Raw genomic sequence first — 113,419 nt, forward strand, 5'->3', positions numbered from 1 at the left:
TCAGTTCCTGGAAGATTTTTCTACTAACACTTATTTCTATTTCTTTTACTTCAAGCATATCTTAATAGATTCATTGATTTTAAAGACTTCAAATAGTGTATTGGACATCGATTAACATATCCTGTAACAGGGAATTCCTTGAAATTTGTAAAACAATCAGAATCGTCATTTCAAATTCATTGAGGTGGTGATTTTCAGTTCCTGGAAGATTTTTGTATTAACTCTTATTTCTATTTCTTTTCCTTCATGAATGTCTTAATAGATTCATTGATTTTAAAGAATTTAAATAGTGTATTGGACATCGATTAACATATCCTGTAACAGGGAATTCCTTGAAATTTGTAAAACAATCAGAATCGTCATTTCAAATTCATTGAAGTGGTGATTTTCAGTTCCTGGATGATTTTTCTATTAACACTTATTTCTATTTCTTTTACTTCAAGCATGTCTTAATAGATTCATTGATTTTAAAGGCTTGACATAGTGTATTGGACATCGATTAACATATCCTGTAACAGGGAATTCCTTGAAATTTGTAAAACAATTAGAATCGTCAGTTCAAATTCAATGAAGTTGTGTTTTTACTTCCTGGAATATTTTCGATCAACTCTTATTTCTATTTCTTTTCCTTCATGAATGTCTTAATTGATTCATTGATTTTAAAGACTTTAAATAGTGTATTGGACATCGAATTAACATATCGTGTAACAAGAAATTTGTTTAAACTTGTAAAACAATTTATATCTTCATTTCAAATTCATTGAAGTTGTGTTTTTACTTCCTGGTAGATTTTCTATCAACTCTTATTTCAATTTCTTTTCCTTCATGAATGTTTTAATAGATTCATTGATTTTAAAGACTTCAAATAGTGTATTGGACATCGATTAACATATCCTGTAACAGGGAATTCCTTGAAATTTGTAAAACAATCAGAATCGTCATTTCAAATTCATTGAGGTGGTGATTTTCAGTTCCTGGAAGATTTTTCTATTAACTCTTATTTCTATTTCTTTTCCTTCATGAATGTCTTAATAGATTCATTGATTTTAAAGAATTTAAATAGTGTATTGGACATAATTAACATATCCTGTAACAGGGAATTCCTTGAAATTTGTAAAACAATCAGAATTGTCATTTCAAATTCATTGAAGTGGTGATTTTCAGTTCCTGGATGATTTTTCTATTAACACTTATTTCTATTTCTTTTACTTCAAGCATGTCTTAATAGATTCATTGATTTTAAAGGCTTGACATAGTGTATTGGACATCGATTAACATATCCTGCAACAGGGAATTCCTTGAAATTTGTAAAAAAATCAGAATCGTCATTTCAAATTCATTGAAGTGGTGATTTTCAGTTCCTGGAAGATTTTTCTATTAACACTTATTTCTATTTCTTTTACTTCAAGCATGTCTTAATAGATTCATTGATTTTAAAGGCTTGACATAGTGTATTGGACATCGATTAACATATCCTGTAACAGGGAATTCCTTGAAATTTGTAAAACAATCAGAATCGTCAGTTCAAATTCAATGAAGTTGTGTCTTTACTTCCTGGAATATTTTCGATCAACTCTTATTTCTATTTCTTTTCCTTCATGAATGTCTTAATAGATTCATTGATTTTAAAGACTTTAAATAGTGTATTGGACATCGAATTAACATATCGTGTAACAAGAAATTTGTTTAAACTTGTAAAACAATTTATATCGTCATTTCAAATTCATTGAAGTTGTGTTTTTACTTCCTGGTAGATTTTCTATCAACTCTTATTTCAATTTCTTTTCCTTCATGAATGTTTTAATAGATTCATTGATTTATAAGACTTGAAATAGTGTATTGGACATCGATTAACATATCCTGTAACAAGAAATTCCTTGAAATTTGTAAAACAATCAGAATCGTCATTTCAAATTCATTAAAGTGGTGATTTTCAGTTCCTGGAAGATTTTTCTACTAAAACTTATTTCTATTTCTTTTACTTCAAGCATATCTTAATAGATTCATTGATTTTAAAGACTTCAAATAGTGTATTGGACATCGATTAACATATCCTGTAACAGGGAATTCCTTGAAATTTGTAAAACAATCAGAATTGTCATTTCAAATTCATTGAAGTGGTGATTTTCAGTTCCTGGATGATTTTTCTATTAACACTTATTTCTATTTCTTTTACTTCAAGCATGTCTTAATAGATTCATTGATTTTAAAGGCTTGACATAGTGTATTGGACATCGATTAACATATCCTGCAACAGGGAATTCCTTGAAATTTGTAAAAAAATCAGAATCGTCATTTCAAATTCATTGAAGTGGTGATTTTCAGTTCCTGGAAGATTTTTCTATTAACACTTATTTCTATTTCTTTTACTTCAAGCATGTCTTAATAGATTCATTGATTTTAAAGGCTTGACATAGTGTATTGGACATCGATTAACATATCCTGTAACAGGGAATTCCTTGAAATTTGTAAAACAATCAGAATCGTCAGTTCAAATTCAATGAAGTTGTGTCTTTACTTCCTGGAATATTTTCGATCAACTCTTATTTCTATTTCTTTTCCTTCATGAATGTCTTAATAGATTCATTGATTTTAAAGACTTTAAATAGTGTATTGGACATCGAATTAACATATCGTGTAACAAGAAATTTGTTTAAACTTGTAAAACAATTTATATCGTCATTTCAAATTCATTGAAGTTGTGTTTTTACTTCCTGGTAGATTTTCTATCAACTCTTATTTCAATTTCTTTTCCTTCATGAATGTTTTAATAGATTCATTGATTTATAAGACTTGAAATAGTGTATTGGACATCGATTAACATATCCTGTAACAAGAAATTCCTTGAAATTTGTAAAACAATCAGAATCGTCATTTCAAATTCATTAAAGTGGTGATTTTCAGTTCCTGGAAGATTTTTCTACTAAAACTTATTTCTATTTCTTTTACTTCAAGCATATCTTAATAGATTCATTGATTTTAAAGACTTCAAATAGTGTATTGGACATCGATTAACATATCCTGTAACAGGGAATTCCTTGAAATTTGTAAAACAATCAGAATCGTCATTTCAAATTCATTGAAGTGGTGATTTTCAGTTCCTGGAAGATTTTTCTATTAACTCTTATTTCTATTTCTTTTCCTTCATGAATGTCTTAATAGATTCATTGATTTTAAAGACTTTAAATAGTGTATTGGACATCGAATTAACATATCGTGCAACAAGAAATTTGTTTAAACTTGTAAAACAATTTATATCGTCATTTCAAATTCATTGAAGTTGTGTTTTTACTTCCTGGTAGATTTTCTATCAACTCTTATTTCAATTTCTTTTCCTTCATGAATGTTTTAATAGATTCATTGATTTTAATGACTTGAAATAGTGTATTGGACATCGATTAACATATCGTGTAACAAGAAATTTGTTTAAACTTGTAAAACAATCAGAATCGTCATTTCAAATTCATTGAAGTGGTGATTTTCAGTTCCTGGAAGATTTTTCTATTAACTCTTATTTCTATTTCTTTTCCTTCATGAATGTCTTAATAGATTCATTGATTTTAAAGACTTTAAATAGTGTATTGGACATCGATTAACATATCCTGTAACAGGGAATTCCTTGAAATTTGTAAAACAATCAGAATCGTCATTTCAATTTAATTGAAGTGGTGATTTTCAGTTCCTGGAAGATTTTTCTATTAACACTTATTTCTATTTCTTTTACTTCAAGCATGTCTTAATAGATTCATTGATTTTAAAGGCTTGACATAGTGTATTGGACATCGATTGACATATCCTGTAACAGGGAATTCCTTGAAATTTGTAAAACAATCAGAATCGTCAGTTCAAATTCAATGAAGTTGTGTTTTTACTTCCTGGGATATTTTCGATCAACTCTTATTTCTATTTCTTTTCCTTCATGAATGTCTTAATAGATTCATTGATTTTAAAGACTTTAAATAGTGTATTGGACATCGAATTAACATATCGTGTAACAAGAAATTTGTTTAAACTTGTAAAACAATCAGAATCGTCATTTCAAATTCATTAAAGTGGTGATTTTCAGTTCCTGGAAGATTTTTCTACTAAAACTTATTTCTATTTCTTTTACTTCAAGCATATCTTAATAGATTCATTGATTTTAAAGACTTCAAATAGTGTATTGGACATCGATTAACATATCCTGTAACAGGGAATTCCTTGAAATTTGTAAAACAATCAGAATCGTCATTTCAAATTCATTGAAGTGGTGATTTTCAGTTCCTGGAAGATTTTTCTATTAACTCTTATTTCTATTTCTTTTCCTTCATGAATGTCTTAATAGATTCATTGATTTTAAAGACTTTAAATAGTGTATTGGACATCGAATTAACATATCGTGCAACAAGAAATTTGTTTAAACTTGTAAAACAATTTATATCGTCATTTCAAATTCATTGAAGTTGTGTTTTTACTTCCTGGTAGATTTTCTATCAACTCTTATTTCAATTTCTTTTCCTTCATGAATGTTTTAATAGATTCATTGATTTTAATGACTTGAAATAGTGTATTGGACATCGATTAACATATCCTGTAACAAGAAATTCCTTGAAATTTGTAAAACAATCAGAATCGTCATTTCAAATTCATTGAAGTGGTGATTTTCAGTTCCTGGAAGATTTTTCTATTAACTCTTATTTCTATTTCTTTTCCTTCATGAATGTCTTAATAGATTCATTGATTTTAAAGACTTTAAATAGTGTATTGGACATCGATTAACATATCCTGTAACAGGGAATTCCTTGAAATTTGTAAAACAATCAGAATCGTCATTTCAAATTCATTGAAGTGGTGATTTTCAGTTCCTGGAAGATTTTTCTATTAACACTTATTTCTATTTCTTTTACTTCAAGCATGTCTTAATAGATTCGTTGATTTTAAAGGCTTGACATAGTGTATTGGACATCGATTAACATATCCTGTAACAGGGAATTCCTTGAAATTTGTAAAACAACCAGAATCGTCAGTTCAAATTCAATGAAGTTGTGTTTTTACTTCCTGGAATATTTTCGATCAACTCTTATTTCTATTTCTTTTCCTTCATGAATGTCTTAATAGATTCATTGATTTTAAAGACTTTAAATAGTGTATTGGACATCGAATTAACATATCGTGTAACAAGAAATTTGATTAAACTTGTAAAACAATTTATATCGTCATTTCAAATTCATTGAAGTTGTGTTTTTACTTCCTGGTAGATTTTCTATCAACTCTTATTTCAATTTCTTTTCCTTCATGAATGTTTTAATAGATTCATTGATTTATAAGACTTGAAATAGTGTATTGGACATCGATTAACATATCCTGTAACAAGAAATTCCTTGAAATTTGTAAAACAATCAGAATCGTCATTTCAAATTCATTAAAGTGGTGATTTTCAGTTCCTGGAAGATTTTTCTACTAACACTTATTTCTATTTCTTTTACTTCTAGCATATCTTAATAGATTCATTGATTTTAAAGACTTCAAATAGTGTATTGGACATCGATTAACATATCCTGTAACAGGGAATTCCTTGAAATTTGCAAAACAATCAGAATCGTCATTTCAAATTCATTGAAGTGGTGATTTTCAGTTCCTGGAAGATTTTTCTATTAACACTTATTTCTATTTCTTTTACTTCAAGCATGTCTTAATAGATTCATTGATTTTAAAGGCTTGACATAGTGTATTGGACATCGATTAACATATCCTGTAACAGGGAATTCCTTGAAATTTGTAAAACAATCAGAATCGTCAAATCAAATTCAATGAAGTTGTGTTTTTACTTCCTGGAATATTTTCGATCAACTCTTATTTCTATTTCTTTTCCTTAATGAATGTCTTAATAGATTCATTGATTTTAAAGACTTTAAATAGTGTATTGGACATCGAATTAACATATCGTGTAACAAGAAATTTGTTTAAACTTGTAAAACAATTTATATCGTCATTTCAAATTCATTGAAGTTGTGTTTTTACTTCCTGGTATATTTTCTATCAACTCTTATTTCAATTTCTTTTCCTTCATGAATGTTTTAGTAGATTCATTGATTTATAAGACTTGAAATAGTGTATTGGACATCGATTAACATATCCTGTAACAAGAAATTCCTTGAAATTTGTAAAACAATCAGAATCGTCATTTCAAATTCATTAAAGTGGTGATTTTCAGTTCCTGGAAGATTTTTCTACTAACACTTATTTCTATTTCTTTTACTTCAAGCATATCTTAATAGATTCATTGATTTTAAAGACTTCAAATAGTGTATTGGACATCGATTAACATATCCTGTAACAAGAAATTCCTTGAAATTTGTAAAACAATCAGAATCGTCAGTTCAAATTCAATGAAGTTGTGTTTTTACTTCCTGGAATATTTTCGATCAACTCTTATTTCTATTTCTTTTCCTTCATGAATGTCTTAATAGATTCATTGATTTTAAAGACTTTAAATAGTGTATTGGGCATCGAATTAACATATCGTGTAACAAGAAATTTGTTTAAACTTGTAAAACAATTTATATCGTCATTTCAAATTCATTGAAGTTGTGTTTTTACTGGCAATCTGGACTGGAATCTGGTATCGCCAAGCTTCGCCAAGCTTCCCCAAGCTTCGCCAAGCACAGCACAGCACAGCACACTTGAAGTTGCTATAATATTTATGTCACTTGTTAAAACCATTCTTTATTACAGGATGTGTAAATCGATGTCCAATACACCATTTTAAGTCAATTGAATCAATATATTCATTGAGCAATTCATGAAAAAAAAAGTTTTAGAAAAATGCACTGCTTAGAAAAGCACAGCAAAGCTTCACAAAGCTTTGCACTTTAATGAATTTGAAGTTGATATATTTTTTTAGTTTCACTTATTCAAAGCGTTTTATTCTTACAAGATATGTAAATCAATGTCCAATACACCTATTCAAGTTAATTGAATCAAAGAATTCATAAAAACATCCATGATGTTTATGAAAAAGAAACAAGAAGAACTTCTTCCATGAGCTGCTCAGGAGCTTCACTGCAATCCACAGCACAGCACAACACACTTGAAGTTGCTATAATATTTATTTCACTTGTTAAAACTATTTTTTTATTACAGGATGTGTAAATCGATGTCCAATACACCATTTCAAGTCAATTGAATCAATATATTCATAGAGCAATTCATGAAAAAAATAGTTTTAGAAAAATGAACTGCTTAGCACAACAAAATAGCAAATTCAAATTGAGTAAAATTATTTGACCCAGCTACTGAACTTTTTTCTATCTTGCCTAGTTTATATTTCTATTCCTAGTGAATTCTTTGAAAATTCATTGCTTCAATGAACTTCAAAAGGTGTATTGGACATCGATTAACACATCCCGTAAGAAAGAAAACTTTTGGATTAGTGAAACCATAAAAATAGCAAATTCAAATTCAGTAAAATTGTTTGACCCAGCTACTGAACTTATTTCTATCTTGCCTAGTTTATATTTCTATTCCTAATGAATTCCTTTAAAACTCATTGCTTCAATAAACTTAAAAAGGTGTATTGGACATAGATTTGCTATTTCGATGGTTTCACTAATCCAAAAGATTTCTTTCTTACAGGATGTGTTAATTGATGTCCAATACACCATTTTAAGTTCATTGAAGCAATAAATTCCAAAGGAATTCATATAGGAATAGAAATAAGTTCAGTAGCTGGGTCACACCAATTTTGCTGAACCTGAAATTGCTTTTTTGACGGTTTCACTAATCCAATAGATTTCTTTCTTACAGGATGTGTTAATCGATGTCCAATACACCATTTTAAGTTCATTTAAGCAATAAATTCCAAAGGAATTCATGTAGGAATAGAAATAAGTTCAGTAGCTGGGTCACACCATTTTTGCTGAATATGAATTTGCTATTTCGATGGTGTCACTAATCCAAAAGATTTCTTTCTTACAGGATGTGTTTTTTTATGTCCAATACACCATTTTAAGTCCATTAAAGCAATAAATTCCAAAGGAATTCATGTAGGAATAGAAATAAGTTCAGTAGCTGGGTCACACCATTTTTGCTGAATATTTCTAAATTTTTCAAATCATGCTGGATACCTTTCCTATCTTTTTATACAGGTTATTATCACTCTGAATTGGTGTAAAATACTTTATTCTACAATAAAATCTTACGTTAGCTCTTTATAAGTCATAGGTTGCATTGGCGTTGAAGTAAATCCAAAAATACTGCACAAAAAGTAGCCAAAAATTTTTTCAAATTGTGCTGGATACCTTTCCTATATTTTATAAAGGTAATTATCACTATGAATCCGTGTAGAAAACTCTATTTTGCAATAAAACCAAAAGATAACTCATTATAAGTCATAGGTTGCATTGGCGATTTGGCGTTGAAATAAGACCAAAAATACTGCTCAAAATTATACCAAAGTTTTTAAATCTTACTGGATACCTTTCCTATCATTTATAAAGGTAATTATAATTCTGAATATGAGTAGAATACCCTATTCTACAATAAAACTATAAGGTAACTCTTTATAAGTCATAGGTTGCTTTGGCGTTGAAGAAAAATAAAAAATACTGCTCAAAAGTTTACCCAAAATTTATTTCAAATCGTGCTTCATACCCATCAGAGGATACCATAGAATTGAGATAGAGTACCACCAATATTTGGAAATATTTAGGCTAAATGTTTGGGACGTATTTTTTGTTTTTCTTAAACGCCAATGTATTTTTCACAAAATATTACATATAATCAGTTTTCTGGTATAGTTATTGTAAAATAGAGTATTCGACACTGATTCAACACGTAAAATACCATAATATGTGATAGGAAAGGTTTCCATCACAATTTGGAAATATTTCAGGCTATAGATGTTTGGGACGTATTTTTGGTTTTTCTTCAACACCAATGCAACCTATCACATATAGTGAGTTTCCTGGTATAATTATTTGTAAAATAGAGTATTCGACACTGATTATACACGAAAAATACCATTATATGTTATAGGTTGTGTCTTGGACATCGATTAAAATATCCTCTAAGAAAGAAATGTTTTGTTTTTTTGAAACAATTAACATAGCAAATTCAAACTCAATGAAGTGGTGTTTCCCAGCTTCTGGAAGATTTTTAAGTAGCAGAGTTTATTGTTTTAAAAAAACAAAACGTTTCTTTCTTACAGGATTTGTAATTGATGGTCAATTAACTATTTTTAGTCCATTGAAGCAATTAATTCGTAGGAACACAAATAGAAACAAAGGGTTGATAGTAGAAACTCTTCCAGGAGCTGGGATCCACCACTTCACTGAGTTTTAGAGATTGTTTCACTTTTCATATAAAACGTCCAAACAAAATATATCATTAAATTAAGTTGTTTTATACAGTAAAATACGTTGCTATGTACAAGAAGTTGCAAGAGAAACTTGGGCAGGCCAGACAAAGAAATTAAAAACAAATAATTTTGATCACTAGATGTCTAAATCTATAGCGTACGAAAACCCAGATTCCTGGCCCATTCACATTTTTTCGGTTTTAAGTAGGGTAACACTTTACACGGAAGGATGAGTTTGGAATATTGCTATCTAGCTGTGGGGCTTTACAGCACATTCCCTGAATATATTCAGGAAACATCTCTTGCGCTTTGATTTAGACAAAAGCTGCCTTAAGAGCTCCCCAGAATGAGGTAGAGTGAAGAAGCCTTCGGTAAATCGGTCGAGGTCAGGGTTCTACCAAAGGTTTGATCACTCCTACCTCTTTGAAACAACGACACTATTTCAAAACTACAGTGTCTGTCACACTCTCTGGCAACCCATCCTTTTGTGCAAACTGTAACCCCACTTCAAACAAATTTAATTTAAAAATAGGCCGGGAATCTGACTTCTCGTCCGCTAGATTCAGACATCTAGTACCAAAAATAAACTTGTTTTATTTCGTTTGTCAGGGCTGCACAGCACGTTTTTTTGCAACCTACTGTACAATATGGATAACGATAGTTAATTATGAAAGAAATACCATGTAATTAACTGTATTAGGCTTATATTCAGCTCCAACATTTATTCACATTCAGCGCTACAATTAAGCAAGGCTCTCAATACAGAGTACAGACATCTCCTTAAACTTTTTACGATATATAATTGATATTTTATGAAAGAAAGAAAACCACGGATGAAAAAGACGATATTTCTACTTTGCCCACATACACGGTCGTGTTCTGCCTAATATCTGGAAGCGCGCCTATTATAATTTTTCCAAAATGAGTCTGACGAATCGTAGCTCGAGCCCCAAACGCTATCGGGAATCGTAAAGTAAGGACCGAAAGAGTGATAGGAGATTCCCGGGAAACCAGGAGCTCCTGCAGAACCGGGATGACCAGGACTACCGGGAAAACCAGATGGACCTGGATATCCGGGCTGGCCGGTTCTACCTGTCGATCCTGCTGGCCCTACGGGACCTGGAAAGCCAGGATATCCTTGCCGACCGGGAGGCCCCTTCGGGCCGGGAAAGCCATGAGTGCCTGGAATTCCAGCAAGCCCATCTTTTCCTGCTGAACCTTTCTCTCCAGTGTCACCTAATAACACAAAGAGAATGATTTGAGAACTTTCGATACAGCCAGCAGTCAGTCAAATGTTTATACCTTTTTCGCCATGTTCACCAGGACGTCCATCCTTTCCAGGCATACCATCAGCGCCAGGATATCCATCTTTACCATGAATAGTAAGGCCGGGTGGTCCTGGAGGTCCCGCCACAAAACTGGGTGCTCCATCTTTACCTGGTGACCCATCTTCACCATCATCTCCGTCTTCTCCCTTTGGACCGCTTTCACCGGGAGAGCCTTTTTCTCCGGTTGCGCCAGGTGGACCGATGGGTCCTGGACTACCAGGAAAACCTGGAGCACCGTCTTTGCCAGGGGTTCCGGGAAAACCAGGAGGTCCAGGGATTTTAGAAGGGATAACGTAACCAGGTTCTCCCGTGTTGCCTTTTGGCCCTTGGGGTCCAGGAAAACCGGGATATCCAATCTTTCCAGGGGCTCCATTGAGTCCATCCCGACCAGGTTCTCCTTTCTCACCTTTGCTGCCATCGTCGCCACTTTCTCCTTTTTCTCCCGTGTCGCCCTTTTCACCTTTCTCTCCAGGTGCACCATGATTGCCATGTTTGCCTTTTTCTCCGGGTGCGCCCGGATGACCAGGAGCTCCAGTCGCTCCAGTTTCACCCTTAGCTCCAGGATAACCAGGAGGACCCCTCAGAAATGGCAGGTGTATGTACAAGCTCTCCCATTGCTTCTGAATGTGTGGATTATTCCCATAATGAGTTGACGGGGTGCCGTATGGGTTCAGAGCTGCCCACTGCTGCCTGCTGATGGGGACCCGATGTCCCTGCTGCTGATGCTGGCCATTTTGTCGGTAATATTGCTGTGGAAGAGCAATAGCAATGGCTGCGAACAATGAAATAAATACCTAAATAAAAACAAATAAATTTGAACAGTTTTACTAAATACCTATTTTGAATTGAAGTTATAGAACTCAATGCGTTAATTGTTGTTTTTTTTACTTACCACAACTCTCATGGTTGTTTTGTGTACGTATAGATATTTTGCCAGTTCTACACGCTTAAACACAATCTGTGAAATTGCAATTGATTTAAACACGTTAATCATTGGAGCAATAAAAGCTATATATGCTATATGATTAATTAACGGCATCTTACCGTTATCCAGAATATATTTGTTGCTGCTCGAATTGTCGCTGACTCGACACTGACTTGGATCATTCCGAGCAATGCTTTTAAATGCTGGGTTTTCAATACAGAAATAATGGGAGGAGGATGGATTGTATGTTACAATCCGAAAAAAAAGAAAGTTACCTTTTCCCTAAAAGAAATACTCTAGCAGCAGCCTCTCTAATAAATAAGAGAAATGCTTTGCTGCGATTATTTGGCGGTCAACAAGAAATATAATCTGGAAATCAGGTGTATACCATTCCCTAAAGCTTATAACGACACCGCGCGAGAGCGCACCTTATGGCAATATTACGCAATTGTCTTAGCTAATGGCCTTTTAAAGAACTTTTATCACACTATAACATCGACTTCATTTGTTAAATAGAGTGTCATATTAGGCTAACAATTATATTGATTAAGAATAATCGAAACTATGGCATATTACCTAGTAATAATCAACCCCAAAGGTTTTTGGAAAACCCAAGAGTTTTGCACGTAGGTATAATATATAGTCGCGAGACGTCAATGAGTTCACGACCCATGGCTAAATAATGCCTGGGCACATAAAGAAAGTGACTCAGCGAGTCCAATTTCAATTGGTTATGTGCGTGTTTCAGATGCTGGATTCATTCGTCGTCATCCCGGATTCGATCTACTTTATTATGTCTGCGCTCTGTTAATTAATCACAGATAAATCTAAAGTTCAAGCTTAAAGATAAAAAATGAAAGTGATGAAAAGACGCTGTTATATAGGCTACAAACGGAATTGCGCCAGGTCGACCCCCCTCTTCTTGTAAAGCTCGGTTCATTAGCTCAGGATTTTGATGCTTGGATCAAATCTGTATTAAATACTTATACGTAAATATATTACATATTATATACATCTTTTCCCATGAAATGTAATTATGTGTGTATAACTTTAGAAGGTTGCAAATTTTCACTTCCATGAAAAAATCTAATTTTCGCATGTGTTTTTTTATCGATCTGAATTTCTGATTCATCGTATATGATCGTATAACAATTCTCAAAGTAATTTCAATTTTTCAATTAAATGGTTTCATGAATATGCATAAGGCTCGTGAATGGGCTTATACAGAATATACATTCTAAATCATGAGTATGGAATGATGTTTGTCGTAAACTCTTATATCTGTGCATCGCGCTGGATCTACTCGCATATAAAGATTAGCCTATATACGTATAAGGTGTTGGAAAGAAGATGGATTACGAGATAGCAAACTACATGGCCCTCCAGCTAGGGCGTCCTCTTGACTATACCAGCATAACCGGTTCTTTTTTTATTGTTTATATTATATCTTCGCGACGTCACGCAACAACGCGGCTTATTGTGTTACATTTTATGCAAACATCATATAAAATAGTATATTAGCAATACTAAATGAGAAATTCATTGGGCGAAATCAGCATTATTCCGGTGCTATAGAGACCGCTCGACCGCTGATGCATGCTCTAATAGAAAAATTGAGATAATGTGACATGACATTCATAAAATATTCGTCATTCCTCGTCCGCTTTTACTCAAAAAATTTACACGCTGATGACATCTCGAATATTTGTTTCCACTTCGTATAGGAAAAAACTTAAATTATGTAGAAATAATATAATTCTGGTCGGATTTCTTTGGAAAATGCAATTTTTCTTAATCGCATCAATCCAATTTTGGATGAATGCCAGAAAAGAACAAAAAATCAGTTACAAAACGAATAAAGAGCAAAACAACAAAAAATCAACTCTTTTGGGGCCTTCCCATGGGCTTGGGTTTCTCCAGTCAAAAGCAGTGGAAAGACAACTATAAAGCGATATAATAATAAAGAGAAAACGACGATATTATTTGGGCTGGCCTAAACCACTTATAATTCCTGCTTATAATTCCGCAAGTGATGGCTGACGGGACAGTGAAAGTTCATGCACTCAGGCTATAATACACATCCAGTATGTAATATGCCTTTAATAAAATACATTTTTATATTTATCACTAATTTATTTAAATTAACTCAAAATTGAATTGCAGTACTAAACATTTGGGTAGAAACAGAAGATAGATAATAAGAACGAATTTGAATGGCTATCAAAACAAATATTAGCAGGGGATTATTTTATTGGAAAATTCTTACAATTCAATATCCATAAAATGTAAAACAATTTTAACATTTTTTTCCACAGTTTATAAGGTTAGAATTGTATTAGGATATGTTAATGAGACTTTCAAAATCCATTCTTGGCTTACACGAGATAATAATGCATAGCAAATAGTATTATAATTTTTGACTGGCAAAAATGTGACTGGTTCAAACATATATGCGTTGTTTCAATACTATGCGGTTTGCACTTGTGGCCTGAATAAAATAAAAATCAATAAGGTATGGTGAAATTGGATTTCTGATGGGACAAAATATGTAAACTCCATTATAACCTTTTATTCTTATCTATCGTCACTTTCCTATAATTATGCTTATAGACAGTTTTCGGTCCATCGGAAACAGACTGATCGCCGAATTTGTAGATTGGCTCCGGCGTTGTGGTGCTGGGTACAGGGGAAATCGACGGTTTAGGATCAGCAACTGCTTCTGACGATTCCGAAAGACCAGGAGTATCATCATCGGAAAAGACACTAAATTCCTCTGCTGAATTCCACCATTTAGAGAATGGGTCTTGTGTAGCGAATTTGACGGGATCAGGAACTTCGCTGCTGGACTTTTGTCTGTTATCGCTGTGAAAGAAATCTGTTGCTGGGCGTTTTTCGTTGCTTGATGGATAATCAAAGGCACTTTTCCAAGGATTCCAATGTATTTCTGCCGGTTCCGATCCGGGATCTGAAGGACTCTTATTAGACACTTCAGGATCAGCAACATCTTCTGAGACTTCGCCAGAAGTTATTTTTTCTGGATTCAGTTCAACTAATTCTGGGCTAGTAGCTGGATATTCAGATTTTCCATCGTCGTCCAGGACAACATTTTTGTCTGGGTTTTCTGGCTCCTCCATTGAGTGATTTTTCCCCTCTAATGAATTTGAAAATCAGCAGAAATTTAAAGGGCAAATATAATTCATTTCAACAAACCCTTTTCCTCGCTGTCGATGCCTTTATCGTCTTCATTTACCACATTTACAACTGACGTCGTGTTGAAATCATCTTTTATGTGAATGGAATCATCGTCCTGAGCTCCGAAGTTAATATTATCGGGCACAATTTCCTCAAATTCGTGACTGTCGGAATTTCCAGGTGGAAATCTTTGCTGCTGTAATTCAATCTGCTTGGACGGGCCGAAAAGTTCCTTCTTCCAATTTTGAAATCCTTCCGATTCCCCGACATCTGGAACCATCGATGGAGGATTGTAGACCGGTAATAAATGAGCTGCTGGTCTACCAGGCTGTCCTTTGTAAAAATTTTCACCAGCACCGGCCGGTTTCCACATCTCGGCTGAATCAGGAATACTACTACCGAAAAGTATTCGACTGAAAATGGGACGGTATTCATAGAAACCCATCCATCCTCTCTTAAATTCTTCGATCGCTGGAATTTTATGCGATATTATGTAAGATGCTGTAGAAGGACCGTACGAGTGTGGCCACTGGTGTCTGTATTGCGCCAAAACACTCACCACCGAGAGCAATAAAACGCAGGATATCTGTTATAAAATCCTGATTAGAATTTGATGTATCCAGTGGGGAAAAATTTGATAGAAACTTACTTGAAGTTGCATCATATTTCCGATCAAGTTAATTGATTTCTTGAAACGTGTGGGATGAACCACATTCATATGCCCCGCGCGAGTCTAAATTTGATTGATTAGATATAAAAACAACATTTGTCAAAAATCTATCAAAGTCGGTGTATAGCAGCTCTTTTACCTTTGATGAGATTATAAATCTGTTGCTTTTGCTCGAATTGGCTTTACTTCTCCTACTGGCTTACGGTGGCGGGAATTGCGTTGCCTTTATATAAGTACTGAATATAACGGCGAATAATGAGCGAACTAGGAAAAGAAAGTTGATTGTCTTGATATCAAGACTAGATCATGTATCAAGTGGTCATCAGGTTACTTCATTTGCATATCATTTTTTTTTTCGACACAGATTATCCAGTTAGTCTCTCTCCACATCAATTGCTATTGGTTATGTGGCTCGGTGCCAATGCGTGAGCATTCAAAAAGGGCGAGTATACCCGCCAAATCATTTTTACACTATAGGCTACTTTGTAATTAACCCGATTGTTATTCCTGCAGGAATTTTTTCTTTCTTTTTTTTTCTGGCTCACTTTCAAGTTTGAAACGAGATAAAACTGATAGACCAGTCTTCTCATTTTTTTCGATCGAGTATAAATCTGAGAGAAAACCATAAATCAAAAACTTATTTTGCAACCATCCTTCAGTTTCATCAACAGCTAAACCTTGGATTATATTTGTTGATAAGACCACTGTCATTGTTGAACATTTTTGGCACTCTTTCACGTATAAGGTCCAGCTCCTCCCATTCGAAAGTTGTGATTAAAATTAAAAATAGCGTATCAAGCCCCCGGAAGAGGTTCAACCGAAACAGAAGCGTTTTCTCAGCGGCTCCAACTTTAATTTTTTTTTCTCAAATAATTATGTAAATTGCAGCGTACGGCAAAGGACCAAAAAGAAACAAACTTGTTTGTGCGATACACACTTTCCTTTCAAAACCGATCATTTCGAATCCATCAAAAGCTCCCGCCACGTCAAAAAGTCTAGTTGAGGCTAATCAAAATCAAGCGCATTAGCGAATATATGCGGGTTGCAATTCGCTAAACGCAAACTTAAAGGAACACGTATTTATTTCTCATGATTATAATCTGCTAATTGAGCTTGTTCTTAATTGACTATTGGGGAGCCCCAGCTGTTACTGCCCAATTAACACGCAATTTTTTAAAGGGGGGCATCGTTCTACTTAATTTTATTTCAGCTCCAGATGTTGTCACTTGGTTTAATATGTAACAACGTGATTGGGTAGATTTGATACGTGCACATTTGATTCGGATACACAAGAAATCGATCAAAGAGGAGCAGTTGCTCACAGGCAATTGTTTTTTTTTTTGGGCCAATTGAAGCAACAAGAGTTCAAATGGCTTATGGGAGAGTAAAATAGGGAACTCGACTTTCCTAACGGGTTTTTAATTGGTTATAAAATTCATCCTTTCCACCATCTGCAAAGCGTTGGTTTTATTAAAAAGAAATACGAATCAACTTCACGCTCTTTTTGGCATCAAACTTTCCAAGAGAATGTCAAAATTTCGCCATCATTTTTCATTTTTTCATTTTACATCTCGGAGCTAAGCATCAGCGACTGGATGATGGTGAAACTATTTAATGTTGCAGCATCCAATTGGGACATCAGGTCAAGTATCCACCCACGGCTTTACTCCCATTGGAATTGTACTTTAATTTCTTTCTTTCGCTAGAATTTTGCACCGTTATATGACATCAAACTAAAGTATGAAATTGTTACAATTTCGCGAAAAACAGGCGGAGCTCTGTGGCTTCTCTCTTCATATCTTCTTCCTGGCGCCATTCCACGTTGGGTCCCTTGTCGTGATTGTTCAGTTCGTCGTAGACTTGGTCGTTCTCCTTGAAATCTTTCGGGCGTCGAGGCAGAATATGGACGTGGACATGCTGAATAATAATTCATTTCAGAACATGAAGGAAACGTGAGAAATCTTTCATTCTTTTTTTACTCCAACCTGAATGCTTTGGCCGGCATCGGGGCCGTCTTGAACGGCAACGTTGGACGATGAAACGCCGTGGAAAAGTTCCATGCCTCTCTGGACTATTTGCGACGTGAGAAACAAATCGGACAATTCGTCTGGCTGCATGTCTGGCATCCGTCTGCTCGCTTTCAATGGCATCACCAACACGTCTGGGAATTTTTTAAAAATCAATTTCACTGGAAGAAGAAGAAAAATAGAATTGCGGTTTCTTACGTCCTGGAACGACGCACTTGCGGTTGACAAAAGCTAAAGAATGCCGACTTTGGTAGAACACTGCCCATCCCTTGATGGTCACCTGGCCGAAATTGAATGTGGCCTCGTCTGGCGGCAGCGGTGAAACTGGCAACACACAACAAGTGGCTAATTGGTAGACGTCTTGTCGTCGGTGAGTGAAAACGGGCATTTCACGTCGCACTTTCCTCAGATATTCCAAATCGATTGCAGCTAAGGCTAAACTGGTCCCTTCTCGACACTGGGCAATCACCGTTCCCCAAGGATCAATAACCTATAATAGAAATGGATCAAATTATAGTCGTATTTTATGGTTTGGAATCGACAAATAAGTCAAACTCACCATGGCGTGACCGAAGGAGGAGCGTTTGTTATTGTGAATGCCCGTCTGGGCGGCGGCGACGACAAAGCATTGCGTCTCGATGGCTCGGGCTCTCAAAAGCGATTCCCAGTGGGCCAGCCCAGTGGCCACGGTAAAAGCCGATGGATAAGTAATGATGTCGGCCCCCATTCGAGCTAGTGACAAGCTGAATTCAGGAAATCGCACGTCGTAACACTATGGCAAATAGAAACAATTAGGACGAATTTATTCGAGTTAAAACCATTCGTGATGAGATTCTTACGATTCCTAAACCGATTTTGCCCACAGGTGACTCAACCGGGGAAGCAATCGATCCTCCTTTCTCAATGTAGTCCGACTCTTTTAATTTGATTTTCTTCTCGGGAATTTCAACGTCAAACAAGTGAGTCTTGTCGTAACGACCGGCTATTTGCCCATCCGAATTGATGAGCACATGAGTGTTGAACATTTTATCAATTGAACTGCTCTATGCAAAGGAATTAGTTCATCGAGGTGCAGTGTTTCACGAGCAGGAATTTGGGTGTTTTACTTTGTTGTGGAATCCACCAATTGAAATCCATATCCGATTTTGCACTGCAAGTTCTGAATAGTTTTTGATCAAGGGCCCATCCATATTCTCGGCAAGCTCAAGTGACTGAGCGTGGGAATCAGCAATGTAATCACATGCTTCTGGCAGAAAAACTACCTATTACATAACATGAATTGATTAATTTTTTAAATTGATTATTGCACTCTACATTTGGTTCATTTACTTTGGCACCAAGGCTACTGGCTTCCTCAATTTTCTTTTTGGTAACGGCAAAATTGTCGGCCTTGTTTGATGTTGCCGTCATTTGTACAATGGCAATTAAAGATGGCTTACCTTCGGACAATTGCAAGGTTGGTAAGTAATGGAACAAAGAGGACTGTCGTGACATTCATTCTCTTACTTGAATCGGTCATTTTAATCGTGGTAGAAGAACGCCTTGAAATATTTAATATCCCACGTGTTGCACTGTTATTGATAGCGGAAACTAGAGGTATCGAACGAACCAGTATTTGTGTAAAGTCCAGTTGTTTCAACAGTAAATACATCGGAATGAAATTGTAACATGTACACAAATGCAGCAGCCGATAAATAAAGTTGTTTACTTTTATTTTGACAGTTCTACTGCCATCTAGTTGTCGTCTCTAAAGTTTTCAAAAAACATATGTTCGCAGTTCTCTAGTCGTTTCAACCACGTGTGAATAGTTTTTACACGATTTTTACACGCTACACGCAATGGAAGTTGCAATTAAAAGAGATTCAAGCGAAGATGTTCTCAAAACTAGATTGGGAACATGCGAGAAATGCGGTGCTCAAGAGGCTAGGTACAGGTGTCCTCGCTGCGAATTCAGATCGTGTTGCTTGCAGTGTGTCAATCTCCACAAGAAAGAGTTTGATTGCAATGGGATTCGAGACAAGACTCGATTCAAATCCTTGTCTCAATTTACAGAATTGGATCTTTTGAGTGGTAAGAACACATTTTTCATTCCACCAACTTTCTCATCAAGTCAATTGTGTTCCTGTAGATTACCGATTGCTGGAAGAAGCAAGCAGATCAGTTGAAAGTTACTACAGAGATGTCAGCAAAAGAAGTACACGAGTCAATAAAGAACTCCCAACAGTAATTTTTCAGCAAGCGTAGAAGCTGTAAAACTTTTTACGCCAAAATGTATTTTTCCAAATTTCAGCATCTTCACAAACTGAGGTGCACTGCAGCCCAACGAGGAGTCACACTTAGATTTTTGCCCCCAAACTTTACTCGCCACAAACTCAATACAACCTATCTGGACTGGAAAACCAAAAAAATAGATTGGAAAGTGGAATGGAAATTTGTGTGGAAGGATGTCACAACTGTTGAAAATAGGTATTCAAATCAATTTTCTTGCATTATTTAAAATTCCGACTGTTGACATTTGACATTAAGAGTTCCCGAAAATGAGCTTCTTCGGGATGTTTTCACGAAAACCTTAGAAGCCAATTCCAAAAATGTATTTTTGAATGAATCCGATTTAAACAAGGTGCAAATATTCCTGGCGGCCGAACACACACCGGGCCAGAATGGAAGGTATTGTATACATTGTGGCCTTATTATATAGTATAGCCATTCAAAACTTTTGTTTTTATTGTTCAAGGTTCCATCTAATTAGTCTGGACAAGACTCTGGCAGACAATCTCAAGGGAACTGTTATTGTGGAACACCCCATCTTCCAAGTAGTATTAGACCCAGCAGATGAATATCCTTTGATTGGCACTCCGGTCAGGGTCAGAGAGCCAAAAGCGAAGGTGGAAAGAATTGCTGGAGCGACCAACAGCAGTGGCGACAATAACGAGCAAGACGGCCCAGATGGCAAAAAACAGAAATTAACCTTTTTTGACGTTTCAGATGGCGAAGAACACAGCGAGTCTTGAGAATATTTACGTCGCGCATAATTCCATTTCTGTATCTGTTTATTCGAGTATAGAAAGGAACGAATAAAGAAGTGAACACAAAAATGACCAATCATTTATACTCTACATCGAACAAAATTGGGGGGATTAAACAAGAGATAACCGCCACCTTCATCCCACTTGAAACTTTCGTAAATAACTGTTACGACACTACAAGCTAATAAACAACAATGAAATAACTCTGGGATGAAAATGTGATTGATTGGATCCAAGTAAACATTGAAATAGAAGAGAGATTGTCCCGGTAAAGCTAATAGCTAATCCTTAAGGGTTTTAAAAGTACGTTGATAAGCAAGAAAGGGCAAGTAACTTCGTTTGTCTCACCAAATCGCCAAGAAACACTATACAATGCACGAATAGATGTGGTTCCATCAGCTGCAAAGAGAAATGTATAGAAAAACTCGATCGTTTCTATTAAGTCTCTGCAGGCGCTTCCAGCATTTCGAGCAGGAAGGATTCAATGGGTGTGTCTCCGATGAGTTTGAAAAAGAAGAGATGCTCGAGGCATTTGAGGCCGATGGAGCGTAGAGCAGGAAGGCGTAGGAGAAGTTTAGCGAAGCGTCCCGGTTCGTCGGCGTAATTTGTTCGCGTGTATTCCTCAAGCGTGGCGTACACTTTTTCACGCAGAGCTTCCACTTGCGAAACAGATTTTAAGCCTTTAGGATCTGTTAGGAGGGGGAGGATATTGATTCAGTTATAATTGGGCACCTGGAAATTGTGACATATTTTTCTTACCTGGGTTGAACAAGATGATGGCTCTCAGACAACCCAATTCGGCTAGATCGAGTTTCATTTCTCTCATTTTGGAGACGAGTTCGGTAAGCACACGATCAAAGATCGATCCGACGCCAGCCTGGTGAGCCGAGTTCCTGTAAATCAACGTCAATACAACTCGTCAGTGCTTTTCATCTTTTTTTAATGGGTTTGTCAACTACTACTACTAGCATGTGTGGTCATATTTAGAAATAAAAATTTCAAATCAAGTTTTGACGACACGATGACTAACCTGTGAATAACAAGTCCAGTAGCAAGGACGATCCCGTCCTTGACACCGACCGAACGATGAGAAAATGCAGCAATCAGCAGTTCATTCCAGCCTGTTATCAGCATAGAAATGAACATTATTAAATTAATTTGACAACTACTTGGTAGAAGGAATATTACCAGCTCTGAGCAAAACGACTTGGTCATCAAGGGGCAATTCCGTGAAATGTGGGATGTGTTTAGCCCACTCAACCAGTTGGAAAAGTTGCTTATCTGTAGCAGCGCATATATTGCCTAGAGCGGCAGTGGCTGAATTCACCTGGGGCTCGTCCTTGCACTCGACACGTTTTTCAGCTTCCAAAACTCGATCGATTGGCATGTCACCTTGTCCACCTGTAAAATCTCCAATTAAGTCGTTTTTTTTTGGTGCCCCCTGTCTTTTTATTAATCGCCATATTGATTTTTCACTTTTTTCACTTACCACTGGTGGCATCCATATCCATTTCTCCCTTTTCCTTGTTGCGTTGCCTCTCCTCTTGAACGGCTTCTCGCTTCATGCCCATCTGAAGGCATTTCTGATAGCGGCAATACTGGCACCGATTTCTCTGACGCTTGTCAATTAAGCACTGGCGATCTTCACGGCATGCATAAGTCAAGTCTTTCCTGACTGTTCTCTTGAAAAATCCCTTGCAGCCTGTGAATAATAAAACGAAAGGTGTCGAGTGATGAATCATGTAGAAAAAAGGACTGGTGATGTTGTTGCACCTTCGCAGCTGTACACGCCGTAGTGTTTCCCACTGGCTCTGTCCCCACAGATGCTGCACAGGTGTTTGGAGTTGCTGAGCGGATGATTTGGCGGATAGTGTCCGGACTTGGAGCCATTGGAATTGTTCAAGTAACCCGAGTGACCAATGGTGAAGGACGGCTGTGGCAAACTGAAACCCAATCCAGACCTATCATCATCAGATGATCTTTGTTGGTGATTCAATATCATGAGTGAATGTAAGTAGAACCTTGGACTGGTGGGGCTGTTTCCTCCTCCTACAGAACCAGGGCTGAAGCCAGCCATCAATGTAGCTGTATCGGGTTTCATGTCGATCGGCGACTGAGGTCCTAGGCTGGACATGGTCGATCTGTTTGATAATAAGGAAAACACTCAATTATATTACAAAACATTTGATAACGACTAACCAACTGCTCTTTCACCTATTGCGATGTCAGCTGAAAAGGGAAAACCACTTTCACTACTACGATTTCGAGAGTACTCCCTTGGTTACACACCAACACACCTTCTAAATCTGTATTTATCTGGTAAATATTAAGAGTTTGAAAATCAACAAGAGGTGTTGAAGTGGATGAGGTTTAATAAACTCGTATTTACGAAATGAGGTTACGTTGAATAACGTCGGACGATGAAACACTAATAAGAAGCTGCCTCCATGGCGGTCGAGCTATTTGTGTGTCCCTGTGTGTCTATACAAGCAGCGCCATTGGCGGCCATCGCATAGACAACAGCGTAGTATTACCTCTTTTCTATTTAGTGCTCGAGGCTGCGCCATCTGCCATCCAGTTAAACAAAAATACAAGTGAAAGTATTACGTCGCATTTATGTGTTACATGATACAGGGGAGTGATGAACATTCCTTTGAATTTTTACTACTTGGATTTCATCATTGATGCCATTTTATCATTTAAACAAAAACGTATGAAATGACAAATTTCTGACGAGAAAAAATGCATGCACTTACGAAAAAAATATTTAAAAATAAAAACGAGATATTTGTTTGCCAGTAGAAAAGAAAACGAAAGAAAAGGAGTCGCATGAGTGAATCAAAACAGCTCGAAGGCCTTGAAGGATTTCAAGGCCGCGGTACCTTCACGCTCCTACCTTCAAGTCCCGGCCCTGCACAGGTGGGTTATGTCTGCGTTTATACATTCACGATCTTCCGCCGCCGATCGCTGTTGCTACTCTCCTCGCCTTGTTTAGTTTTGTGTACTCTATAACACGACGCTACTCCAAGAGGCCTTTATTTCGTTTTTTTCTTTTTGGGTTGTTGTTGGAATGGTCACCGAAGCAAAGAGAAAAGTTGAAGAACCTTCAGCAGTGGAACAACCAGCTGGCTGAAGCAGCACAGGAAGTTCCCATGCATATATTTTTGTGAGATTTTTAGTTTTCTGAAAGCAATGATCGTAAACCGGCCGCGCCACAGGCTATATTTGATTTTTGTTCACTCTGTTCCAGATTTTCTTGTATGACATAACAATTGTTTGAAGAAAATTTCCTCCTTCGAATATTGTCGGCCTTACTGCACATTGAAACGTAGTATTATTTAATCATGAATGGGCTTCCTATTGGGAAAAATTAAAAATTGCTTTAATTGATTATGATAATTTATTTTGTATTTTTTTGTTCCGGATGACTCGTTTTGGATACAATTCAGCTCAATTAGTAAATGCGTCTCGTCGTAGGTCGTACCCAGAGATCGTACCCGAACAACCGTATCAATTGTGCGCAACGGCTCATCGTTTATTATACGGATAATAACCGGATGGGCTGTGACAGCTAAACATTTTCTTCGTCATTTCCTCCCATCTGCTACCCAATTTTTTCTTTTTGTCACAGCACATTTGGCTTGGGGGATAACCGGATAAATAACAAACAATATCAACAAGAACGATTGGTTTCGGAAACCAGATGTATAAGGTTGCTGAACCCATTTTGAATTTCATTTTCGACACTGGTGGTGACACCTACCAGAGTACTTGGCTGTAAAAACAAATTTTTAGACAAAATTGAATTTTTAACCTTGAACTATTTTTATATGAACTAAAAACAGAAAAATATGAACAAAAGTTTTTTAAATTTTTTATGTGGCAAGTTGATCGATAATTCGATATTCGATAGTTAGTTACGTGGCCCCGCCCCTTTCTACAGTTGTGATCCGAGAAGCAGACAACTGTGTCGTTTCTCCTGTCAACAATATAGGAAATCAAATGAAACGAGAACGTCTAATCAGCGAGATTTGTGTTCGAAATTTGCATCTCATTCATGTTTCCTTGTTCAAGCTGACCTCTTAATCTTAACATCTGAGACTAGGAAAACAGTCATGGTAAGACGGGTGAGGGGGGCAAACGAGGAAAAATATACTACTAACTATCCATTTTTGATTTTCTAAAGAAAACAACCTGTTGCTCCATTGAAAGCGCCGGTAGTTTCATGCGAGTTGCTACGGTCAAGCCATAGATCAATCAACAAAGGTAGACATTGAAATTTGTGTTTTACTTTTTAAAAATAACTGTTACCCTGTTATTATTCATCAGGGTTACAAACATCCATGAATTTACTTGGAAAAATATGGAGGCTCAGGCGGAAATTCACTACATCACCAGTCAAGTCGATTTTTCTGGCAACTTGCTGGCTGGTCATGATTATCTGTTCGACAGTCAGCCTAAACTACATGGGTGTATTCACCCATTTCCTAGAGAAAGATTACTACACAGAGTTTTCATACCCCCTGCACGTCGATCTTCAACCTCTGGTCAAGGATCTGGCCGTGGGAAATGTGCCAGCAGTCAAGCCTATTAATACGTTCAACTACACCTACCTGAAATTGTGTGCGGACAAGTGTGCCAACAACCCGAAACTTTTGCTTGTCGTCAAATCAGCCCTGACTCATTTTGAGCAACGCCAAGCCATCAGAGAAACATGGGGTGATGAAATGCAATTCTCAACTATTTTGATCCGCCGTGTCTTCTTATTGGGCACCGGATTCGACCCTGAAATCCAAAGGAAAGTAGATGAAGAGGATGAGATGTTTAACGACATTGTGCAGGCCGATTTCGTAGATGATTATCACAACAACACGTTGAAGACCATGTCGGGATTCAAATGGGCGGTGGAACATTGTTCACCTGTGCAGTTTGTGGCTTTCTCAGACGACGACATGTACGTTTCCACCAAAAACCTGCTGCGATTCGTCCGCAATCCGTCGACTTACCCGGAAGAAGAAGAACAACTACCTCGCATTGTTCAAGGTATCGAGCACAGGGAACGATCTCTCAAGCAGGAAATCGTGTTGGCTACCCAGGGAGAAGAGTTCAACCAAGCCAGTAATCTCAATGGAAATTTGAAATTGTATGCAGGTGTGTGTTTCTATTGTTTTTAATAATGATTTATGGGCGTTTCTCATTTACTAATTCGATTTGTGTTCCAGGGTACGTTTTCCATTCTCCGCCGCAGCGACACCTGCCAAGCAAATGGTTTGTCTCATTAGAAGAGTACCCGTATCACTTGTGGCCGCCATATGTCACGGCCGGCGCTTATGTTGTATCTCGTGAAGCCTTATTGGACTTGTATTACGCCAGTTTCTACACCAAGTATTTCCGATTCGACGATATCTTCTTGGCACTCGTTGCGCTCAAAGTCAACATTGAACCTGTCCACTGTTCGGACTTTTACTTTTGGAAGAAGGGCTACTCACTATTTGGCTACCAAAACGTCATCGCCTCTCACGGCTACGGCGATCCCGATGAACTGCGAAGTGTCTGGAATGAACAGAAACTTGCTGGTTACGCCTGATAAATTATTGTTTGTTGTAGATTTAATTTTGTTTCATTTGTAAGTCTCATCGTGAATATTTCCTATCGAGACGTTAGAAGACATTCCCACTCTTTTTTAAAAAAATATCCAACTCATATGTTGATTTGATTTATTGCAATCATGAAATCCTTAATTAAAAAGTGTGTAAATACTATCATGAATTACTGAATAGAAATATTGTTCTTTTCGATTTTGCAATCTTGTTCCAAAGTGTATTGTTTATTTTGGACTCCATGCGCGGGATGCTAACAATATCTCAAGATCGCGGGGGGTAAAAATGAAAGTTTAGTTTTAAATTGTGGCGTTCATTTAGAAAAAATCAAGCTTCAGTAGTACTGGGAGGAAGCGTTTGGGGATCCGGAGTCTGACCAACTTCAGGATGTGGCTTCTCTTCCTCTGGTTGTGCGGTTGTCGTTGGTGGTGGCACGGGTAGTTCTTCCGGGGCAGCAGACTCTGAGATGGTGGGCACCTCGTCCTCTTTCTTCTCTGCCACCAATTCTGGTTTGACAGACGGTTCTTCGACTGCAGGTTCGCTAGGAGCACTGGCTGGTTGCTCGGCTGGGATCGAAGGGGTTTCAACGGATGGAGATGGTTCGGCGGGTGCTGGAATTTCGGCTGCAACTGCAGGAGGTTGCTCAGCAGTGACGTTTTCAACTGAGGGGGTCTCTGGAGCCGGTGGTGGCTGAGCTTCGAACGAATGATGAGGTGCCTGTTCAGTCGGTGGTACAGGAGGAGTTGGTTGGCGAGGGGTTTCTACCACCGGAGCGACAGGCAAAGATTCAGATACAATCGCTGGAGGAGCTTCAGTCACAGGATTGTGGGTCACATAAGACTCGGTTGGCACTGGTGCAACAACTGGAAGGGCCTCGACAACTGGGGCAGCTGCGACAGTCGGTTGGATGACTGAGGTCGTTTCAACAACCGGAATTGCTTGGATAATAGGAGCAGCCTCGGCCACTGGAGCAGATTCAATTACAGGAGGAGCAACGGGAATTGGCTCAACTGTAGTCGTAGGAGCGACTTCAACTGAAGGAGCACTCTGTACTGGCGGAGTTTCAATCGCAGGGGTTGGTGGAGGAACATTAACAGCAGCTAATGGCTCTTCACGTCTAATTTCTTCGACTTTGAAAGTCTCAGGGACGGTGGGCTTCGTTTCTTCCGTTTCCATCGGGACAGGAGCAAATGACGACGGTTCCTGGCTCACTACCGGAGTGACAGCGGGTTCTTCCGTCTTGGCTGTCAAAGGAGCAGCCACTGGAGCCACCACTTCCTTCTTGGGCTCTTCTTTCACGACGACCGAGTCTTCCGTTTCCATCGGTTCCACCACCGGAGGAGGCGGAGGTGGAGCGGCAGCAGCAGCTGCCGCCGCAGCGGCCGCGGCAATAGCTGCTTCTTTTTCAGCCTGCAAAGCAGCGACAGCAGCAGCAGCTTCACGCTATCAAATTAAAAAATTCCAAATTAAAAATCTACAACATTTAGAGTTTAAAATTCATTAAAATACTTCGCGCATCAGTTCAGCCTGACGTTCTCTCTCCCTCTCACGTTCCTTCTTGATGATTTCCGTCTGCTGTTCGACCATGGACTGGAAAGTCTCTTCGTCGATGGGCTTGCGACACGTGCGCACCAGATCGTCCTGGAAGACGGAACTCGATTCGACAAATTTGCGCTTCTTGGAATCGAATTTCTCTTCAATCTGCTGCAATTCCGTCTCCAACTTTTTCTGGTGCATCGTCAACGAGTGCACCTGTCTCTTGAGCACCTGCATGCGAGCTGTGGTGACGACCGAACGAACGTCCGGCACCACCACGTCCGAGAAGATTTCGTGCACTAGTCTGTGATTTCGGACGTAGCGGGCGTGGGCCACGTGCTTGACTGACATGCCGTCGTCAATATCTTCTTCATCCTCTGCCGGTTGGATTTCAATGCGTCTATTTTATTAAAAAAGTAAAATTTTAGACATGTCAATTTTGAAATAGTATAAAGATTAAAAATCAAACCTGTCGTTGAAAGCTGCTTTAGCCGACATGCCTCGTTCGCTGGCAGATTCCTTCTCATCTGCTCCCTGTTGAGCTTTGCTCTTGGCAGTGATGTATGCCTAAACGAATTGTGATGATAGTTTCAAACATTTGAGTTTTAATTTTGCTAGAATGAATTACCTGATAAGCTGGGGAATTGTGGTAGGCCTTTAGAGTGCGTTCGTATTCGACCTTTTCCGTTTCGTACTCTTCGACAAATTCTTGCTTGTCGCCGTCGGGCAGATCTCGCCACATTTGGCCAATGATTTTACCAATCTCCCAGAGCTTCAGCTCTTGATTGGCTGCCTTAACTTCATCCCAAACTTTACGAGAATATCTCATGTAGGGCATCAATGGTTTCTCAGGTGCTTTAGGCGGTTTCAATGTGTTGCTGCCACTCTAAACAAACAAAGAAGGTTTAAGTAAAGATATCGGTTATTATGAAAATGGTGAATCGAGTACCACTGCGAATTTGGTCCCAAGTTTTTGGGGGTTGAACTGGGGATGTCCATGAGGATTCATAACAAAAGGATTCTGGTTGCTCGCATCTTTCTAGAAATTTTGAAAATATTGGTGCATTAGCTAAAAATAATTGTTTTCCTTAGACTATGAACCACTTACCGACATTCCCTGGGAGCCAGATGCCCTTAACCGTTCTGCATCAGACATAGAAAACGTTAGTTATACAAGAACATTGGTGCAGCTTGAAGGAAATAAATAATAATTTTTTTCGGGTCAACACAAAAGGGTACCTTTTAGAATGTTAAATGATACAGGCATTCCATGGTTGTGATTCATGGCATCTGAAGCATTAGAGAAAACGTGAAAAAAAAAACTAAGGAACTACATAACAAGCCAACATCTAAGTCTAACGAAATAAAAGTCGGGTGCAAATAAAAAAGTAAACAAACAATAACAAAAATGAATCTAGAAAAGAAAACTAAAAATAACGTGGTGCACGCAACTGAATCAAACTTAGGAACATCGATAGAACATACGAGATGAACCGGTACTTGGAATCGGAGCTGGTGAGGCCATGGCGTTTTGGCGATAATTCTGTGGCAGCGCCATTTTAGTATTATCCGAAACTTATCCGCGTTGTGAATTCAGACCAATCTGAGTAATTTTCCTTTGTAAAAACGGAGCACAAAAAAGTACCAACTAATAGATTTCCCTCGATTGAAAACAACAAACCAAAGCGTCTTTGCCGTAGGTGGTAGTCGTCTGTCACAATTTTGAAGCCTCTTCTCATTTGACATTTGTACGCATTGGGCGGGAGATGGCTAGTTTTCAAATGACGGAGAAATTTTCTTTTGAAAAATGCGAATTAGACTTCTGAGAATCAGATAAATTATGACTTTTGACAATTAAACTTTTAATTTTCAATAATATGTGTATTGTTTATTAATCATTTCCCTTTTAGAGTTTTGTTTTTCTTAGTTTACAGTCACGAAATAGTATAAATATCCACAGATTCCGTATATTACATCAATTGGCTTGTTTCAATGTAAGGCCGGTAAGGCTATAATTTTGTAATTAATTATTGGAAAGATGAATAGGAAACCAAATGTTTCATGCTGATTATGTTAGAATGGGGGCTGGTGTGATTGATGAGAATGATTACCACACTACTCGGACGTAGCCTGGATATGCAGGTGGTAGATTATTGTTAACTATTGTTAACTAGGCTGCCAGGAAGTTATCCTTGTGAGTAGCGTCGCAATTTTGCAACGGTGGTGAAATATAGGTTGATGGGAAGTGGACAAGTGGTATGAATTAGAGTGCAACATCAACTCACTTTATGCTGTGCGTCGCTATTAATACTCAGGTTTTTTATTTGGTTAAGATAGATTTCGAGAAATGATATCTGTACAAAAGACTGATTAACTGAATTAGAAACGTCTTGGAATTGTAAAATTCCAAACGTTTAGATTCTTGTCCTGAATCAGTCAAGAGAGACAGTCCATCACATGACTCGATGAGCGTAACAAATACTGATTTCACCATCAGAATATCAACTATTAGGGTTTGGGCGAAATGGGTGGCGTAGGTGCAGTCGCTAAAGTCTGTTTGTATAGATATTCCAGATTACAACTGCCGCGAAAATGGAGAAATCTGAAAATGCGTCAACTAGCAACCAATGCTCCCAAGTTAATTGCTTACAATGCAATATCAATAGCACCGTAAGGAGAGTTTTTTTTAACCGGACGAACCTGGAGGAATATTTTTTTTTTTGTGAGGGGTCGGGGGGGGGGGTTGGGGGGAAAGGGTGGTAGTCTTGGCTGCGTAATTCTATTTTTTACAATTCGCAATTGCTTTTGGCGCTGCCGGAAGTGGCCTTAAAAAAAAAATTTTTTTTCTGAAAAATGAGCTAGACAGCCTGGAAGTTATCCTAGCGTGTAGCGTCTACATTTGGTAGCGACAGCGTTGCAATAGAGTGATGGTATGCGATATTAATTAGAGTACATCGTCAGCCCACTGTCTACTGCGCACTGATATTAATAAGCGGGTTTTTTATTTGGTTAAGATAGATTTCGAGAAATGATATCTCTTCAAAAGACTGATTGACTGAATTTGAAAGGTTTTGGAATTGTAAAATTTATCCAAGCGTTTAAATTCTTGTCCTGAATCAGTCTAGAATGACAGTTTATCATACCACTCGATGAGCGTAGCAAATACTGATTTAACCATCAGAATATTAACTATATCAAATGTATTGTTTATTAATCATTTCTCTTTTAGAGTTTTGTTTTTCTTAGTTTACAGTCACGAAATAGTATAAATATCCTCAGATTCCGTATATTACATCAATTGGCTTGTTTCAATGTAAGGCTATAATTTTGTAATTAATTATTGGAAAGATGAATAGGAAACCAAATGTTTCATGCTGATTATGTTAGAATGGGGGCTGGTGTGATTGATGAGAATAATCACCACACTACTCGAACGTAGCCCGGATATGCAGGTGGTAGATTATTGTTTTGGTAAGACTGTCCTGAATATTCTGAAGCAGGCCCACTTGGGTAAAATGACGAGCTGGCCGGCTTATTACTTTGAGGTTCGTCGGACCAGAAAGATCCAAAGAAGTCAGAGAACGAAGAGCTGGGTCTAGAACTGATGGGTCTACCATAGGGTCTACCTGAACCATAACTGCTGGCGGTGCCTGGTTTTCCACGAGGCCCGACAGGCCCAACTGCTCCGGTTTTTCCAGGGTAGCCATTAGCACCTTTTTTTCCTTGGGGACCAACTCCACCAGCTGGTCCAGCTTTTCCAGGATAACCAGGAGCTCCCTCATTACCTGGTTTGCCTTCTGGGCCGACAGGACCAATGGGTCCAATATCTCCAGGAAGACCAGGAGAGCCATTAGGGCCAGGTTTACCTTTTGGACCTTTCGGACCTATTCCACCAGGATTGCCTGGTGTTCCCGTCGGACCAGGTTCACCATCCTTGCCTGATTTGCCTTCCTCTCCTGGAGCGCCTATAATAAGTCCAATTAAATTTGTTTGATGTAATCAAGTCATTAAAACGAGAATATAGTTAAGAAACAAAATTGTATACCTGTTTGACCGGGAGAGCCGGGCGATCCGTCTTTTCCAGGCTCACCAGGTGCACCAGTGAGACCATCTTTGCCGGGTGACCCGGGGTCTCCTGGCGTTCCACGTTCTCCTTCCGGCCCGATGGGTCCAACAATTTCGCTAGGTCCACCGGGCAAACCGTCTTTACCAGGTGCTCCAGGATTGCCATTGAATCCGTTGTCGCCCTTTGGTCCAGGCCCACCGGGGACACCATTCAAACCAGGTTTGCCTGGATTACCTTCCAATCCAATTTTTCCTTGTGGGCCGATGGATCCAACTGGGCCAGGATTGCCTGGAGCTCCATCTTTCCCGGGCATTCCCGATAAACCGGGGGGTCCTGCGACCTTGGATGGAAGAGTCAATCCTGGTGCACCAATGTCACCTTTCGGTCCCTGGACTCCTGATTCCCCTGGGAATCCGTCTTTTCCTGGATTTCCAGGTGCTCCAGGTAGGCCAGGTTCGCCATTAAAACCAGGATCTCCTCTCTCGCCCTTCACTCCTGGTGTTCCAGGATCACCAGCAGCCCCCGTATTACCTGGATCACCCCTCTCTCCTTTGGTTCCAGGAGCGCCTGGGTTGCCCAATTTTCCTTTTGGACCGGGTCCTCCAGGAGTACCAGGATCACCTGCAATTCCATCGTCACCTTTTGGCCCGTCCGGCCCTCTCTCGCCAGGATTTCCAGGCGGACCAGGAATAAGTTCGTATTGGCTGTTGCCGTAAAATGATTCTCCTTCGGGTCCAGGTGGACCAGGCAGTCCTATCAGCGATGGGAATTGGTCCAATAACATTTCCCATATTTTCTGAGGATCCTGGTCATTTTGGTAAGAACCTGCCGGGGTCTTGTATGATGGATTCAGCGATGGCCGGGACCACTGCTGCTCTCTGTAGAGGGAATCTTTTTCATCGCCATAGTAACCATCCCACTCGGATTGTGGGGTTGAAAAAACGGTTGCAGTGAAAATTAATGCACAGACCTAATCAAACAATTTCGCGAATAAATGGAAATTCGCATTTGAGAAAAGTTTAAATTTTCGCGGGTAAATGAATTTTTCAGATCAACTTACCCAAACTCGCATTGTTTCTTCACAGAGACTGGAACCAGCCATAATAAAATTTACTACAAGGACTCTGAAATTCTAAACTTAATCTATTTGGAGTTGAAATAATTTTAACAGTTAAAATGGAAATAAAATGGCAATAATATAATATGGGTACCTTCTCCAGGCAGCAGCAGTTGTTGCGGCAATTGTTTCGACGCCAACACTGACTCGAGCTTACAGATTGTCATTTGCTTTTTAATCCCCTGGACCACATAACCAGCCAAACATAAAATGGGCGGTTGATGACAAAAAAATGAAAGTGCGCATAGCTTGCGCCATTGTCTAAACATCTATGTATACACCTCACCGAAAGTATAACTTGTCGGCTGGGAAAACTGGATGCAGTAGTCCCGCGCCGAGAAATTTAATATAATAATGGGTTTTTCATATAGTTTCGTGTACATAAGAATTGTAGGTAGCAACTTGGCACTCTCACTTCTTCAATTTGAATCTTTCGTATAGACGTTATTTTCCAGCAGCCATCCAATTCAAAGAAGAAAAGAATGGCGAAGTGTTTTAACATCATTTTAGATGAACACATTGGCCTTTTGTTGCGCTCGGTTGATGCTCTCTGCTGATGGTTATAACACGTCGTAGATATATAGTGGGCATGTTATTATGCTGGCAACTCTCTACGTGTACATAAGAAATGGGTGAATGGGCCTCGTGCCCTTTTTTCTGGTCCCGTGATTTTATAGACGTGCACATATTAGTTCGCCACGGGGAAAACTTTCCAACTTACGTGCTAGTAACGAAAGCATGAAGTAGCCTAATATGCGATCTGCTCGACTAGAAAGAAAAGCCATCATCACAGCAACAGCCAGCACCTTCACTTGGCAATGAACTAAAATGATTTATATTATCTAAAACCAATAAATTATAGACGCGTTTATCACTTTTCTCAATAGTTTTCTTTCTACAAAATGACAAACAATTTCCAAATATTCCACATCCATTTCAAGAGCGGCGCGATTTCCGAAAGTTGTTGTATTAGGCTATATAGTTTTATATAAAGGCTACTTATATTATAGGAAAGCGAAGATTGCCAACATCACCAAAATCAAACATAGCGCGCGCCTATAAAAGATGCAAATAGTCCTACCGGGAAACTCGCATAGCGAGCGCAGGGATCAAAATTTGCAATTTAAAACTCTTATACTATCTAGCTACTAGCACGTAGACACGTTGATTCTATATGAAACGTGTGACGCACGGAATATAGCGCATGTTTTCTTTATGGATTTTTGTTTTCGTTTGGGCTAATAGACCCTGTTTCTGTTCATCTTGTTCTGGCGATCATTTGCTGATAAAAGAATAAATTCAAACCAAAAATATGAAAAGCAACAGTCTGATTTTCAAAAACATTTATTTTCTTAGAATATAGTGTGATGCAAATATGTAGTAGGCCCAGCACTCGACCGGCTCTAACGATTCGTAGACATTGGAGGAAAAAGTATATAATAGACGACGAATTCTAATATTATGGAGAAAACGTCAGAATAATAATATACGCTACATGAACATTTTTAGGCTTGCAGCACACAATAAGAATACAGCATCAACTCGTCCAGAACAAAGCGCAATAATAATTGGGAAAAAACCGGCTTGGAGTATTATGCAATAACAATACACTATATGAGCGGGGTTTTTTCAGTTTCTGTAATAATTTGTTTCGCAGCGTTCTTTCTTTATATGTTCAATTATTTACTTTGCAAACATAGAAAGTAGTAGGATATAGTATAGACGGTTGGCTGCCTGGCCGCGTGATGCTGTGTATGTAGACAGTACGCAAAGCACTTATATACGGCCGAGTACATAAGCATCACGTATAGCCATACATCCAGAGATTTACACGTTTATAGGATTCCCATATCCCTTTGATCCAGACGCGCGGTTTAAGTCGACGACGCTTGGCAGAGAATGGCCACGTATGTGAGTGCGCTACCCAACAACTGTATAAATTTCATAAAAAGATAATTTCATATTAGTCAGCAATGATCGAAATGGTCAAAGAAATGGGTCAATTGAAATTATTTGTAATTGCTGGAATGAAATTTCTTGTATGATATAGGCCTATATACCGTTGGTAAAAGTCTGAGGTTGATATCGAAGAATTCCATCGCCGTAATCTTGGGTCCAGCGTGTGTCACCTCCATCACCACTGTATTCAGCTTATTATGAAAGTATTAATTGATATTGAATTATTACTCCTTTTCTATTTCAAATAGTAACAGTTTTAAATGATATAGTACTTTAATTTGGGTGAAGAGATCAGAAGTCAATGGCTGCAGACTTCGAATCGAAGCCGCCGTTCGTCCAGCCTGATGTCAATTGATTTTTTTGTAATTATTTTAAATCATTCTGTGCTGGGAATGAAATAATATAATCTTCTTTATATACCTCGGCTTGCAGACGGTAGGGCTCGTAGATGAGGACGATGAGCAAAATGAATTTCTTGATGAAAATGTAGACGAAGAGAAAAGGGACGGGCTCAAAGTCCCTCATGGAGCGAACGATCTCGAACGAGGTGGTGATGAAAGTCACAAAGACGTTGACGATGGTCATGAGCATGACCAGACCCAAGGAGCTGTTGATCAGCTCGACCAGCCTACAGGCCAGGGCGTGATTCCTGCGCCACTTTTCCAGCCGGATGTTCAGGATCCTGGTCGAGTAGAATGGGGCGAATTTCTTGGCCTCGTCCAGGTAAGCGATTTGCTCGTTGAGTCCCTGGAACACCAGAGTGACGATCCTGGTCAACACGCAAAAGAGGAAGTAGACGCTCATGGCCGTCGTCCGCGAGATGTTGGCCAGCACGATGGCCAGCGGCCTCATCACCCCCATGTCCCAGTAGGAAGATTGGATCGAGACAAAGATGTGGATGATGCAATCCTACGCAAAATTACAAATGAATCAGCACCAAAGTCTACAACAATAATTAGAATTGAAGGAAATCTTACGGTGAAGAGGAGAGAAAATCCAACTAGGACGACCTTCCTGCACTTGTGGTAGAACGACGACTTGAAGTTGAGGTTCTCCTGGATGAGGATCAGGGCGTCCCACACGGCGGACCAGTTGGAGGTCAGCGACACGATGAAGAATCCGGCGTGGACGCCGATGAGGACGCAGGTGTAGTTGAGGTGCTCGATGCCGACGTTGATGAGGTTGGCCGTCGTCAAATTGGCGCCGTCCGGGCCCAGACCGTTGGCCTTGAGCCGCATGACCCCGCGGACGAACGAGGTGCAGTGGAGAGCAACGGTCGACACGACCATGACCGAGCCGATCAGCAGCAAACAAATCGACTGATGCTGCTGGCGATTGCTGGCCGGTTTCTTGGTTGGACCCATTTGGAATCCAAAGATCTTCATCCACACGATCAGCGGCCACAGACTTTCTTCGACGCTGAACATAATCCAAATTATATTTAGTCCTAAATAATATAGTATAAAAGGTGCTGCTGCGTGCGGTGAGGCAACCTGTCGTCGAATGACAGAAAAACGAAGACGGAGGGGGATCGTCTATGGGCGATCACCGCTTGGTTTGTGCGTCACATCGATTATTATTATATACGAGCACATCGCTATGTGTTGCTGCGCACTTGGCCCCCTCGCGTCTAATAAGATGCAGCACAGCCTCAACCGAGAATATTGATCAAATCGACACGTGCTGCTGCTGCCCTATACTACTACATGTAGAGTTGAAAAAGGAATAACATTTTGAAATCGCATCACTCAGACTAGCTACCGTATATAAATATTAACTCAGGGGCCAGCATGGCAGATTGCTGGCCGACGTTGTCTGTCATGTACAGCAAACAAGTATGTAGCACACGCAAATTTTGGGCGCGTACTCCGCCGTAAATATGTACACACGAGATGTAAGGCAATAAATTTGTCGAACTTTATTAAACCAGCAGTTTTTCGAACTCAATAACTTATATTTAATTTTTAGGCCTTTTAAACGCTTTTATAACGATGTGACTTCTTATATTTTGTTACATGGGGGATGGGGACTCTTCTTATCTTTTATATATGATATATAATAAATTTTAAAAAAAAATTTCCAAATTTATTAGGAAACAAAAAGAAGAAGAAAATGTTATAAATTTTGTATTCGTGAAAATAGTTTGTACAATGACGCAAATTGAGTTGAATAATTTAAACAAAAAAAGAAGCGGCAAATGTCCTTATTAAGGACTGGAAGCCCAAACACATGCCATTGTGTATTTCTCTGATGCTAAGGTACCGGTTACGATAAGTTGGATGAATCCTGCCTCTTCCCTTGGCTTGTACGGCAACACTGGCCCATTTTGCTATGGAAACATTCAACAATAAAACAGAAAATATTATGTTTCCTTAATTGCTTCTGCCTCTTGCTGTAAGTCAATTGAGAGCGCGTAGAATTTAAACTCTCATACCGTTGTAACCGTAACATCTGTGGGAATGTAGGGACATGTCATTTTGACTTTAGTGTTGGGAGCTGCGGCAACTACTCCGACGACCGCAGTGGCAACGCTGGCGGCGATGTTCTTATTCTTCTTTTTCAGGTAACGGCCGAAGCTCTTGCGACCGCCACTTCCGGCGCTGCTGCTCGGAAACAAAATGAAAATGGTGCCACTGGACGCGATGGAAGCCACCGAGCAGGTACCCAAGGAAGAACCGAAACTCTCGCAAGCTATAAGAACATGTGAAATTATTTAAAAGAATTATTTTGGAAGACAAAAAAAATGAATTTGATTTAATTCATTTTTTAATTAATTAACCTGTAACTGTCAAAATGATATGCTCGGGGAGTGTAGGACATTCGACGGCGGAGACGGTGGGACACACGGGACAATCTATTGATGCCACGCTGTCCGGTAACAATTCCGATTGTTTCTTGTTGATGAGCCTCTGTCCGCCCACGTAGATGTTGGTGATGCCGAAAAACTGGGCCAGCGTTTCGTTATTGCTGTTGGTCTCCGGCAACATCAGGAGTGGCGACTCTTGGAACGAGACGTAATCTTCATTCCCGTCAACCGATTTCGCTACTCCCCAGAATTTCGGGTAATTAATACCAGCAGCAGGGCCGGCGGCGTTATTACCTGTTTGATTGATGGCGAGGGAATTCACGGTCTCTGCAAGCTGATTGATTTCATTTTCCACGGCTGTATATAAATCGCAGCAGACATTCAAGAAATTAAGTAAATGTATAGAATAACAAAAATTGAGAGTCACCAGCGATTTTGTCCTGGCTGTCGTCTGTCGGTGGTTCTCCTCTCGATTGACGTTCTTATATCAATTTCGAATAATTATTTTTGATAATATTATTTCATTTTTAGAATACAAAAGAGCTTATATAGTATATGATGTGTATAATTATACCTTCGAGTGTATCGGTTTCTAGACTATCCACAGATCGCTTGACGATTTTGGACAGGTTGATGGAAGGTGATGGGATCTGCTGCTGTCGCTCCGAATGGAAATGAAAATGCCATCGAGGCTGATGCTGGCGATAGATTAGCTCGTCATCTGAGACGACCAAAGGGCGATGGGAGAGTCGATGCAGCTGTCGAGATCGAGCAGTGCTGCTGATTGGCCAATTCATCGCCGGATTTCCATCGATGCCGATCGATAACCAACTCTCCACCAAGAACTAATGTGCAGCAATGTAAAAGATTATATGTGCGCCCAAAATAATTTAGGCAGCACCGACACTATATTAATGCTGTTGATCTCCCTTGCGTCAGCAGCACAAGTTTGGTATTACAATATAGCGCCCGGCAACAAGTTGTATTTTATAACGAGTATTAATTCACCAACACCATTGCGCAAGTGCATATGTTACCTAACAGGAATTATTGATAGTTTTGTATTTACCAGTAAAGTTGTGATGCTGATGATAACTTTCCACATCTTCACTGGGGAGAGATTTCTATATTAGGGATCCGCAAAGCACGTCCAGTTCTGAAACTGTTGCCAGGAGAAATGCTCTGCGGCAGTGATGCGATACATAGTAGCGGCTGTGCTGACCAGGGATATGTTTCGGCATATACGAAAATATTTACCGGGAAATTTCCATACATAATAATACGGCCGATATATATAATAAGTGTAACTGTGACAAGCCAAAACTCCTCCCCCGTTGCTGCTGGCTTTACACAAATTCCCAACTTTATGAATTGCACATCAGGGCGGAACTTATTTTTCGGCCCATCCACCGTGACGTGTGTATGCACTATATGCAACTGACGTTCAGTATGCCACATGCGGCCACATGCACCTGTTTCACCCTTGGTTGTATATAAATAATATACCGCTGTGGTAAATCACTTGTTTTGGCACCTCATGTAGATCATCACACGACATCATCGCAATGATCTATTATATGTGTAGCGTGGGAATGGGCAGGAAATGACATATGTTGACCGTGGCTGTAATTTTTATGCAGTAGTACAGCCAGTAGTAGGTTATTATGCGAAATAAAACAGCTGATTCTGATTGCGGATGTTGTTGTTTTTTTTTTAAATTAAAATTCGACGTATAACGATTGTGACAAAATAATAGCTTAAGGTAATAATATTAGACTGGACTGATGAAGTTTTGGGCGTGGTGGTAGATATATGCTGTAGCCTATATAAGGTGGACTATATTTAAAGCTGATGGTTAAAAAGTCACTTTTTTTTGGTCTTATGATAATGGGAATAAAGATTATAAAACCCGGAAGATTTCAAATTCTTGCTGAGGGTCAACAAAAATCAATCTTCAATATACGCCTGAAAGGCTGAAAGTGATTGTACATGGACTCTAGAATATATATTTGGTATATATATATATATATACATATTATTAACAGCGTCATTGTTGCACCTTGGAATGTATAACAAGGCCGCTTATTTATAAGCAGTCAATAATGCTCAAGCCAGAACGAGGGCAGACAATTTTTTGTGTCCAGCCAGTTGGTGTTTGGAAAAAACAACATCTACTATGTATTTTCCAACTCTTTTCTGCCGTTTCACTGGTCCAATTTTTCCGCAATCTCTTACAACCGGTTTCCACCAGCAGCAAAGCGGCAGGGTGTCTATTTTGACCTTTTGGAAATACAAGTATAAAAGGGACACCTGCGAATCGAGTCAGTCACCAACTTCTCGTCTCAGCTCCTACATTCATTTCTGCGAAAATAAGATGAAATTCATCGTAAGTCCTTTTCAATAAATTTAATTATATTGTATACTTTGCAAACATGTTTTTGAAGTCGTCTAATAAAATATATATAGCCTATAGTAATTATATTAATAAATCGTCCATCACAGGTCGCTTGTCTTTTGGTTTTGGCTGTTTCCGTCCATTCCCAATGGCCGAACAACTTCGGGTACGGTCTCAATCCTGCTGGGTATTTTGGCGGATTCAACGGCCTCTACCCGGGTTACGCCGGATTCCCAGCAGCTGGACCTTTTTACGGACATCCAGGACGATTCGTCAACTACCCAGCTGCATCTCTGCCTGCCTATGACGCCTTCGGCAACCAAGTCGGAGGCTATGGTCAAGTGCAGGACACGCCGGAAGTGGCCCAGGCCAAAGCGGCTCACTTTGCCGCCCACGCCGCCGCCAGGGCCCGTCTCTTTACTCCCGTCGTAGCGGCTCCTGTTGCTGTTCCTGTCGCTGCTGATGCTGCTGTGGCTCCCACTCTGGCTATGGAAACTGCTGCTTCTTCGCTGGTAGAAACTGTTGCCACTCCGGTGGTTGAAACCGTTTCCGCTCCGGTCGTCGAAACTGATGTTGCCGCTCCGGTCGAGTCTGTCGCTGTTGCCACTCCCATCATGTCCCGCAATAAGCGACTGATTCAGTTGGCTCCTCAGCACGTCAACTCATCTCCTTTCGCTTACAACTATGCTTCTCCTTTCGCTTATTACAATCACTATGCTGGCTCTCCTTTTGCTTACTCCAACTTTGGCACACCTTTCGGCTACAACTATGGCTCTCCTTATTTCGGCTATCACTTTGGAAACCCTTTCACCTATAACGGCCAATATTATCCCACGGCTTATAATAACTTTGCTGCTGCTGCTGCTGTTGAGGCGCCGGTTGTTGTCGCCTCTCCTGCTGTCGCCGAAACCAACGCAGACAGCGTCGTCGCACATCTGACGCAACAGCAATCGTCGCAATAGCCTAATGTTTCGACGAATTGTTACGGTTATACGCAGGTTTTGTATACCCTACATTATCCATTCCTGATTCTTTCTTTTTTTCATCTGTACAATAGTTGTCGCCATTTTTCGCTGCCAAAGTTAATGAAATACAATCGTGTGAGTCAAATCTCTGATGTTGAACAATTTTCAAATCCATATATAATAAAAGAACAAGCTTTTTTGGGAGGAGCCTGTGTCTGTGCCGCTGAGAGCACGCTGTGATTGGTCAGTCCAGTCGCCCTTCAAGAGGGTGAAAACCGCCGCAGGTTTTCACCCTCCTTGCTGATGGTCAAAGAGGGGGGTCGCTGCAAAGGGGAAAGGGGGGAAAGACAATGGGGTAAATTTCCGCGCCGTTGCAAAAAGAAGGTTGGGTACTGGCTCACACTCACAACTCAGTACGTGCATCGATTTCTACGTGGCATATATCGATTATGTCAAAAAGCACCAAATTCAAATCGGCATTTCTGTTCGAAGACTACTGATTTCCGCCCCCCCCCCCCCCATAGATTTCCCCTCAGATCAAGTGCCGTCTTATTTACAGTTAACCAATTAATGTTATTATTTTTCACGTGAAAACGTACTTATTGGCGGGTAGAATAACGAATAGGAGCCCACGGGCGAAATAACTTTGGACGATTTATCCACGGAATGACTTAAAATTTAAAAAAAAGGTAGAAAATGACACTGTTAAAAAGGGTACCACTTATTTGGGGTTGTCAACCACCAAAAATTTGTAAATGTACGAAATTTTGACTTTTTTCGAAAATTCTGGGGTTTTACGTACCACTTTCATTTTTTCAAATTTAACTACAAATATTTGGACTTATGAACCCCGGAATTTCTGGGCTAGAAAGAGAAAGGGTAGCTGTGTTGCCAACAATTAATTAAAAAGGTACGCAAACAAGCATGGTTTTTGTTAAGAGGGCAAGACGGCAACCTCCAAACGGCGAAGACTTGTCAAAATTTACTTTGCATTAGTTTAGTAAAATAGTAACGAAAATGGCGTCTCTCGATAAAGTGAAGAAACGGTGTGTATTTGTCGAATTAGTTGACGGTAAGGCAAATGCCCCATACGAAATTATTCTAGGAGAAAGCTCAACAGTGCAAAGCGACTTGCAACAAATTGCAAATCGTATGGTTGCTAAAAATAAAGAGTTCGCTAGTGTCTTTGAATCAGGGTATTGTAGTTTTGAAAGAGAGAGTGAGTTCCAAGTGAGTAAATGGGTAAAGATATCTGAAAATTCGCCCATAAAACATCTATCTGAAGTGCGCTGTGTCGTGAAAAAATTCCCACAGTTCACTTTTGAAGGTGTGGCTGTCCCTTTCATACAAGAGTCACAATCGTCACAAGACTTTGATAACATACGCCACTCAACTCCCATTCTTCACCAAAATAGTTCACGAACATCTTTTCAAGATTACACACATTCAGGTATATTATTTATTCATTTAACACAGAATGTCTAGTAAGATTTCTATCATTTCTTTTTACAGGCAATTTGGGGAATGAAAGTGCTACTACATCCAAGCTTCTTAATACTATTTCTCCATTTGATTCTGGATTGGATTGTGATGATGTGTCTAGTGGTAAATTGTATACTTAGTGAAAGTAAATTTTATCGTAATCATTTTATTTATTTTTCATAGACAATTTGGTGGTCGCTTCTACATCTCAGCAACTTAGTTCTGTTGCGTTGGATTCTGAACTAGGATCTGATCATGTGCCTAGTGGTATGATTAGTACAGTAGGCTTAATGTAAAAGTGAATGTTGTCGTAATTATTTTTTTCCACAGACTCTGATGAAGAGGTGAATGCTCAGGAAATTTACAGCCGTTTTGTTGTGTACACCACGTTGGCGAGATTTCCAAACCTGAGCATTGACAAGAAAGACCAAACTGCAACAAACGTTTGTATTTATTTTCGGTAATTCATGCTTGCCATTGTCACTAAATCTCTCCTTATGCAGGCTATCTTTTACTCAAAATTAAAGAGGATTATGGAATACAAACGACGAGTGGCCAAGCAGCAGTTCAATTCGAAAGGTGGTCGTGTGAAAAACGTAAGCAGCTTTGACAATCAAGGTCCAGCTGCCAAAAAAACAGACGAGAGGTCGAAAATGATGCTGAACATGCAACAGGTATCAGAGGAATGTTTAAGTATAGAATCATCTCAAATCTGACCTATTTTGTAATATATAGTTGCGGTTATTGATGTGGCATCTTATTCTGAAAATGTCAAAAAATTGTTACAAGTTTGCCGTACTTTTGGTTCACCACCAAGTTTAAAGGCTCTGTATCTCTTGACTTTCGAAGGCAGGCGAAGAGAAATTTTATTGCCAACAAATTTGCAAATGTAGCTGAGATTCTAAAAACAGCCTGTCCAGTTCTTAACCAAACTGCTTATGTAATTGTTATCTTTCACCTAACGTTATCCCATGTTAAATGTTTATTTTTGCTTATAGCTTCAGTACGAGTTTGAAAGCAATACAAAGTTTAATCGTCTTACATTCCGTCTAATTTCTTTTATTGGCTCATCGTTCCCTACCTGGATAGGCTACTACAGAATAATTTACGTAGGTAACCTTCTAAATAACCATGAAAATTTAGGGGTAACAACCACAACAAATTCGTATTGCGATACGATACAAATTTTTCGGGTTTGGGAACCCCAGATCTCAGTTGCCGAGAATTTAGGGCGTTTAACCCCGAAATAGTTGGGAAGTTTTTTAACAGTGGACAATCTGTTGACTTGGCACGGGCAGATTTTTCAACGAGAAAAATTGGCGGGCAGATGGTAAACGGACATATCTGTCTTATAAAAAGAAATCAACTGAATTCCAATCGGCAGGCACCAGGCAGAAAACGAATAATTCTCGAAATCACAACAATAGAAGAGCCTGTCACTACGTATGAAAAAAATTTCTTTTGTCTGGGAAGGGGCAGATTTCTACGATAACATTGGCACGGGCAGATGGGCAACGGCCCATGAGAATTTAGTAGTAAATGATCCATACTTATAATTTACCCATTTTGCTTAATAACCTGGGAAATAATCATAGGAAATTAATTAGTCGCAATCAAATTACATGATTAAGTAATACGAATTGCTATCACAAGGCCTATGAAAATACGGACGTTGCCAAAAAAGATTATATTTGAAGAAAAGCCTCCACGCAAGACCAAAATATCTATTGACTGGGCAGGGGCAGATTTTCACGAGAAAAATTAACAGGGCAGGTGGTCAACGGGACTACTTTTATGTTTACTATAGCAATTAGGAACATAAGTGAAAATTGCTGATCATTTTATTAGTGAAAGTTGCATCCATCGTTTTTGTTCTTTACGTTCGACACTCACGTTCCCTTACGTTCATTTCCTTTAAAAAGGGTGAAAAGCAAATGAGTTCAAATTTAAGCTAGACCTAAGTTCCCCGGTCTCGACCGGGCCCAAGTTACTAGTATTGTTATAAAAAAGGGCAGCAATTCTGTTTTATAACACTGTTAAAAAGAGTATTACTTTTTGGTGGTTTGAGGGTACCACAAACGAGGAAAAAATCAATGAAATTGTCAAAATATCGCAAAATCTCATTTGTGCAAGTTTAAACCCCCTATTTATGGTACCCCTTACCAGAAAACGGCGGGAAACCCCCCCACTTGATACCCAGATTATTATGGTATTTATCTGCATTCATTTACATGAAATTGTTAAATTGAGAAAAACTCCCAAAAAAAAGTCTGCCAACTTGCCCCACCTACGGGGTAAGTTGGCAAGTGACGATTCTCCATTGCTCAAAAATTTCTAGGTCGAATTTTGAAAAAAACTTGCAACTCAGCATCTCGTGAGAAATATATATACCAACATGTCCCTCAAAATTTCTGACAACTAACCCCACAGGGTGCTTTTCGAACAAATAAATTGATAACTAAATAACTTTTTAATGTAGAAATGTCGGGTTTCTTTTAAAAATAAGACAAACATTAATTCTTTTTTGCTTGGGTTTTCTGACACTCTTAATGTTTTATATTATGAGAAAAATGAAAAGTGCTGAGAGGCCCAAAAAAAACTTTTTGCCGTTTTTTTTTTCTTTTTGCTGTAACTCCTGTTGGGGAGGTCGTATACTTTTGAAATTTTGTATGAGCAATCTGGGTGTTGTCTTTCATATCTGGTATAAAAGGCTTGGCTTGTTTTGGGCTGTAAGGGTTCTAATTAGCAAAATGCCAACTTACCCCACCTGCCAACTAGCCCTCCTCCCCCCTATTTTCCCCATACATCCCAGCGCTTTCATTCCGGGTGACATCAAAACAGCATCAATATCCTTTCCACATCACACTCGAGCGTGTGTATCGATGCATAAATAATATTATTGAAAATATATGCTGCAACGTCAATGTCAATAGCGTCAGCAATATTAGGATATTATGTAGGATTTCAAAGGCGAGACAGACTTTTAGGTATTCCTTATGATTCTTAGATTCGAACACTTCCTGGCGGCCCAAATTAAATTGATACGGGCAAGGACGCTCAAATGTAATCAAATAAAAAAAATCCTTTAATCGAAATCATCAAGTTTATTCCATTAAATAAAAAAAATAGATGGTTTAAAACGAGAGCATATCAACCCTTGTATTATTATTCGCATAAAGACCTTCGAATAAGATTCCAATTAACCCACAAGTTTTTTTTTTATATTCCAAATAAGAAATCGCTGATCGAATTTCAATGCTCCGCTTTTTTTTTCTTCGAAAGAAACTTAAAAACCAGTTAACCTTCCCGTTATAGAAATTCTCAAAAAAATTTTCTCTCACCCACCTCGCTCTATCAAAACAACTTACAACGGCATCAAATCCATTTTCAGTTTATTTGAAATTATATCCAAGAGCCGCTAAATCTATCATGAGACAATGAGACATTGTGATGTCTTTTTCATGGATATTAGAAATTCTCTTTTTTTTCCTGAAATCATTTAGCTGTTAGAGTAATCTGTCAATAACAAGGCAAAAGATATATTTAGCCTGAAGTTATGAGTGGAAAAACAATACAGATAATTCCCTTCTCTTTTTCACCAGCATGGTAGGCTACTACTTCCTTGTTATTATATGAACAGCACTATTTTATTGTTCCATATTGTCGCATGCATGGTATAGGCTATACACGGTAAAAAATTCCAATAATCCAAGTTATTTAAAAGATTAATTTAAATGGAATCGAACATGAGATGAGCATTTCATTAAGGTCAGACAAGTAAAAAATTATTTATTGATTTAAAATCCTGGGTGAAAAATGGCGAGTCACGTTCAACTATGTTAAAACATTTAGTGCGGCACACTTGGTACTTAAAAAAAATTGTAACTGATGGCGATAACGCGATTATACCACAAAGAAAAAACACTATCTGCTTTTATTCTGTCAAAACTACCGATCTGAAATAACACGCAAAGACGAGGATTGTTCGCTTTTGTTAAACGATTTTCAGCCCAAGAAATGAGCCCTTGTTTTTATTTTCGTTTGTTTTATTATTTTGTTTTACATACGTTGGGTACCGAAAATATCCGTACGGCTGAGAGGATCAGTAGGGAAAACGCGTTTTTCAAAACAATCACAAAAATAGAATTCGCGGTGGAAAAAAATATTTACCCTTTCTCTTTTTCCCTCTTCCGTCTAAGGGAAGAAAGAGATTTTGAGATATGGCAACACTGGTGAGGGGGAATCGAGGGGAAATAAACGGAAAACTTATAATTCGTGTTTTCATTTTCGATTTCATTACTATAAATGAAACTTGAAAAATGTGATCTTATGATCACACATAGAGCTAATGCAGCTCTTTATTTTAAGAACTTTCCCACCCTATAATGTTACGTAGATACCAAATGACAGGCCTCCAAAGTAAGCCAATTCCCTACTAGGCCTCTCGGCCGTACGGATACTTACGTAACGCGATAAAAATCACATATCGCGTTGTTGAAAAATGCTAAAAAAAATCACATGATACCCCGCCCTAATATTAACCTTTGAAAATTTTTTTATTTAATTCCACCGAGAATTCTATTTTTGGGAGCGTTTTTAAAAACGCGTTTTCCCTACTGATCCTCTCAGCCGTACGGATACTTTCGGTACCCACTGTATGACATGGCCATCGGCATCAACCAATACCCGGAACTATGGTCCATTTTTGAGCGCACGTGCTGTGATTTTTACATTCCACGCCTTAGACAGTTTCATTTTCTGATCCATGAAATGAAGACTATATTATAAGAATAACGAAAATTTAAAATAGTGCCGACAGTCATTGTGCACCATACACTACATGGGCAAGGTCGTTATATAGAATTCATACTGATAAACGCACAGTAGGGACTCGTTTGGCATCCGTGTCGCGGTTTCACACGGGATTGCGGAACAACATAATATACATACGTTTCAATGTAAAACACTTTTGTTGCTGGACAAAACCAGTTTCAAGTTTCAGATTGTTTATTATATTCTGCTGTATTTTTTCCTTTTTGGCTCACCATTTGGCATGTTCCGCAACCTTTAGATCGTTTTCTTGTTTTTTTTTCATTAATCACTGTTATCCCCCCCCCCCCCTTTCAAAGTACCCCAGTATAAAAGGTTAGCCATCGATTGGAGTTAGTCAGCAGCAGTCTCTCCTCTGCACAGCGTTTGACTCCCAATTTTGCGAAACTAAGATGAAGTCCATTGTAAGTCGATTTTAATTTTAATCAGCCAAATTGCTTTTATAGTTTAGGCCTATAAATGTCCAATAATAAAATTGATATGTTATTATACAATATCAAATTATATAACATTTCATCACGCACGCACAGGTCGCCTGTCTTTTGGTTTTGGTTGTTGCCGTCCAGTCCCAATGGCCGAACAACTTCGGATACGGTGTCCATCCTGCTGGATTCTTTGGCGGATTCAACGGCCTCTACTCGGGTTATGCCGGATTGCCAGCCGGCCCATTCTACGGACATCCAGGACGATATGTCAACTACCCAGCTGCATCTCTGCCTGCCTATGACGCCTTCGGCAACCAAGTCGGAGGCTATGGTCAAGTGCAGGACACGCCGGAAGTGGCCCAGGCCAAAGCGGCTCACTTTGCCGCCCATGACGCTGCCAGGGCCCGTCTCTTTACTCCCGTCGTAGGGGCTCCTGTTGCTGTTCCCCTCGTCGCTGATGTTCCTGTGGCTCCCACTCTGGCTATTGAAACTCCTGGTTCTTCGCTGGTAGAAACTGTTGCCACTCCGGTGGTTGAAACCGTTTCCGCTCCGGTCGTTGAAGCTTATAATGCCCCTCCGTTCGAGTCTGTCGCTGTTGCCTCTCCCATCATGTCCCGCAAAAAGCGACAGATTCAGTTGGCTCCTCAGCACGTCAACTCATCTCCTTTCGCTTACAACTATGCTTCTCCTTTCGCTTATTACAATCACTACGCTGGCTCTCCTTTTGCTTACTCCAATTTTGGCACACCTTTCGGCTACAACTATGGCGCTCCTTTCGGCTATCACTTTGGAAACCCTTTCACCTATAACGGCCAATATTATCCCACGGCTTATAATAACTTTGCTGCTGCTGCTGCTGTTGAGACGCCGGTTGTTGTCGCCTCTCCTGCTGTCGCCGAAACCAACGCAGACAGCGTCGTCGCCACATCTGACGCAACAGCAATCGTCGCCATAACAGCCTAATGATTCGACGAATTGTTACGGTTATACGCAGGCTTTGTATACCCTACATTATCCATTCCTGATTCTTTCTTTTTTTCATCTGTACAATAGTTGTCGCCATTTTTCGCTGCCAAAGTTAATGAAATACAATCGTGTGAGTCAAATCTCTGATGTTGAACAATTTACAAATATTATTATAAGTGCAATTCCGATTTATAACTTTAGTAATATAAAAAGCACCGAGATATTGTATCAGCCCTTCTGACTTTTTAAAAGTTACGCGAATAACGATAACAATAAGTATAGACGCAATATAAAATACCCAACACTTGATGGTAAGATTATTATGGTATCTGCAGTAACAGGAAATTAAATTTTTACCGAATTTTAAAAAGTGCTGTACTTTTCCCATTTAGCCCAGGGCTTTTATTCCGGGTGACATCAAAACAGCAATATCCTTTCCACATCACACACGTGCTGCGTGCTCTGTATCGATGCATAAATAATATTATTTAAACTATACTGCAACGTCAATGTCGAGTGTAGGATATTATGTATAGGATTTCAAAGGCGAGACAGACTTTTAGGTATTCCTTATTATTCTTATATTCCAAACACTTCCTGGCGGCCCAAAATAAATCGATACAGGCAAGGACGCTCAAATGTAATCAAATAAAAAAAATCCTTTAATCGAAATCATCAAGTTTATTCCATTAAATAAAAAAAAATAGATGGATTAAAACGAGAGCATATCAACCCTTGTGTTATTATTCGCATGACGACCTTCAAAAAAGATTCCAATTAACCCACAAGTTTTTTTTTTTTATATTCCAAATAAGGAATCGCTGATCGAATTTCAATGCTCCGCTTTTTTTTCTTTGAAAGAAACTTTGAAACCAGTTAACCTTCACGCTATAGAAATTCTCAAAAAAAATTTCTCTCACTCACCTCGCTCTATCAAAACAACTTACAACGGCATCAAATCCATTTTCAGTTTATTTGAAATTATATATGCAAGAGCCGCGCTAGATCTATCATGAGACAATGAGACATTGTGATGTCTTTTTCACGGATATTATATAGAAATTCTCTTTTATTTCCTGAAATTTTTTAGCTGTTGGGGTTATCTGACAATAACAAGGCAAAAGGTCTAGATATTTAGCCTGAAGTTATTTATGAGTAGAAAAACAATACAGATAATTCCCTTCTCTTTTTCACCAGCATGGTACTTCCTTATTATTATATCAACATTATTTTCTTGTTACTTATTGTCGTATGGTACACGGTAAAAAATTCAAATGATCCCAAGTTATTTATAAAAGCCCACCATATTAATTTAAATGGAATCGAACATGAGATGGCCATTTCATTAATAAGGTCAGACAAGTAAAAAATTATTTATTGATTTAAAATCCTGGGTGAAAAATGGCGAGTCACGTTCAACTTATGTTCAAACATTTAGTGCGGCACACTTGGTACTCAAAACAAAATTGTAACTGATGGCGATAACGATTACGACAAAGGAAAAACACTATCTACTTTTATTCTGTCAAAATGTTTTAATAAAAAAAATGTTTCAAGGACTACCGATCTGAAATAACACGCAAAGACGAGGATTGTTCGCTTTATTTGTTAAATGATTTTCAGCCCAAGAAACGAGTCCTTGTTTTTTCCGTTTGTTTTATTATTCTGTTTTGCAGCATGTGTATGTATGTCCATCGGCAACCAATACTCGGAACTATGGTCCATTTTTGAGCGCACGTGCTGTGCTTTTACATTCCACGCCCTAGACAGTTTCATTTTCTGATCAACGAAATGTAGACTATATTATAAGAATAGTGAAACTTTAAAATTGTGCTGACACGTCATTTTGCACCATGAACTATATGGACAAGGTCGTTCTATAGAATTCATGCTGATAAAAGCATAGCAGGTACTCGTTTTACATCCGTGTCGCGGTTGCTCACGGGGTTGCGGAACAAAATATTATACATACATTTTCAATGTAAAACACTTTTGTTGCTGGACAAAACCAGTTCAAGTTTTAGATTGTTTATTATATTCTGCTGTATTTTTTCCTTTTTGGCTCACCATTTGGCATGTTCCGCAACCTTTAGATATTTTTTTCAATAATCACTGTTATCCCCCCCCCCCCTTTCAAAGTACACCAGTATAAAAGTGTAGCCATCGATTGGAGTTAGTCAGCAGCAGTCTCTCCTCTGCACAGCGTTTGACTCCCAATTTTGCGAAACTAAGATGAAGTCCATTGTAAGTCGATTTTAATTTGCAATCAGCCAAATTTCTTTTAGAGTATAATACAAATGTCCAATAATAAAAATTGATATGTTATTATACAATATCAAATTACAACATTTCATCCCGCATCACGCACAGGTCGCCTGTCTTTTGGTTTTGATTGTTGCCGTCCAGTCCCAATGGCCGAACAACTTCGGGTACGGTGTCCATCCTGCTGGATTCTTTGGCGGATTCAACGGCCTCTACCCGGGTTACGCCGGATTCCCGGCCGGACCTTTTTACGGACATCCAGGACGATATGTCAACTACCCGGCTGCATCTCTGCCAGCCTATGACGCCTTCGGCAACCAAGTCGGAGGCTATGGCCAAGTGCAGGACACGCCGGAAGTGGCCCAGGCCAAAGCGGCTCACTTTGCCGCCCATGACGCCGCCAGGGCTCGTCTCTTTACTCCCGTTGTAGCGGCTCCTGTTGCTGTTCCCGTCGCTGCTGATGCTGCTGTGGCTCCCACTCTGGCTATGGAAACTGCTGCTTCTTCGCTGGTAGAAACTGTTGCCACTCCGGTGGTTGAAACCGTTTCCGCTCCGGTCGTCGAAACTGTTGCCGCTCCAGTTGAGTCTGTCGCTGATGTTGCCACTTCCATCATGTCCCGCAAAAAGCGACAGATTCAGCCATTGGCCAACGCTCCTTTTGGTTTCCCCTACGGAGGATATTATCCAGCACCCAATAACTTCCAGCATTCTGCTGTTCCCTATATTACTCCTAATGTGGGTGCTGGTGCTGCTGTCGCCCCAATCTTCCCGATGGCCACCTCCACCCAATATCACGCCCAAGATGAATTCGGTCAGACGACATTCGGCTACGCTCACCCCGGCCAAGTCGCCACCAACTACCGTGACGCACTGGGAAATCAAATCGGCAGTTACTCTTACTTCAACCCGGAAGGTAAACAAGTCCGTGTGTCTTACACCGCTGACCACAGAGGCTTCCGGGTCCTGTCAAACGACTTGCCCGTCGGTCCCGTTCAAGTGCAAGACACCTTTGAAGTGGCCCAGGCCAAAGCCGCCCACTTTGCCGCCCATGCGGCTGCCAGGGCTCGTCTGATTAGCACACCGCCAGCAGTCAGCAGCACCGCCATTGAGGCTCCAGTTGCTGCTGCAGCAGAACCAGCAGCAGTGGTCGTCGCCAGCCCTGATGCTGCAACTGTAGCCTAAACTGCTTAGATAATGCAAATAATAGGTCATTAATTAGAGCTTTCTTCATTGTATCATAAGTCGAACAACCATCTTTTTTTGCTGTATTATACACGCCAGAAATAAACCGAAATTCCGATTTAAAAAAACATATTGTTGAATTAATTACGAGTTCATGCAGATCTGCTAATGACAATAACCTTTTGTCCTTGTCATATCCGTTTCATGCAAATATACCGCGCGCCACATGAGTTTGGAATATAGCGTACAGTAGCCTACGCAGCAGACTATAATAATTGGCATTTTCTGAGCTATATTATATGTAAACTATATATATACGGTATGGATAGGTACAAAATATAGGCTAATATAAAATCAAAATTGTTCAGTTATCATTTTTCAGCAGCCATATGCTAGGCGATTATAGTTGACAACTTGACGCTTCTCTTATGTGATCGCTATCTTATCAGAAAATATACATATAATTGTCTAAACCTATGTCGAAAACATATATGAGGATAAAATCCAATAGGCCTATATCTATGAGCTATTATCTAATCAGAGGGTCGGAAGAAAACGAACCGGTCGAAAACTGTGTGATGCAATCGAATATAGGTGCGCATTACAAAGTTGGCTACATAGGACCTTGCATCGGTTTAAAAAAATCTCCTTTGATTTTAAAAAGAAAATTTCGATTATTTCGTTAAATAAAAACCATCGCACTTTGCAATTGCATAGTTATGGAGAACATAAAAAACGACCGTCAATATTATAATCACATGGAGCACCGAGACATCCATAATAACAACGAATACATCAAAGTATACTATCGTAATATGATATATATTATAAATTATAACTAAATCTTGTTATTCCATAAATTATATAATCAGGTCGATTGGAGTGATATCATTAATGAACCGACGGGAGTTCGCAGCGCTGACTTTAGCTGGAATTTATCTTACAAAGTACGAATTTTTTTTTAAGTATTGGTGACCATCATTGGCTACTTTAAACCTAATTTTCTCAAAGTATATTGTTAATGATGAGTATAACGTGTTGCTGACTGATTTGGGTTCCACAGATTTATACTAAAAGCCAAAGCTGCTGCTACAAATCATTAGCTTACATTTTGGGACCAATTTTTGCCTTGTGGTTCGGATTAAGTTTCGGCTGTCAGAGTTTTATGGTAATTAATTATAATTTAAAAATAAACAAAAAAAAAATAAGATACCCTGTAATATGTGTATTACTTATTATTAGCACATCTGGTGTTACCAGCCATGTCTGAGCCGTTTTAGAATAAGATTTTCCTTCCTACAACGATTGAATATCATTATTTTGGATGCGACGTAAGTCATATTTTTCATGCATGTCCTTCATCAAATTTTCTTGCATTGTTTTGTTTCTGCATCTCAATTTAAAAAGATTTAGATGTTATTTCTTATTGTGATGTTGCATTACCATCATTTGCTAATATTTCCTTACTGATCTTGACTGATTATGGACAATATGTTAAAGGTGTGTGCCACTGATGAAAGCTTGCAGTAACATTTTTTCAAATGTCAACGTGCGCTACGAGAAAATGACAGCAGACTTTTCGCCGGCTCATCGACAGCGAGAACGCGTTATTCAGATTGAACCTACTGAAATTATATACGACGATGCGAACAACCAAAAATAGAATTAATCGATAATATATTGCTGCTCGGATATTTTGTTTAGGAATTGGACGACGACGACACGTGAAATATCCGGAAAAATGAAAGTACATAGGTTATTATTTGGCTAGGAAAAAATTATTTCTGTGTAGCTATTTGTTAAAGCTTGAATTCAGTATAAAATAAAATAGCAAAACTTTAAATAAGAAAATATTATATTCGACCGAAAACTGCATTTCAATTCCGACCTACATTTCATTGGCGTATATAATAAAGGAACATAGATAGTAAACATAAATTAAATGCTGCAACGATTAATTCCATAAAAATATTGGGACGAATTTGAAAAATATTGTCAGACATTTATTTTCAAATGACAACACAAAATTACGAAATTTAAAGATGCTGTTCTTACTTAAAATTCAGATTTCATTTGAAGTCGATGGTTTCAAATTAACCGTTTCCAATTGACTGACCAGATTTTTGTCGGCTAGGAACTTGTATCTTGCTTGCCATCGAGCCGAATTATTAGTTGTTGAGTTAAAGGAAGATGTGTTATTCGTATTTCTAGTAAACTTGACAACGATTTGGCTAGACGGAAAGGTAATTGGCTCTGGAATGTTGGAACCATTAAACCTTAGTTCAAATGGATCGTTTTTTCCGTCAGACACCTGTAAAAATCCAAATAACTATATTATTTATTTTTTCTAGTTTTTTTTATATTGTGAATTTGTTCAACTTTTTGGCTTACGGTAATAAAATCGCAGCATTTATCCACAAGGAACTGGGTAAACGCCAACTGAATTCGTGACCCCGGAGGCGCTTGAATATTGAATGAACAATTCAAATCTGGGGCATCTTCATCGCGGAAATTTGAAGATTCAATTGCGCCACCTTCTTTCGTTGTATTCGTACACAATCCACATTTATCTAAACAACATTTAGTAAAAACATAATACGTTTATATTAGAAGTATCTAAAGATAATTATATTAGGTCTCTAAAGAAAAAATATTGAGCTCGTAAAAAAATGACTTTTTTAAATTAATTTATTGGCCAGCTGTTATTCAGTAATTTACCTTCGACATCACATGATCCTAAAGTAGACCTGTCATCCAATAAATCATTTTGCTTTACTTGCGATATAAGTTTTCCAGCTGGTAGGTTGGCCCAATTGGGAAATGCCCAAAGGAGGAAAAATAACAGCTTGTGACCAAAAATGAATTCATTAGATTTGTTTTAACTTTTAAAAAACAATAAAAAAGATTATTCCCATATAGTGTCGAAGAATAAAGCATGTGATGATCTGTCCGGATTTATTCCAATATAATATAGAAGGTACTTTACCTCAAAGACGACAGTTAATTGGAACAGCGTAAACGTAATCATTTTAATTGGGACACTGCAAAGTTGAGACGAAATGGATGCACAATGTGAAATATTATACAGCGCACTAAAAAATATTTGAGCTGTAGACAACCGAACTGAACACTCCGGTGTGTTCTCCTCAACCATCTGAACTGACCAGCGAGACGAGCAACAGAAAATCAGTCGACTTTAAAGTTGTCTAACAGAGTATAGGAATGATACATTCATCTAGAAATTTCCAAGTTTTCTATTTTATGTACTTTGTCTAATCCAGCGTTAAATAAAAGTTAATAACCGCATAACACGTATGCATTTACCGATGTATACAGGAATATTAAATTTATAGTATATTCTGCTTGCACTTGTATTTTATGTATCAATATTGAGTTTTCTTGTACGGATAACGGTAAATGTAACGGGTCATTGGGTGACGGTGTATAAACATTAGTCTGCTGCTCCGTGCGGTAGCCTACATTTCCACTACAGGTTTTTATATATAAGATCGGTTGAAGGAACGCCTTGGGCCTGTTTTGTTATAATTTGAATTGGACTTTATATAGGCTACCATTTCCAAACTAAACAAAAATTACTTTCTCTGAATTATTTGAGACTTTATATCCCTCTTTTATTTGGCGCATCACGTCGATAGAGATCGGCCATCAGCATCGAAAGCGTGACGAGAAAGTACGTACATATGTATATTATATTATACATCAGCCTATTACCCATATATTTGAGGTCTTATCAATATTCAGCTAACAAATAATCTATATAGTGAACCTCCGGGTGAACCTCTGCTATGTGAGAAAAACAGCATACAGTATAGGCTATATATTATAGATTATGGAAAATGTTATAGCCCAGCATCAGAAGGAAATATTGTAGAAATATTTATCAATAATTAATAGATTATTAAAACTATATTAGAGTGTATGTTGGGGAATATTTCAATTATAATATTCAAGGTAGTTTAAATGCATATCTGTTATAAGGAAGTAAAATAGCTAACAAATCGAACAAAAGGGGCTATAATATATATATAGAGTTCATTTCATTGTTTCGAAGTTCTACGATGGAAAAGTCCCCATCGAGTTATATATTTTCATCGTCCAGCAGTTATATGTAAAGCACAAATTTGTACTTGTGAGAGAGGGGTCGGGTGATTGCTTGCTGGTAAAATGTTGCTATAGTCAAAGTATTTTCGATTTCAAAAGATCAAGATAACGAAAGATATAGGCTATATAAGATAACAACTATATATCGTCAGGAAGTTACAAAGCTGACACACCCGAAAAAAATAGTTACATTCGACGCGTGCAGCAGTCAATATACATATTCCACAGGCTGTATGTATTAACTTATTGTGAGGACCGGCAGAATATCAACTTATTCTGTCAAAGCGTGCTGTATACTATACAACTACTGCGTGACGAGCACAATAAAAATGCTGTGCAGTAATCGAATTGTGAAAGTCACTTTAATATCTTTAATAATATTAAGTGGAGTTATTTTGCTTGAATATAACATGACGTTTTTCCAAAGTTATTTATCGCCACCATCATCAGCATCAAACATGGGTGATGTCAGTAGGCCTATCAAGCGTTTTGCAGTGTTCGGCTGCTCTACGCCCGAGCCGGACTCTCACCGCGGATTCGACTACGCGTTTTACCTGCCGCTGACCGTTATGGCGTGGCGGAGGATGGGTTTCGAGAGCGTCGTCTTGATCGTCGGCCAAGAAAACGAGTGGGAAACCCATCCGATTCTTTCGCACGTCCTCGAAACTCTGGCCAGTCTCCCGGACGCCAAGGTGATTTTCATTCCTGCCAAAGTGGAGAACCGCATGATGCTCAGCCAGACGTCCAGGATGTTCGTTGCCAACATGAAGGATTTCCCCGGTCAACCGTCCGATTTCGTATTGACAACCGATTCGGATTTGTGGCCTCTGAGGAAAGAACATTTCTACTATCCTTACAAAATGGCGGATCGACCGCTGATGCTTATCCACAGTCAATGCTGCGGTCTTTTCAAATTCAATGGTCGATCCTACCGAATGTTCCCGATGAGTCACATAGGAGCCAGCGCTGCTGTCTGGCAGGAGATCGTGAACGGGAATATTTCGACGAATATTAAGGCGAACGATTCGGAGACTATCCTCGACTACTTCCAAAATGTTTTCGGTGAGCGAGTCCGCCAACCGGTGGTATTCGCTTCTAACGACTGGTATTACGATCAGAAGTTGGTAAGCATTCGAGTTCACGAGTGGATTGATCGCCAGCCGTTGAAAAATGACAGCGTGTACAGGGCGTCTGACGCTGGATTGAAACGGATCGACCGGATCAGGTGGAACGCCGACAAAATCAAGCCGTCCGATTTCGACAGCTATTTCGACTCCCATTTGCATGTGGATGGTTTCATGCCAGATAAATGGAAGACTATTCAACCTTTGCTTCATTTAATGTACGACAAAAAATCGACTCAGTATGAATTTTGCGACGGCTACAGAACAGGATTTCACGAGAAATTCACTAAATGGAAAACCAGTCAGAATTAAACAACCCACACCGAATATAGTTATCCACAAAACATTTCCCACAAGTTGAATTCAATTTATGTCGAAAAAATTTTCAAACATCCAATCAATTATATGTTCGTGGCGTTTGCCGGCGTGTTTCCCATAAATATGGGCTATTGAATACCAGCAATACATAAAATATTATTGCCAAGCAAATTTGCATGTGGAACTATCTGCTTTCACATTTAGTTGTATTATTATATAAAACTCTTAAATTGTTATCTTATAATAAAAAAAAAATAATAATTTTAAGGATTGCCTAAATGCTAGACTTCCACTCACAGGCGGCTGCAACTCTTTCCCGAGATTCAGCACCTGAAATGATAAGTTGCACGAATCCTGTCTCCTCTCTCATCTCGTTCGGTAATACTGGCCCATTCTGCTGTTGATTTGTGCCCATCAGCAGCACCAACAAATTAAAATTTCATAGTCAAGTTAAAATGTTAAGGCAATCATAATATTAATGACCTACCGTTGTGACTGTGGTGCCAGCAGAAATATGAGGACAGGTCACACTCACTTTTGTATTTAGATCAGAGGCCATTATTCCTATAGAAGCAAAGCCTGCAAATAACCTCTTATTGTTTGGCGGATTTTTCTTCTTCTTCTTTTTGAATAAATTTGACATTCGACGGACATTATTGCTGCTAATGGCAGCAGCAGTGGGATACAATACGAAAATGGTGCCACCTTCAGCAGCTGAAGTCATCGAACACGCACCTATTGCAGTCGTATTAATATGACATGCTAAAAAAAGGAATATAATATGACAGTTTATAGGATGAAGTATAAATTAAGCTGCTGGAATTTATCACATTTATCAATCATATTATTGTTTTACCAGACACAGTCAAAATAACGTGTTGTGGGGGTGCAGGACATCCAGGAGGATGATGCCATGGACATGCAGGACATTTCATTGGTTCAGAATTATTGTCGCTGCTGTTTATTCCATCAATATAGATATTGGCTATTCCGAAAAACTGCGCCAGTGAAGTCAAATTTTTCGCAAATGACGATGATGGATGAGAAGATGGTACCGATTCTTGCTGATTCCCACCATCCACAATCCCAAAAAATTGTTGGGCGGATGATGACGATGGCGTTGAAGTTGGATGTTGACCGTGATGATGATGAATGGTGATGGATGACATTGGCGATTCTTGGTGCTGCTGGTGATTCATATTTTCAATTGAATTCACAATCTCAGACAATTGCTGTACTCCACTTGCCAAAGCTGAAGACAGCAGCGTTCCAGGATTAACAAATGAACTTGTGACTCCGAAAACGTTCAGTCCTCCGCCACCCTCGATTTCTAGCAGTTTTTTATGATAATATTTAATCGAATGTTAATTCAACATGTCTGATATATTTTAAATATTTTTGTTTACATTATGCAATAAATTAATGAATTATCCGCTTGGGATTACAGTACTTACCTAAAGTTTGGGAACGCGCGACAGAATAACCTTTTACGGAAACAGGCGTTTTTTTTCGGCGTTCCCATACTGTATACCTTATACATTAACAAAACACCAAAAAAATGGACTTACCAGTCAGTGATGAAAAGCCATCCGTTGCTACCGGATTATTATCACTGGCATCACTGACTAGATTTTTGCTCGATTCGGCAACAACAGTCGATAACCAACAGACAAGAAGACGCTGAACGAACGCAGCCCGACATATAAAGAAATATTAATGAATGATTAGAAAAAAATTGTGCGAATAAATTTATACTAACTTATAAATAGGCCTAATATAACATGGATAAAAAACCGAAAAGAATAGACCTATCTTTCTCGTGTATATCAGTCAACGTTATGTATGCTAAAGATATTTATTGACCAAACAGCAAAGATAATGTTGTATTATTTTAAGTCAGAAAGGAAAGTAAATACATTTATGCTATACCAAAAGTGTTGAGGTTACAGTGCATTTGCACATTGCGTAAGCTATATAAACTTTTAGTTCAACGATAACTGATATATTTAGCAACTGCGAGGAAGAACTATGCACAACGACAGAGGCACGGCTATTGGTTTGAGTGTTAGGCCAACAAGAGATTGAAACATTGGTGGGAACAGGCAGCAGTAAACAACCCGATATACAAAAGAATATATTATAAAACTTGTTTTTATTGTATCACCAGGATTCCATTCACCTTAAAATTACGCAATAGTATATAGCAGTCCTATACCCTATAGGTACGTTTTGACCTCAGACGTTGGAAGTCAGAGCCGGTCAAAGCCAAAGAATAATTATATACACGATGTTATTATTGGGAAAGATTTTCTAGACAGTCTTTTGAATTCCTGTTCTTGATTGTGTACACTTACTTCCAAAAATAACTATATACAGGACAAAGCGCGAAACAACGCAGCCGGGAAGTCAAATCAATGTAACCATTATTGGGCAAGGCTTTTGTTGTCTATGCTGCATTCCTGTTATTGACGTGGAATTTTATCAAATGTTTATGTTAATGGCCCGATTGCGCCATCATGCAGACGAAGCCAATTAGGCTAATCGCTTTATCGTGTATAGTCATTTAAACTACATGGCATGCTTTCCAACAGTAGCATGGAGGAGGTCTGATGTACAGCAGCATCGTAGCCTAACTGTGAAGACGAGATTATTGATAAAATCTTGGAGTAATTTATAAATCATGTTGGCAATTAATATACCAGCACCCTGATCCAAATTCATCATCACAACAAATAAATGTAAATAAATTATTTTAATTCATAATGCTACACGCGGGAGCATGCTGCTGAAATTGATATAGATATATTTAGTTTGAAGCAAATATAAACTCAAATCTACACCCTTTTTTACCTATGCGAATTTATCAGAAGAAACACGAACTTGGTCAAAAAAGACTCGTCCATGAAACCTTCAATTAATGTAGCTATCAAATTCTTTTAAATTAGGTGAAAACAATTTGCTATATTTTTCATTTTTTTGTCCATAAGTTAACTTATTATGGAGGTTTTTAAAGGAGATTTCCTTTAAAAAATGATTTAATTTCTCAACTTTATAAAAAGACAATATCAGATAGGGTCCTCTATTATGTGCAATTACACCATTCTGGGCAACGCTCTCTCGGAGGATATCTCAAACAATTGATATGACAGTGGACATCTGCTCCGGTTTTTTGCGAATTCTCCGGTCGGAACACATTTCGTTCTATTAAAAATATATTAAATCATCAAGGCAAAAATTAGTTATCATTTTATCTACAGTACCTGCCAAAAGTCTTTGGAAGCCCGAGAGGACCTTATGCAAAAACGCTGTTTTTGCAGTCCTCTCAGTACTACAGTTTTTAACCAAATGCTTTCAAATTTGGTATGTACATAGCTAAAGGTAGTAAGAACACCTCTGATTTTTGATTTCATTTTCCGAAGTACTTTTTACCCGTTCTAAAAGTCTTTGGAAAGCCGAGAGGACCTTATGCAAATTAGGCCACTTTGGCCTTTTTTTCAGTTGAAAAAAACGGCTAGGACGGCTAGGGCTAGGGAAACGTGACTTTTTTTTTAATCGACCTGCGTTAGCTTTATATCAGGTCTGATTTTCAATTTTTTTCATTTATATTATTTCAGTTGAATTTTAAGTTAAAAAACGAAAAAGTGGAATTCCTCTTTTTTCCGCACCCATCCCTTTGTTTTTTCGTTCGCGCGAGAGACTTTTTGTGAATTTATTTGAATTTTTTGACCACACGTTTTGCAAATTGAATGAATAAATTAAATTCAGATTTCAATCCTCTATGAATTGATCGTATTTGTTTACAATGTTCATTTACACGAAACTGTGAAATTGAGAAAAACTGCAAAAAAAGTCTGCCAACTTGCCCAACTTACGGGGTCAGTTATAGGCGCACGAGTGCGAACGTTCACTCAACCCATGTAAGTTGGCCGCACAAGTGCGAACGTTCGCTCAACCCATGTCTATGGCTGCACAAGTGCGAACCCGCGTGCCCCAATTTTCCTCTCGCGCGTTTCCCCTATAATACTCGCTAAAAGATGCTGGTGTCCTGCGAATGTACGACAATTTTTTTTCATCTCACGTATGTTAAGACGAAGTATAAAATTGCGCAATCATAGAAGTCATATCCTTTACTCTGCATGTTTTGACCTCAGAAGTTGGAAGTCAAAGTCGTTCAAAGCCAAAATGTAATTAGCCTTATATAGTATTCAACTATAATGCTATTATGGGAAAGGTTTTCTTTTATAGACAGTCTACTGAATTCCTGTTTCTGGCTGTGTATACCTAAAATATTATTTTGAATTTTGGTCAAATGTTTTATTCGTCTGTTTAGGGTGGTCCGATTGCGCGATCAAGAGACAATCAGGCTAATCGTTTCATCTTGTAGCATTCAGGATACATTTACATGTCCAACAGGTCTGTAAAAAGCATTGTTGGAAACGAGATTAGGCTAATGATGTAAACATTGCTGTCACCGGCGGCGAGTGGCTGTTGGAGGGAGGGGGCAGGGATTTAACTCGGAAGGTAACCTCTTACCCGCTTTTATCGATGGGTGTCTTTCATATGAGTGATTTTCTATCTACCCTGATTTCTATTTCTTTTCCTTCGTGAATGTCTTAATAGATTCATGGATTTTAAAAGTTTGAAATAGTGTATTGAACATCGATTAACATATCCTGTAACAAGGAAACTGTTTGAAATCTTAAAACAATCTATATAGATTTTTCAAATTCATTGAAGTGATGTTTTTCAGTTCCTGGAAGATTTTCTATCTACCCTGATTTCTATTTATTTTCCTTCATGCATGTCTTAATAGATTCATTGATTTTAAAGATTTGAAATAGTGTATTGGACATCGATTAACATATCTTGTAACAAGAAATTTGTTTAAACTTGTAAAACAATTTATATCGCCATTTCAAATTCATTGAAGTTGTATTTTCACTCCCTGGAAGATTTTCTATCAACTCTTATTTCTATTTCTTTTCCTTCATGTATGTCTTAATAGATGCATTGATTTAAAAGCCTTTAAATAGTGTATTGGACACCGGTTAACATATCCTGTAACAATGAAACCCTTGTAATTTGTAAAACAATCAGAATCGTCATTGCAAATTCATTGAAGTGGTGATTTTCAGTTCCTGGAAGATTTTATATCAACCCTTATTTCTATTTCTTTTCATTCAGGCATGTCTTAATAGATTCGTTGATTTTGAAGACTTGAAATAGTGTATTGGACACCGGTTAACATATCCTGTAACAATGAAACCCTTTGTAATTTGTAAAACAATCAGAGTCGTCATTTCAACTTCATTGAATTAGTGATTTTCAGTTCCTGAAAGATTTTATATCATCCCTTATTTCTATTTCTTTTCCTTCATGCGTGTCTTAATAGATTCATTGATTTGAAAGACTTGAAATAGTGTATTGGACATCGATTAACATATCCTGTAACAAGGAAACCCTTGAAATTTGTAAAACAATCAGAATCGCCATTTCAAATTCATTGAAGTGGTGATTTTCAGTTCCTGGAAGATTTTATATCAACCCTTATATCTATTTCTTTTCCTTCATGCATGTCTTAATAGATTCATTGATTTTAAAGATTTGAAATTGTATATTGGACATCGATCAACATATCCTGTAACAAGGAAACTGTTTAAACTTGTAAAACAATCTATATCGTCATTACAAATCCATTGAAGTGGTGATTTTCAGTTCCTGGAAGATTTTCTATCAAACCTTATTTCTATTTCTTTTCCTTCATGCATGTGTTAATATATTCGTTGATTTTAAAGACTTGAAATAGTGTATTGGACATCTATCAACATATCCTGTAACAAGGAAACCATTGAAATTTGTAAAACAATCAGAATAGTCATTTCAAATTCATTGAAGTGGTGGTTTCCAGTTCCTGGGAGATTTTCTATCAACCCTTATTTCTATTTCTTTTCCTTCATGCATGTCTTAATAGATGCATTGATTTAAAAGACTTGAAATAGTGAATTGGACATCGATTATCATATCCTGTAACAAGGAAACTGTTTAAAATTTTAAAATAATCTATATCGTCATTTCAAATTCATTAATGTGGTGTTTTTAAATTCCTGGAATATTTTATATCAACCCTTATTTCTATTTCTTTTCCTTCATAAATTCCTACTCATTAAGAGATTCATATATTTTTAAAATTTTAGATGAAGTGAATTATATGAGATAGGAAAGGTCTCCACCCCGATTTGGAAATATTTCAGGCTAGATGTTTGGGACGTTTTTTTGGTATTTCTTCAACACCAATGCAACCTATTACATTTAATGAGTTTTCTCTTATAATTAACGTAATATAGAGTATTCTACACTGATTCAACAGGAAAAATACCATTACATGTGATAGGAAAGGTCTTTACCACGATTTGGAAATATTTCAGGCTAGATGTTTGGAACTTCAACATCAGTGCAACCTGTCACAAATAATGAGTTTTCTCTAAAAATTATTGTAAAATAGAGTATTCTACATTTATTCAACACGAAAAATACCATTATATATGATAAAAAAGTTCTCCTCCACGATTTGAAAATATTTCAGACTAGATGTTTGGGACGTTTTTTTTTGTATTTCTTCAACACCAATGCAACCTGTCACATGTAATGAGTTTTCTCTTATAATTATCGTAAAATATAGTATTCTAAACTGATTCAACATGAAAAATACCATTACATGTGATAGGAATGGTCTCCACCACGATTTGGAAATATTTCAGCCTCTGTTTGGGACGTTTTTTTGGTATTTCTTCAACACCAATGCAACTTGTCACATGTAATGAATTTCTGTTATAATTATCGTAAAATAGAGTATTCTACACTGATTCAACACGAAAAATACTATTACAAGTGAAAGGAAAGGTCTCCACCATCATTTGGAAATATTTCAGCCTAGATGTTTGGGACGTTTTTTTCGTATTTCTTCAACATCAGTGCAACCTGTCACATATAATGAGTTTTCGCTTAAAATTATTGTAAAATAGAGTATTCGACACTGATTCAACACGAAAAATACCATTATATATGATAGAAAAGGTCTCCACCACGATTTGGAAATATTGCAGGAAAAAAGGCCAAAGTGGCCTCATTTGCATAAGGTCCTCTCGGCTTTCTAAAGACTTTTACATCCGGCCAAAAGTACTTCAGGAAATGTAAACAAAAATCTATAAAAAATCAGAGGTGTTCCCACTACCTCTAGCTATCTCCACACCAAATTTCAGAGAATTTCAAGAGAAAACAATTTGAATTTCAGAATTACCCGAAGGGTTACTGGTCAAAGTTTCGTTTACAGTATGGTTTACATGGGCACCCTCAGTTCTCGTAACACTACACAGATGGCTTTTTGCAGTTCTCGTAACACAACATAGATGGCTGCACTAGTTTTTGGCAATTATTGATTGTAATCAACAATTTAATTGCATTTCAATGGCAGCAATCGGTAGCTTACAATTTTTTACATCTATTCTGAAAATTTGGCTGCAATCAATTCAGGCGTTTGATCAAACGGAGTTCTTGTTACTTTTTTACAGAATTTCAATAGCTGTTAGAGCAGACGATAATACAGAGACATGTGACCGGATGACAGCATCGTCTCTATTGAATATGACCAGCATGACCCAGGATCGAAGAAAAAGCGTAGAGTACCGCCGTTGATTGTTGGACCATCTCTAGCCTGTCTTATTTTTCTTTTCAAAATTATCATCCTGTTGGAGTAATATTGTAGGCTTATGATAGAATAGAAGTCACTGTATGTTATTACCTAACCGCACCTAACGCTATCAATCTCCAGTAAAAGAAGTGCTGATAGGTAGTTACTTACATTTAATTTTAACAACATCCGGTGTGACGTGGGGTGGCGGGGCGAAGCCTCCGCCGCACCAAAGTCACGCCTTACCCTTACGCCGCGCCATATCATATTAGGTTTTTGGGAATTGAATTTGTATTTAATGTTTGGATAGAAACATGCGGAAATATGCTTTTCATCTCTTTCTCGATTTCTGCATATTACATTCTTCCGGAAACTAAGGGCATAACATTTTTGTTTTAAATATTATTAATTAATCTTAATAATAGGCCTACCTTTATAACAGAATATTATTTTTATTCTATAGGGGAGAGTGGGAGACTGGCTCACTTTGTTTTCTCTTAGCTCCCATTCCCTTATTTTCCAACGTATTTAGATCCACCAAATCTTAAAAGATAGAAAATTCTTCCTGCTTTAAATGGTGATTTTTTCAATCCGATCTAAATAAATTAAGACTAGGTTATTGCCGATTTAAAAAAAAAAAAAAAAAAGAGCAAACCCGCCCCAGATACGGGGTCACTTGCTCACACCGCCAGGGTGTTTCGGCCCCTGTATTTCTTACGGAAAAACCGTTGACTGACAGTAGAAACTTAAAATTAAAAAAATAAACCAATAATGCAACCCACCAACGGAATATCAATGAAAAAGCTTAAATAAGTATGATAGTTGACTAAAAACACAAAAAAAGTCGAACACAAATAATTTTACTGCTTTCATATGCAATTTTATGTAAGCCAAAAAGCCCCGACGCTGTGTGGCCGATGCGCCCCCAACAAAGGGGTCTTAGTATATTATTGAATATCTCTTATTTAAACTATTGTAAATATAAAACAAACTAAACAGGCTTAAAGAGGAGATAACGTAGAGTATTTTCCATATTTTTTTATAATTTTAAAGTAATCGGGAAAGCCGATACTTGATTCGAAAGTCAAAGTAGGACGACCCAATTTTAAGACGAAAAATTTATTTTACCTTTCATTCCTCAACCGTTCGTCGTACTACCATGAAATTTTGTTTTAAGATGCGCATTAGTAACATCTACATCTCCTGATTTTTTGAATATTTTATTGCAATTCTAACCCATCAAGAAATCAATTGAGCCTACCGACCCGAACGCCAGATCGCCCCACTCTCCCCTAACTATTCTATAGCTCTGCCTTTATAAAACTATACCAATACAGCAATTCTACTATTCCAACTAGTATACCCTTAACATCCCCTTCGGGTACCTTGCGGCGTACGTACGCTGCCTAGGGGAGACTGGAGTAAAACGGGACACCGGGTCAAAAGGGACAGTGGGGGGAAAAATAGTAGATGTTAATAAAACTGTAAAATTTTTTAGTATGTTATGTAAATCTGTATAATCTAATTTGGCATGAAATTTGGTTGGTTTTTGTCAATAACTGCATGAGTTATTGACAAAACAAAAAAAACGGTTTTTTTTTAGAAATTTTTGTCTCCGCCATTTTATGTTTGAAGAAACAAATAAACGCTAATGGCATGTAAATTTAATATGGAAATGAAGCTGATTCATTTCTTGATCGTTTAAAACAGAAATTATAATTTTAGATCGATTAGTTTAGACAGTATGAACTTTAAAAAAAAAGTGTCTAAACCGGGAAATCGGGACAGCTGTTTTTGGCTAATTTGGGACAGTTACGGACCAATCAGCGTACAGCATTTTTAAGAGGCTCGATTTCGTTACCTAGCAACGCAGGATGTCCTACTGCTCCATAAGGGTTTTTGTATTTATAAGAAAAAAGGTTCATTAACACAATAATCAATTTGAAACATTTATAAACTCAAAGAGTATATGCAGTGGAACACTTTTTCAATTTTTTTTAATTTTATTGATGAATTTTAAGGCGAAAACGGAGGACGTCCCTCATCACCCACCCCAGTGTCCTCAATTACCCCCCAAAATAGGCCCCTCCCACAAATCTGAGGAAACTTTAAAGGTATTTTATGGGGAAATGGTTCATTATAAAATTATATAAAAAATATGGGGGGTTCATTACAATATGGAATACATAAAAACAAAATTTTAAAGAAATTCAATAATTAGTTTGGGAGATATAGGGGGGAAACAAAAACCGTCCCGTTTTACTCCAGTCTCCCCTACAGTGTGTATTGTGATGCTGTATTTTTGTTATGCATCAATTTATTTGGTTAAGATCAATGTAGTTCCTTGGACGAGCAATAGATGGTTCACAACATGTCGAGAAAAAACACGAAACTAAAAATCAAACATACTGAAAATTTGATTCTTCCAGTAGCTCCGGTTATCAACAGCAGCAACGTCTGTCGGGGAAATGTGATAGGCTACATACATCGAGTGAATGAATAATAAGGTTATCGTCTAGGGTCCTTGAATATAACTTGTGTCGGCTCTTTTTGTCTGCGCTATGCTACTTCATGGAATTCAATGAAAAGGAGAAATAATCGGAGATAGACGTTTAGTGTTGCCCAGCATCAATGACACAAACCAGTAAGAGTCAGCTAAATATTTGTCATTGCAGCACAGGCATCAAACAACCGGAACAAAACACATATCAGCGTTCTCCGCGGAGCACAGCAGTAAACTGTTGAAACAATCAAATTCACAACACGATGACCACAAACTCGCACACTCGCTCTAATAAGTTTCAAATTCACCTTCACAACATCCAAGCCGTTTTGTGCCTTTATTATATTTCAGAAGAAATGTGTTGTGTACTGTAGGCCTATATACCTATATTAAAGTTTCTTGCTGCTGTGTAACAGCTTATTTGCATTTGTTGAGCAGAAACCAAATCTTATAGGAAGATGAAATTAGTCCAACGTGCTCCCAGCAACGCACAGCATGTATCTAGTCTAACAATAATCCGAGAGAAAGGCATCGAACTGAAATGCGCATGCGATATAACCAGACACTATACATCCATATTATATAGCTGCGTACGTACATTTCGCGCTCAGCATATTATTACTCAGACGAAATGTGTGTCCAGTATGTAGGCTATTCGATCTACAGCAGCCAAATCGTATGAATATACGTACTGGGAAAGTTTAGATGTAATATAGGGACCTACAGTTTGCTGCTGTATAGCTATGCTGCTGCATATTCGTGCAAGCCTGTTATTGTTTTCTATCTAGACGAAAAAGCCAATGGCACTTGAAAAGTTTATAAATCAAATTCCAGTTATTTATTTGTGTCTTGGCTTTATATAAAATGCAGCGAACTTTTCAAATGGCAATGTGATGAGAAGGTTAATTCACGTAAAATTTATTTATGCGCTAATTCAGAATTTACTGAATGGTCGCAATTAATGAAGCGGAAGATACCAGCACCTCTCCCCAACTTTATTACGCCGTAGGGCTATGCATATATTTACAACGCGCATGAATAAATAAAAGCTATATAAAACGGTGTTTTATAACGATCTGTGGTCGACCGTGAACAAGCCAATGAAGCCAGCGCTGTTATTATAGGGAAAAGATTTCAAGGACCTACTGCTGTGCTCGGATTTCTCTTATATAAATGTCTCGCCATAATTTTACATTTTTTTCCCCCGATGCTGCAACTCGGGTCAAAAAGTTCAAATTCAATTCAGTTCTCCTAGAGAAATTAAATTTTTTTTTAAATTTCCATCCGAATAATATAACAGGCCTATTCGTGAAATTTGTACATGTTGTAGCTAATAGGTTTTATTCGTCGGTGTAGATGTATAGCATTTAAAATCTGTGGAATATAATTTGTGAAATTAACTGCTTGAGTAATATAATAAAGTTTATACTGCTGCGTTATCACATACATATAGCCTATACACGAACCATGACCCCATCTAAGTGTGATGCAATACTCCAACTATGCTGTGGTATAGATCTAACGTACATATATACAATTGGAAAGGAGCGTGAGAATAATCGGAGTTGTGTGTCTCCCGTTATCATCAAGTTAGCTAGAGAGCAAGAGAGAGAGTCTACACCATCAATTGAAAAAGAGATGATGAGGTCTTTGTCTAACACAATCTATAGTCATACACCACCAAGAAGAAGAAGAAAAAAAGAAAGAAAAGAAGGAGGAAAGGATGCGCTCGACGTGATGCGATGATGACGCAGCAGCGAACACAAACGCAAGTGAAAACAACAAAAGAGGGAAAGTAAAATAGCGTATATACAAGATAAAGTTGGAGCAGAGAGAGAGAGACACACACAGCAATAAACCATGGCAAAAGCCCGTGACTGCGTGACTCTCACCATCAAGGTTATGAAGAACACACAGGAGAGAAAATAACAACACAACAAACAGCACACACACACACACATATAGCTGCGAGGTTCATCCTTCGTCTCTCGTTATCCATGTTTAGACAATTCCCGAACGATTCCGGTCATTGCCAGCAGATAGGCCATGTCTATATGCATACTATGCGCGTGTGTGTGTGTGTTTTCTCTTATAGTGATGGTGACCTTGGCCAGCGTGCCAGCTTTATATGATTTTCATGCTGATATTATAATTCTTAAGACATATATAGACAAGAGCAGCAGCAGCTGGATGAGAGTTTCTTATAACGTGATGGCTGTTTTAGACATTTGGCCATCCAAGCAGCACGTTTGGATAGATATAAAGGATTCATTCACATTATTATTTTAGATATTTTACACTGATTAGAAAAACAATTTCGAGATGTGTGCAAATGCGCTTTTATCTTTTATTATAAGTTTGTTCTGGTTATTTAAACAATCGACTGAAATTGTATTGAAATGGATGTAATAACGATGTTCCTTTCCAATCGAGCGCGGCATGTTTTGTTGATGAGGTTGACTGCTGTGCAGCGCCATTGTTGTGTCGCGTAAAATGCAGTAAAAATCCAGTTGTGCGTTTTCTCTCCTTGACCATCGCTATTAACTTTAAGACAAAGGGGAAAGCAATCGATGTATATAGCCGGGCCGTATTTTAATTATATGTAGCGCTTTTATGCACATGCGCGGCAATTTGATTTTGAAATTATCGAATTGCTGTTCTCTCGTATATTTATTTTATATAGGATGTCGGAGAGAAATGACGAATTCAAGGTTGATGTAACTTAAATCTACCGGCCGCCTTGAAACGGGAACAACACATGTGCTGATGGAAAAATCCTTGAATATTGGAAAAGCGATTAGGTCCTCAAGGTTAATTGTATACCAACCGTTGGAGACACCGCTGCTGATGCCAGCAGAAGCCAACGCTGTATCAAATTCAAAACCGGTTGTATATTACTATAATGTTGTATCGACTAACATTGCGTGGGTTTTTGAATTCCTTTCGGCTCCAGTTGACCGTTGAATTGGCTAATATTATTTTCCGCCAATTGCTGCTGGATGTTGAATTTGCTGCTGGACTAAATAAAAACAGCATGGCCAGCACATATTGCCGAAATAGGCTACATATAATGCCACTGTTATAAAAGGCGTTTATTTGAAAATTACACAGTATAGACAGCAACTTTCGAATTTAAAAAACTCGTTCAACTCGCGCGCAAAAAAATCGTACGAAATTGAAGATAATGTCGTCCTATATATTTCTCGTCGTATAATTTTCCTCTCTTGCGAAACGTTTCGTATACCATGAACTTATAGCCACACATAGGCTATATATATGTGTGTTCTGTTGCATTCCCTAATGGCTAATAATATTTTAAAACGCTTCATAGCATTTGAAATAATATAATTGGCCGATGTGACTGCCTAATGATTACGGATGTTCCCTTTTTCTCATTTTGATATTGGGCCATTTTATATTCTGGTGCTGGCGTGGAAGAATAAGCAAAACTGCGATGAAACAAAAGAAAAAGAGAAAACTTTTTAGACAGCGGCATAGAATGATATGCGGGATCGTTCATTATTTTTTTATAAATCACTGCCGCCATCATCCTATCAAAATGGAGATTGAGTGAGACTGCATGTGCGGATGTTGTATTTTTTTCATATGTAGAGCGACAGGTGCGTTTGCTGCGGTTTTCGTCCATTATACGCTGCTGTGTGTATGTATACTGACCGTATATAAATATATCAGTGCCGGTTATTTTACGAGCCATTTCCATGCGAAAAATAGTAGAGAAAATCTCCATCGTGTTTCGCCTATTTGCGCTAGAATAAACGGCTGATGAGATGAGACAATTATTGGTTCTTGGTCGTTAAACAACTCTCATATCTTCTCTCATATATTAAACAGTTCTCTACATATTCTACAGAATTTAATATACACATACAGGAAAAAAAATAAAAATAAAACAAATATGTTTAATTATCTCATGGCAGATGCTATAGGCTGAATATTATTATTCCAGCAACTCTCTCTCCACAAATATCGCATATAGAAATGTGGTGAGAGATATTTTTAGATAGTGCTGGGCGAAGCGAAACTTAATTATTATGCGATGTGTATTTTTTGTTATTTGTTTCGAGAGTGATGATCTCTTTTGATTTAATATTTCCCGCGCGTGCGCATACACTTTCAAATCATTAAAAAAACCTATATAAGAATGTGTGATTTGTCGAGTGAGATGCCAGCATAAGTCGTTCACCCCTTTCACACCTTCTCAAGAAAATGAACAAAGAAAAAAGGTGAAATTTTGTCATTTTTCCAGCACTTCTTAATTTGGTCAGAATGGATGGACCATAAAAAACAATCAAGATGCAAACGATCAAAATCTTCTTCAGGATGATGACTCTCTCTTTTGATCTTGATTGTGTGTATTCAAAATCACGAAGCTCTTATTAACAAAAGAAATTATAGAATTCGAATTTATATCTAAACAGGAAGCGCATCAGCGAATATGAATCATCGACATCCATCTCAGGCAGCTGTGCTTTTTATATCTACATCTCGGCGTGTCGACATCGAAAACCAACAGCAAAACGGAAGTATACAAGCATAGGGCCTAGAATCAAAAAAAGAGAAAATGTCGAATAATTTTATTCCAGTTGAGTCAATAAAAAATTGGCCCGTTTTTATGTAGGCATTTAGACATTTTTTAAAAAAGAAATTCTAGTTATTTATTTAGAATACAACAGGTCTATATTGATGACGAAGTTCCGCTCTTGCGTAATTGTGTGGATAAAAGGCAAAGCATATCATAGGAGCTAGCTATAGGATGCGCAAATAAAACAATCATGTCAGCGTGAATTGTGTAATCTTGGAACGAGTTACGAGTCAAGCCGCTTTCTCGCGACCCACACAGCACGCAGCCAGCAGCAGCAGCCGGCACGTCTCGTTTTTCTACAATTCGAATAATTATCTCTGTGTGTCAACACGAAATGGGAAAAATGTGTCAAACAACAGCACAACTAAACCAGCGCTATTTACACACAATAGAAAAAGAATAAGAAAACAAAAAATCTCTAATTGTTATGTCTGTAATAATGTTTTTCTTTCTGAAAAATTGGAATAATAGTAGTAGGTGGATAATGTTGGAATGGCGCAGGTGTTGTTGCTGATCGTTAGATTGCTGGATAGGTAAGTGTAATAGTGGACTATACATAAAATAGCAATTTTTCTCTTTTAATTTATGCATGATGTAGAAAGTCATTTTGGATTGTACAAGCGAATTGCCCTGGCCCTTTTTAATCATTTTGCATGTGGAGCCAATCAAAACATTTTTTTTAGATCGCGCTAGCCTCGCATATGGGATATAACTGGAGTCAATTTTCATTATTTTTTTTTTGCCAATATAAATGTCAAAATGTTAATATTATAACAATTAATTGATCGACATCTGGTCTGACTGCGAAATTCAAAAGAATATTATATCCTTTTGTATTACACACCTGAAAGACCAATTAGTAGCTGGTTTGGCTGGTTTCATCCAGAATCGAATATAATATACAAAACAAAGTCATAACTTTTGATCTGTGATGTGTCATTCACCCGTGTTGGACGTGCTGAGTGACGACTATGCCTTCCGCCATTTCTATATGATGCAATCAGCAATTTATTTATGTACGAACGAGAATCGGGAGTAATATGATGCAGTCGACACCCAACTTGAATAAACGACGAAAATTGTAGAAAAAGGTATATAATAGTATTTCGTGTGATGAAAAAGAAAAAAGAAAATATAACAATGGCCATAGCACAAGTGCTGGCATACCACGCATAAAGCGGCAGCACAATAATGGTATTAAGTGTTGCACGAAGAAAAGAAAGCGCCCGGAAAGCGCTAGATTATATTAGTAGGCTATGAATACGTAGTACATATAGTATATTCTTTGGTTTCCCGCTTTGATGGGAAAGAGCACGCACGACTAAATACTTGCCCCAGGCCTGTCAAAATATTCCTCCATTCATACATATTAAATAGCATAGAATAGGCCTACAGTCCTACACTATATACATAGGTTGTATCATTTAGATTTGAATGATTTATTCTAGAAAAATCATTTGAAATCAGGCGCTCTGATTATTATACACGGACGTGATTTGATGGAAAATGTTATTACAGCCAAGGGAAGAGGAAATGCAAACGGTGTCAAAGGTGTCGCTGTTAATGTCGCCCAAATTGTCTAAACAAAAAAAGGCGGAAAACAAAATCTTTGCTATACACGTTATTCCGTTACGTACAGTAGTGGTAATAAATAAACTGCCGGGTGTCTATAGATGATTACTGTTATATGAAAAGATGTAGGAAATTGCTCTGATGACGGCACACTCCTCCTCCTGCTGTATGTACAGACAAAAAGTCTTATGTCTTATATTTCTACGATGAATTTGGCCTTTTGTCAACTTGTATAAAGGTGTTGTTTCACGACACGCAAGTGGATAAGTCTATATATTAGACATATTCCTCTTTGAAAATGGAGAAGAAAACATTATAGTCAACCGTATAAAGATTTAGGAGCACACGCCTTGACCCGAATCGCAGCATTTCCCTTTATACAAACTATATCCCATTTTGTGGAGTTTATAACTGTCTGAATTTCTTGGAATATATTTGGCGCATAAATTATGTTATTGAATAACAAAAAAAGGCAAAGTGACTGATGTGTCTGGGTTCCATTTCAACACAAAGGACATTTGAATGGCCGTGATTATATTTACAATACCCTGTGGCTCCTATATTATAATTTCAATGCGCAGAATATCTAAACGCATAGTAGAAAGTTATTTAGCCTATAGGATGTAACGCTGGCTGATGATGTGCAATATATCCGCGTAATCTTTATTCATAACGACTTCCTTGTAGCTCTCAACAATCTGCTGCGGTCAGCATCATCCGAAATTTATAGTAGGCTACACAATAATATCGTGTGAGACATGCTCAAGGGGTCCGGCCACACCCGGCGATACAATTGTATTAGCCCTATATAGTCGGCGAATATAATATGATGCATCCGCATATAGTCCACAGCAGCAACAAACAATCAAATGGAAAAAGAAAGTCAAAAGATAGCGGCCCTACGGTGGTTTTCCATAAATTAATATCATTCCTCTTGCTGTGTATAGTGTATATTGCCGATCTTCTATTCTATCTTTTATTCTTTTGTATCTATTTTTTCTTCTTCTTCTTCTGCGCATTCCTTTTCACCTATCACATAGTACACGCCCAAAACAAAATAAAAAGAGTTGAAGAAACTTTTCTGGCTGTGCACATCTCTTGATGTACGTATAACTTTCTTTCTTTTCTCTCTCATCTCTAGGCTATACACGATGCAGACATGGAAGAACTTTTTTCTTCTCTTTCTCCTTTCGTCTATACACAGAGAGAAGATGGGGAAAGAGAGATAAGAATAAAAATCTTTGACTTTTTCCTTCTCTCTATTCTTCTTTCTTCTCTTCTGCTTCAGCTGCTGCTGCTGCTGTTGTCGATGGATATACTTTTTGGGGGCAAGTCTGACCTACTGGCCCTATTATATCTCGCTATGCAGCACCGCATTCGCTTGGGATCATTTTTCCTTTTCAGTTTTTTGTTTATATTTTCTCCGAAATTTTGTTTCGGAGGGGATAATTCCTGATGAATTTATTTTTTTTAAATTTCGTTTGAGTTTATGTTTGCGGGACCCCGAAAATAACCCGCCAAAACACTCAGCACGGACATACTTATGTGCTGCTGAGCTCAAGTGGATGATACATTCCATAATAATAGTTTTCTATTTTCTGTACGGCAACAGCAATTGAGGACGTGACCCTCGAAAGGAAATTCCCTATTAAAATTTTTACACAAATTGATCGATCGTAGATGATATTTAGTAACTGCTGGGAAATGTATATGATGAAATTTACATGTACTATATTTCGCCACATGAATGAATGTCATTTTGGTCTGTTACATTCAATTTTTATAGAAGAAATTCACTTTTTTTCCGTTTGTCGCATTTTCTCTTTGTCATGTAATAATAATATGGAAACCATCTTGTCTTTTCTCTCTCCATTCATTTCTCTTTCTATACTCACAATTTGTCACGCGGATATACGTATAGGCTACATGTGCAGCAGTTGATTGAACCTCATCTAGCCGAGAAATTCATGATATTTCCCAGCCACTTTTTCTTTTCAATTCGCGTCATCGCGGAATTTCGATTGTTGGAATTTTCCTTTTTCTTTTATTACTTTTGAAATTGAAATGACGTCACGTCCAACTTTTCATTTCCTTTTCAATTTCCCGCGTTCTCTCCTTGTAGCTCCGGTCAGTCCCCCCCCCCTTTCCCAAAACAAAATGAGCTTATATCATATTTCTTGCACTAATTATCAAATCAGAATATTAGACTATAGACACCTGTTTTTCAACAAAAGTTGAATTATGCACGCATGAAAGAGAAAGCTTAGATCTATTTCCACCGAGTATTGAAAATGAAAATGATTCCCATCCATATATTCGTGTAATCCATCAGCCATGTGATTATCGGGTAAAGTCCAAAGGCTATTAGATGAATATGTATAACGTCTGGGTATATATAAAACAAGTTGAGTCTGTGCTGGGATGCTGCCCAATTCTCGGCTGTCTGAGTCACCTGCAGCGGTATACCTGCAGCATATAAGCGTTGTGTTTTTTTGAAACGTGATTGATCTGCAAAAAGCCCCCCGGGGCCAAACGTCTAGGAGAAAATCAAAGACCCTATAGCGCGCATTTTAAATTTGGGTTTTTGGTTGTTTTTTTTTTTTTTTTTTTTCCTTTTCCACATCACAAGGAGAAAGAAAAGCGAAAATGCTGATGCCCGCGTGCGGCGTTTGATGTTGTACTGCGCCTCAGGGGCATGAGCCACTCCTACATGCGGATGGGTTTGGATGCGGTGCTGGGCAACCTGTTGCGCCTCCCCCTTTTTTGTTTCCTATATCCCCACCAAACAAAAAGGGGCTCTCAGCTCAGCACATTCAGTCGACCACCAGAGTCTGAGTCGGTCGGTCGTGCGTAAATTTCGTTCGTATTAAACAAAATCATTGTTTCAAATTATCCCGCGCTCGAATACAAATAAATCAAAGTTGATTTTCAGTTATCACAGTGATTCTTTTTATCTTTGACATTTCATTCCAATAATATTTACCGAGTGAATTCAATCGCATCGGGAGTATCTATCATCTATACACGCCTGTTGACTTTTCAACTCGAAAGAATATAATAAGGTAAAGGGTTCGGTTTCATTTGGGAATTTCTGGTGATGGTGAAGCGGAAGGAAATGCCAAAATAAAATTTTTATTTTGGTTACAAAAAGAAACCAAAAAATAAATGGGGAGGATGTGTGTGTGTAATGTCATTGGACCATTAGAGGGGCTAGAAAAAAGGGTCAGAGTGCGCAGCACCTGGAGGGGCTCTCTCGAAATTTCAAAAAAACAGAAAAACCCCAAAACATTTTTCCAGGAAAGAAAATCAAAATGTGTTTTCTTTATTTCCTTAGAAAGGAGTAGGGTTGGTTGTCCTAGTGGCACGTTGAACTTTCCATTTTTTCCTTTTTCTTTTTCAAAAGATTTTTTTATTTTTCTGGAAATTGAATTCAAATGACTTTCGTGGAAAAAGATAAAAAGAGGCTCTCACCGTATGGGGGCGTTTTATTATTATCCAATAGACCAATAGCACATTTTTTGAGGGGGAAATTTGAAAAAAAAGTGACCAAAAGTTCAAGGGCTCACATTGGAATAACGACAGTGTGTGGGAAAGTCATCGACACATTCGTTCAAAACATCTGCTGGATGAATAATATGCCAACGGGGGTGGAGTGGGGTGCAGTAGACAAAAGTCTATAAGGAAGAATCTCGACTCCTCCGCCCGGATGTTGAAAAAGAACACTCCTACACATTTTACTAAGTTTTCTGCAATGTGACGTAGTAGTATAGCTATGGGAAAACGTGCCTATTGTGCGATGACGTCAACATTATCTCGTTTTTATTTTTATTATTCCGCCGATGCGTCATCGCCTTAAAACTTTTAAATTTTTTCTCCCAGTCATTTTGATTTTTTGCGCAATTCAATTTTCGTTTAAATTTTAAATTTTCGCGCCGGTGTGAAATGTTGTACAATCGAAAAAAAATAATACTGCTGTGGGGTTGTATTGTATAGCATAGTCGAAAGAAAAAGAAGAAAGGAGTTACGTATAAAGGAAGATTCGAATAACCAGCCCGCAGGCGATTTGGTTTCACGCGTGAAACGTTGAAAAGCGGACGGTTGGGGATTACAGAAAAACCTTGAAAATCTTCTGCTTACTTCTTCTTTCTTGTTGATGTTGGATTTTCGTTTGATGGATTGAATTCGGCTCGGCCTTGATTTCGGTTTGAATTATTATTAACGGATAACGTCTGGAAATAAATGCGGTCGCAGGAAGTTGACGTCGTTTTGGTCCCAACGTGATAAATGATCCATCGGGTGCGCGTTTAACGGCCGGAAAGAATGGAGACGGACCTTGGAAAAATAAAATAAAAAGTTGGCGGATATTTTTCGCAAAATTTTAAAAAGAAATAATTTTTCAAGTTTGTTTTTCAAATTATACCCCGGGAAAATAAATTAAATTGAAATTTTTTAAAAATGAAATGGTCACCTTGTAGACGTCCTGTCACTTTGCTAACGACCGGAAGTCGATTCACACCTTGGCATTTTCAATCATTAAAAAAGGAAAATAAACATTTTTCGTGTTTAGCCAAGCGAAAATCTTTTTATTTTTATGGACCCTTCTTATATGCTGGCCAGCTGTGTGCGTGTGCGTGCGTGAGGGAGAAGCTATGACGCCGGTCACGTTTTGTTGCGACGATGATGGCCCAAGGCGCTATCCCGCTCGATGGTCCGTCACTCCCGAAACTTATTTATACAAAAGACAATAAACCTACAAAAAAGAAGAAATAGGAATTTTTGTACTTTTAGCTTTTTTAACTTGGTTTTTACCTTCGTATGTGTACACTGGCCAATGTTTGTTTCACTTTCTGCTTGCGGTTGACCACCACCACCAGCAGCACCACCAGCAAAAAAAAGAAAAACAAAAGAATTTTTATTTACAATTTTGTTGTCCAATTTTGGTCAATGGACCGTCTAAACTTTCCCCTTTCGATCAATTTGTGAAGTGGCGCTATAACCCAAATGAAAATATAAATTCCAATAGAGCACTGAGCATCCCCCGATGTTTTTTTTTATAAATTTCAAAATTTGCTCATTCGAATCGAAACTATTTTAAAAAGATAAATAAATTTTTACAAGGAGTAGATTAGGGAGTCGGCCGGAAGTATTAGGTCATTGGGGAGAGAGAGAGAGAGCAAAGTCAGTCTCCTGTTTCGCCATACTCCCACGCAGATGTACCGGTCGTGAAGGGGCTCAAGTTTGGCTGCCGCTGGGATGTGGGCCACTTGTTCCCACCACAAAAAGAAGAAGAAAGAAAATTGGTGTCGCATTGCAGCATTTTCTCGTCTCTCTCGTCTCTTTTGCCTTTGCTTGATTTCACCCTAGGGCTGGTTATATATTGAATCACGTCCGGAATCGCATCATCTTTATTTCTATACAACAAATTGATTTGTTGTTATTCATCCAACCCAAAAATGGCGATTGTACGAAAGTGGTTGGCCAAAAACATTCGATTGTTGGCATTGCCTGCGGGGGGGTTGAACTTTTAACGTGGAATTTTTTTCTTGACCATCTGCCCAAAAAAGTTCCAACATTTAATTTTAATTTGATTTCATTTAAATCAATTCCGCACGCAGATAAGATAAGAAAATGTGGAGTCGTGACGGATTGAAAAGCGGAACGTCATCGGCCATGATGTACCGCTCCACTCCGCACCTGTTTGTCTACCAGCCGTGCGAGGATGACGACGATGCGGCCGTGACGACGACGCCGACGGCGATGATGCACCACGACGAGCTGCTGCTGACGGACGCTGGCGAAGACACGGAGCCCTCCGATTCCGGTTACGCCGCCTCCTCTTCCGGCTCGGGATCGGCTACTACGCCCGAGGCTATTTACTACTCCGCCATGGAACTGACGTCGTCGTCGCATCGCACCAAGGAGAAGGACGCCATCCGCCGTTTGAGTTTCATCAAATACGCCGCTGGCGGCGGTAGCGCTGCCGACGTCTACAGCAGCGGAAGTAGCGGCGGCGGTAGTGACGGCTCGTCCGTCGACGAGGATCCGCTCATCCATCCGGTCATCCATCAGCATCAAAGCAAACAGCAACACCACCACCAGCTGACCGAGCTGGAACTGCTGAGGGTCGAAACTTTCTTCAGAGGCAATCAGACGCAGATTTTTGTCGGCAAATCGCTGGCCAATTTGTAATTATTATTTAATTTTTTTTTTCAAATATTTAATTGGTAAATTTTAAATCTTAAATAATTATTTATTCATTAGTTATTTTCAATTTTTAATTATTAATGAAATATTTGAAAATTTGAATTTATTCATTTTAGTAAAATTATTCACCCAATTGAAATTTAATTGTTTTAATTTTTATTATTATTAATTTTTATTTAATTATAATTAATTTGAATGATTTGAATTTAATTATTTATTTGATAAAATTATTAATTCCTATTGCGGAATTATTTCAGGTATTTGAGACAGGCCAAGAGTCTTGTGGGTTTGAATCGCTGCTCCAGCCAGCCGGACGTTTGCGTCCGCACTCTGCAGAGGCAGACGGACAGACTGACGGACTGGCAGTTGAAATTCACCGGCATTCCGGTGGTGCTGCTGGACCTGGGCGGGACGAAATCGCGCCGCCAGCGACGGATCCAGCTGATTTTGGCCGAACGCGGAACCGGATTCACTTTGTGGTCGGACACGATCGACAATTTGAGCAACTACGAGGCGGCCGGACCGACGTTCCACACGATGAGGACGTCGACCGACCACCGGCAAATCGCCGGCCTGAGCTTCGACGCCGCCGACGCCGCCCAGCAGTTCTTCCGGCACATCGAGACGCTGACGTCCGATCCGGCCAACATCCGTCTGTCGACGCCCAAAAGGGCCTCGAGGACTTCGAGTTTGTTGCGATTCTGGATGACGGGCAAGTCCAGCGGTGGTGGCCACAAGATTAAAACGCCGGCCAAGATTCCACCGCCACGCAAGTGCGACATTTCCCAGCCTTGCTTCTTCCAGCACGTGACCAGCGTCGACTCGACGGATCGTGGAAAATTCTTTTCCCTTCAGGCCTTTGTGCCCAGCAATCAATGACAAGTTTGGATTTATTTCGTTTTGGTTATTTTTTTTCGGATCTCATGTGATAGCCACTTTTCATTTTGATATGCAAATTATTATTTTTTGTCTCTTTCTGTTACACGTGTGATGGGCATCTAACATCTGCAAAGGCTCACCATATTTTGACAGTTTTGGCTGCGAACAACTTGGAACGTTTTGTTTGCCACTTGTTTGTACCAAAAGGATTTTTGTTTGGGCAGGTTATATGCCCTGCGTTGTATCATTGTGCCTTATTTACATCTAAATATTATGTGTGTGTGTCTTGTTGAAATTGTTAGTCGCTTGCTGTCATATGTCAAATCAGAAATAATTGTCCAGTCAGCCAATTCATTATATTCTATCTGCTCGTTCATCCCTGCAACTTCATTAGAGCTCAAACTGATTGCAATTGGCTGGGCTACACAACGAATTAAAAGCAATCTAAAAGACAAATGTGGTGTGTGCTTCTATTATACTAATAGTTCATATTCTTTTTCGTATTGGCTCATCTTCTCATCATGTGTACTAATAACCAGCTTTCCTTCACATGTCATATAAATTAACTCGATATCATTTTTGTATCTAAGTCATATAAGATTGAGACTGGTTTTGCCTCCCCTTCATACTTTGTGTATACGCGTCTATATACGCATTCGTGAATGTCAATAGTTATTATTGTAATAACAATAAAAATATATTACACTTAATTCCTTTTTCTACAGCTCTCAAATGATTTCCCACGTTTTCCATCGAATAAAAACAAATGTCCCCCCACTTAAAAGATCTGCGTCCAGAATATGCACATAAAGAATTACAAATTCAGTTTTCCTGTCAAAACAACACCGACATTTTGATGAATCTGCTCACACACGCCACCACCAAAAAACCAAACAAACAAATGACAGTCGCCAACCGCAATTCCGGCAGCTCTTATTTTGTCTTTCGTTTTCTCTTTTTGTGCAAAAATGTTTTCACTAATGAGGAAAAAAGGAACTGCAATGTGAAAGCTGAAGAAAAACAAAAACAAAACAACAAATGTCATTTCAGGCGGAACGCAATTTTGATGTATGTATAATAATAATATGATGGACGCGCAGTTACACACACACACACACACACGATGGCTGATGTGAGGAAAAAGGGGAAGAATTAATTCAGAATTATTTTGAAATTAATAAAAAAAAAGCGATTCAATTTTAGTTTCGGTTTGACGCAACTATTGAAAGAAATGCGATTTCAATCGTGATGTGATGATGCAAATATATATAAATCATATTCAAGTTGATACAATTAGATATACCAATGAGGTGGGGGTGGCTGCAAAGGTGAAATTAAGGTACAAGACGTTAAATCAAAATGAGAATAAGGTGGGCAAAACCAAAAATTGAATTCAGATTCGGTGAGAGTTGACTAGAAAAGTCTCTGCCAAAAGTTGCTGCCATTTTGTTGTTGTTGTTGTTGTTCAGGGTAGTACAAGGCCGACGGCTGTCGATGGAGGATTGGAGGTGGACGTGTGGTGGTGGTTGTTGGACGGTGGCGGGTCCAGCAGGGAGCCGCAGGGGTCGCTGACGGACTGGATGAGTCGATCGGCCATCCCCTGGGCGAAGCTTTCGAGCGGCTGCTGGACCGAAGGCGCCGATTTGGACGTCAGCGGCAGAGTGCGAGGCCTGGGCACCGGCTGCTGGAACGAGAACGAGGCCGACGATGAGCTCATCCAGTCCAGCACTTGCTGCATCGACTGCTGGAGATCGTTGACTTGACGCTCGAGGACTTGGTGCGACTGACGCAATTTGGCCAATTCGTCGCCATCCGCACAGGATGATCCGGGTCTCGACATCCGGGCCGTCGCCGGAATTCCGTTGCTCATCGACGGACTGGCGCTGGGGTGGGCCGTGGTGGTGCGGGCCGGCTGGCGGGACATGAGGTGCTCGACGTGCTCCTCGGCCCGGCTGATCCGCATGTGATTCTTCAGCCGGACCACCGCCGGATCCAAATTCCGGGTCTGGTAGCCTCGCCAGACTTTCTGGATGGCCACGGCCGCTTGGGTCTCCGACAGTTTCGACGGTGTCGATTTGATCGACTGGGCCGATGGGCCGATGGCCGTCGACGAAGACGATCCGCTCCGCTCCACTCCGCTCTTCCGGGTCGGCAATTTGGAGACGGGCTTGGCCGTCCGAGGCTGCTGCGACACCGAGCGGTTGTACAGCGGCTTGCGCGTTTGCTGGGCCGCAGAGGCCGCTCGCCTCAGCGTCGCCTGCCCGGCCAGGTCGTCGTCGTCGTCCAGGCCGTAGTGCTGGGCCGAAACGGGTCGGGCTGGGCGACTGGGAGGCACCAGAGTGGCGCTGGTTAGACTGGAGCTCCTCTCCAGGGCCAAATTAGCCGACGAAGGGTCCAGACTTTGGTACATCAAGGCCGGCATGGGCTCCAAGCTCAAATCGTCTTCATAAGTCGATTTGACGGGCGCCTTGGCCGACTTGGCCGTCACCGCCGCCAGGTCTTTGGGTGGCGAAACCTGTTTCCGGAGTGGCACCGTTTTCTTGACGGCCGGCGACGTCGAAGGCTGGACCGAGCGTCGAGTGGGAGTCGGTGACGAAGTGGCCGAGACGGCCAGCTGGAGATCGCAGTGATTCTGACGGGCCAAATTGAGTATTTTGTCCAGTTTGCCGGAACTGCACTCGGCGTCCGATTGAGATCCGTTGGCGACGCCCCCGACGTCCGGCCGGATGGCAATCAAATAGGCCACCAACTCGTCGTGCTGGCCAATTTTGAACTGGCGCCCTCGGCCCAGCGAGAACAGCCACTCGGCCACCAGACTCTCCTTGGCGCTGACTAGCGTTTCGTCCATGATTTTCAGGCCCGGCAGCCAGTTGAGCAGGAAAGGCCGGCAGCCGTCGCCGTAAGAGCAGCACGGATTGCCGGACAGGCTGAATAGTTCCAAGTAGACTAGGTGAAAGAGACGGGACACCTCGTTCAGGTCCGTCAGGGCGTTGTCGGCCAAGGTCAAGGCCGTCAGACTGGGCGGCAGGAACTTGTCGCAAAACTGGAGCGTCTTGATGCGGTTCGACTGCAGGTGGAGCCGGCGCAGCAGCTTCATGCTGGACAGATCCGGTATCGTCGTGATGGCGTTGTCGGACAGGTCCAGGTGTTCCAGCAGCAGGTTGGCGTTGAGATGTTCGATGCTTTTGATGTTGTTGCCCGCCAGGTTGAGGTGGGAGAGATACTTCATGTCCTTCAAGCCTTCTATCGAGACTATGCTGTTGTGCGAGAGGTTCAACACTCTCAGGCTGTACAGCCTAGCCACCCCGTACATTCTGACTAGCTGATTGTGAGATGCCGAAAACTGTGGAATGAAAGAAAACAATTAATCGTGTATGATGATCACCGTAAATTTCTCAACAACAATTTACCTTGATGAGGCTGCAGTAGGTCTCAACATTTTCCAATCTAGGAATATCGTTGTGGTCCAGCAGCAAGGTGCTGTAGTGCAGGTTGCCTGGCGCTGGGTCAACTTTCTTCAAGTGTTGACGAGTCAGATTCAGCACCTCTGGGCTATCTATTGGGGAGGAACACCAAGAACAGTACGAGATTAAACATCTTCAATGGGGAGGGGGACTGCCCATCTGCAAAAATATACAGAGGCATCCAATTTTACAACCGTCGGCAAGTTAACCTAAACAACTTGGGCGGCAGTTCTGAAAGAGCTTGGATACAAGCATGTTATGGCCGAAATAAACTGTGATTTTAAATTTCGCAAGACAAATTGTTTTACAAAACCAACTGCATTCCAAAATCGCATATTTAAACACAAAAAAATCTGAAATTACCAACGGCAGACGCCATCGTATGTTGTTTGTTGAAAACCTACTGCTGCTGTCATGCAGACAAAATAAATAAATAATTCAAATAATTTTTTGAAAATTCCTCAATATCAAATACCAGAAAATGAAAAATTTTGAATCAGTCTTTGAAAAATAACTTTTTAAAATTTCCCTTCGTTTAAAAATGTCGAAAAACGATTTTCTCCCGAATTTCGCAACGAACGCCCCATTATTCAAATTCGGCAACGTGGGTTCGTGTCTCCATTCCGTTTCTCTCTTTCAAGAAGAGGCTTCGGCAAAATAGCTCAATTCTTTTCGTCAGTTCGTCTCTGAATAAGCCACAATGAAGTAAGTAATTTTTGTTCATTTTTATCCGGATTTTTCAGTTTCATCGCTGGTCAAACTGTTTCAAATGGATATCCAACAAATTGCTCACAATTTTCTACGTTATTATTGTGTTTCAGGATTTCACTGTGCCACTACAGCGGCTACAAGATCTATCCCGGAAAGGGAAAGACTATGGTCAGGACCGATGGAAGGGTAAGCAGCGTTATTTTCTATTGATTTCCATGTTGTCTGACTGTAAACTGATTTCTAAATTTCAAATCCTTTCTACAGACCTACCAATTTTTGGACTCGAAATGCGAGCGCGCGCATTTGATGAAGAGGAACCCACGTAACACAACCTGGACTGTGCTTTACAGGTAATGCAAGTTGACAGCTTCACCAGCAAGTTTGTTTCATTCCTTTCAAAATCTTGTTTTCTCTTGTCCAGGCGCAAGCACAAGAAGGGTCAGATTGAAGAACTTGCCAAGAAGAAGACCAGGAAGACCCAGAAGTTCCAGCGAGCCATTGTTGGTGCATCTCTGACTGAGATCTTGGCCAAGCGTAACCAGAAACCTGAAGTCCGCAAGGCTCAGAGAGATCAGGCCATCAAGTGAGTTTTGTTTACAGTGTTCAGGAACCACCTGGCTGACTGACACCTCAGAGCGCATGTTTTGAGTAACTTACTTTGTGAGTGTGAACTAATGTCATGTTCGTTTTCTCTAGGGCTGCCAAGGAGAAGCAAAAGGCTTCCAAGGCCCAGAAGAAGGCCGCCATGGCACCACCTAAAGCCGCTAAAGCTCCCAAGACGAAAGCTGCGCGACCATCCCAGAAGATGAAGCCCCAAGTCGGTGGCAAACGTTAAATGGTTTTCGTAACATCTGGTGTAATTTTTATCTTTAAAACTGTTTGAATTACACCCTCCATCGACGTCAATTTCAAATCGTTTATTCATTTTTATTTTTCCTAAATTTTTTTGGGTTAATTTACAATTATTGTTAGCTAGATTTGTCCCACATGGCCCAGTACTCTTGCGTTTGCATCTCACTCAGTCTGGAAACTGTCCGGTCGTAGGCGAATAATTCCTCTTCTCCCGTGAAAATGCTAGCCCCCTGGTGTAATAAGAAATTTAGTATAAAACTTATTTACAAGATTGAAATTTGACAGTGAAAAAAGTTAAAACCTGGTTGCCTTCGATGTTTGAAGCGTCTATTAAAAGTGACTGTTGATGTGCATCATCTTTCTCTTTGGAAAACAATTGAGACAGGGGCCGTTCTGCACTGATTATGACCCTGACTCTGCTGTCGTACAACGTGTCAATTAACGTAATGAACCGTCGAGCGGGAGACTTGATTTTCAAGTTTAATTGAGGTACACCGCGAACGATAACTGTGTGAAAAATTTGGCTCAATTGCAGGTAATCGACAGCTCCCAGGGGTCGGTCGCAAATTTCTTCGAAATGGCAATCGAGTACCCGGCCGCAGGCCCGGTTGAAAGTCACGTTTCTTCCTTGCACGATGAAAGATCGCGACCGGACCGTGTCGTTTTCTTTGGAACACAACAATTTGAACAATCGGTTGACTTCCTCTTCAGCTCGACCATCTTCAGACCTGCCCAGGGTTAAATATTTTATTAATCGAATCAAAACTTGACGGAAATGGATGAGTGAAATCATTTACGAAAAGTAAAACTTTTGTCCACCGCTGGCAGCTGCGAGCTGACGATAATCGATGCCCGAATCGAGGCAATGGACGTTGCAGTGATCAGTGAGGACTCGTATGAAAGGCAGAAAATTGGTCCTCTGAAGTCCGTTTTTGTACAGATCTTCTGGCGGGCGGTTACTCGTTGCTACCACGATAACTCCACGAGAAAAGAGTTCGGTGAAGAGCCTCTTCAGGATCATAGCATCTCCAATGTCTGTCACCTAAACAACATTTAGAAATGTTTCTTTTTGATTATTCAAGAAAAAATTGATTTTATCAGGAAGAATTACCTGAAATTCATCAAAGCAAATGAGCCAACACTCCTCGGAAATGTTGGACGCCACAGGCGGGATGGGATCGTAATGATTGGCTCGTGAATTTTTATCGCCAGAGTTTCGAACGAAATTGTTCTTGAGCGAGTGGATGCGCCGGTGAATGTCCAGCATGAAAGAATTGAAGTGGACGCGTTTCTTCTTGTCTGTCGGCGCTGTGTCGTGGAACAGATCCATGATCATGGTCTTGCCACCCCCAACAGCTCCGTGGATGTAGAGGCCTTTGGGGGCATCAACGTCTTTCCGTATGCCAAGCCATGTGGACAGCAAACCAGGTTGGCTGGCAGGTGTGTAATTCTGGATCGAATCAAATGTGTCCTGGAGTTTTAAAATGGCTTGTAGTTGATGCTTGTCTTCCAACAGGTGGCCTGATTTGATTCGTGCTTGGTATGTGACCAACGGTCCTGAATGAATCACTTCCTTGGGTTCTGCTGTAGCAAATCCCCGTTGGCCTGCCAAGTGTGCCCAAAAAGGGAAATGAGTTTAAGACTGTTGTATATGTATGTTTTAATTAAAATCATCAATTATTATCTGAAATAAACTTAAGTTGAGTAGTTACCTCTGGCCAGAAATGCTAGCTTGGGTCCAAAGTGGGGGAACAAGATAATATCGTTAGTCATTTCCCATAACGGGAGCCGATAAAGGGATGCGTGAATTCTGTACATATTTAATTAGTCTTTTTGAAATTGAGTCCTAGTAATAATAACAATAGAAAAAACGGGATTTTCATAAATTCTTTAGTTTCATAATGCATATATATACAAAACAAACAGGAATTTGGGGTCTTTGGGAGCAGACGAAAATCGTATGCAACATTGCCGGTGCGGCAAGGTGAAGGTTGCCGTGGGCAATGGTGAAAGTGAAAGAGGAGATGGTGGTACAGGCAAAAGGCAACAGACACCACTTCGGCCGTAATAAAAAATAAAGCCTTGTCAATTGTCATAGTTTTTTTTTCAAAGTTGAGATCCTATGAGCTGCTTGCTTAAATTAGCCAACCCGTTGCCAAAATTAGCCAACAGTTGGAAGTAAAAAGCCGGGTAAAAAGCCCGAAATGGCCTAGACCTAATTTCTTTGACTCCACGTTTCCTTCCCTTGATAAAGTTGCGCAATATACATTTTGTTCATCTCCAATCTCCATCATGTTACTCCAAAATCAAATGAAATTTTTTTCTAGATATTTTTTTATTGAAGGGTTGAAAAATAAGCAAATGATCTTTTTTCCTACACGTAGGAACGTGTAGAGCCTTGAAAAAGTTGTTGCGTCGCAGTAAAATAACTTGAAAAGTGAAATACGAGTTGTATCCCCTAATGCTGGCTTTTCACACTCTTGCAATGTACACCTAATCGGTTGGCTCGTAATAGGAGATCTCTGTGGCAGGCAGAGCTTAAAAAATCTATAGGGCAAGCGTGGTATTTAAAACAAATGCTTCGTCTTTCCATTTTGGAAAGTAAGTCGTTTTCGCTCCTGTTTCCGGTGGGGTTCCGTGTTAAAATGATGTTTATTCGTGCGTGTCATCTGATTTCTTGATGGAAGAGACATTTTGTCATTTGCTGATTTTATTTTTAATTGGGTTGTTAATTAGTCAAAAGAACGATAACCAATTCTATTCTTTGGATTTCAGTTCTTTGACGGACTTTAGTTCAAAATTTTTATTAACATTCTTGTGAGTTAAAAACAGATGCCGGCGGAAAAACTGGGTGGTTTTCTGTATGACCGGTTGGCCAGCCTGTTAAATCAAGCTTGCAACAGCTTCTATGAAAGATGAGATTTGGAAGCCCTGCAGGTTATAAATACGACTAAAAATTTTTATTGCTAATTCTTGACATCAAACATATTTAATTTTTTTTTTAATCCACAGGCAGTCGCCTTTAACAAAGATCAGAAGAAATTAGTTAAAGGCTCGGCTGACAAATTGAAGACGTGGGCCATCAAACTCTTGGCGTCGTCGAAGAGCAACAACAGTCGAGATGGTAACAATTTTCTATGATTTTTTCAACATTTATTATCGACACTTATTTCTGAAAATTATTCCAGTGATCTTGGACGAATTCCCGGAATGGCTGCAACGTTCCAGCATCGACCGCCGGATCAAAGACACCAGCACAAAATTAGGATCGCCAACGAGAAAAAAGAGAATCGCCCGAATCGCCTGTCAGTGCCAGGGCAACCAGAAGGAAAAGAAGAAAAACAATTCCGGAGAATAAGGTGATCTCACTTACGGCCTGCGGGATTGCGACATTGGTAATACATCTTCGTCTATCAAATTGTATCTTTTATTTTTGCGTGAAAACTCAACACGTCAACATCTTGTTACAACAGCCGTGGTGCTGGACAGGATATCAAGGCCGGAACTTTGCTGGATATGGATTACTTCTGTCTCGGTTGTCATGTGCTGGCAATTATAGGCCCGTGTATGGAACATCTGCTCTTCTTTGGAAGTTAATGCGATCGCGAATGCAAGGTGATAGTCTATTCTCTTTTTCCCAATTAGGCCTAATTATGAGCGCCGAATAATAATTTTTTTTTTCTTATGTTATATTTGCAGAATGAACTTCTGGCAACGAGTTTTACGGCAGAATCCCACGGTCTCCTTCAGCAGCCCCGCTCCGACTGGGCCTTGAAAGTATTTAATTTTTTCTCTAGGAATTTTACAGAATATTCTTTAACAGTTTCTCCGACAGCTGAAAAGCTTCCTCCGCCAAGATTTATACCCATCGACATCTGTCCAAGAAAGGGCAACCTGCTCTTCTCGTCGTCGTACTCCACGACAACCTCGGAGCCGTCAACTGCGCCCTCAATTCACTGAGTATTGAATCGGATCAGTATTGGGCCTACGATCTATGGAATGAAGTGTACGAACTCAACGTCGTTGAATTCGCAGTCCTGAAAAACGCGAAAAACGCCAGTCAAATGAAGGACGAAGAATGGGCTAAATTGTGTCCCGTTCATTTACTCGTTTCTTGCCTCCCAGCCAAGAAATTCGATCCCAAGCGTCACCAACCCGCCGGCTGAGAAGTGGGTAGAAGACAATTTTCAGAAGGAGGTACGTTCACGAGTATTTCTTATATTTTGCTATTTACAATGAAACTGAGTTTCTCATTTTTTGATTGAGAAATGAAAAAGATTTTTTTTCATTTTAAGATTGAGAAATCCAAGTCTCACTTTCTTTTTAACTGTCTTCTTTTATAGTATGTGTTTTGAAGATGGACATCGTTGTTTTTGCGTCGCGTAGAAAGATCTGAACGTTCAAAACATTTTCAAAAAGTTTGCAATTGTTTTTCATCTCCGGAGAATAAAAACAAAAAAAATAGTACTGCTCATTTTTTTTAACTCTCGTAATTGCATGCGTGCTAAAGAAATTTAAAAAATATGGATATCCATAGCCAATATTTGAAAAAATCATATTATTATGTTTTTAAATAAATGATTGTATACGTAAGATTAAATGAAGACAAATGGTGCACTTTATTAAGTATGTATTGTATTGGCCTATATCCTATAAATTGCATCTGCACATGTAGAAATGTTGAAGAAGATATATGACTTATTTATTTTTCTGGCTGAATAAAGTCGCTTCAGGCGCGGGACTCTTTTTCTCGGAAATGTACACGACGTTGACGAGAATGTGAGACTCTTATTCCGTCTCGTAATGGGAGCCAAACAAGGGCATCAACATTTTTCTCAAATAAAAAAAAAAACAAACAAAAAATTTGATTTCACCCACCGCATGCAATCGGAGTAGACCGACTGAACGGCAAGACGGCCACATCACCATGCATCGTACCAGCCAGCGTGCCACAAACAATTCTGCGCTTTTGTTTTTTCCTTTTGATTTCAACATACGCAAACTGCATCATTTGTTCGTAATGAAATAACTGCTGACTGCCCGTGTGTTGTGTCTGCCGCTTAGACCATTCACCAGAAATCGCATCCAACAAATCGGTATAGACCCAGCACGCGGGACGGGCAACTGTTCACTTATAGGCCTCAATAATTCACAACCGGCGTCCAGTTATTTTGCGCAGCGAATAGATGGCAAACCGCATCGCCCACACTTTTCTATAATTCATATCAAATGATAAAAATGAAAATATTGTAGCCTACTGCTTTTTTCCCTCCCTTTTTTATTATTTATTTTTTTTGGAAAATCATTTTCAATCGGATTTTGATTTTCATTGAAATTTCATCAATTTTATCAATTTCATTCAATTTTCATCTGGAAAATTAAAAAAAGTTGTCGGGACCTCACCCTCTTTTCTTTTGATTACAATCAATAGCTTATTATTCGATTGTCGTTTTCATTCTTTCTCAATATTTTCTTCCCCGTTTTTACTGTGCTTGGGTCGAATTCTGAACATGAAACTCCCCTCCCCCCTCCCCCCAACTGGGTGGGCACCAGCCTTGTTTTTGATATTAGACTAAACGCTATGGCGTAAAGAGTCTAAAGGTTGTGCATGCCGCAATGATGCAGGCCTATTAGTATTAATGGTAGTATAGGCCTATAGTGATGTGGAGGGAGACCCGCAGTTTCGGGGACCGACGGGAAAACAGAAAACAAACACTTCTTTTATTTCGTTCTGTGTCTGCTGCTGTCGTATCCTTTTTATTTCATTTCATTTTGTTTTTTCGTTTTCTCGGTTGTTTTTGTTGCTTTTATTTTTATTTTTACTTTGGGGATTTTCCACAGCTTTTTTCTTTCTTACAAAAGGTTCATTCAACCGTTAAGCAAAAAGAAATTAAAATGTTTTTTTTTAAAGGCGGCCGAACCGAATGTTTGCCTATTCTTTTTCTTGTATGAAAAAAAAAATAAATTTATTTCGTACGTATCAGTTCTATGGATTGGAAATATTTTCCCATTTTTTAATTTTTATACGTATATTTTTTATTTCTTCCGTATTTTTATATTTTTAAACTAAAAAAATACGGAGTTTAGGAATATTTTTTTTGAGTTGACAATGCCGGAATGAACCATTCCCCGCCCACGTAGCGTTTAAGCAAATCAGATACAGCTGAAGTGTCACGCCCCTTTTTTCTTGCTGCTTTTTTTTTAGTTTAGATCTACGACTAGTGCGTTGTGTTGCCCATTTCCTGTTGAGCTTTCGTCTACAACAGAACACTTTTTATTTGTTATTGTTACATTTTTACTTAACGAGAAGTAAGTACTTGCTCGTCCGTACAGTTTGTTAAAATTAACAAATTGTACGAGCGAGCAAACTTATCACTTCCCGTTAAGTAAATTTTATTTAGTTAAAAAGCTCAGGTTACGATAATTTTTTTAAACTCCTTGCTTTTTTTTGTCATCTTTTCTTTTTAAGGCAGGGGCGTAGTGTCGCTGTCTAGTTTCTGGGGGTGGGGGGGGGGTTAGAGGGAAGTCAATTTTAAGGCGTATAGGGGTTGTTGTTGTGGTTTACCGTACTCTGAGGAATCCCAGGTAGCACACAGACTCTGTTTCAGGTCTGTTACAGATCTGTTTTTGAGAGTCTGTAAATTGTTTGGAGTGAAACACTTTTACAGACTGTCATACAGGTCTGTGACAGATCCGTAAAACGGGATCACCATTTACAGGCCAAAAACAGATTTTCAAGAAAAAAAAGATTTGCCTCCCTCTGGTATCGAACCATTAACCTCTGAATTCACGTGCAACACGTGCAACCCTCAACATGCTCTGCGACTTAAGATAAGGCTGTGTCTGAAATTTTTTATGTAACCCATACCATTGAAACAGAAATTTTTTTAGAAAATTATGAAAGGGTATAAAAACGTTTGGACGTTTATGCTGTGAATTGAAAAGGGATAAAATAAATGTATAACAAATATAAGGAGGCAATGTAATAAAAATAAGGAAAACTTAAGACATGGCTTTGTCTGTTACATGAAAAAGTTTCAGACACAGCCTTGTCTTTAGTCGGAGAGGACATGTTGACTAATTGATCGTCAAGACAGTCCGAAACCCGTTTGGAATACAATTCGTAAAGTAAATTTAAGCCCGAATTCCGAAACTTGGAATAAAATTGAAAAATGGCACCATTTTTCCACGATAAAAAAAATCCTTTGGTAAAATGTTTCTTCATCATATGAAGAACAGGCGATAAAAAAATTAAGCTAATCTATTGTTTTTGCGACGAAAAAATTCGATATTCGGCGGGATGACCCAGTTGTTAATGCCAGGCAAAATAGAGTCCGCTTTTTTTAGAAATTGGTTGAGCGTAATCTTTGACGCCGTGAGACGTAAAAAATTTAAAAAGTGAAAAATGAATTGAAATGTGGGAAAACATATATTCTCTAAGACATCAGAGTCCAGTTTGGAGGCCTCAGCATCTTTCTGCTGATTGCCATCAACAACAACAGATGTGGAGAGCACATCTTCATCGAAACAAAATTTCAGGCATGTACGAGCCAAGAGAGAAGATTTATTTTTCTCTCTTAGCTGTTTTAATTTTCTAGGGCTCAGTTCTAGCTTCGACTAAAGAGATTAGATTAAACATTACGCCCCGAAGGCAATAATCGTCAAGATGACGAGGCAATAATATCCAGCAATAATAGGCCAAATCTTAAGATGGGCTGCTGGGGAATCAATATATTCCCAACATGTTTAAAAGGACATGGAGAGGAGAAAGAAACGAAAAAAGGGAGAGAAAATAAAATTAAGACATCCGTGGAGGGAAGGTGAGGGAAGAAAAAATATCTGATGGGAAATTGGAGGGCAAGGGTAGGGAGAGAAGAGAGAAAAAATTTATTTCTTTGAGGGCAGAAACGACGTCAAATGGGTATTTTTGGTTTGCCTTTTTTTGTGAGTGGAGTAATCACGAAAGTGAAACTGACTCGCTGGATCAATAGAATGTTTGCAAAGCTCTTTCAAAATTTCAACCCAATTGACAGACGATTCGTTGGTCTGGTAGGTTGATGTCAATTTTGAACTCGTGTCGTCCCGGAAAAGTTTTGTCTCAATAGGTAAGGCTTGTACCTTGTACCTCTCTAAAGCAATGAGAAGAAGTTTGGTAGCTTCATGAGGGTTGCTCTGATTAGAGACTGGTTTTAACGATGTGAAAAAAAAATTGGGGTGTGGATAATCGACCGCGTGCAATTTCAGCAGTGATTTGGTTTCGGCGTTTGACTGCGTCATTATTTGTGCAATAAGGAGAGTAACATACTCTCGGTCGACAGATCGGCATTTTGCAGGACGACTTTGCAGGTACCCGCTGGAGTGGGGATAGTCAGAACCATTTTTTTAGTACGTTTGTTCAGTCGATGGGAAATCGGGGAAAAACTGGCGAAAACGGGAAATTGGGGAAAATTGGAAGAATGAGGAAAATGATTTTCGAAATGAAAAAATTTCGAAATCGGTGGGTTTGAATCTCACTACTTACAAGCCTTTTTCCATAGTCCACAGTAAAAAAATGGTGCAAATCCTCTTCTTAGGGAGGAAGAGGGCGTGTGAAAAAAGGGGGACCCACATTGCCTCCCTCGATGAGACGTCTGTCGATGTTGAGATATAACCTGGAGATGATGTGGAGGTCTCGGTGGGCGAATATCAGAATGTGGAAGACATCAACGGCTGTTTTAAAAAAATATTGGAAACTTGAGTCATGTTCCGTATACTCCGTGTTATACCGATCGCATCGCGGGTAGTCTTCTGCGAGGATGGTTAGCAAAGTAGGAGGTAGCTTCTGGTTTCCTGATCTGTTTCCATAATTGATAAAATGTCCTTCTTCTTGTTGTCAGCTTATCTTCTCAAGCTTCTTCTTGGAATATTAAACAATGATCCCTCGCCCGTTCCACACGGCCCACAGAGAGGATGTGTTTGGGGGAATCCTTAAGTTTCCTCTCTTTACTTTTTTTTTCCCGTCGACCCGATAGAGAGTTGTTGAAAACGAGGGCCAATGAGACTCGAATTTTAGAAAAGTTGGCAAGGTCCGAAAAGACAACAACGATTGATAAGATACATTTTCTGTAACTAAATTACAGATCATGTTTAGCTCGTTGATTCTTCCGTCAACTTCCAAGAATCCTGTCCTGCTCAACGTTGAAGATGTAATTGGCGATGAAGTTCATGAACTGAGCCTGGTTTGATCTCGATCTCTGATCATTCTCAATTCTCGATCTCGACCAGATCTCTGCCTTTTGACTTGATGTCTCTCCACGTCAGCACTATCTGCAGCAGCACTACTTTGGTATGAGGTATCCCCCATTTTGTGTTTGATTTAAACACAGCGGGAAGGCTGATTGAAATGCATGCTCAGGTTGATCTGATCCGTGCAGATTTTTCTCATTCGGTGGTACACTGGGGATAGGGGATAGGGGGTAGGGGGGCTAGTTGTCGGTTGGTGTGACATATACAGGAAACGGTTTGTTCGGGGATTCCGGTGTCCACCTCGTCGAACAAATTAATTAATTAATTTTAATTAATTAACGCCACTTTTGGAGTGGCTGTGGAGAATGTCGCTAATAGTTGCCACATTAACATTTCGAGGTTTAAAATGCTTTACTGGAATCTGCTGAGAAAGCTAATGCAATTATACCCTCAAAAGAAAAAAAAACACAAGTAATTAAACAGTAAAATAACTCCCAAAAGAGTTATTAATACGGACGAGGACCACGTCTCCTCCGCTTCGGCAGCAAATGCTGAAATAATGTTTCTTCTTCAATCTGATATTACAAGCACTCCCTATGGTTGAGCTTATTGAGATCGGGCATCATCGAATACGACCGAATAATTTGACTCCTGAGAAGATGTCTCGGCTCATAGTCGAGCATGAATTTTTCAATTCGTTCCGACTCTTGTACTTGATGCATCAAATCGCGAATAATCAAACGATTATATTGGACTGTCATGCCAAAGTTTCTGGATATAAAGTGTAAAGGTTCGTCTCTTACATTTTTTTTAATATTTCTCCGCTGTTTCGTATCCATGAAAATGGTCAATTAATCTTTCTTTAACTGTGGCGAATTCGTCCACGCCACTTTCCAAAACGTATTTTGTAACTTTTTGAGCTCTGTCTGTCATCTTTTTATATAACTCAACGACCATTTTTTCGTCAGAAAATCCTGAATTACTCACAATTTTCTCAAATGTATCCAACCATGAATCAAATCTTTGGAGAGGCCCACCCAAAAAAAAGATAGAGAATGTAAGCTTGACCTTGTGTGTTGGCTTTTCGCAAAATCAGACAGCTCTGACACCCTCGCATACCCATGATCGTTACTACTCGCCATTTTGGTGATGTCGGGGTCTATTCTAAGATTCCGCGCCGTTGCTCTGGTTGAACGAACGTTACTCTTAGTCTGAATCCTATCGATTGTACTGGGATTCTTCTCTGTTGACCCCGATTTCGCCTGATTCTCCTGCCTATCGGCTGGCAGTTCTCTTCCGCCGGGCGAGTTGTTAACGCTAGAATCTGCCTTAAGGTCTTCTTTGCCTCCTTCAATCGAATATTCCCTAACTGTACCAGAGCTTGACTTCGGTTCCTCAGAGGAGGAAGACGGTTTAATCTGTTGCTCAATCTGGCTATCTCTGAACGGAGAGGCTGAACTGGATATATCTTGTTGATCTCCGTTAAGTAAGTCCCTATCGTTTGAATGTTTTCTAGAAATTTTTGGAAGTTTAAAAGACTTTCTTTTAAGAAGAAAGAGGTGTTTCTTATCTCCTATTTGAGGTTGTGATATAATTCCCTTCCTCGTCTAGTACTTGCAGTTCTCTTCTTGGTGAGAAATTTAAAAATTCCTCTCCTTCTTTCGGCACGAAGCCGAGAAGCTCGTGAAGACTGTGACCCGAGAAGAAACGTCAGAATTTGTCTTGCCTGGTCTACAAGGGTCTCCACTAAGTGTCGAAACTCTGAATCGGTCCTCGCTAGAATCGCTTCTCGCTCTAATAATCTCTCCTGGAAATTCCTCCTCTCTTTGAGTCATACCAGAACGCGCGTCAATACCGTTAATTCCGTTAATTCGATCGGGGTTTGATTCGTTTCCCAAGCCTGAAGATCCTGCAACAACCGAATCAGTTGTTCCCAAACCAGCTGTCTGCCCGATCGGAGGCTAGTTGTCGGGTGGGGTTACATATTCGGCAAAATGGTTTTTTCGGCGCGATTCTAGTTGTTACCTCGTCGTCGAATCACCATGGTTTATCGGGGGCGTCATATGTAAAATTGTCTGATTTGCACTGCAATAGAATGACAGATATTTCAATTACAATCATATTGTGACAATATTGTAAGGGTAACGTAATTGGGTGGGAGTAAGTAAACGATACAGATCATCAGTAGACAAATTCGCCAGGTGAGCGTCCATCCGACGCCGAAAGTTAAGATATGCAGCGATCCTCTCCTGAGTCGTATAGCCTGGAAAGAAAAAAAAGATTTATATGTATATAAATAAACGAAGAAACAAATAACAAAAAAAAAATATATATAAATAAAATACGATAAAATGGCGAGGGAACGAGACTAAAGTCACTTACTGGTCAATAGGGTAGCCCTCCTAAGTAATTGCCCTCCAGGACATACTGCGTTTCAAAGTCGTATGGGTCTGGGGGAGGACTCGAGGATCTCTCAGAAGAGGGTAAAGTCGGCGGCCAGATGGTGTAAGGATGTTGACTGATTGAATAAACGTATTGGTAACGGAGGTAAGGGAGTTGGTCGAAAGATGACCAGTATAATAATGAAGCTAAGAGAAGACTGAAGGGTAATATAAATATATTCCTAGCGGGGTAACATACGCTCCGGAGAGCGATAGGAGAACAGGACGTGTAAGATGATACATATGACGTCAGCACATGTCCTTTTTTTCAAATACAGTTAAACATGTACTAAAAGAGTGCTGCAAACGTATCAATTTGTGTAGCAGTCTGGTCGCTTCGTTGTCCGGGTAGATCGTCGTAGTACAGAAAACGTAGGCGGCTTTGGTTTTCCGCGCTGGCGAGGTTTAGCTTGTTTAGGCGATGCTTCTGGTGCGAGAGGCATCAGCTTCGTTGTTGACGCTGTTCCTGGCTTAACCGGTATCGGTGCAGGGATTACTGGCGTCGGCGTTGATTTCGTTCCTGGCATAACTGGTATCCTTTTCTGGAGCATCCGGCGGTTACGGCGGAACAGTCGACCTGCTGGTGTCTTCAAAAAATAGTCCCGATGCATCACTTCGAAATGGGGTGCTGAATGACGACATGATCGCCTATAGAGAGAGATGGAAGTTGATGAGCTGTTTTATTGTAATGCTGAATCTGAACTTCTTTGGCACGTCTCGCCTTTTTTTCCAGGACATCAGTCTTTTGCTGCCATTCTGGAGCGAATGAGCGACGATGAGCGGGTAGCGCGTCTCGAACGGGGCGGTTGAGCACCATCTGTGCCGGGGAGGCTGCGCCTGAACGAGGTGCGTTCCTGAATAATAATAACGATTTAGCGAATTTGTCAACGTTGAAAGATCCTGCTGTCCAAGATCCAGCGATGAGTTTTTTCATGCTCTTGACAGCGGCTTCGGCTAAACGATTTGATTGAGGGTAGTGCGGCGATGAGGTTCCTGTTGAAAAACCCAAATCCTTCGCGAAATTTGTAAACACCATTGCGTTAAACTGGGGATTGTTGTCGCTCCATACTCTTACGGGAGCACCAGGTCCATGAACAAAAAATTCGCGAGAGGCATCGACGATGCGTCGAGCAGTAGTGTTCTTGTCCTTAAACGGAATGACGTCAGGCCATCCGCTATATTGGTCGACGAGAATGAGATGGATCTGCTCGACGGATCTGCTCGAATGGGCGTGTTGCTGTTTCACGCTGTTGAAGCGGCTCACGGGGAAGCGAAGGCTGATGTTCAGTGCAATGTTTGCATGACTGAGCTGCCATGTCAATATCGTTGTCCACACTGGGCCAGTATAACGATAATCGTGGACGTTGTTTTAGCTTGGTCGCGCCTTGATGCATCTGAATAAGGTCCTGAAGGATCGGGCGGCGACATGACTCCAGAATGACGATCCTGGCTCCGGTCATGATCATCCCATCCGACTCGTCGATTGCAAGCTGAGTCCGTATATGTTCCAAAACGGACAAAGTGAAAGAGAGAGATTACATTTATTATTAGGGAAACCATTGATGATGGCTTCTCTCAGTTCGATCATTTGTTTGTCTTCAAGCGCTGCCGTCTTGATTCTGTCCAAAACCGGGTCTGTAACAGAAATGTCAGAGCAATTGATAGTACTAATGATGGCCGCTCTTGCTGAAAAAGAGGGTGGCCCCTCGGCTAGCTCGTCGTCGGGAGATGCGATGTCGACGGGTGCGCGAGATAGCGCGTCAGCCGTTTTGTTTGTAATTTTCTACCTGTTATAGTTTTCAAGTAATTTAAGAAAAACTAAGGGGGCCCACAAGAAATTGTAGAGTTTTTTCGGGTTTTTTACATCAGTTTTCGAACGAACCAGACCGTAAAAAAAAAAAAAAAAAAATTTAAGATAGAAAGATTCCCCCCTCCCCTCTACAGATATCTCGCCCCGTTTTTTATCTGAATTTTATTAGCAGAGATGTCAACGCTGAAAATCCAGAAATTTCCCGCCATTTTCAAAATTTTCGCCATCAAAAAATTTCATTTTTCCACGCCATCTAGCGGCCGATTTTGAATATGCAAAGGGGAAATTCTTCTTGGCTATTTAGTATTTAGAATTGTTTCAAAAATTAATTAACAATTATAAAATTGCTTTAAAATGGGCATAACAACTATAAAATTGTTATTTATAATTGTTAAGTATTGTTTGAGTGTTGTTAATGTTGTTAATCCTTTAGTTTGAATTCCAAACAAAAATGCTTTATTTATGAGAAAATTCATCTGACTAATTGTATAGCCAACACTTTTCTCCATTTAAATGTCCCTGGATTTTAGTAAATCGTTGGCGAAATATATTGTCGTTTTGGTTATTATTATGTTGCACCCTGTTTACATTATTGAGAGTGAAGATTTCGTACACACCATCTAGTGGTTTGCAGTCGAGTCAGTGGATGAGAGACCACAAAAAATATCATAACGTGAATGGAGATGGCGTCTTCAGTCCGCCCATCTATTTGAAGCATAGCGTGAGCATAGCATGACTAATATAGGCTATGGTTGAAGAAAACAATTGTAATAATATTTACACATTTCAATGTTTGCCGCGCTGGCCCGTCCTGCCTAGGCATTAAAAGAATGCCAAGGTATATCAAACATCATAAATTTGCGTGCGCAATTGGTCAATTGCGCAGTGAATTAACCTTAATATACCAGACAAACCTTTTTTTCCGACTCGTCTAAGTATTTACGTTGTCTAGTTTTCCCCGTGCAATCTTTATTCTCTGCCGTCTCATTGGTCTCTAAGCTTTTCTACTTATCTCGCCAATCACCCATCCATCCATCCGTCCCTCACATGATGTAGGGTATCAGCAGCGTCTGGGGCAATCATGACAATCGATAAATACACCAACCGCAGCACAACCATCTCTAAAGACGAGCTAGAGAATATAAATATCACGTCAAAGACAAAAAGCTTTGATAGCTGATGCTATAGACGATGCCCAAAATCTCTAACGCATCAATAGCTGCTGGTGAAATGGACTCTTGTCTTTCATACCAAAATCCAATCATTATCAAAACCGCCGCCAATCAGAAAACGAGAAAACGCTCGACTCTTTTATATACTTAAACAATTTAATTAATGGCTGCTTGTTTCCAGCTTTGATGTCGAAAGAGGATCAATCGCCACACAGCAGTCCAATTCGTAGAAATGAAAATCTGCCACGGCAGCAGCACGTCCCACACACAGTAGCACATAATGGAAACGTTTATATATATAAATAAATATATAATGAAAGTCGCAAGATATAGATTGACGGTACAATAGAAAAATCTGTGGCAATCTCCAGCACATCACAGCAGAGAGACGGGCGGTACGTGGAAAATCCAGAACGAAAGAAAAATGGTTCTATAAAAGAGAGTCTTATATAAATAACTATATATGTGCCAGATTACAGATCTATATAGATATATAAATGATGGGGGCTGGCGCGGTTGTTATCGCCGCGTGAACGCTCCAGCTAGCGGCCGCAACCATTGGCGTAATGATGATGTCATTAGTTCCGCACGACCTGCTGCCCACTCTCTCCCAGCAGTCCTATATAATATCTATATACTGTATCATATATTGGCCCCCCGTTTCTGCTGCAGGCGTATTCCCCCCTTTTATCCTTGCCCACACACGAGCCTATTAGCGTCCGAATCAATCATCGTCCTTTTATGTCTAGTCGCCATTCATTTGCACAAAAATTAATCAAGACAAAAATAAATAACATGTAAAATTGAAATTAAATTATTCGTGTAATTTTTCTCTAATAATAACAATAATAATCTAGTTCATTTAAACATTTTTGTTTTGAATTGCAACTAAAGATGATGACCGGGGTAGGAAAAATAATAATTTGAATTCATTTTGCACTATAAGAAAACTTGCACACATTGAACCAATTCAAGAAATAAATTGAAAAGGTTTTGCAAATTGCAATCACCAGGTCGTTCCGTGATAGGCGATGTTCATCGGCTGCTGGGGCGGGTAATACGAGCCGGCGTAGTTGTTGCTGTACGGTTGCTGTTGCGGTGCTGCTTGGTATCCAGCAGCGTTGCCGTAGTAAGTCGTGGTGGGCCGGAATCCCATACCGTAGACGCTGGATGGTCCGAATGAAGTCGAGCCGTAAGGAGTTGGTGGTGGTGGATAATAGGCCGATCCGCTGCTGATGGGCACCACACCGTAAGGAGTTGGGGGACGGACGGTTGTGACGTAACTGCTGGCCTGCTGCTGCTGGGCGTAAGGTGCTGGAGGCATTCCGCCGTAAGGAGCAGGTGGCGCGTAGTAGTTGCTGGGCGGCAGCGGGGCAGCAACAGGTGGCGAGTTGTAGTAACTTATTCCGGCCGGATTGGCGGGAGGAGGAGGAGGATAGGCCATGGGTGGAGGAGGTGGCGGCGGCGGATACATCGACATGATGTTCATCATGTTGGCCATCATCGAGTTCATCAAGGCCAAGCTGCCGGGCAGAGGAACGTCCGTGACGGGCGCCAGTGGATCCAACGTCGTGGTGATGGGCAACGGAGCAACTGTTGTCGTCGTTGTTGTCGCCGGAGCAGCCGTTGTTGTTGTGGTTGTTGTTGTAACAGGCACCGGCTGGGGATAGTAGACTTGAGCGTCGATCAATTGCATCAGGCAGACAACCACCAGGACGGCGATACAGTGTCCATCTATAACACAACAATACAATTAAAACAATTGAATTAAAACAATCAATCAAGTTAATTGTATAATAATTTTACCCATTTTGTACACGAGCGATGAAAAAGATGAAGAAAGGCCTACGAGATGAAGAGCAGCAGATGATTCAATCTCCGCCGACAACCTGCTGATGACAGAGCCGTTCAACACCCCCATTTATATCCTCCGTCCATCCCCCCTCAACCCCCCGCCATGATCGTCATTTGTTTTTATCCCTTTGTAGACAATTTCCGCGCGACATATATATCGTCCCGCACCTTTTCTATAGTTTCAGAATAGAGGGGAAAGGGTGACGTAATGATTCTCAAGGACAATGCGTCGGCAATTATCTATCAAAACCTTAAGTCTTCAGCTCCAAATGATTTCAACGAAATATAACACGCCCCATCCATCCATCCCCATCACTTTTCGTGATGCTGAAAACGATTGGAGAAACTTATTTGTTTATTTTAAATTTATTTTCTATCTTTCAAATTGGCATCGATAAAGTTTTCGACGCTGCCATGATGATGATGATGATGACGGAGCAGCAGCAGCAGCGTCGAGTGACAGCAGCAGCCAAGAGAGTTTTCAATCATCATCGCAGATTATTATAAGAGCTGCTCGGTGCAATCGAAAGGGTGCTGCTGCTGGGTGGGGGATAAAGAGCTTCCGAACGAAACGACGAGAGTTCCCCCTTTCCCCCTTTCGCTTTCCATTTCCGGTCCCGACAAAATCATCGCCGATGAGCGACACATCACAACATGTGTGACTCGAGAACTACTTAAGATTATATGCAAGCAGCGTCTATATTTTTCCCAGTAGGTAGTAGTATTGAGCAGCCAACAGCAGCATCTATATAAACCCAAATAAATCTATCAGCAGCACGACATTTTCCATTTGATATTAGAAAACAAAACTATTATAAAATATTATCTCTATTTGTAGAGTATAGATATTATTTTTGATTAGACGCGCACCGGCAGCCAGAGAGAGTCTCGGAAACTTCCTGTGTGTCCTCGTTATGTCCACCCCACTGCGCTAACCGCAATAATAAGAGACCAAAGGGGAGTCTCAGAGCTATATAGAGCGATATGCTATATTATCAAACAAGAGCAATTCGCCAATCCAATAAAAGATCAAAGTCTCAGCTTATTTTCATTTGATTCCGAAATCTATACGTCGAATTATTGAGATTTGACTTTTGTGGATGGGCTCATCAATGTTATATACACGCCAATTCAATTTTCAACACCTCTAGCCCAAAAGTTTGTGTCAATATTATAAGTTGAATACTTGGAATTATATATAGGGGTGGTCTATTAAGCGCCTGTGTGCTGCGTGTGTGTGAAAATGCGCATCCAGCAGCTGCTGCCCATCATCTGCTGCTTTGGCTATATGCTGCTGTAATACCGCGAGACAGGACTCTGCACTTCTCTCGACTTTATAATATTAGATAAGCCGGTCTCTAGGTCTTTTTCTCTTATTTCTTTTTTGATCTTTAGGCTTTATATATTATTCGCTTCTGCTGCTGCCGCTGGGCTACTACCATTTGACGTCATTTCACCGAGTCTTTTCCGTGTGTCTTATTGATAAACTTGATGTTGGGACGTTGTTAGATTCCTTTCTAACAGCACGCCATCAGCAGTACACATCTAATACAAACATATAGAGAGCGAAATACACATGAACACAAGGAACTATATGTTGCTGGTGCTGCTGTATATAAGTGCTAGAGGAGGTTGGCCAGTGATCGCCTCGCCGAACACGCAGCAGCATCTAATATATAATCGGCTCTTGTCTATTTGCACAGCTGATATGCTGCTGCTGTGCGCTCAGCTTTATAGACGTCGCGCGGATGTTGTGCTGTGCTCTGCTGCTGCTGTGTTTGTTGGTCTTATAAAACATATACAAACTACACCCACATCGACAACAGACATCAGCAGCACAGCATTTGTAAGATGGCGACATTGTTTAGCACCGGTCATTGTCTGAAACAGAGTCAAAAGAATGGCAATTAATTGGCCATCAGTCTGATGGTCTATTTATTTTTATTTTTGTAGAGTGTCGTCGCCAAGTGCTGCTGCTGTTCTTATATAGTATTAGATGTTATATGGTTATCTCGTGTAAGAAAGGTTTCCCGTGTTTTTGCTGCGCTGGTTATGTGTTTATCGATCGCGCGGGAGTTGATTGCGCTGTATTATATAGCTATATAGGCCTACTCTATTAAGACATATCCAGGTCAAGTGCCATTCTGGGCTTATCTGGCTATTTATTATTACCATGGCAGCAGATTTCTTTTTCACTTAAATATTTGATTAAATAGATAAGACTTACAAGGATTTATAAGAAAATTATATTTACAATGTGGTCTTTTGTTACAATATAAATATTAAAGGATGTAAAGGTATAATAATGGTACAGGAGATTACACGTGGAGGGGATTACATACACATGTAATAATAAATAATTCTTTTCATATTTGAAATTTGAAAATCCCCTTTTTTTTATCACATACAAACGTCCATATAAAGCTATTAAATTTTTTTAAGCTGATTGAAGAAGGCCTATAGCAGCAACCAGACTATATAGACTATATAGACTTATGGCTGATGGCTGCTGGCTCCTCTCTCTGCTAATCGAAACCGGGATTTCGATTGATCATTGTCAAACATAATAGCAGCAGGCGTTCACGCGCCGTCTGCATTTGATTATTATATAACCTATAGAAAATTGCCAATATTTAATCGAACTGTTTATATATTAGACGCCAAGCTAGCATTTTCTATATGCATCACGGTTCTGTTATTTTAAATTATAAAGTTAATAAAGAATACCATGCATATTTATAACACGTCTCCTATAAGAATATTACCGGCCTTCAGGTCCAGACGTATAGATTTTGCCTATAGCAGCTGGTGTTGAAAGTATATTTATCTGTCATTATTTATATGGGAGATATAAATCGATTTTTTCAAAAAATAGGCCTATAGGATACAATATAGACGACAAATTGGGTATATAGTACCATCCATTATAAACATAGTATAGGCCTAGGCCTTTAAAAAAAACGAAGATTCATATATTAGATCCCATAAAGACAAATTCCAATTGTATGGGGCGGAGTGAATCATTCATCACCATGGCACCAACGATGGCAGCTCGGATTTGAAAAGGTTTTGAAAGTGATCGCTTTATATATAGAGAGAATATTATAAAGAGTTTCTTGATATAATTCTACACACACACACAGCATACGGATGATGGTGCTAATAATGATGGGTTATATATATACAATATATAAGACACACACTCACATTTCGATATAAAAGCATCAGCAGCACAGAGAGCTCTAGAGAAAGAGAATGATTGCATTGATAAGCCAATCTATATATTATATCTGGATCTGTCCGTCTCCTGTCATCTCTTCTCCGTTCGCTCTCTTTCTCTCTCCATAGATATATAATAGGAAAAAGGGGGGCCATTATTATTACACCACAAGGGGGATCGTGACAGACAATAGATCCAAGAGCCGCAGCACCATTGAAAAACGTGATGCGAAATTAATCGAGTCGATATAATAAAAATCAAAAGCTTTTATACATTTAGACAGCAGCAGCAGGGCGTGGCTCTATCTAAATAATGGCCATCACATTAATGCGCGGTTAATACACAGCACAGATCGTCTGTGTGTAGGCCTATATTAATATTATATAATATCCATATTGCTGATGAGCGATGAAATTCACTGTGACATTTGTGGCTCAGGTTTATTATCTATATCTACTTTTGGATTTTACATTAAATATTTACGTACGTACGTAGACCCAAATGCCAGCATGCACTTGCTGATGGTTTGTCGAGCTGTTATTATGTAATAGGCACGAGCTATTAGAGGGTGTGACAGGGCGGAAATTTATACGTGCGTCAGCGCTTTTCCCTCTGTGTGCTGGAATCAGTGAAGCGAATTCGTCGCTCCATATTCTAAATGCGCTGGTGGAGACAAGAGAAGAGAGTACGGAATTACATAAATATTTATTCTTATTATATAGCTATATTATTTTCAGATTTTCTTTTGCTTTTGCTGGCCTTTATTTTACGCATCTACTGACTAATATGTTCAATTTATCCCCAATTGTTTGAGATCAGAAAGGCTAAAAATAGCGATGTTGTGTGAAAACACGGTTAAAGGCGTGTTTTTGATAGGTCATTATATGCTGAAGAATATGTTAAATATCGATTTATTCATATGGCAGCATGTCCCCCCCCCTTATGTACCCTATTATTATGAGTAATAGACTGTTTGTGCTGCTGAACTATATATTAGAAGCGCACAGGCAAACGCCTATGCTGTCTATTAAAATTCGATTTGGCCTAAAAGTTTTCCGCAAACATTTTATCTCTAATATAATAAAAAGCTATAAAATTATATTATTATTGTGATGGAGTTGATTCACCTTTTCTATTCTGCCATTCATTAGGCTATCGGACATTTAAAAGACAAGTTGGACACATCAGGGAACTTTCGAATCGATTGCCTGCGAGTTCTTATAACAGCACAGGACATTTTTCGATCGATACAAACGACGTTCTAATCGACTCTTTATACTATAGGTTATATATACTTATCTAAACCAGTCAATACAACCATTATAAATCATTTGCCCATTGCTAAATGTGTATAGTACATCAGAGCCATGTCCTATAATATCTACACAGCAGCGACACACAAGTGATGGCAAGAAAAAGTAGATCAAGCAACAAGGGCGTGCCACTTGGCCCACTTGATGTATTATATACAACACACACACACACAACGGACATAGTCCTATACCACACACACAAAAGGAGTGCTATAGTGGGCAGGACTTTTATAGTATATGGTCTATAAAAAAGTGACCCTATATATAATACACTGGTGTCATTCCTCGACACAGCAAAAACAGGCGGTCGAATGTTATAGCGGGGGGAGAGGGGGAAACGTGGATATATGGATGGACGACGGAGTATTATAGTATGTTATATAGCAATTTCAGTGCGGGTCATTTCTTTTTCGAATTCATATAGTGTTGGAGGCACGTCTTTGACTGCTGCTGCTGCTCGCCACTTTTTTTTCTTTCCAGTTTATAAAAGACATTCTCTCTGCAATGTTGGGCGGACTATTTATATAATATGTGCTATATGGGAAGACCAGCATCATCAGAAAAGTGTCGCTCGCTCCATTGACCACGAAAATGTTGCGGGTATTTTCGGTTATTCATTTCTGCTGGCCCCAGTCAAATAAAGCTTCAAACATTTTTGTTTTAAATAAATAATAGAGCCAATATGTATTTTGACATGTCAAACTCTGTCTGGATATTCGTATTTTGATGGTGTATTGAATGCGATAGACAAATTAAACAGCTGGAAATGAGCGGCGAAACATCTATAATGTAGAAAAATACGAGCTGGAAAAGGAGATAAAATATAATACGAAATACAGATAAATGTATAGAGGAGATGCGCCGGCCAATTCATTATGCATGTAAAGTGCTGATGGACTCGACAGCGGACACGACAGCGGACATGGCCGTGCTGAGGCTCTTCCTCTTATTTTCTCGCCTACAACTCCATCAACCCACCAAGCAGCAGCATAAAGCAGCGCCACACATACAGCAAGTGGATTTAAAAAGTGTGTCGATCGCGCCGGGTGATGATGGGGTGGAAAAGGGGGGCAGCAGCCAATTCGCATGCATAAATATATTGTCGGCGACACTGTCTAGAAGAAGAAATGGTTGAAATGGTGGCGCTCACGCCCGGCCCAGTAGATTTTTTCTTTATGCGAGAGACGACGATGATGTGCTGCTGCCCTGATTTCCTGCCAGTCAAACTCTCCGGCAAAAGTCATCAGTCGACAGCATTAGCAGCCCAGCAGAATCGGAACAAGAAGAAGAGTATTGATCATTTGCAATAAATTTTTATCAAAAGTTCATCATCACGAAGAATTCACCAAAGCATTATATAGGCTAGTTTCTATAAATACGCAATCATTTATATTGTACTAATTTGTATACAAAGTTGAAATATATTGTTATAAGCACATCACAGAATGTATATAACGAGAAAATAATAAGCTAGGTATTATACTATTATATTTACTATTATAATAAATGTCAGGAGCAGGTCATCAAAACCCATCAAACCCGATTTAATATTAGATAGAGAAGAGCTAGATCATTTATTTTAACATAATCTTTTATATGTCATGGCGAGAGGTTAATTCTTTCTTCCGCAAGATAATTATATACATCAATTTTGTACGAATGATACATATCATCAATTCATATATCATGAGACAAATTGATGTCATGGCTCTCGAGCGGTCTGCACAAGTGGTCATCAAGTATATAATCTTTTTAAAAAATAATCATAATAATAATATTCTGTATTTTTTCGTTTGTGTGTGTCCATTCGGCAATGATATGGTCCAGCACTATAGTCCACCATTATAATATTATATCTTATATAATAAAAACAAGAATATGTAGGCACGTCCAGCATAGCATATAGCATAAAAAGATCTATATTATAATAGCAATAATAAATATAATGTAACTGCTATACAGCGCACATGCACAGGCGTCTTTTGATTTATGGTGACGCTGTTGCTGCTGACGTTTTCCCTTTTTTGTCTCCATAAGTTAGTGCATGGCGGAGTATACTGGATTCTTTTCTGTTGATTTTGTTTCTCGCTCTGCAGTAGCTATAGTAGGCTACGAGAAATAATGACACAACTGCTGCTGCTGGGTGCTGTGATGTAATTTCGTTTTGCTGCTTCCACGCTCTGTGTGATTTATAATATCGATCGCCGTGCGCTAACTCTATAAAAAGACATTTTTCCCATCAAAAAAGGGACACAGCAAGTTCATCGGGTTCGTCACGTTTTGCCAACAGCAGACGTGAGGGGACAATAAATAATTGCGTGGTTGGCTATGTATTTTTAAGAGACAGAACAATACATTTATATAATAATGTTTGTATAGCACATAGGCCTAATATAAAATATCGGCTGCTGGCCGTGTGTGAACCGAGGCGAGACAAAATATAAATCAAAGGAAATCAAGTGCAATAAGAAGATACCCCCCAAAAATATAAAACCCAAATATAAAACGCGGGAAACACATGAAAAAAAAAGAATAAAATATATATACAAAAGACAAATGCTGCTGTCTATATCGGTCTATATATAAAATGTGGCACATTGCAGATCGATCCTGCCGGGCCGCATATAAATAAAAGGTCGTCTCGGTAGTATAGCCTATACAATACTACTATATGTATATCTACACACACAGCAGCACACACAAGTCCGGCAGCAGTAGCAGCAGCAGCAGTTCAAGCCAAACGGATGTCTGCAGTTGCTGGCGTGTTATTGATAGGTTTTTCCGCCCCCTTTTCGTGATTGGCCGAGTCCTTTTCCTTTTTGACCTTTTTCCGCTCTCTCTTTCTTTCTCTTTCTCTCTCGTTTCGCTGGACTATATAATCCACTAGACATGCAATATCTTATACATACACGTACGTATATAAATATACAAAACAGCCATCAAGCCTTCTATAACTTTTTTTCGGGGGGATAGATTCGAGAGACTTGATATCCTTGTATATAAAGGCGATCGATTGATGGCCGCGGGGCAAAGACGACGTGTTTGCTTTTTAGTGGGGGGCCAACGAGGGTATATATATCATTGCGAAAAAATCTAAAGTCCGATAAAATAGTGCGATATGATATATATGCGGATGGCGTGTGTGTGTTGCGTAACGGCTGTGTGTATTTGTCTGTATAAAAGGCGGTCACACCGAATCGATAAATAGATATATAATATCGGGGAGTATATGTACAGCGGCAGCATATAAGTAGGACACACACAAAACATTGCTGTATACACATATGGTTACATATTTCGCGGAATGCACAGCAGCAGCAGCTATAGCAGCTTATATGATGTTCTGTTGCGTGACATTTGATGCATGGGTCCCAGCAAACTCTCTTATATACATGCTGGGCCGTTGTGTTTGTCTATATCCCTATATAATACACAAGATGTAACATTAATATGCGAGATGACCTGTTTTCCCCCCTTCAATTCGTCGTAAAGGCTATGATAATTGGCCAATTATATTTAGCCCTACTGAATAACACATATCCTCGTGCTGTTGGGGTCGACTGGGGTAAACTATATACTTGCGCTGTGTGTCGAGCGGATATCTAATACTATATGGCATCATTACGAAGGTGAGTGTGTATATGGATATACAGCACAGCGTCAGCACGTATAATATATAAGATGGCATTGACATTCAATTGCATCAAATGTCAGAGGTCTAATATTATTAGCTGATTCAAGCATTTCATCAAATCAAAGTGCAAGACAGATGTACTTTCTATATTCCTATTCATCTTGTGCTAGAATATGCTATGTGCAAATGTCGAAATTCGTTTGTTATAGGCTACTCTTTTGATACAACAAAAAAGAAGTTCAGACGACATGTAGCGAAAATTGATTTTGCTGATAGATTTTACACATTTACCTGATTGGTATTATAGGCCTATATATTCATGTGATGTATTCCTCTTTTTTATTATGTTTTTATTATGCCTATATTCTTTTGTATGACTATAGGGGGCCTACACACGAGCTATAGGTATTGCAGTCCTATAGCAGAACTCGATTCGCGTGAGTTTATTCTACAATGTCGATTTCAAAGCGTACGACACAATGCCCAGTCTATAACATTCGTATGGTATTATAGATAAATGTAAATATGGTTATATTCATACAGGATATTTGGAATATAGGTATAGCTCCTTCGCAGTGGAACCATGCAATGAAAGGAGTCTATATAATACCTGTTAGGTATAGTGCTGCTGCCGGTATTATAATACATATGCGCTCTAACAGGTATTTTATCTGTATACTGTACATACGTAACATCAAGCAGCACAAAATATGCAATATGGAAGATGCGCTTCAGTTGCGATAAATCTATAGAACATGCACTTTGATTGATGATATAATCATATAATATTATACGTCAGCTCTCTTCATGGGAGTACTTGTAATGCATGCTTAAACAGAATTTAGCTTATTATACGTATCATGCAGATTATATTGTATATCTATGCGTTACATCATTTGATGATTATAGATGCTGGTCGATAATGGCAATGCTTCATGTATAAGGACATCAAATAGCCTTTAGATATGAGATATAGGGGGACCAGGGCCCTGCTGGATGATTGAAACTGTAACTCGATCAAAAGTGGCCACCCATGCATGGGCTAAATATCTTATACCTACATACACATACACGCATCAACAGAGTGCAACAGCAGCAACAAATGGGAATGTACAGCACTTTTTAAGTTAAAAAAAAACACACTTTTACAGCATATATAATAAATAGAACATCTCATTATTTGGTGATGCAAGCCGGGTTTTCAACTTGGCGAGTATATTAGAATAAAATATATATACGCACGCTGGAAAGTGTCTATAGTATATTTGGCCAACAGCGTCAGTATACAGCATCTTATCTATTATACGACATACAGCAACGCACAATACTATAGAAGAGTAGAGAGAGACAATTGAAACATGGAAATGTGCAGGGGACAATAAAAGGCCCCACGGCAGATTTCAGTGCACATCTGTGTATATAGTAGTATAAGGAAACGAGGAGTGAATGATGTGTGTATACAACTTCATAGAGTGCCGGTAGGCTTCCCTATGGATGTGATGCACGGAGAGAGTTATACAGTTGTGTATATTATATTGAAACAAGTTTCGTCTATATAGCGCAGCATTTTCTCTCTCCCACGCTGAAGACAATAACCGGCGAGAGAGAAACACTACATAGCACAGCTTTGCTGCTGGCGGGGATCTCGCCCCAATTATTATTATGCACATATAAGTGCCTAGAGATACATGAATCTTGACTGCATGTTCTGGATGTATCCGAAATTGTGTGTATGTATATTTATACGCACAAAACAAGATATATAAGTTTAATCTCTATTAAAGGGAGATAAGTGTCGTCTCCAATTTATCATAGAGGCCTCGTTACTTTTCCATATTTATTCCAGCATCACATAACGTTTGAAAATATAGATAGGTTACATTTTGCAGTTTATTATTATATGCGTGGGAAGCAGAATAAGGTTATGTAACAAATTTGCAAATATAATGGACTTTATTGTATAAAAGAAAAATATGTACAACACGATTGGGGAAGAACAACAGTCCAGCCCACGGTCTAGGCTCATATTTATATAATAATCTGAAAATAATATAGAATAATGCACTTGACAAAGAGTCGAAATATGAATCAGGACCTTTTGCAGCTGCACTATAATATAACATGGAGAACACAGGAAAAGGTCAAATATAGGATCGAAAGACGTATATATTATGTATATATTAATTTCTCGGTTCATTCGAGATTCAAAAGAATATTTGGATAATATTCCTAGTTTGTATATGTTATATTATATGTATTTATACTGCTGCTGGATGGAAAACTGTGCTGTGTATAGTTAGTATACTGTATATGGTATATGTTATACATGCATTCATTCCATCCGCTTTATTAATAAATAGACGACCAAGTCATAAACGAATATAGGAAGCGCGGCAGACAAGAAAAGTTATTTTAATAATCAACTTTTGAGCCCCCGCAGCACGTCAGAAAACGGAATAAGAAAAGACGACGATGTTGGCCCAAATGAAAGAATTTATTTTTTCATGTTTTAACTATAGCATATTAATATCAATTGACTGGTTTCTTTTTTAGATAGTAGGTCAGCACCTAAATAAACATACCCGAATCCGTATTTTATATAAAAGTACTTTTGT

The 113,419-nt window shown here is 39.1% G+C and overlaps 21 protein-coding genes across 40 annotated transcripts; 8 read left to right on the plus strand and 13 right to left on the minus strand.

The window, feature by feature from the left end:
* Positions 1-10,014: 10,014 nt before the first annotated feature.
* On the minus strand, positions 10,015-11,792 carry LOC124313904 (collagen alpha-1(XXIII) chain-like). Its single transcript, XM_046778741.1, has 4 exons — positions 11,710-11,792; positions 11,558-11,623; positions 10,640-11,459; positions 10,015-10,573 (listed from the first exon to the last, which is right to left on the minus strand). Exons 1-4 carry the CDS (start codon positions 11,770-11,772, stop codon positions 10,221-10,223), a joined length of 1,302 nt encoding a protein of 433 aa, XP_046634697.1. The 5' UTR covers positions 11,773-11,792; the 3' UTR covers positions 10,015-10,220.
* A 2,030-nt stretch (positions 11,793-13,822) lies between these two features.
* On the minus strand, positions 13,823-15,681 carry LOC124313905. The gene is made up of 5 exons (XM_046778742.1): positions 15,592-15,681; positions 15,432-15,515; positions 14,801-15,368; positions 14,156-14,741; positions 13,823-14,078 (listed from the first exon to the last, which is right to left on the minus strand). Exons 2-5 carry the CDS (start codon positions 15,498-15,500, stop codon positions 14,057-14,059), a joined length of 1,245 nt encoding a protein of 414 aa, XP_046634698.1. The 5' UTR covers positions 15,501-15,515; positions 15,592-15,681; the 3' UTR covers positions 13,823-14,056.
* Positions 15,682-16,982: 1,301 nt separating this feature from the next.
* On the minus strand, positions 16,983-19,218 carry LOC124313903 (deaminated glutathione amidase-like). Its single transcript, XM_046778740.1, has 8 exons — positions 18,986-19,218; positions 18,809-18,918; positions 18,586-18,741; positions 18,319-18,522; positions 18,039-18,251; positions 17,678-17,969; positions 17,438-17,613; positions 16,983-17,369 (listed from the first exon to the last, which is right to left on the minus strand). The coding sequence occupies exons 1-8, from the start codon at positions 19,128-19,130 to the stop codon at positions 17,202-17,204; spliced, it is 1,464 nt and encodes a 487-aa protein (XP_046634696.1). The 5' UTR covers positions 19,131-19,218; the 3' UTR covers positions 16,983-17,201.
* A 19-nt stretch (positions 19,219-19,237) lies between these two features.
* LOC124313908 (box C/D snoRNA protein 1-like) lies at positions 19,238-20,918 on the plus strand. Its single transcript, XM_046778752.1, has 5 exons — positions 19,238-19,549; positions 19,608-19,702; positions 19,770-19,945; positions 20,006-20,146; positions 20,214-20,918. Exons 1-5 carry the CDS (start codon positions 19,318-19,320, stop codon positions 20,488-20,490), a joined length of 921 nt encoding a protein of 306 aa, XP_046634708.1. The 5' UTR covers positions 19,238-19,317; the 3' UTR covers positions 20,491-20,918.
* On the minus strand, positions 20,801-23,006 carry LOC124313906 (retinoic acid receptor RXR-like). 6 transcript variants are annotated; one of them, XM_046778746.1, is made up of 9 exons: positions 22,908-23,006; positions 22,720-22,821; positions 22,527-22,646; positions 22,279-22,466; positions 21,995-22,207; positions 21,694-21,915; positions 21,536-21,626; positions 21,265-21,398; positions 20,801-21,194 (listed from the first exon to the last, which is right to left on the minus strand). In XM_046778746.1, exons 3-9 carry the CDS (start codon positions 22,637-22,639, stop codon positions 20,944-20,946), a joined length of 1,212 nt encoding a protein of 403 aa, XP_046634702.1. In that variant the 5' UTR covers positions 22,640-22,646; positions 22,720-22,821; positions 22,908-23,006; the 3' UTR covers positions 20,801-20,943. The 6 variants fall into 6 exon arrangements, with proteins under 6 accessions (XP_046634702.1, XP_046634705.1, XP_046634704.1 ...); XM_046778749.1 differs by having other exon boundaries at positions 21,694-21,906; positions 22,279-22,448; positions 22,895-23,000; XM_046778748.1 differs by having other exon boundaries at positions 22,279-22,448; positions 22,895-23,000.
* A 1,336-nt stretch (positions 23,007-24,342) lies between these two features.
* On the plus strand, positions 24,343-26,303 carry LOC124313907 (beta-1,3-galactosyltransferase brn-like). Of its 2 annotated transcripts, XM_046778750.1 has the most exons (4): positions 24,343-24,623; positions 24,692-24,771; positions 24,835-25,656; positions 25,728-26,303. In XM_046778750.1, exons 3-4 carry the CDS (start codon positions 24,849-24,851, stop codon positions 26,090-26,092), a joined length of 1,173 nt encoding a protein of 390 aa, XP_046634706.1. In that variant the 5' UTR covers positions 24,343-24,623; positions 24,692-24,771; positions 24,835-24,848; the 3' UTR covers positions 26,093-26,303. The 2 variants fall into 2 exon arrangements, with proteins under 2 accessions (XP_046634706.1, XP_046634707.1); XM_046778751.1 differs by lacking the exons at positions 24,343-24,623; positions 24,692-24,771 and having other exon boundaries at positions 24,869-24,935; positions 24,997-25,656.
* An 8-nt stretch (positions 26,304-26,311) lies between these two features.
* LOC124313901 (SWI/SNF-related matrix-associated actin-dependent regulator of chromatin subfamily E member 1-like) lies at positions 26,312-29,344 on the minus strand. Of its 4 annotated transcripts, none has more exons than XM_046778735.1 (8): positions 29,142-29,344; positions 28,881-28,931; positions 28,750-28,784; positions 28,591-28,680; positions 28,270-28,527; positions 28,111-28,208; positions 27,615-28,041; positions 26,312-27,548 (listed from the first exon to the last, which is right to left on the minus strand). In XM_046778735.1, exons 1-8 carry the CDS (start codon positions 29,197-29,199, stop codon positions 26,433-26,435), a joined length of 2,133 nt encoding a protein of 710 aa, XP_046634691.1. In that variant the 5' UTR covers positions 29,200-29,344; the 3' UTR covers positions 26,312-26,432. The 4 variants fall into 4 exon arrangements, with proteins under 4 accessions (XP_046634691.1, XP_046634689.1, XP_046634693.1 ...); XM_046778733.1 differs by having other exon boundaries at positions 29,127-29,344; XM_046778737.1 differs by lacking the exon at positions 28,881-28,931.
* Positions 29,345-30,959: 1,615 nt separating this feature from the next.
* Positions 30,960-33,008, minus strand: LOC124313902 (collagen alpha-1(I) chain-like). Of its 2 annotated transcripts, none has more exons than XM_046778738.1 (4): positions 32,919-33,008; positions 32,768-32,850; positions 31,687-32,677; positions 30,960-31,606 (listed from the first exon to the last, which is right to left on the minus strand). In XM_046778738.1, the coding sequence occupies exons 2-4, from the start codon at positions 32,807-32,809 to the stop codon at positions 31,059-31,061; spliced, it is 1,581 nt and encodes a 526-aa protein (XP_046634694.1). In that variant the 5' UTR covers positions 32,810-32,850; positions 32,919-33,008; the 3' UTR covers positions 30,960-31,058. The 2 variants fall into 2 exon arrangements, with proteins under 2 accessions (XP_046634694.1, XP_046634695.1); XM_046778739.1 differs by having other exon boundaries at positions 32,768-32,853; positions 32,919-32,997.
* A 1,315-nt stretch (positions 33,009-34,323) lies between these two features.
* On the minus strand, positions 34,324-36,166 carry LOC124313899. Its single transcript, XM_046778732.1, has 5 exons — positions 35,761-36,166; positions 35,204-35,692; positions 35,056-35,124; positions 34,885-34,974; positions 34,324-34,755 (listed from the first exon to the last, which is right to left on the minus strand). The coding sequence occupies exons 1-5, from the start codon at positions 36,145-36,147 to the stop codon at positions 34,699-34,701; spliced, it is 1,092 nt and encodes a 363-aa protein (XP_046634688.1). The 5' UTR covers positions 36,148-36,166; the 3' UTR covers positions 34,324-34,698.
* Positions 36,167-36,893: 727 nt separating this feature from the next.
* LOC124315029 lies at positions 36,894-39,013 on the minus strand. 3 transcript variants are annotated; one of them, XM_046780385.1, is made up of 7 exons: positions 38,659-39,013; positions 38,164-38,434; positions 38,017-38,070; positions 37,884-37,946; positions 37,563-37,784; positions 37,218-37,474; positions 36,894-37,112 (listed from the first exon to the last, which is right to left on the minus strand). In XM_046780385.1, the coding sequence occupies exons 1-7, from the start codon at positions 38,692-38,694 to the stop codon at positions 36,990-36,992; spliced, it is 1,026 nt and encodes a 341-aa protein (XP_046636341.1). In that variant the 5' UTR covers positions 38,695-39,013; the 3' UTR covers positions 36,894-36,989. The 3 variants fall into 3 exon arrangements, with proteins under 3 accessions (XP_046636341.1, XP_046636340.1, XP_046636339.1); XM_046780384.1 differs by having other exon boundaries at positions 37,563-37,802; XM_046780383.1 differs by having other exon boundaries at positions 37,563-37,946.
* Positions 39,014-39,892: 879 nt separating this feature from the next.
* Positions 39,893-41,094, plus strand: LOC124313889. Its single transcript, XM_046778725.1, has 2 exons — positions 39,893-39,975; positions 40,092-41,094. Exons 1-2 carry the CDS (start codon positions 39,964-39,966, stop codon positions 40,944-40,946), a joined length of 867 nt encoding a protein of 288 aa, XP_046634681.1. The 5' UTR covers positions 39,893-39,963; the 3' UTR covers positions 40,947-41,094.
* Positions 41,095-41,657: 563 nt separating this feature from the next.
* Positions 41,658-43,388, plus strand: LOC124313890. Its single transcript, XM_046778726.1, has 6 exons — positions 41,658-42,399; positions 42,462-42,554; positions 42,615-42,698; positions 42,762-42,874; positions 42,935-43,105; positions 43,167-43,388. Exons 1-6 carry the CDS (start codon positions 41,967-41,969, stop codon positions 43,251-43,253), a joined length of 981 nt encoding a protein of 326 aa, XP_046634682.1. The 5' UTR covers positions 41,658-41,966; the 3' UTR covers positions 43,254-43,388.
* A 4,141-nt stretch (positions 43,389-47,529) lies between these two features.
* On the plus strand, positions 47,530-52,224 carry LOC124313852. Of its 3 annotated transcripts, none has more exons than XM_046778648.1 (2): positions 47,530-47,665; positions 47,792-48,792. In XM_046778648.1, the coding sequence occupies exons 1-2, from the start codon at positions 47,654-47,656 to the stop codon at positions 48,647-48,649; spliced, it is 870 nt and encodes a 289-aa protein (XP_046634604.1). In that variant the 5' UTR covers positions 47,530-47,653; the 3' UTR covers positions 48,650-48,792. The 3 variants fall into 3 exon arrangements, with proteins under 3 accessions (XP_046634604.1, XP_046634603.1, XP_046634602.1); XM_046778647.1 differs by lacking the exon at positions 47,792-48,792 and adding an exon at positions 51,023-52,224 and having other exon boundaries at positions 47,608-47,665; XM_046778646.1 differs by lacking the exons at positions 47,530-47,665; positions 47,792-48,792 and adding exons at positions 50,818-50,896; positions 51,023-52,224.
* A 470-nt stretch (positions 52,225-52,694) lies between these two features.
* Positions 52,695-53,966, plus strand: LOC124315005 (caveolin-3-like). Its single transcript, XM_046780348.1, has 5 exons — positions 52,695-52,896; positions 52,969-53,043; positions 53,160-53,264; positions 53,339-53,427; positions 53,597-53,966. The coding sequence occupies exons 1-5, from the start codon at positions 52,816-52,818 to the stop codon at positions 53,757-53,759; spliced, it is 513 nt and encodes a 170-aa protein (XP_046636304.1). The 5' UTR covers positions 52,695-52,815; the 3' UTR covers positions 53,760-53,966.
* A 15-nt stretch (positions 53,967-53,981) lies between these two features.
* On the minus strand, positions 53,982-55,327 carry LOC124315004. Of its 3 annotated transcripts, none has more exons than XM_046780346.1 (4): positions 55,080-55,327; positions 54,815-54,938; positions 54,488-54,666; positions 53,982-54,425 (listed from the first exon to the last, which is right to left on the minus strand). In XM_046780346.1, exons 1-4 carry the CDS (start codon positions 55,248-55,250, stop codon positions 54,159-54,161), a joined length of 741 nt encoding a protein of 246 aa, XP_046636302.1. In that variant the 5' UTR covers positions 55,251-55,327; the 3' UTR covers positions 53,982-54,158. The 3 variants fall into 3 exon arrangements, with proteins under 3 accessions (XP_046636302.1, XP_046636301.1, XP_046636303.1); XM_046780345.1 differs by having other exon boundaries at positions 53,983-54,425; positions 54,815-54,941; positions 55,083-55,317; XM_046780347.1 differs by having other exon boundaries at positions 54,013-54,407; positions 54,815-54,941; positions 55,083-55,285.
* Positions 55,328-57,934: 2,607 nt separating this feature from the next.
* LOC124313898 lies at positions 57,935-59,705 on the minus strand. The gene is made up of 5 exons (XM_046778731.1): positions 59,590-59,705; positions 59,229-59,340; positions 58,517-58,990; positions 58,148-58,422; positions 57,935-58,057 (listed from the first exon to the last, which is right to left on the minus strand). Exons 1-5 carry the CDS (start codon positions 59,620-59,622, stop codon positions 57,935-57,937), a joined length of 1,017 nt encoding a protein of 338 aa, XP_046634687.1. The 5' UTR covers positions 59,623-59,705.
* A 17,114-nt stretch (positions 59,706-76,819) lies between these two features.
* On the plus strand, positions 76,820-81,818 carry LOC124315013. Of its 2 annotated transcripts, none has more exons than XM_046780363.1 (3): positions 76,820-77,087; positions 79,636-80,210; positions 80,487-81,818. In XM_046780363.1, exons 2-3 carry the CDS (start codon positions 79,654-79,656, stop codon positions 81,106-81,108), a joined length of 1,179 nt encoding a protein of 392 aa, XP_046636319.1. In that variant the 5' UTR covers positions 76,820-77,087; positions 79,636-79,653; the 3' UTR covers positions 81,109-81,818. The 2 variants fall into 2 exon arrangements, with proteins under 2 accessions (XP_046636319.1, XP_046636318.1); XM_046780362.1 differs by having other exon boundaries at positions 76,821-77,087; positions 79,641-80,210.
* A 536-nt stretch (positions 81,819-82,354) lies between these two features.
* Positions 82,355-85,002, minus strand: LOC124315012 (centrosomal protein of 97 kDa-like). Of its 3 annotated transcripts, none has more exons than XM_046780360.1 (3): positions 84,936-85,002; positions 84,519-84,664; positions 82,355-84,451 (listed from the first exon to the last, which is right to left on the minus strand). In XM_046780360.1, the coding sequence occupies exons 1-3, from the start codon at positions 84,949-84,951 to the stop codon at positions 82,574-82,576; spliced, it is 2,040 nt and encodes a 679-aa protein (XP_046636316.1). In that variant the 5' UTR covers positions 84,952-85,002; the 3' UTR covers positions 82,355-82,573. The 3 variants fall into 3 exon arrangements, with proteins under 3 accessions (XP_046636316.1, XP_046636315.1, XP_046636317.1); XM_046780359.1 differs by lacking the exon at positions 84,936-85,002 and adding an exon at positions 84,782-84,928; XM_046780361.1 differs by lacking the exon at positions 84,936-85,002 and adding an exon at positions 84,746-84,816.
* Positions 85,003-85,139: 137 nt separating this feature from the next.
* On the plus strand, positions 85,140-86,189 carry LOC124313850 (60S ribosomal protein L24-like). The gene is made up of 5 exons (XM_046778644.1): positions 85,140-85,277; positions 85,394-85,469; positions 85,548-85,633; positions 85,705-85,866; positions 85,980-86,189. The coding sequence occupies exons 1-5, from the start codon at positions 85,273-85,275 to the stop codon at positions 86,116-86,118; spliced, it is 468 nt and encodes a 155-aa protein (XP_046634600.1). The 5' UTR covers positions 85,140-85,272; the 3' UTR covers positions 86,119-86,189.
* On the minus strand, positions 86,186-88,108 carry LOC124313849 (putative ATPase N2B). Its single transcript, XM_046778643.1, has 5 exons — positions 87,848-88,108; positions 87,247-87,740; positions 86,933-87,177; positions 86,437-86,863; positions 86,186-86,365 (listed from the first exon to the last, which is right to left on the minus strand). The coding sequence occupies exons 1-5, from the start codon at positions 87,951-87,953 to the stop codon at positions 86,252-86,254; spliced, it is 1,386 nt and encodes a 461-aa protein (XP_046634599.1). The 5' UTR covers positions 87,954-88,108; the 3' UTR covers positions 86,186-86,251.
* Positions 88,109-101,788: 13,680 nt separating this feature from the next.
* Positions 101,789-102,697, minus strand: LOC124314996 (extensin-1-like). The gene is made up of 2 exons (XM_046780328.1): positions 102,590-102,697; positions 101,789-102,517 (listed from the first exon to the last, which is right to left on the minus strand). Exons 1-2 carry the CDS (start codon positions 102,591-102,593, stop codon positions 101,790-101,792), a joined length of 732 nt encoding a protein of 243 aa, XP_046636284.1. The 5' UTR covers positions 102,594-102,697; the 3' UTR covers position 101,789.
* Positions 102,698-113,419: the final 10,722 nt, after the last annotated feature.

Source organism: Daphnia pulicaria, chromosome 10 (genome assembly GCF_021234035.1).
Source record: "Daphnia pulicaria isolate SC F1-1A chromosome 10, SC_F0-13Bv2, whole genome shotgun sequence".
Taxonomy (NCBI): domain Eukaryota; kingdom Metazoa; phylum Arthropoda; class Branchiopoda; order Diplostraca; family Daphniidae; genus Daphnia; species Daphnia pulicaria.

Bases quoted from the DNA above. Each gene is read 5' to 3' on its own strand.
- LOC124315004 (XM_046780346.1), bottom strand. From the start codon at position 55,250: ATGGTTGAGGAGAACACACCGGAGTGTTCAGTTCGGTTGTCTACAGCT. The intron at 54,939-55,079 runs AAGTACCTTCTA...GGTCACAAGCTG, and splicing joins TAACTGTCGTCTTTGAGGTA to TTATTTTTCCTCCTTTGGGC. The intron at 54,667-54,814 runs GTAAATTACTGA...AATGTTGTTTAG, and splicing joins AGGATCATGTGATGTCGAAG to ATAAATGTGGATTGTGTACG.
- LOC124313906 (XM_046778746.1), bottom strand. From the start codon at position 22,639: ATGTCCAGCCTAGGACCTCAGTCGCCGATCGACATGAAACCCGATACA. The intron at 22,467-22,526 runs GTTCTACTTACA...TGATGATGATAG, and splicing joins AACAGCCCCACCAGTCCAAG to GTCTGGATTGGGTTTCAGTT. The intron at 21,627-21,693 runs GTAATATTCCTT...TGCTGATAACAG, and splicing joins AGTCGTTTTGCTCAGAGCTG to GCTGGAATGAACTGCTGATT.
- LOC124313898 (XM_046778731.1), bottom strand. From the start codon at position 59,622: ATGTGCAAATGCACTGTAACCTCAACACTTTTG. The intron at 58,991-59,228 runs GTAAGTCCATTT...AAAAACTGCTAG, and splicing joins TGGCTTTTCATCACTGACTG to AAATCGAGGGTGGCGGAGGA. The intron at 58,058-58,147 runs GTAGGTCATTAA...ACAAATCAACAG, and splicing joins CTGGCACCACAGTCACAACG to CAGAATGGGCCAGTATTACC.
- LOC124313850 (XM_046778644.1), top strand. The intron at 85,470-85,547 runs GTAAGCAGCGTT...TCCTTTCTACAG, and splicing joins TGGTCAGGACCGATGGAAGG to ACCTACCAATTTTTGGACTC. The intron at 85,867-85,979 runs GTGAGTTTTGTT...CGTTTTCTCTAG, and splicing joins CAGAGAGATCAGGCCATCAA to GGCTGCCAAGGAGAAGCAAA.
- LOC124315012 (XM_046780359.1), bottom strand. From the start codon at position 84,827: ATGCTTGTATCCAAGCTCTTTCAGAACTGCCGCCCAAGTTGTTTAG. The intron at 84,665-84,781 runs GTTAACTTGCCG...CCTCCCCAATAG, and splicing joins CTGCCGCCCAAGTTGTTTAG to ATAGCCCAGAGGTGCTGAAT. The intron at 84,452-84,518 runs GTAAATTGTTGT...TTCATTCCACAG, and splicing joins CCTACTGCAGCCTCATCAAG to TTTTCGGCATCTCACAATCA.
- LOC124313902 (XM_046778738.1), bottom strand. From the start codon at position 32,809: ATGGCTGGTTCCAGTCTCTGTGAAGAAACAATGCGAGTTTGG. The intron at 32,678-32,767 runs GTAAGTTGATCT...TTGTTTGATTAG, and splicing joins AAGAAACAATGCGAGTTTGG to GTCTGTGCATTAATTTTCAC. The intron at 31,607-31,686 runs GTATACAATTTT...GACTTATTATAG, and splicing joins CGGCTCTCCCGGTCAAACAG to GCGCTCCAGGAGAGGAAGGC.
- LOC124313890 (XM_046778726.1), top strand. From the start codon at position 41,967: ATGGCGTCTCTCGATAAAGTGAAGAAACGGTGTGTATTTGTCGAATTA. The intron at 42,400-42,461 runs GTATATTATTTA...TTCTTTTTACAG, and splicing joins TCAAGATTACACACATTCAG to GCAATTTGGGGAATGAAAGT. The intron at 42,699-42,761 runs GTATGATTAGTA...TTTTTTCCACAG, and splicing joins ATCTGATCATGTGCCTAGTG to ACTCTGATGAAGAGGTGAAT.
- LOC124315013 (XM_046780363.1), top strand. From the start codon at position 79,654: ATGTGGAGTCGTGACGGATTGAAAAGCGGAACGTCATCGGCCATGATG. The intron at 80,211-80,486 runs GTAATTATTATT...GAATTATTTCAG, and splicing joins GGCAAATCGCTGGCCAATTT to GTATTTGAGACAGGCCAAGA.
- LOC124313899 (XM_046778732.1), bottom strand. From the start codon at position 36,147: ATGGGTCCAACCAAGAAACCGGCCAGCAATCGCCAGCAGCATCAGTCG. The intron at 34,975-35,055 runs GTACTATATCAT...TTTCATAATAAG, and splicing joins ATCTCTTCACCCAAATTAAA to CTGAATACAGTGGTGATGGA. The intron at 34,756-34,884 runs GTATATAGGCCT...AAATTTATACAG, and splicing joins ACCTCAGACTTTTACCAACG to TTGTTGGGTAGCGCACTCAC.
- LOC124313903 (XM_046778740.1), bottom strand. From the start codon at position 19,130: ATGTATTTACTGTTGAAACAACTGGACTTTACACAAATACTGGTTCGT. The intron at 18,919-18,985 runs GTAAGAGAATGA...AATTGTCCGAAG, and splicing joins GATTAAAATGACCGATTCAA to GTAAGCCATCTTTAATTGCC. The intron at 18,742-18,808 runs GTAAATGAACCA...GTTATGTAATAG, and splicing joins CCAGTAGCCTTGGTGCCAAA to GTAGTTTTTCTGCCAGAAGC.
- LOC124313901 (XM_046778733.1), bottom strand. From the start codon at position 29,199: ATGGCGCTGCCACAGAATTATCGCCAAAACGCCATGGCCTCACCAGCT. The intron at 28,528-28,590 runs GTACTCGATTCA...TTGTTTGTTTAG, and splicing joins TTGGGACCAAATTCGCAGTG to AGTGGCAGCAACACATTGAA. The intron at 28,042-28,110 runs GTTTGATTTTTA...TTAATAAAATAG, and splicing joins AAAGCAGCTTTCAACGACAG to ACGCATTGAAATCCAACCGG.
- LOC124313908 (XM_046778752.1), top strand. From the start codon at position 19,318: ATGGAAGTTGCAATTAAAAGAGATTCAAGCGAAGATGTTCTCAAAACT. The intron at 19,550-19,607 runs GTAAGAACACAT...GTGTTCCTGTAG, and splicing joins AGAATTGGATCTTTTGAGTG to ATTACCGATTGCTGGAAGAA. The intron at 20,147-20,213 runs GTATTGTATACA...TTATTGTTCAAG, and splicing joins ACACCGGGCCAGAATGGAAG to GTTCCATCTAATTAGTCTGG.
- LOC124313849 (XM_046778643.1), bottom strand. From the start codon at position 87,953: ATGTACAGAATTCACGCATCCCTTTATCGGCTCCCGTTATGGGAAATG. The intron at 87,178-87,246 runs GTAATTCTTCCT...AATGTTGTTTAG, and splicing joins TTTGCTTTGATGAATTTCAG to GTGACAGACATTGGAGATGC. The intron at 86,864-86,932 runs GTAAATGATTTC...AACCCTGGGCAG, and splicing joins GGACAAAAGTTTTACTTTTC to GTCTGAAGATGGTCGAGCTG.
- LOC124315005 (XM_046780348.1), top strand. From the start codon at position 52,816: ATGGAGAACATAAAAAACGACCGTCAATATTATAATCACATGGAGCAC. The intron at 53,044-53,159 runs GTACGAATTTTT...TGGGTTCCACAG, and splicing joins GCTGGAATTTATCTTACAAA to ATTTATACTAAAAGCCAAAG. The intron at 53,428-53,596 runs GTAAGTCATATT...AATATGTTAAAG, and splicing joins ATCATTATTTTGGATGCGAC to GTGTGTGCCACTGATGAAAG.
- LOC124313904 (XM_046778741.1), bottom strand. From the start codon at position 11,772: ATGATCCAAGTCAGTGTCGAGTCAGCGACAATTCGAGCAGCAACAAAT. The intron at 11,460-11,557 runs GTAAGTAAAAAA...GTTTTTATTTAG, and splicing joins AAACAACCATGAGAGTTGTG to GTATTTATTTCATTGTTCGC. The intron at 10,574-10,639 runs GTATAAACATTT...TTGTGTTATTAG, and splicing joins TGGTGAACATGGCGAAAAAG to GTGACACTGGAGAGAAAGGT.
- LOC124313907 (XM_046778750.1), top strand. From the start codon at position 24,849: ATGAATTTACTTGGAAAAATATGGAGGCTCAGGCGGAAATTCACTACA. The intron at 25,657-25,727 runs GTGTGTGTTTCT...TTTGTGTTCCAG, and splicing joins AAATTTGAAATTGTATGCAG to GGTACGTTTTCCATTCTCCG.
- LOC124313905 (XM_046778742.1), bottom strand. From the start codon at position 15,500: ATGAATGTGGTTCATCCCACACGTTTCAAGAAATCAATTAACTTGATC. The intron at 14,742-14,800 runs GTTTGTTGAAAT...CAAATTCATTAG, and splicing joins CATCGACAGCGAGGAAAAGG to AGGGGAAAAATCACTCAATG. The intron at 14,079-14,155 runs GTTATAATGGAG...TATTTTATTCAG, and splicing joins ACGATAGATAAGAATAAAAG to GCCACAAGTGCAAACCGCAT.
- LOC124315029 (XM_046780383.1), bottom strand. From the start codon at position 38,694: ATGTGGAAAGTTATCATCAGCATCACAACTTTACTG. The intron at 38,071-38,163 runs GTATAATTATAC...AATTGATATAAG, and splicing joins AGAAACCGATACACTCGAAG to AACGTCAATCGAGAGGAGAA. The intron at 37,475-37,562 runs GTTAATTAATTA...ATGTTCTTATAG, and splicing joins TATCATTTTGACAGTTACAG to CTTGCGAGAGTTTCGGTTCT.